This window comes from Catharus ustulatus, chromosome 1 (genome assembly GCF_009819885.2).
Source record: "Catharus ustulatus isolate bCatUst1 chromosome 1, bCatUst1.pri.v2, whole genome shotgun sequence".
NCBI classification, from domain to species: Eukaryota; Metazoa; Chordata; class Aves; order Passeriformes; family Turdidae; genus Catharus; species Catharus ustulatus.
In genome coordinates, this window is record NC_046221.1 from 20,614,370 (window position 1) to 20,729,927 (window position 115,558).

The following is a 115,558-nucleotide window of genomic DNA, read 5'->3' on the forward strand; positions in this document are numbered from 1 at the left end:
TTAATCAGTTCTTGGTTGAAAGACCTTATGTCTGTACAACATTACTTAGTTAAGAAAGGAAAAGCCATACATTCGTCAGATATCTTTCTATTTCTGTAATTGGTGAGAGTTCTTTACCAGCTTAGCCAAAGGTGTAGAATAATGTGTGGAATAATGTGTGTCCATCCAGCAAGAGTGCTGGGAAAAATTGAACTCTCAGAAGGGAATGTTAGCAGACGTGACCCCATGTTTTAAATAGCCCTTGTTAAAATATCTGAAATAAGTATTCCTAGAGGAAGGGGGCACTTCTATTCTAAATATCTATCAATAACATTTTTAGTTTGAAGCCTTTATTGCTTGATGGATATCTAGAAGAAATATAAATATTGGAAGTAATTCAAGTGTGTTCTTAAGCTGTTCAGGCATAGACACATCCTGGTACAGAAATCTATTCCACTTCTTCCAGGTATTTTCTTTCCTCAGAGATTTTTAGTGTGGCCTCATCTTTTTGTCAGTCAGAGACCATAAGTATGTGGAGTGAGTGTGAAATTCTGACAGAAGGGCCAAAGAAGGAATCTGTTTCCCAAAACATACATTTGGTAGAAGCTCCTCTGCTGTAGCCCTGCTCCTCCATATGCTTCTTCAGTGAGGTCTGTTAGTGCCTCCTGTGGCTTGGAGAAAGGTGTTTCCATTCCTCAGGAGGGATGATGCATGTCTTAAAATATGCAGAATGACAAACTGCCCCCTGCTACTACATACAATGGAAGAAAAGCTGAGAAGGGTATAGGCAGCACATTGTCAAGCAAAATCAGAACAAAAAAGAAAAAAAATTATTTTCAAAAAGTATGTCAGTGATTTTATATCTCTTCACCAAGAATTACACAATGCACTGTAAGACAGCCATTTATTATACATGCTTGTATTTAAAAAGTGGCGTTACCAAAATAAAACCCAATGGCAAGGTCATCTCCTATTCTACCTTTATTGTTAATATGAACTGCAGAAAATATAGGTATTTGCAGAATACTAGAATAGTGCAAGGCCATAGGAAATGGCATAATTCAAAATTCAGACTGGAAGTAAAATTAAATAAGCCTCTTCAATTTTTTTTACAATTTTCTAATTTTTTTTAATAAACAAATAATAATTAATGCACAGATGCAGGTACCATAACAGGTTTTACATGAATGGAAAGATAGTATCCTAAACCATGAAGCTGGAAACCTGAAATGAATATTGTGTCATAGGTTGGACTTGATGATCTAAAAGGTCTTTTCCAGCCTAGTTAATTCTGTGATTATGTGCTTCTCATCAGAGTCTAGATACCACTGAAGTAACACACAGGGAAAAACAATTTAAAGTAATGAGTAATGATTTCCCCTGTGTGTAAAAAGGTGGAATTTCTACACTAAACTAAATGAAGTAATTTTCACACAGTAAATATCTGTCAAAGTTTCCCCCTTAACACCTCTGGAGCTAACTTTTCAGCCATTCTCATTTATATGAAAAACCCATGTACACTCCCCAGACTAAACAACTCTGTAACACTTTGGAAGGAATTTTGAAAGATGTATGTGTGTATTTATATAAATCCATGAACTGTGTATTTGAGAAGAAAGGGGACTATTGTCTGGGTAGGAAAACACAAAGCTAGGGTAAGATTTCACTGATTCATAGCCTGGGTTTTTGTATTTGGATCACATGGGCATTTGGTCAGACTTCATCTCTGAAAGTGTGTCATTTTCTTGAATATCCACAGTTGCTTCTGATCCACTCATTCTGGTTGAAATATGCGGCAGGTTTTGTCTTTTCCTCCTCAAGCAGATATAAATTATACTTCCACCTCCAGCTATGGAAAGGGCTAAAAGAATGAACAGCCATATGATGCCAGCAGAAAGTGCTTTCTCCATTTTCTCTTCTGTAAGGATATACAATGGAATAACCTTTGAGGTTAAAAGATTTCAGAATCTACTACTTCTGTAATGAGAAAACAAAAAAATTCAATGTTGATGTAGATTTTCATTTCAACACGTGCTTTGGGCTGTTTTTTTAATTTTTTTTTATGAAAACCAAACAAAATATAATTAAATCTGACCAAAGCACAATATTAAAAATACAAATGTAGAAGTAAATCAATATTTATTTCAGGATAACCTCTATGTCCTGTATTGAGATCCAGAGTAAAACTTTTTGGAGTTTTTATTTTTGAACACTCTCAAAACAAATACTGAGAAACTATGGAATTATATTCCTGTTTTATTTTAGCATGCTCTTATTATGCTACTTAAAACAAAGTAGGCTTACCTGTATTTTCTGTTGACATCACTTTGTTTTCAGGAGCTTTTAAAAGAAAAAAAAAGTTTATTCTGAATGCTTTAAAAAAAAAAGCATTTCAAAGTTCCTAAGTACCAGCGTTTCTGACAATTCCCCCTGAATTCATGTGTTGGTGACAATCACTCTCCCAGAGCAATGGAGCTAAATGTGTGTGAAACTCTAGTAGGATGATTGGCTCTTTCATCCTAAGAACTTCTGACTTCCTCAGTCATGATACCCAAAGCAACACATTGAGACAGATTTCTGTTATTTCAAGAAGTATTTTCAAATACATTTATTTCTGAGAAACTCCCCACAGGATTCTTAGTCATTTTAAGGTGTTTCCTGAAAGGAGGTCTTGTGTGTTAGTGGTGCATCATGAGCATCTAATTTGAGCTGAAAAGACTTTTCTGTTGTAGCCCTTCTGTCAGAGATAACCATTCCATGTGGATGTGGTTCCTATCGTAATTGCTCTTCCTGAGCTCAGCAGGTAGTACAGAAATGAACAGAAATATGAAGTTTAACCAAACAAAATGTCCATGTTCTGGACTACTTTGATTTCATCTCAATTGGTAATCAAACATGCATTTTCTTACAGATGATAATTTTTCTATCAGGATACTATCTGTATTTTATTAAACATGATTTTATCATACTGTAGATAAAGAGTGCCACAAGAATTTTTGTCATGGTGTTCCTGTAATCCATCAGATCAGTGGTCAGTAAGGAAAGGAATCACCAATTCCATCATTTCTACAAGACAGTTTGCATTGCACTCATCCAAACAAGGTTTTTTTTGATTTCTGATGGCTGCACAGGGCTGATGGTAGTTCTAGAGCAAGGGGGATGCAACCTTCTGAGAAGGCAGTCAGAAACCATGTGGGGCTTGTCAGTATTTAGGCAGCCACATCCCGCCATTAGAGTCAATTGGTTTTGCACACAAACTTAGAGTACAATGCAAATACATTATTAACCTTAACATGTTAGAAATACTACTTACTTTTAATTTTTTTACAGATATATCCTTTTTTGAAAAAGCAGAGGTTGGCGTTCCAGGAGCCAGACAATGCACATAGTTCTCCACAGTCTTTAAGCCTTTTATTTGATGGTTCTCCCACTTGCCAGTTGACAAAATCCATTGCAGATTTATCTGTCCATACCCACTGTTCTAATATTAAAAATTAACATATATATATAAAATACATGGGTTTAGACAAATAGAATTAATTGTAATGGAGAAAACAAAAATTTATAACATGAATAGCTAGTTAAATGTTTCAATTATAATTTTTAGCACATTTAAGCATACTTTGAAATAAACTTTGTGTAATTTATGTATATATATTTACTTGCATGTGTACAAAGTTAATTTCTTTCTAACATAATGTGTAATTTCATTTGATAGGGTAACATATGATGAAATATATTACCTCTGTCACCTTTCTTTAGTCCTATCCAAAAGTTCAGTGATTTTCCATGGAGTATCTTAATGGTTTCTGACAGAAAGTTTGTTTCACTATAATCTGCTACTGATACCAAATCAGCACCTGAAAAAATATTAAGGAACACATCACAGTTCTCATTTTCTTAGAGCTCAAGTCAATAAATACATAAAAATTATGTAAAACTATATAAAAGACACCAACTCTTCTATGTTATTCACTAGTCTTGTTGTGGGTATTTATCATTGTATGGTATTTTTTTTTGAGCATGACTGTGTCTTGTATGGAGGCAAATCTGCACAAAGATATGTATTTTCTGAAATTTTCTGGATCTTTTAAGTTTTTACTATTTTAGAGAAGAACAATTACTCTCCTGCAATACTTTTTGACAGACCTGACCTTATCCAAGATTGTGGTGCTAGTGAGCTGAAACAGGTATATGTGATGTAGTCACCACCATGCCTGTTGCCAGTACAGCTCTGTCCCTCATAAGCGGCTGGGCAGCAGTTTTGGCAGTGCCTGATGATAACAGGTTAGGCGGGATGTGTCAGCAGATGGAGGTTGCAATCCAGAAGATGTCTTGAAGTTGATTTATAATTACCATATACCCTGACATTGCAAATACACAAAGCTGTGTTGGGAACATGAGGAAATGATCACCTTCCTGACCTGGTCAGTGGGTAACGGGCAGGCAAAAGTGTAGGAATTTAGAACACGGAGCAGTGTCCAATTGTAACCTTTCATCCTGGTTATTAGTGTTTATTTTTTGTAGTAATTATGTGATTTATCTTTCTACAAAACCACTCCAGGAATTCTGTTGTCTTGCAGCTGTAGAGCAAAATGCCTTTACAAAGCTACTTTTTCTGTTTACTCAGCTATATAGGTCAGTGTTTTCAGATCTATGAGGGGTGCCTTTAGAAATGTTATTCTTACACTGAAATATATGTTGCATCACACCAGTTCTCAGAAATGTGGAGCAAAGTGTCTTTTCCTTCCCTGGTGAAGGTACTGCACTTCTTTCTGTGGGGGCAGCATGGAAAGAAGAGTTCCAGAACAGGAACTGTATGGCTGGGTGTGTTTTGCTGGTTCATGAAAGATAAACAGCTCCTCCATCTCATTTGTTGTCCAGCCACTGAGATTCACAGAATGAACTGTGCCCTGGAACTATCACACGCAACTACTCTATGACTTTGTGTGTCCCAGATTGCACTGCATGTGGACTCCCTTTTCCTTGGGGAAGGGAAAGCCAATCCTGCAGCCTGTACCTCAGTGGGTCTGTTAAAGTGTTTATTTCCCTACCTAATTATTTTTTTGCAATTAAACTAGTAGGAATTTAATATTTTTGAGGTGACTCATATTTCACCTGATAATTGAGATATGAGATGCTGCATTCTCTGACAAAGGTTCTGTTTATTGTGCAAAAGCATGCTCAGAAAAGCATCCCAAAAAACCATTAAATGTGAAGTTTTAAAGTAATTTGAGGTTTGCTTAGCCATATTATCCATTATTTTATATGTTTGTTTACATCATCATTCTTTCTAAGACTAAACACTCACCTAGTCGGGCACATTCTTCATGAGCTTGAGACCAACTTCTTTTCCTGGCAGCCTCAAAGTAATAGCAGTGACCAGAGAAAGGTATCCAAGAAGTGTGTCCTCTTGATTCAGGGCATTTTCCAGGAAGTTGTGGGGGTTCAGTAGGGGCCATTACTGATAAGAGATCACATAGTTGGAGTTATTCCCTATTACATTAATATGACATAACTAAATGAGTATGTTAGGTTTGTAGTCTTAGAGGAAATGTAGCCTATTCTAAGAAGAGCTTTAATATGGTTCTGACTTTCTGTTTGAGACAATTTATATTCATATTTATTTATTAATGGGATTTGACAGTATCAAAACCTTCTAAAACCTTACAGTAGAAACTGTGATGGTGAATGAAAGTGCTGGTACAACTAAGCATTGCTTGCAGGATTTTTTGTTAAACTTCGTCCTGAATACATTCCATAGGGATTCATATAATAGGAAGATTTTGAATGGGCAGATAAATGCAGATGGAATGTAAATTATATATTCTTCCAAATTTCCTTTTCTTAAGCCTTCTACAGTCTGTTTCTTTCCCTGATAAGGAGCACTCAGCTCTCAAATGAGATTTCCAGAATCATAAAGTGGAAAGAGACATTACATATGAATTCTGAAGATTTTTGTCAAATTAAAACATCTTAGAATGTAATTTGGCATGTAATTTTAAAGCTGCTAATGATTCCAGATCTTCCACAAAGCTGAACAATTCAAGAATAGAGTTAAATTTTGAAATCATATTTATACTTATTTCCATAAAATTATACAAGTTTGTGCTTGGAAGGCTTTCCAAGGGATTATTTACTTCATCTTTGTGCTCACAGGTGACATGAAGCTGATATATTTTTTTTAACAGATATTAGTCCTGTCTGTTCTTAGCAAGCTGTAGCAATGGAGATTTGCTGATCTGTCCAGAGTATTTATTAAAGACTACTGTACTGATAAAATTATAAGGTTTTCCTTGCTGTATTTAAGTCTTCTACCCCTTTCCAACTCGTATCAGATGCATGGAAAAATTAAATTCCATCCCTTAAGACTCATTTTTAAATATTTAATATTGATAATACAGGTTCTCATAGTCTTTGGTTTCTTAGTCTTTTGTCCAACTCCAGTATTTTCTTTAAATTATTGTTACCCAGTCATCTGAAAATCCTAGTTGACCAAGAAGCTTTTCAAACTTTGGTACCCTAAACTGGATACAGAATTTCATACACTGCCTAATAAAAACAGATCTTATAGTAAGTGAATTACTTTTCCTAATAGAATGAAGAGTTTTTAAAGGTGAATATTCAATCCTTTGTTTCTTAGGCTTTTGGTAACTGCTATGAATCAATTAACTTTTGGAAAGAATTCATGTCAATATTTAGAACTAGTTAGGTCATCCTATCTTTCTGTGTAATGGTGTATTAACAAAGTATTTTTCCAGTGATTTATTGCACTATACAGCCTCTAGTCAAGACACATGTATGGAGTTACTCACCATCTGACTTTTTACAGACAGAAAAGAATTTTTCCTCGCAAGAAGCTGTCTTCCAGGTGCCATCAGTGTCTAGGTAGACACATGCTAATGTCTGTTTTGGTTCTCCACTGGCCCACTTGCTGTAAACTAAACTCCACCTGTCAATCCATTGATATTTGCCATTGGTCTGGAAGTAAAATCTGTATGGTAATTTCATGTTTGCTTATGGTGACATATTTACTATACAGGATCCTCAAGAGGACTCTCATGTAACCATTGTAGAATCATCTGCTTGCTAGTGCCCCTTCCTTCTTAGCTTGTAAATGTCAACTGACTAAAATGCACGGTGTCTTCCATCCACAAATATGAATGCCTCCAAAAATATCTAATGTTAATTCAGAGTATTTTTCAAGCTTTGGGAAGAGGAAGGAAAAAAAAGAAAGGGGATGTGAGAGAAGGGATAAGACTAGGAGCAGGTAAGACATCATGCTGGTATGACCACCCAGATGTCTGCATGGGGAATGGGAGTGTGTGTGGGAGTATTCTTAAGCAGCTCTGATCACCGTTGCTTTTGTTGTAGTTATCGTGACTGTGATTCATGATGAAGAGTGTAGCATGTCAAAATACACCTACCCTCCAAATGTTCACCCTCTCCTGTCATACAACTGATGTAGACATCTCACAAACAGAAATTATTATTTTTCCATAATATTCTAACTTCTAATGGGAGCAATTACACCAATTGCATTTTCAGATTAAAAAATGCAGCCATTGGTCAATATGTGCCACATGCTATAGCCTCCAAATTCCTTTTACTAATATTTACTGCAGTTTCTGTTCACAGCTGTAGTTTGCTATTGCTACCATAAATAAGACCTCTCTAGTAAAATGTGTGAGCATAAATACACACATAAAAATTGTTCCTCCTCAGGTGTCGAGTGTGTGACGTCTCATATCTTGTCACTGATCACTGAAGTACATAAACATGTCAGGACAGCAGGAATTGTGCCTGGAATTACTTTTAACTAAAATCAACTCAAAATCTAAGAAATTTTACAATTTATATCTGAGATGCTTTAAACAACTCCAAACAACACACTAAGCTGTTGTATACTGGTTTTACAGGAACATTTCCTTGTGCTATAGGAAATCTCTACTGTGTGAGTTATTTGAAGATTTCCAGTGCAAATGGCTGTTACACTGATGTAACAGGCTGTTTCCAGCACTACAGAAATCCTAGTGGGCAACAAGATGAGAGTATAAAGTAAAATCAGGTCCTGTGTCAGCTTGACTGCTTGTACATGATGTATTTGTTCTTACCATGTTGCTGTTGAGACCAATCCACAGAGGCTCTCCATATTCCTTTGCAAGTAGGAACAACAGTGCCTGGCTGTGTGGGTCTAAAATGCTGGCGAGTTCTGAGGCATTGTTATTGCAGTTTTGGTGTGCTTCCTCCCAATGCATTTTGGAATGAGTGACAGAATAGCTAATCCCATTAGAATGGTCCAAAGCAATGTCCAGCACTGTTGATGGTGATTTAAAGAGTCTAGGATCTGTAAGAAAAAGAAAAAAAAAACACCCCACAAGCAGTTAAATCTGGAGTCACATATTTGACTTGAGCAATTGAGTAACATCTTCATTACAGTAATTTCACGACCATAAGGCGCACTGGACTACAAGGCGCACCCCCCGGGAGTCTGCAAATTTTGTAACTTTGTAGATCATATAAGGCACACCAGACTATAAGGTGCACTTTTTTTTTGCAGCGAGGATCCTCCCCCAGCTCCCCCCGTGCGGTTGCTGGCCGAGGCGCCACCTCAACCCGGTAGCCATGGGACCCCGGGGCCAACTGTACCCGGCGGGGCCGGGCTATGCCTGCTGCTGCTCAGCCCCAGGTGCCCAGGGCCGGGGCATGCCCGCCACCGCTCCGTGCCGTTTCCACAGGGCCGGGGCATGCCTGCTGGGGCGCCGCAGGCCCCCAGGCCCCACTGCACCTGGCAGCCCTGGCCCCACGGACCCGCCTCCACCCAGCAGCCGCGGCCCTGCCGGTTCCCCCCACGGCTCACGGCTCACACTTCCAGGTTGGCACATTTCCGAACTTTTGCCCATATATAAGGCACACCGGACTATAAGGCGCACTTCCAGGTTCGGGTGAAAATTTTAGTCAAAAGGGTGCGCCTTATAGTCTGGAAATTACTGTACTTACAAACCTAATATAAAATTACTAATGGAACGGAGCATCTTCTTTTTAGCTGTTTAAATATAACATCAAAACAACAGTTCTGATAAAAGAAATGTGTTTTCAACCTCTGACAATTTTGAATCAGTAAATCCACAGTATTTCGTATTGCAGAGGTTAATTTACCCCATCATTCGAAAATATCACATCTGCTCTGTCTGTTTTTAAGATGCTCTTTGCAGTTTAATGACTATCAGGTTTACATAGATAAGTGTTAAACTGACTAATTTTGATACCCTGTAGATCATGTACAGTAATTTCATGATTATAAGCCGCATCATTTTGACTAAAATTTTGCTCCCAAACCAGAAGTGCAGCTTACACTCAGGAGTGGCCAATATATGAACAAATTTTGGAAATTTCCCAACCCGGAAGTTCAAGCCAGCAGCAGCCCCGAGCCGAGCTGGAGCCCGCCCGGCCCTGGCGGGGCAGTGGCGGCGCAGCAGTGGCGCCGCCGAGCCCCAGGAAGTGCAGCGGCGGTGGTAGCTGGGGACACCGCTCTCCCTCTTCCAGGCAGCAGCAGCCGGGGATGCCGCTCTCCCTCTTCCAGGCAGCAGCGGCCGGGGACGCCGCTCTCCCTCTTCCAGGCAGCAGCAGCCGGGGATGCCGCTCTCCCTCTTCCAGGCAGCAGCGGCCGGGGATGCTGCTCTCCCTCTTCCAGGCAGCAGCGGCCGGGGACGCCGCTCTCCCTCTTCGCAGTGGCAGTGACTGGGGACGCCCCTCTCCCACTTCCTGATGGCAGCGGTGAGCAGGGCCAGGGCTGGTCCCTGGTGGCCTCCCAGAGCAGAGCTGAGCCAGTAAACCCTGTGATCCCGCGATTCTGTTACTAATTGGCAACTTTGTGGAAGTTGCAAGCGGATCCTCGCTGCAAACGAAAATGCGGCTCATAATCCGATGCGGTTTATATACGGACAAAGACATAAATGTTGGCGACACCCGGAGCTGTGGTTTATAATCAGGTGCATCTTGTAATCGTGAAATTACTATAATTTAAATCATGTAAGTAAAATGTTTGTGGGCTTCATCTATGCAGTCACACTTTTAAAAATAAAATAATTTTATTTTCCTATATTCTATGTTTTCTCGAAAGCATTGCTAAGTAACATTAGGAGGCAGGATGGGCCCTTAGGTTTTACTGATCCTTTACCTAAAAACCAAAACAAAATAGAAAAAAACCAATACCAAACTGAAATAAAGTATGTTAAACAAGAAAATTTGTTTTAATCCTTGTGTTATTTTCAAGATTAACAGCACAGGACTCACCACTATCCTTCTGGCATATATACCCTCGGTATTTATAACATTCCTCATCATTCCATTTTCCTGTGTCATCAGGAGGACCTCTCTTCAGAGAAACACAATCAAACTGTTGGAAGTAAGGGAAAGAACGTACATGGATATTAGAAGTTAGAAAATAGATTACTGTAACTGAGTAGTTTCAGGTTTGATTTTTTTTAAGTTCTGATGTTGCACGGTGTATTACCACTCTAGAAATGCCTTTCATTCATCCTTCTCTGTCCCTTCTGACCTCCCTTGTGGTAGCCATCTCCCCTGCTGTGCACTCTTCAGCTCAACCTGCTTGTTCATTTAGTTATTTTCCAGGAGAAATACTTGAAAAACATCATTATTTTCGGGAACTTTCTTCCACATTATCTATCTCAACTTATGAGTGACTATCAGTAAGGTTTTGAATAAGAATGAAATGGAGATATTGCTTTGTATTTCACTTGCAAAGATAGCTATAAATAGTGGTGTTTCTTGACAAAATCACCTAGATTACAGTCCTTGGCAGAGCTCTCATCAGCTCTAGTTCTTAGAATTTCTCTTTCAGCTATATGAGATCAGCTTAAATTTGAAATGTCAAATTTATTACAAGCTGCAATCTCCTCTGCTAAGCTGCCATGGGGTAACTGTTGGGCCTTTGGGCCTTTGAAAAGGATCCTCTCAAGGAGAGAGCTGTTAGTGTCTTGAAGGTGAGGAGAAAAGTAGGATGTACCTTTGCATGGGTTTTTTTCCTGCTTAGTATTTATAGTGGTATTAGAGTTGTAGTGGAGGAGCTATGTATGTGCTGCATCATTTTATGTCTTCCTGCATGCCTTGACCAGTGGCTACGTGGGCAAGAACAGCATAAATTGGCTCAGGTGTAGATTAAGCTGGCTTCTCCATGGCTTCTCCAAAGGTATGGATACCAAAATGATCTGAGAATGGGCAGTGAGTGGAATGAAATACTGTGAAGGGCAAGTTTGGAAAGCAAGATATAGAAATAAATAGAAGATAGGCAATATGGGTGTGCAAATCAGTCTGTGTTTGTATGATTATGTAGAATGCTATTTTATTTATAGCATTATGAGGTTTCATTTCAGTGCTAGCAGTGGAAAGGGTTTGATGGACTGGTGAGGGGCTTGGAACACAAACCCTGTGAGGAACAGCTGAGGGAGCTGGGGCTGTTTAGCCTAGAAAAAAGGAGACTCAGGGGTGACCTTGTCACTCTCTACAGCTCCCTGAAAGGTGACTGTGGTCAGGTGGGGTCTCTCTCCAGGCAGCACTGACAGAACGAGAGGACACAGTCTCAAACTGTGCCAGGGGAGATACAGGTTGGATATTAGGAAAAAGTTTTTCATGGAAAGAATGATAAAGTACTGGAATAGTCTGCCCAAGGAGGTGGTGCAGTCACATCCCTGGATGTGTTTAAGAAAAGACTGGATGTGGCACTTGGTGCCATGGTCTAGTGGAGATTTTAGGGCATGAGTTGGCTTGATGATCTTGAAGGTCTCTTCCAACCTAGTCATTCTGTGAATTCTGTGAATGTAGTCGACATCTATTGGCCCTTAGCAATTCAGTTACAGTTTTAAAAAGGGAAGAAATTAAAATGTTGAATTTTTTCCTCTTGCATCCTCTTCTCCTTCCTTAATAGATAAGAAAATAATTGTGTGTTAACCTCTAAAATTCTAATGTTGCATTTATGATCTCTGAAAAATGAACAATCTACTATGAAAAAGAAAGCTTTATTCAGTATATTCAATCTTTATTCAATCTGTTCATTGCTGCAATTTTGCCAAATACTTTGACAAAATTACAGCAATGCTATTTTAATGCCCTGAGATACCTAGAATACTCAAACATTGAAAGGTTTTATGTCTAGTGCCAGTGTAAAGACAGATGACAAACAAATTGAGAAGGGCTGGGGAAATGTCTGTAGTGAAGTGAGCTGCTTGCTGGAAGTGGTATTGCTCCTCAGATTTAGACTTGATGGTTACCACTAAGCAATATTTACCTGTTGCCGATTGTGGCCATCTTCTGGGTGCAGACTGTCATACAAAATAGGTTCTACAAGTTTTGGGGAATCTTTAGCCCAGTTTGTATATGACACAGCACTTCCATCAGCCCAAACAAAGTTAAGTTCACTGAGCATGTCATTAAAGCCAATCCAAAGATCATTGGAAGCATCCTTCAAATGGTAAGTGAGAAAAGCTAGGAAAAAAAGCCAACAGAGAAAATTAATGTGTAGTGTGATCAGTCGAAACATCAACTCATAAACAAAGATTTAATTATTTTTTTCAATATAGTCTTGTAAAAACAATTACAATTTCAATTACATTTGATCAGAAATTTACCTGAGTCCATTATTTCAAAGTTATGCCAAGCCCTTGCCCATAAGAAGTCTCAAAGAATCAAAGTATTTGGGAGCAATGAAGCAAGATGGAAAGAAACACAAAAAACCCTGTCTGACTTCCATGATATCTAATGAGTTCACTTATTTCAGTTGTCAGCATGAGCCACTTGACTGATGGAAATATGCGGGTATGCACAGCAGCAAATGGAAGCCAGGGAACATAGGCAAGGTGAAAATACGCCTTTCTCTGACATTCTACTAAACTAAGTTGCAGAATTTAGGCAGAGGTATAGAAGCATATCCCATTCTATTTATGGCAAAATCAGACCATACATTCTGCTTTTTTCTCTGTGCCTAAAACTACAAATGTCAGATCTGGATTTTTAATTTTATCCTAATCCATGCCTATAAATAATGTAAGACACTTTGCATGAAACATGAGGAAGCAATCCATTCAGTTCTAAAAACATTTCATGCCATGGCCATAAAAACAATGTTGAGTATACAAATTATAAAAAACATATATTTACATACTGACACTTGCTTTCTTTGCAGGAAATGTCCACTGCACACAGAGTAAAGACTCTCTATTACGTAAGGCGCTGTTGTGCTATACCTTGAACTTGTTCATTAGGTATGCTTGCCAAGTCTCCTCCAAGGTTCATGCAAACTCTTCTTCCAGTACTCCAGAAATCATAGCCAGAACCAAAAAATTTGTAACACTAGGGAAAAAATAAGTATACACTGTTAGAGTGACAGCACAAAGAATTTAGGTATGAGTTACACTAGTTTAAGTAAAAATCAGCCTAACTCAGACCCCAAAATATTTTTTCAAAGTTAACTTGGATCTGGAGCCAAGCCAAAACCATTTACAAATTTTAAATTTGCTCTCTGTCTTTCTGCAAGGGACTGAGAAAGTCACAACAAAGCTCAAATAGCTACTTACAAACCATGGTAGGAGTCTGATGAGAATCTAATGTTTTTACTAACTCAGAGATTTGAAGAAGCCATACACCACCTCAATTAAAAGCGGACTCTATAGGAAAAACCTAGCCCAGGTGTGGAATTGTTGGACCTTTCTGAAAAACCTTTTTGGCCTAGTGTCTATGGTCAGAGTACTCTTGTGTGTTTTCGGCCTTCTCCGTTGTATAGTTCTTTTATTAATGGAAGTATATGACTAATTTCTTAAAAAGTGTGTAACCATCACATTACCAACTCATATTCACCCTAACAGATTCTGATATCTATGGGTGTGCCTCATGTGCCTTCTCCATGTTTGCAGCTCGCCTTCTGCTCTGTTCCATGCCAGTAGCACAGTCAGAGGATTATCTTGCAAGGTGTGTGGAAAATGACAACTTTGATGACTGTAACCTGGCATGAGCTCACCTGGTGTTACATCCATGGGTGCCTTCATAACAGTACTGTATATATTAGGAAATAGAACCCTCACTTATTAAGCACATAAAGTTTGTCCCTTTTGGGAAGAGGTTACATTGAAGTCTGTTCAGAGAAAAATTCTTATTTCTGATTTGTTCCCTCTCAAATGACCGATTTTGTGCTATGCCTGGTGGTTTCAGATTAATTCACTTCTTCAATTTTTTGAAATATATATACAGTGTAACAGTTTTCCCAAAGTGCCTCAGGTGACTTCTTCTCAAGAAAACAATTAAAAATCTGTAAAGCCACCATTTTGCAGTAATTAGCCAGTAAGTTTGGTTTTTAATGCAACTGATAAAAGATCTCTGAGAGACGAAAGGCCTCTTGTATATTTTTAAGTACTTTCCCAAGCAATAATATCATTGTGCTTAGATGAAAGTATCATACCTGATTTTTAAACAAAATCCAATCTGCAGGACATCCTCCAGGAGCTGAAGGTGCTGCTGAAGGGAAGGTTGCATTTATAAAACTTCTGTGCCTCTCACAGATATAGCCATTGGGAAAACCACAGTTGACATCATTCCACAAGCCTGAAATCAATTGAAGTTTAGATACTTAGACACGGAATAAGATTGAAATTTGTGGGAAAGTGAACTGGTTACTGTGCTTTTAAGTTCAGAACCAATCTGCCTGGGAATGTGGGATAATCTGCATTAGCTCAACTCTACCTCCCATTATCACTGTACACAGGGGCACTTTGGTGCTGCTGTGACTGGAGGAAAAGTGAGATGGCCTCTCAGTGGAACCCTCCCAAACAGCTTTATTGAACTGAAAGATGCAAGTATAAAGTAATGTTTTATCACTGTGTGAGTGCAGAATGTGAAACTCCATATATTTTCTATGTTCTTGCTAGCTATTTTCTTCTTATTAAAAAATTCTCTTATTCAAAAATATATTATAAAATTATTATTTTAAAATTAAAATATTTTCTATTGCTAAGAAAAAATTAAAATAACTGTTATTGATTTATAAATATTTTTTAATTGCTGCTGATTCAAAGAGAATATTTTCTTTATGCAGTTGAAACAACAGTGATCAAATTGCAGCTGTGTTCCTTGTTAAAATTGTCTTTCCTCTTTAATGGATGATATTGCCCCTGAAGATACCTCAGGTATAATGATTCTTAATTATGCATATTTCTCAAAACTCCTGGGAAACAATGGGTGAAAACTGGCAAGACATTTTTAACACTAGAAGAGCAGTTTTAAAAACCAGAGCTTTTTAACTCACCATCTTTTTTATTTAAAACCACACAATTTTCTTGAGCTTGTGCAAAGTTGGGCTCACCCTGACCCCAAGCTGCATAGTGCACTGGGCTTCCACTCATCCAACTGAAAAACAGTAGTGGTTGCTGAGACAATGTCCGTGAAACAGTTGAGAAAAATCTTCCTTAACATACTAAAAATATTTTTTGAAAATTACGGCTGCATATCAAGTCAAAGACAAAAATACCTTTGTTTTTAACACATATTATCGACATATTCATAGCATACAAAATTCCGCTTGGAACTTTGTACAATGCAGTTAAACCAAGGGAGAGCACACATTTCAACATGCATTATCACTCTCTGAATCTGCATTTAACTCCTTTGCAGTGGCTCCTCCAGAAGGAACTCCAGCAGGACAATAATCCTACCACTGCTCTTTATGGATCTTAATGTAGTTTATTTACCTACCTGAACTGTCGATCAGCATTCTGGATTAATCCTATGAGATATGAGTTCAGTTTGCCATTTTTTAAGATCTAAACATAAAAATATATTTTCAGTTAGTGTTTTCTAATATTTGTTAGTCATCTAATACAAAAAAAAAAAAAGTGTAAATTTTGTGCTGTGGAAGCAAAGAAATTAATAGATATTCTTTAAATGCTTGTGCACAGTCAACTGAGATACCATACAACTTATAGTTTTGCTTTATTATTTTTATTGTTACATTCCCATTTGTGCCTGAATTACTGGTATGATCAAAGCTTTCAAAGTTCTGTTCTCAATTTTAAAAGGAAAAGTCAAAGCAGACTTGAGAAAAACACTTAATATAAAATTTTTGGTGCTTTTCTGGTTTTAAGCAGCTATGTAATTCTTGTGTCTCAAGCTGAGTTCTTCCCCTGTCTTCTCCACAATAAAAGCAAACATCTAATAGTGTGACTCAGAAAGGGGTGTGTGTGTGTGGCTACGCTGATATTAGCAAACCAAACAGGATTATGGCACTGGTTTGAGGTACCATCCATGCCCTTAAGTTGTCAGTATTTCCCTGTTGTGCTTCAGTCATGGTACAGGAAAACTAATCCATGAAGGATTGTTGGAATGATCAGTCTAACCTGGACCAGTCTAGGCCTTTTTTTGAAAAGCTGTTGTGGAGAGCAACCTGACCATGAGATGGGACCATCAAAGCTACAGTGGCAATTGCCTCACATCTCTGTGCATCTGCACTGTATTCTAGTATATGGTATTCAGGTAAGAGGCAACCACCCTGTCAGAAGGAGAGTTTTCTGAGAATACACCTACTCTGCCTGTTCATTGCCCTTCATGTATTTGCTCAGAACTCCATTCAGACTAGAACAGACAAAAATATACCCATCCTAGTAAACAGTAAATTCTTTTACATGTTTTTTTTCTAAAGTGAAGACTCATTTAATAGAATAAACACTTTTTATAGAATATTTAAATCTAATCCTAATAAAATTTTAGCAGTAGTAATATTTGGTAAAAGTGGCAATATTGTGCAACAAGCACCTTCTTCTGTACTTCACAAGCAGAGAATATGTACAAAGGGTGCATGTGAGCCATGTAGTGTACTACATAACAAAATTTCCCCTTACGTATTTCCACAAAAATTTTCTTTCACTATTATTTCCAATAGTAGCAAGATTTCCATGGTTGTTTTTGCAGAATGCTCTGGCTTTCTCCATAGAAGTCTTTTCTGGGCTGAAAAAATACTGTTTGTCTCCTTTTATAATCCAGTCATCTTCTGTGACTTCATATGCTGCAACACAGAAGAAAAATCTCTGCATCCTTCTCAGTTCTTACACAAAGCTGCTGGTGGTAGATCACACCACCCTTTAGGTAAGTGAAAATAAACAGAAGCTTACTGTTAGAAGGACCCAGAGGTTCTGGTTTCAAGGCTGTCCCTGTAATGAAATGGGATAAAAAATGGTGATATAAAATATTTCCTGAACATTGAGCCACTATAAGTGTTCAATCAGTGGAAAGCCTTTTAAAGTCTATTAACTTTTCACATTTCACATATTCAATGTAAAATATATTCATATAGTATCTTTGGTGCAAAGTGAAAAATTTATGTTCAGGGAATAAAAGATGCATTACAGGCCCACATCTCTGTCTTGGTAGATTTTTGATAAGTGCATCTTGAACTCTTTAATATTGCCTAAATTGGATGGCTGAAGTTAGTCTGAATGAACACTTGTTTCTGAAAGAACATTAAACAGAGAAAATACTCCAACATTGGAAGACTTTGAGCAATTCTTTATGGACATTGTCTTGTATTTGAACAAGAAATTCAAATACCAAAGTTTTGATTTTTGACTATATTTATAATTTATATTTAACATTTTCTTAATTTTAATTGGTTTGTGAAAATTTTTTTCTGTGTAGCTGCCTTGATAAGAATTACATTACCATTTTTTGAAAAATAATTTCAATAAAAAATTTCCACACCACAGGAAATGTGATATTGGAGCAATGTTTCTCTAAACAGGCAAGGCCAAGAGCCATAAAAAGGTAAAACAAATGTCACCTTTATGATCTCAAGGTTATATGAATGGGGCTTTAAGCAACCTCGTCAAAGGCTGGGGATTAGAACTAGATGATTGTTAAGGTCCATTCCAACTCAAACCATTCTGTGGCTCTGTTTTTTTCCCATAGGATTTTATTGCAATGTTTGTGTTGCTGTATGTGTATTTACATTTTATTAAGTATGTGAATATATGCTTGGGTTAGAAAAAAAAAATGCCAGCTTTTAAAAATAATCAATTTTATGATTGGTTACAAGCTTAAAAAGGAAATAGTTACAAGATTTAAAAGAAAATAACCTAATATATCTGCTTTGGAAATAGGAAGTATTCTGTCTGTTTCAGCATCTTTCTGCAAGCCATTATGCACTGCTGACTAATGGTGGCAATTTCTTCAGGCTATAATTTCTGCCACTCATATGCCACTAATAATTAACAGTAAACAGCTACTATTGACACTTTTGCTAATGATTTTTAGCTGTGGTGGTTATGCAGGTGGCAACTCACAAAGGAACTTACCAGGAAAAATATCTTCACAACATCTGATAGAGATCTATGACTATTACTTTATGAGAAGCTGAGACTCTGTGCCTTGGTGAGAAAATTGTTTTGAATAATTCAACAGCACAGAAATTATGTTTTTAAGAAAAGTAGCAATTGAAACTAGCATGAAGGAGTCCAGGGAGCCACCAAAGGAACATTGCTGTTGCTGTGGGAAGTAAAATATGTACCCAACACATAGCTATAATTGATTCCTCTCAAATTTCACTAAATATTTTTCCCAAACAGTAGCGGAAAAAAAACCAGAGAAGCAGAGAAGATTTTTCTACTTGTACAAAAGGAAGATGTGGACCTATCTTAAAGTATTAAGTATTTTGAAGCTTTCATTGCTATCTTTTTGTTACAACAGGCCTGTTGTTACAGGCTTGTCTTTATGTGTCCTCTTACAAAAAGGCTGATTCTATGATGCTGGTAGTGTTGTTTAATTTAGAGTAGGTAACTACCGTGTTGTTGTGTACCAACATCTCAGCAGAGGAGTAAAGTGTCACTTCACAAAAGATATGGAAATTTAAAACAATATTTTTCTTTTTTTTTCCCCTTTTTAAAATTCAAATTATAGTCCTCTCTTCTTCCCTCAGTCAAAACTTCTGTTTTGACAAAAACCTGCTTTTGTGCAGAGCAGTGAATATTGCAAGGTAAGCTCGAGATTGCTTTCATCATATTTTCTATTATTACACGATTACATAAAGAAGAGTAATTTTTGTAAAGCTTATCACAGAATATACTTTTTATAATGAAGCAAAAAAAGTTAATTGTTAACAACTGAAATATTGTATTCCAAAGGTATTTATATGTCTTGACTTACTTTTCTGTGTACAAAATTACTATGAAACCAATAAAACTTTCTACCAGTATGTAACTTGTAGAGCTTTGTGTTACGATAGAATGGATTCATCTTGAATTTCTTCCTAAGGTGAATTTAGAGTAAAATGTAACTTACCTTTCTTTATCTCACAAATCCAGTTATGACTGTATTCACAATGCTCCTTAATCCATGACGAGAAAAGGTCGTTGGTGATTGCTCCACAATCTTGAAATGCAGTATCATAAAGATCATTTCTTGCTTTATAATTCACCTACAGAGAAAACCCACCTGTGGTTTTTATTTTTATCTACAGGGAAAAAACTACTCTGTAAGGAATGAGAAGCAGAGCAAAAGTTTCCAACCACTCCTTTTCTTCCTCCTCCTCTGGCTCTGAAGCTGATGTGAGCTATTAAAGTAATTACAAACACTCTGCAAGAGGAAAGAAAGGCTCTGAGTTTATGCAGCATCTAACAGACTCCCACAACAACTGGAATCAAGTGAGGTTATAAATAAAAAACAGGAAAAAGGAACATGGCAGTTTATTACCAGAGACTAACAAAAATCAGGAGAGACCTTTCTCATATATTTGTGACTTGGATAATAATTTCTGTGGGTGAAAGTAGTAATTTTCTTATCTGTTTGATGATGGTATAACCTCAGAGTTTTTTGGCTGCTTTTTTTTTTTTTTTTCCCAATCTAGTATGAAGAATAATGATTCAGAGTTACCCAGTTGCAAAATAGACATTTTTGGAAAGTCTTATACACTTTCATACACATCAGTCATGGAAACATCTCCAACAGAAAAAGAGTTGGAACAGAAGGAAACGCATGGTGAAACACTCACCGGAGAACCATCACTCCAGAAAAGCCCACCGTCAGGATCCAAACACTGCAAACCGATCCAGAAAGGCTGGAATGATGGGGATTTCTTCCTACAGTGAGGGGAAAAAAGCGTATAGTGGAAGAGGATATATGTTGTTAACTCTTCTCCATTTTAAAAGTTATGTGGGACAATAACTCTGGAACTTATTGAACACTTCATATGCAGAAAATTTAAAAATAAAAAGTACTGTTGGTCAGCAAACTCCCATTGGCTAGTACATAAAGTTCACACTTTAAAATGTCCCACTTTGCAAATAGATGTGTTGAAAACAGAGCAAGTTGTTTTTCTCCATTAATGTTGTGATTATAGTTTTTTTTTTTCTCAGAAAGAAAATTTTCAGGGCTACTGGAAGTCAAAATTTGGTTTCAAAATTATTCACTAAAAATAGGGTCTGTGGAGAAGCATTCAACAAATTTTGTTGTTGGTTTTGTTTTTATCTGAATTGAAAATGTTTGTAGGTTATGACACATTTTAGGATCTCCAAAAATTTCTTTAAAAACATTACTCATATGAGACATTTTGTCAGTTGTTTTTCTTATTGCTATGTTGAAAACCAGATAGATTTTAAAACAATTATCTCAGGAGCAAAACAATATGATTATTTATTACTGCATCATGTGTTGTTTCACCAAAATATCAATTATTAGATTGTTCGCTGGCTTACCTTAATAAGTTTTCTATCACTGTTTGCTCTTCTTCATTTCTAATGGCAGCCAGGTCTCCTCCTATTTCTCTGCAGAAATCTCGAGCTTCAAACCATGTTTTCTTTTGGTCTCCCTCTCTCACAAACCCCTGTAGATGCAGGTAGAACTTTGTGTTTTCAGTGTGCCAAACATAAATCTGCTGGCCACCTTGCATAAGAAAAATAAGTAAACCTTCCTTTGCAATTATCCATTATAAAATGGATTAAAAATAAATTGGATAACCTTACTTATCACTTATAGAGTGAAAAGTGCAGTGATATTTGAATATTTATAGAATATTGAATAGTTATGTAAAAGCTTGCTACATTCTGTGACATTTAGTTTACCTATCTATTTGGTGGTCTCCTGTCTCCCAGGGAGGATTATGGCAAAAAACAATACTTACTCTGAAGCAGGAATTAGTGCTATTGCTTGTATCCCAACCCAAGGGACACTTGGAATCAGAAACGGTTTCTGAATCAACAGGAACAGTGACTTCTTCAGCTAATTTTTTGCAGAGAAATTTTGCCTTTACTTCACAGTTCTGAACATCCCATAGTCCAGCTGCATTTCCAGTCCTAAGGGCAACACAACCAGCTTCCTTCCCTTTGTGAGATTAAAAAGATGGTTGAAATATATTTTTAGGAGTCTCTTTTGACATTTTTTATGGCTCATGTAACTAATTTACAAAAGACTATTTAAAATATGATGTGTAGTGTCTGTTCAGAGGAGGAGCTTTGTGAAAAGAGCGAACGAGCAAGTCCTTCATTTTCCTTCCCTTTGAGTGCATAAACAACTCCTTGCCTGCCTCTTTCCTCTGCTACTTGTGGCAGGGCTTTGGTAGCCCATCACCAAGGCTGGAAGGGATTTCATCCTTTCTGCTCAATTTGATTTTGCTCTTGGAAACAATGAAGAGTCAGAAAATAAGTATTTTCATGGTGTCATAGAAAATCATAGATTAATTTAGGTTGGAAAAGATCTGTAAGACTGTATAGTCCAACCATTAACACAGCACTGCCAGGCCCACCACTAAACCAACGTATATTCACATCTTGTAAATACCTCCAGGGGTGGTGACTCAACCACTTCCCTGGGCAGCCCATTCCAAGGCTTGAGCATCCCTTCTGTGAAGAAACCTTTCCTGGTGTCCAATATAAATCTCTTCTGATGCACCTTGGGGCCATTTCTTCTTCCCCTATTCCTTGCTACTTGGAAGAAGAGACTGATCTCCACCTCATTAAAACCTCCTTTCAGGCAATTGTAGAGAGTGATAAGGTCACCCCTGAGTCTCGTCCAAGCCCCTCACCAGCCTTCTTCCTCCTCTGGACACGCTCAAGCATCTCAACGTCCTTCCTAAACTGAGGGGCCCAGAACTGGACACAGCATTCAGGATGTGGCCTCACCTTGAGTGAGTAGAGGGTAAGAATGACCTCCCTGTTCCTGCTGGCCATGCTATTCCTGATACAGGCCAAGAGCCATTGGCCTTCTTGCCCACCAGGGCACACTGCTGGCTCATGTTCTGTCAGCTGTTGACCAGCACCCCCAGGTCCCTTTCTGCCTGGACACTGTCCAGCCACAGCATCCCCAGCCTGTAACACTGCAGGGGGTTACTGTGGCCAAAATGCAGAACTTGGACTTATTAAACCTCATCCCATTGGACTCTGCCCATCCATCCAACCATTCTAAGTCTCTCTGCAGAGCCCTCCTACCTTCCAACAGATCAACACACGTTCCCAGCTTAGTGTCATCTGCAAATTTACTAATGAAGGATTCAATACCCTCATCCATGTCATCAGTGAAAATATTGAACAGAACAGGCCCCAGCACAGACCCCTGAGGGACACCACTGGTGACTGATCCCCAGCTGGATGCAGCACCATTCACCACCACTCTCTGGGCCCGGCCATCCAGCCAGTTCTTAACCCAGCACAGAGTGCTCCTGTCCAAGCCATGGGCTGCCGCTTTTCCAGGGAATGCTGAGGGAGACAGTGTCAAAGACCTTGCTGAAGTCCAGGTACATAACATCCACAGCCTTTCCTGCATCTACCAGGTGGGTCACTTGGTCATAAAAGGATATCAGGTTGGTCAAACATGACCCTCCCCTCCTAAACTCGTACTGGCTGGGTCTGATACCCTGGCCATCCTCTAAGTGCTGTGTGATGGCACTCACTATAAACTGTTCCATAACCTTACCAGGTACTGAGGTCAGGCTAACTGGCCTATAGTTACCAGGATCCTCCTTCCCACCTTTTTTATGAATGGGTGTCACATTGGCCAGCTTCCAGTCATCTGGAATCTCGCCAGTGTCCCAGGACTGCTGGTAAATGATGGAGAGAGGCTTTGCAAGCTCATCTGCCAGCTCCCTCATCACCCTGGGATGGATCCCAGAGATTTACTAACATCCTCCCACCTCAGATGGAAAAAACTTTGTTTATGAAAATGTATCTTGAAGTACTGTGTTTTGGCCTTGGTTCCCAGAAAGAAGGCCTTGTATCCCCTGGGACTTGGAGCTCTGGAATAAGTTTTGTCCTTCTGGATAGGGAAAAGTTAGGGAAAAGTATTGGGACTAGCTACTAATGCCATAATTAGGTACAAATATATGTGTAAAGGATACAGAGAATATGTAAAAAGAAAGAGGCAAAAGTCATTCAGCATCAGTGGCGTACCAGGCATTGCTGCATTCCAGTTTGTGTACAGAACACCTTCACCAGTCACCCACTTGAAAAGCCCTTGCTCTTCCATGTCTGAGAGACCAATCCAAAAATACTTCTCAGAGCTCAGACCAATGAGGCTGGTCAGGTAGGCTTGCTCATATCTGAAATGACAGGAGTCAAATGGGATTAACCCTAGCTTTCCTTCCATCTTCCACTCCTCAGCATCCAAACTTCACACAGCTAGAATGACTAGATTGTTCATCAAATCTCTAACAATTGGATCCCAGCTGCAATAGGGGGTGAAGCTGTGCTATACTGAAAAATTATTCCTTACAGAGCAGAAGGTGCTGTTGTCTGTTCTTTCAAAGTAAAGTACTAGAAAACATTGATGTGTAAATTACTTTTTGTAAGAAAAGCCATATTGTGTTTTTTCATTTTTTTTTTCTTCAGAAAAAGGATATAAAGGATATACGGGAATTCTTTTGGGTTTGATTTTTTGGCGGTTTTTTGTTGGGTTTTTTGTTGTTTGTTTTGGGGGTTTTGGGGTGGGTTTTTTTGTTTGTTTTTGTTTTTTTTTCCCAACTAGTTCTCAACTAGTTCTCTCTGTTTTTTAGTTCTCAACCAGTTTTTTAAATTCCAATATTATTGCATCAGATTATAATTTTTAAACTCTTTTCATACCTGTCTCTTATGCTTGTTAAATAACCACTGCTCCTTTCACAGGTTTTCTTTGCTTCTGAAAATGTTAGAGAGGTATGTCCAACAAGGTAGCAGTAAAAACCGTATCTTTCCCAACCCTGTCAAGAACACATGAAATAAACTTGCAATTGAAAACAACATATGTTCTAGTACTTGAATTTCAATGAATACACATAAACTAACGTACTTTTAATATAACCTGACATGATTATGTATAAATTTGAACTCCAGTATACTACTGGGAATTCAGCTTATCAAACATTCTGTGCAGAAAGAAGAGATTTAGTGCCTATGGGTCTCACTTTTTTGACAATAATGGATAATTTTTTACTGGTAAAAAATTTAGAGGGACACAGAAGGGAGAGTGCATTCAGAATCTGGTGAATAAGATTCATCTTTGGTCAGAACCAAAAGGAGTAATCTTTGTTATAGTAGAGATGCTGACTCAAGTTTCCTATGTTTTTGAGACTAAAGGAACAGTAAATAGACTAATTAATTTATTTAATACATCAGGTCACCTAAAAAGTCTGACTGGAGGTAACAGAGAAACAATTGAAGACCAAAATCCTCAAAATTACAACTGAATTCCAAGTCACTTTTCTCTTTTATGCCGTCTCTAGATTTGCTTGCTGTACCCAAGAAAGACAACTAGATTCTGTGTTCAGTATTTGACTGCTGCTTAACTCCATTGAGCACAATGAGTCTCAGCTCTGTTCCCCATATAGGCTTGTGGGAATGGTTCCTAAATATAGAATAGTAGTAAATAGGAAGTAAAAAAAAAAGGAAAAGAAGGAAAAAAGTGGTAGGATACAATAACTTGCTCAAAATAAATTCACTTATAAAAAGGATTTTATTGTTTTGATTTGACTTTGTTATTGAGATTTGTCATCATCTTGCATCATGTCACATAGTCCAGAAATTGTTACCAGTCCCTACTACATGTTCAATAACCTCAGATGGTTGCAGAACAATATAAATATGCAGACCACCACAGAATTGGCTTTAGCCCCTTTCACAGAAAGTTCTGAGAGGTAATAGGCCTGACTTCTTATTATTCCTTGTATGGGAACGTAGTAAAAATTATAACTCTGAATTTGTTGTGGAATTGTATTTGTTAGGGAAAAGAAAGGGAAAAAAAAAAAAAGATGGTTTCAATGTCAAGAGGAGCTTGTGAAATTTTGCTAACCAGATTCTTGGTTATGCTTTCTTCTTACCTTCAGGCAGGCAGGATCAGTCTTTGGTGTTCCAGAAACTCCTTGTAGTGGGTCTCTTCTGCAGATGTAGCCTAACTTTCTGTCGCAGGCGCTGTCTGCCCAGTATCCATCCTAGTTGCAGTTTGGGAAGAGGTGAAAAACAGCAAGACAGAACCTTTTTACTTTAGAAACATTATAATTCTTTTCAAAATACTGTTTCAATTTGAATAGCTGTGCTTTATAGTGGATTCCAAGTATTTGAGCTTGGAGGTGAGGTTATGTTAAGCTAAGTGGCACAGACAGACTGTTAAAGTTTGCTTGACACTCACAATCAGATATGAACACTTACTACTAGTTATATCGAATTTAATTTTAAATTTAATTTAGAACAACCATATGTCTGAATGAATAAAGGTAACATTCTTTGATTCTCTGCAACTTAGCAACTCTGCTAAGTTGCATTAGAAATCTCCCTAGAAATATAACCAAAACTCAAATAGTGCAGTGCTACACTGTATGATTCATGTGGAGTGATTCACCTTTCCTGCCATAATGACACAATCTTCTTGGCCAGTGACTTCATGGGTTGGTTCTCCAGGCAGCCACTTGGTATATGTCACAGGAGTCCCATCACTCCACTCAAAGTACATTGGAATTTTGAGGTCATTCAGGCCAATCCACAGCTCATCCTCAGCTCCTAAGGACAGAAATTCATCTGTGTTATTGCCCAAGTTGAAACAGTCCATAGGAGCAAGATATTGTGGAGATCAGCTGAAATTGCAATGTTGCAGTGTAAATTCATCTGTATTAAAAGACAGAGGAGTTTATTTTAAATTCTTCTTTCAAGAAGTTAAAAATGAGATACCAACAGGAAATCAGATTCATCAGCTTTATCAGTAAAGTACATTACTGTATCTACAACTACAAGGTGTCTGATGCCCATAATCTACTCAAATGCTGCAGTGAGTAGAGCTGTTATTTCCTTCAAGTGATTTCGTGCAATGAAAAGCAAAAATCAAAATGAAAAAGAACTAAAATAAAAATGAAAAGATCATAATGACTCCTCTTGTGGATTTTTGGCTTTTGAGTTTTTCTAACCTATATATCTGCAGCCTTCCCTATAAACTTTCATTAAAAACAAGCGAGAATTATTTCATTTAAATCCTGCAAGATTTCTAATAGTACAGTTCTGCATTTACCATACACTGTGCTGTAGAAATACTCACTGTAGCCAAGCTGAGACAGTATGAAGCCATGCTCCTCAGGGTTATGGATACTGGCCAGGTTGCCACTGCTCTCATTGCAGGAAATCAGAGCTTCTCTCCATTCTTTGGGGTCTCTATGAACCATGAAACAGTGACCTCCATAGGGCAGCCATCCTTCTGGGCATTTAACAGGCTCTACATCCCCTCAAAATCAATAGATATTTCAAGTTTTTAAATGGTGAAAACTGAAGTCTAGAATAACTGCAATTACAGTAATTTCATGATTATAAGCTGCACCTGATTATAAGCCGCACGTCCGGGTGTCAGCAAATGTCTTGGGTTACAATACAGAGTGTGATAAAAAGTATCTATTCTATCACCATCTGTTGAGGGTGGGGGCAGTGATCCTTATCTCTGTGGGAGATATTCTGCTAATGGGTCATCCACTGAAACCAGGTGGGACATTGTTCTTTACCTTTTCACAACCCATCCTTCCTCCAGCGAGTCAATTTCTGCTAATGGCCCATTGAGTCTCACTATGTGACTGATAAAATTACTGCATCCCATTGGAAGTTGCTCCAGCCAGGGGGAAGAGCCCAACATTTCTTACCAAGATAAAAATAGAGGTTTTGGGATACTAAGGTAGCCCCTTTCTCCACTGGACTCCAGAGGAAAACCGGATTTCTCCACATCACCACTGGACCTCCGGAGGGAAACTGCACCTTCTACAGGAGCACTGCTTCAACTGAATCACATCTGTCACTGTAGGAGGATGCAGCCACCATTTAATGGGACTGCTACCAACACCCTGCCTGACGGGGTGTCAGGTTGTACTCTGACTTTGTCAGGGTTTGGAGTTTGTTTCTTTGCAGTACTGTATTTCTAGTAAAGAATTGTTATTCCTAATTCCCATATCTTTGCCTGAAAGCCCCTTGATTTCCAAATTATAATAATTTGGAGGGAGGGGGTTTACATTCTCCATTTCAAAGAGAGGCTCCTGCCTTTCTCAGCAGACACCTGTCCTCCAAACTAAAACAGCAACTTTTCATTCTTTGTCCATATATAAGCCGCACCTGATTATAAGCTGCACTTCCGGATTCAGACCAAAATTTTAGTCAAAATGGTGTGGTTTATAATAATGAAATTACTGTACATTAAAAATCAGCTAATTCATGAATTACAATGAACAGGAAGTGGTAACAAATAAGCAGTACTTAATTCCTCACACATATATTTTAGTCTGTATGTTATTGCTCATGGTACTTTTAGAGAAAGCACGATGCATTTAAACAAAAGAGGGAAAAAATGGAGCCAGTTATTACTGGTCTTCACTCGTGTGAAGTATTCACTGGCCAGAGGAATATTTTGGAATTTCTTATGTAGCATTTTCACACAATACACCCCACCCAATTACATTTTTTGTATTTCATAAAGGAAAGGCATTATTACTGCAGCACAAGTAATTCTCTGCACACATGGCTTTACATGCCAACTCTCATTAAATAAACCAGAGATTATAGTAGAAAAGTTGTCCAAAGGAAGTTGCTCTTTTTTGCCATCTTTCTAGGCTACTGGCCACCCCATCAAGAATTTGCTCTGAGCCTATTGATGCCATTTTTCCAAGCCTTCTGTGACAAACCTCAGTGTTTCCATTAGAATGCACTGCAGGAAGGGTGAAGCATCTCTAATTTTATTTTCATGTTCCAGACCATGATACTTTCCTGAAACTGTATGGCTTAACCCAGTGCCTCTGGAATTGGGACAAATAACATAAAGTAAAAAATGCTTTTGTGATTACTAGGTCCAGGAGCATTTTCAGTATTTAAATATATTTTGCTAAAGAAATAACAATATATTTTGTTCTGTACCAGTCATCATTGCAGAAAAACAAATTTCAATGCTTACTTTTTCTTTCTATTTTAAATAACCGTGAAATTTAACTTTAGTGACACAGCCTTTATCAAAAGGTTTTTTATTTGCTTGACATACCTGATGGAAGAATTGAAGGATCCTTTGTGAATTTTTCCTTTTTACAGATATAGCCAAGTTTCAGCTCACATGGCTGGTTTTCCCATTTAGCATCTCTTCTGGGGTTTAGTACTGCACAGAGTTTTTCAGACTCAGGTTCAGGGCTTCCTTCATGGGATAAAAAGCAAATTATTTTTATGTAGCAGCTAAAAGAGCAATTTACTTGTGTCAATTATGGGCTCATGATTTCACTCCTACCAGAGATGAAGATTTTTCTACCAGAGAAAAGGAAAGGTAGTGTAGAAGTACCCATCAAAATTTTTCTTTCAATGCTTGTTGCATAATTCACACTATCTGCCACATTTGATTACAGCATAGTGGCCCTTTCTGCATGCCCCTCTGGAATTTGAATGCAGATTTGTTCTTTGCTGCAAGGAACATTCCCTCATCATTTATTGTATCTCCTTTGCTGCCTCTTCCACCAACACGCCTGGAGTTTCTCCACAGGACCGCTATCCCTGGAGAATGGTCAGTGTTTTCTTCTCAGAGAGGCCCACAGTGTGATAAATTACTTTTTAGAATTACTTTTTCAGCAGTGTGTAGCTTAACTCATGATCATAGCCATTGTGTGGGGATACAGGAGCTGAGATACAGGATACTGAGAGCCAACCTCTCAGCCCTGCAAAGCTTGAGGAATTTGATCAGTTCAACAGAAGGTAGAAAATCTTCCACTAGACTCAACAACTCTGTGCTTTCTCTTCATCTTCTGTGCCAGGTAAAAGCAGGTGGCACCTCTGAGACTTGGGAAGGCCAAAAGTTGGACTATGCTTGAGTTTATTCAGAATTTGCTGCAACTGACTGTTGCCATGGCAATAATTGACTTTCAAAGATAACCTGTCAATGCCATGAACTCCTGAATGAGAGGACAAGGGTAAAAAAGCATAAGAAGTGAAGAGGAAGGTTTTGCAAGAGCAAAACTCGCTGGCAGCAGAGTCCTTGCGGGATGCAGGGTCTGATAACCCTGTGGAAGTTGTAGAGACACAGAGGATTTCACTGACTTGAAGGCATTCCCAGTATGATACAGCTCAACCAGTGCTTTTTGCTTTATCTGCCTCTGAGAGGAGATGACGTGATTTAGGTTTTCTGCTTGAAATTCCATGAGTCACATCTAGTGAAGAAAAGCACAATTCTCCCACTATAATTACAAAAATTGTTTAAGATTACTACCTGGTGCCCAGTTAAAGTATCTGAAGGGAAAGCCACCACTCCACTGCCAGCCACTGTTGAGATTCAGACTGTTAAGCCCAATCCAGAGAGAGGATCTCTTGCTGTCAATCAAATCTAGGTAACAAAAGAATTGAATTATAATGAGATTTGCAAGGAAAACTTCTGATTTTCCAAAGTTTAGAAGAAGACAGTAAAAGTCTTCCTAGTCATTTGTAAGTTCAATACAGAATTCATGTTTACTGGTAATAAATTCAGAGATTTTTTTCTGTAGATAAAGGGTAGAGAATTGAAAAAGTTTATTTTACACATTAGTTTATCTGAACTTAATGCTATTCTACAGTTATATGTAGACAACAAGCTTTGAAAATTGAAAGATTGAATATTATTAATATTATTATAAGTTTAATTGCTTGTGGTGCAATTATATAGAACCTTCGTTCTACAGTGTGCATAAATAAAGTCTGTATAAAATTTGTATCATATTTCAAAATAACTATTTCGTTAGATATACATGAAGAATACTGATTTATTAACACAAAATATAATCATATAACATGTAATATCATGCAATTGTTGCATAATGGATGTCTCCTAAAATGTTTCTTCTTTTAAGTCCCCTTTCCAGGATCTTTCTGGTGTTTTCTGAGCTTGAGCTAACTTTTGCTTAATTAGCTGGAAATCCTTTTCTTGATAAAATAATAATAATATAAATAATTTCAAATGGTAATTCCTCAATTTACTAAAATCCCACATATAAAAAGTCTAATTTACTGCAATTTTGTTTTAGTATAGACACCATTTTCTTATATCAGCTATTCACTGTAATGTGATTAAACCACTGAAACATTTTTAATCAGTCAAAAAAACCTTTCAAAAGAGTTTTTACTGAATCTTGCTTACTAGTTCACCTCTTAGATATATTTGTTCATGTATCTCTGTGACACTTATCAATTCTGCATTCTGTTGCTGACAACTCTTCCTTGCTTGATGCCATGTGAGAGCTGACTGGTGGTTTATCTGGTAGTAGGTTCCTGTCAAGGGATCTGTACTCCAAAATCTGTCAATGTCTGTGTGAGAGAAAAGAAATTTAATACCTGAGTTTGTAATAAACATTTTACAGAAAGTGTTATAGGAAACTTTAGGAGCAAGCTTACTTGTGAAATAACATTTTGGATCAGTTAAAGCTCAGACCCACAAGTTATCTTGATCTTTGTTAAGAAAAGAAGGTGTGTCATTGACATTATCAGTAATGAGCCTTTCATCCTTTATTTGCACTTTTCCCTTCCAAATTTACAATCTCCAGGAGAAAAAAAACGTCTGTAAAGAGGCCAATAAATCAAAATTGTATCTTGGTCATTGTCTACCCTGAGAACCTGTTCAGGAGCTCATAGGCTATGCCCAAGTTTATTCTTGGCTGGAACACCACTGAAACACAAATATTGGCAGTAATGAAACCTTTCTTGTGAAATTAGGCCATCACTAATCAAATTTACATGCTATAGCCTTGGGGAAGAGCAGCTGGAAAGCTGTCCAGTGGAAATGGGCTTGGGGGTGCTGGCTGATAACCAGCCTAACACGAGACAGCAAATGCCCAGGTGGCCAAGAAGGCCAATGACATCCTGGCCTGTATCAGCAATAGTGTGGGTAGCATGACCAGGGCAGAGATTGTCCCTCTGTACTGTGCACTGGTGACACCTCAAACACTCATCTCAGTCTTGAGCCTGACTGCAGTAAAGACCTTGAGGTGCTGGAGCACATCCAGAGCGAAGCTGCAGGAGCAGCTGAGGGAATTGAGGTTGTTCTTGCGGTCTGCATGTGTTTTAGATTACTGGAATGTTGAAATTGTCCTCTGAGAGCTCACTGTTAGCAAAACTTTACCTAGAATAAACTGTGATTGCAACTTGCCATAAATTTCTCTTTTGTTGAGGAAAAAAAATTAAATTTCTTGAATGGTTTCTAGAAGAAAACTTTTCTATTTCTTATTGTGTTTCTTATTGCTGATTTGGAGATTTTTAACATTCTTTTTTAACTGTAGACTCGAGTATTAGTGATAATGGCCCAAAAATTTTATGATGCCAAATACTTCATATTTTCTAGTTTATATAATGACGATATCATGGGATTTTTGAAGTTACTGCTTGCAATATTGCACCAGAGAATAATTTTCACCAAATCAGTCAGACTGAGGGTGATTGGTGGTGCCTGAGAGTGAGTTGAACTTGGTTTACCTCTGCAATGCTCCTATCAAAATGACAAATTGTGATTCTGATTCTGTGGTATTCCACTGAAAACTTAGGTTTGAGGCAGCATTTTTAATATCTTCATGAACATGTATTTTGGTGTTCTTGATCCTGCACTCCCATGCTTTTACCTGTTATGATAGCATTATTTTGTAATATATTCCAAAGCATTAAAAGGGAAATGCTGATGACACTAACATTTCAGTAAAACCCTTGAGCCAATCCTTTAATTTTACACCTTTCAAAAAACAAACTACATCCTCCCATGAACTGTAGATCAATCTTGTTATACAGAACAGGGCTTAGCTTGGGTAGAAGAGGTTAGACTACTGCTATCACAAATATCAGTATTAGAATGTGAATAGCATCTCAATTTTCAGGTGATTCTATGCTGAAGGGAGTCACATTGAAGGCACTCTTATTTTCCTGAGTCTTAACAAAGAGATGGACACACCCAGACAACTTTCAGCCTGCCTGTAGGCTATTAGCAAACAGATTTGTTACTTCTGTCAGGAATGCTGTTGCATGAAACAGACATTTTTGAGTAAAATTTAGGTCACTGCAAGGTTTTTCCCTTCTGCATTATTAACAGCATCTCAGTATTGATATATTTACAGAGCAGTGCTGTGTTACCGGGTCTATGACAGCATGTGGGACTTACTGGCAGCTGGACAGAGCCCATACAAATGGTCCTGGTCGAAGTTGGGCGTTGTTGCACACCAGAACAATCCATCTGACCTGCCAGCAGCTGTGCACTCAGCGTGCCATCTTCCACTCAACAAGAAGGGGAAGGCACACGGAGCTCCATTGGAATTTCCTAACAGTGTAAACAGGTCTGAGGGGACAAAAGAGAAGTTTTAATATAGCTATGTGAATATATGTCTGTACTCTCCATAAGACTGGAGAAAGAATTACAAGTGTTACACCAGTGTAGCTGGGGAGCTGCTGTCACCAACAACGACCTTCATGGAAGTTCTTGGTAAGTCTCGCAATTTGTGCTTTGCTTCTGGGGTACATCATCAGCTGTACCAGCTAGAAATTGAGCAGTGTCATGCTGTAGACAACTGTGAAAGAGCTGCAGTGATTTTTATTTCATGTATTTTAGTATAATTTTCCAAAAATAGTGCTATCTTTTTATCACGTGACTTAACTTCCACTTCATGTGGCTTAATGTTGTGGGATTTTTGGCATCTGAAATCTCATTCAGCACCTGAAGGTATTATGCATGGAGTGATTTCCTTGCATTAAATATTGATGTATTAAACTTAGAGATTTTTCCTCTCATCCAATAATCCTAACACAATCTCAGTAGTAATAGTATGCAGTTAAATAAAGTGCTTTGATTACAAAGTCACAGAATCACAGAATGGTTGAGGTTGGAAGGGATCACAGTGGTCATCTGGTCCAACCTCCCTGCTCAAGCATGGCCATCCCAGAGCACATGGTACAGGATTGTGTCCAGATGGCTCTTGGATATCTCCAGGGAGGGAAACTCCACAACATCTCTGGACAACCTGTTCCAGTGCTTGGTAAAAGTTCTTCCTCTTATTCAAGTGGAATTCAACTTCCTGTGCTTTTGTTTCTGCCCACTATGTTATTGCTAGGCACGACTGAGAAGAGTGATTAACACTAACAATTAAAAATAACCTTCATCCACATTTGCTTCAAAAGTAAAGAACAAAAAATATGTGCATTTTTTGCACATACTGCATTCTGTCTGAACATAAGCAGCTGTTTTTCTCCAGGATGGAGGGATACATGCCTCAATATATGAATTAAGCATTCTCTAGTCCACCATTACCTCAGGGGGAACAGCTGGCATTAAGCTAAGGGGGGAAGAAATCGAAAGACCCTGTCTGATGGCAAACAAGTAGATTCAATAAACCACCAAAAATAAACTTTATACTTTACCTTCATGGTTTTGAGAACACAAATTATCCATGGTTCCATAGATCTTCCATTTATCCATTGCCTCTGATCCTGCTTTGAGCACAATATTTTCCTTTTTTTTGCCAGCACTGAGAAATAAATCTTCCCCTTGGATTGCCAAGGCTGCATTTCTGCATTCCCATTTCTGGAATTCACTTTTCTTGTTGCATGGGTACAGAGAAACTTTAGCCCTGTTTCTCTTGTGGGGCACTCCCAAGCATTGTGCAAATGCCATGTTCATTAACTGATGATCAGAGACCCACCTGAATTTTTGCAAGTCACTGTTTTTCTTGCAAGAGGCTGTTGTGACTGCCTCAGTACTCTGAGCAATTAAACAGAACTTAGTATCCTCATTGAATATTAAGAATATTTCCTCGTCTGTAAAATAAAACATTCAGAATAAGTGGTCAGGGTGAGCAGACGGTAAGGGGAGCTTGTGAGGAGAAATATGTGATCTTTACTCTATGCTGATCTGACTCATGTCAGGAGACTGCAAATTTTTACAAGGATCAAAAGGTATTTTCAAGACGCATTTCAATCAGGGGAAGAAAAGTAAGCACAGGTCAGTAAATACATGGGAACACAATACAGAAGAATAGGAACACACAAACTACATTAAGACAGCTTCAAAAATGTGATCATAATAATGGAATTTTATCTTCTTTTGAAATGCGCATTTCATTCAGGATTTCCAATAGAGATCTTTACTGAAGGTTTGGAAGTTGGCCATCACTTTCATGCATTATAGATTTAGCTCCTGTTTCATACATCTCCATGGGGTCACATTTGTGCTTAATACAGTTAGTGAGTGAGCCTTCTGTGACTCTTGCTCCTTCTGGAATTTACAGGTTGTGTTATGGTTTGGGAATTTTTTTGGAATTAAAAACCATGTAATGGTGACCTGTTGCCTTGCCTTGATCCAGTATCCATTCCGTAGCACATCTATCATAAGAAGCCAAGATAATTCACACAATAAATCACAAACATTGTTACCAGAACAAAGACTGAAGAGCATATAGGTACTCTAGGTGTGGGCCTGCATGCCTGTGCATTGTGAGTGCCACAGTGCATTGTGAGTGCCACACAAAGGGTTATTCCTGATGCAGTAATCCACTGAGATAAGTAAGCCCTGCTGGGAAGGGCTGTCCAGAACTGCAGCTGTGCTGTGACACACAAAGCAAGTGCCCCTGGGCAAACAGCTGTATGCTCTTAAAAATGTCAGGTAGCATGCAGCTCTCACTGGCTTTGAGTCATGAGGGGTTGAAATTTGGACTAGAAGGGATATTATAGGGGCTGTAGAACAGGAGGGCAAGGTTTTGCCCTTCAGCCCTCTGTGCCTCAAATTCATACCTGGAAATAGAGATGCAGCATCACTGCCATATCCATCTGAGAGAATAACTCACAAGAGGCAGTGAGATACCCCTCCACACACTAAAGTAAAGTTTTAGGACAAATATAGGATGTTAGGGTAAGCCAATTTTGGGTATTGAACAGAGGAGGAAGTCTCTGGGATATTCTGGGAGCATATGACAGAAAGAATAGTTCTTGAGCTCTTCCAGAAGGTTCCTGTATTATTTTGACCAGCTCAGTAATATATAGGAGTTTCACTTCTGCAAATCTAAATTTGAAGCTGAAATGTAGTTTCTTCTTTCCTTGTCCATTTAGGAAAAAAGTTTTAAATATTATAAAGTCTTTTATTTCTTACTGCTCAGTAAATAAGTGTTTACTTAGTGTAGTCCCCTAAGCACCAACCATTGCCCCTCAAAGAAACATTGGGTCTAATACTAGAGTTCCTGCTAGAAGCTGTGAAGTTTCTGCTTTTGGGTTGGGCTCCCAGGTGGGAGAGCCCCTTTTTGCAAAGGGTAGTGCTGTCGCAGCCCACATGGATCAGTGTCTGCTTTTGGAAGCTGTGATATGTACCCAACTCCACAAATCAAGCGAACTGAAGGACAAAGAAAACACACATTTGAACATAATCATCATACTTTAAGAGGGAGATATCATCTGTCTTTGGCCAACTTCAGAGCCTTAAGTATTGCTCTCATCTTTACTCTTACTGTTGTACTAGTAGCTATTCCACAGCTATTCTTGACTCTCATATGTTTCTAATATTTGTTTTTCCACTGGCATCTTCTCAGCCATGTTGCTGCATCTCACATCAATCCATAAATTCCACCTCATCCCACACAATCTCATGCTAAGGCTAGGAGAAACACATGCAACACCCTATTTAATTCCTTTATCCATTTCATTTTTTGTAAATCAGTCACATATATAGACAAAGACTATGAAGCACACTGTGAAGTCCATCTACTTTACAGCAGCAAACATTACCAATAAATAAGTTGTACTCAAAAGTTAATCTTTATTCACATATGTAAGTCAGTCCTGACTTCTGATTCCCAGCTCTTCCCCATTTTGGATATTCCCCTCTCTTTAAAAGTAAATCAACATCTCTGTATTTGTCTTGTGGAAACTTCTGTGTACCACTCCCATTAGGACAAATATGAAATGCAGAGTAGTAAAGCTTTGTGAAAATCTTAAAGATCCTGAGAAATCAGCAAGACAACAAAGATGCCCACCTTCACATCCACTTCTGCAGGGGATAGGAAAAAATAGACTCACCGCGTGTCTGAAAAGCAGTATGAACAAATGAGAGGAAAACTAAAACTGTAGAAAAGGTCAAGGTTTTCATTCTGTCTTCTTGTTCACAAAGAGATGAGATGAAATTAATTGCTGCAGTAGAGGTCCTTAAAGAATCAGTTGTTGCTGGTTGCTTCTCAGTTTTGAAGATTTTTAGTTGAAAGAGAAAACTCTGGGCTCTAAATAAGGAAATATCCTGTCACATGTGGTATTTTGAAACCTATAAATAATTACAAAATTCAAACTTTGCATCTGAAAGCAAAGTTTCCATCCATTCAAATGCAAGTGGCGAAGTTTGAACGGTTCAAGATTATTCCACTGAATTATTTTTAACCTACTTTGTTCTGTGCTGGGATTGTAACATTCTGACCCTTAAAGACAAAGAACCAGGGAGTGCACTTTAAATGGGTGGACCTTAAATGTCATACATAGATACCTGAGAAACTCAGAGAAAAATATATGTAAATTTCTTAGCCCAAAAAGGTCTTCACTGCTGCAAAAGATACATTGATTTAATTTACTGCAGTGAGCAATTTTGACTATTTCAGCATGAAAAAATTAACCCCCACAGTATAGTTTAATTTTGCTCAGTGATTTGACAAACTGGGTGCTATGCATACACCTGCCTTTTATCTATCCTGTACATCAGCTAGTAGAACTAGTGTGCTTTCATTTCATGTGAATTTATTGTAGAAAAATCAATACAAATTAGCCAAATCTTTACAAAAGTTTTGTGATTTTGGCAAAAAAAAACCCTGTCTTTCAAAATTATTTCATCAATAAAGTACAAATTAACTTTAATACTTTATTATTTTTTTGTACCAAGCATAAATGAGACAAGGATAGAGGAATCATTTCAAATTTTACAAGCGAGCTTCAGTCATTTATTAAGTGGAAATGAACTACAGCTGTGATGCACAATCCCTTAGTAATTTTGAAAAAAAGGGAGAAAAGAAACTCAGTTGAAATTGTCCTTCAAATTTTCTCTTATTTTTCTTGGCTTTATTATGAAGACAAATCTCATTGTATTTTCTGCAAGTGCAAAGCATCACTTCATAAAACAGAAGAAACCATTCACACAACAAAGTTATTGGAGTTGAGTTAGCAATACAAAATATAAAATATTAAAAGAATGATATTATGTTGGACTTTTTTAACTGTTTATTATTTTCATTTACTTTGCCTATATCATTAGCCATCAAACGGCACAGAATCCAGTTCAGTATTTACCAAAATCTCCCCCCCCAAAAAAAGGTGTATTTTTTGTAACTTACATTAAGAGGAAAAAAGAAGTTGAAAGATCCAGAGGACTGTCATTAAAAGTAGTTTGAGTAAAAAATGGCTTTTATTCCTTATCCTCTGCAATATGTTTTGTTTAATTGCCACAAGTGTCGATCCAATGTCATGTAACCTCTCCTCTGCAGCTCTTATTTTCTTACTTTCTAAAGGTTTGTTATTTTGAGAGATCCTTGAGATCTTTTTTCTTCAGAATGTTGTAGACAACAGAGAATTACTAGTAAATTTAATCATCTCAGTAAACCTCTAAAACATTTCACTAGCAAGGGACTGTTTTGTGCCCCACTCTTTTACTGGTCTGAATAATGGACACAATGCCCAGTTATCAGTCTGTTTATCAGTCCATTTATCAGAGAGGTGGAGGATAGTAAGCAAAGCTGTCCTAAAATGAGTGACCAAGTGGAATAAAACCAGGAATACGTTCTTCCAAAATTTATTTGGCAACTATTTTATTTTATAGTTCATTTATGGTTTTTTGAGTCACAGGCCTTGTTCATGTTTCTGTGTCTCCTGTCAGCCTCTTTTTTAAGGAAGAAGACTCAATAATTCAACAAACCATATCTCATCTCCACATGCTAATTAAACACTGAAATGTTATTGTGTAATATATAGATTGTTTATTGATATAGTCTCGTGTTCATAATTAATAAAAAACATTCAAAGTCATAGAATAAGACTGTATGAAAAGATTTATTTATTTTGCAAAATCCAAGTTGGAGCCATGAATGAAGGAAAAGTATTTGCATTTCACTTATGACACTATTGCAAGGAAGATATTTGTGTAAAGGGTATAAGAGAAGGGCAGAAATGGGCACAAAAAATACATGTAAATCTCTGTTTATTCCAGATATCACTTAAGCAACAGTGTGCATGCTTCAGAACAGTATGGTGAGATACTCTCAAAGTGCAGGCTTTAGGGCTGAGTGCCCTGCAAAGAGTGCTCAGTGTTAGGTCTTGACTCTGTGACACTGGCACAAATTCCTAAATAAGTAACCCATATATTTTAAATCTAAATTCCCACTAGTTCTGTATTTTCCAGGCTTGCTTATTTAGCCATTTTGTACAGCAATAAACCAATAAATACCTGAGAGTATTTCTTGAGGAGCATACAGCAATAGTTCCTAATGTTTACCAAAGGAATAACTGGCAATTTTGCTTCATAGTAAAAGTTACATGCACCTAAGAGGTTTCCCTTAGTTCAGCTATATTTTTTTCATCTTAACCATTTAGTTTGGCTGTGTTATCCCATCAGACAACACTGTGTTCATTTTTTTCTTTGTCATTGGTAGCATCACTTCCATTGTCCCCTGCAGTTAGGGTCCGGCTGTAATCCAGCTGCCTGCTGCCCCGTCTCACCTCTCTCCCAGTTCCACTCTTAGTTTTGATCTTGAACAAGAAATAAATCATGAAGGCCACCCCCAATAAAATTATGAGGACAAGAGTAAGTAGTATCCACATATTCAGGTGACCACTGGCTTTGTCCTTTCTGGCATCTGCAAATAAATAAAAAGTAAATAGAAATGAATGAACTTAGCCACAAGTAAATATAAGATTATTGAAAAGTATAATTTCTCTCTTAATTACCAGGTAGAAAATCTATTATAATATCTCTGTGTCAGTTTTTCTTATAGATCTTACCATGCAAAAAGGAGGATCAAAGAGGGGGTGATCAATTTACCAAAGCATTTGATTATCTTGGGGTTACCTAAGGGTCTTGCAGATACTGATAAATTAGGCTGGGAAATAATTCAATGGCAACAAAGTAAATAAAGCTCATATTTTTTAAAAATGTATAGAAACTTAAAAAATAATATTAAATTTAAGCATGTATCTTTGAAATTATTTGGAAGGGAAAAAAATCCTACCTTCCACGTTTCTAGCTGCTTTAAGAATAGCTGTCAAAGGTAAAGACAAATGTTTAGTCAAAATCTATAAAAGTCATATTTTCTTCCTGACAGTTTCATGTTAGCAAAAGATCGGGTAACCTGCACATCATCATCACTTCTGGAAACACATCTGCTAAATTAGGAGAAATGAAAAGGTGTGGAAGATTTTTAACTTCATATTCCAATCAATAAAAATGCCGTGTTTTGCATGTTAAATCCCCCTTCTTGCTTCTTTTGTAATAACCAGAATATCTCCAAAATAAGTAGCAGTAGTTTCTGACTCTTCTCCCCGATTAATTAACCTCGCCCTTTCCACCGGCTCTGTTTCTTGTGGAGGCTGGGAACACTTGATGGACTGCTGAGGACACTTGAGCTTTCCTGTATCACACATAATTCTTTTGAGAGGCAGCAGGTCTTAATTTACCATAATTTATTTGCATCTATAATCACACGTATAAACTCAAGCTTTCTTGTGCAGCTTTTCCCGGCGGCTGTGCACAGAGGGCGCCGTCTGCAAGGCTTTTCCCTGCGGCTGGCTGGGAGCTGCTGGGAGGCGCTGGAAGCTGCTGGGAAATGATGGGAGCTCTGCTGGGAGCTAATGGGAAATGATGGGAGCTGATGGGAGCTGCTGGGAATTGCTGGGAGCTGCTGGAAAGTGATGGGAGCTGCTGGCTGGGAACTGCTGGGAACTGATGAGAGCTGCTGGGAGCTGATGGGAACTCTGCTGGGAACTGGTGGGAGCTGATGGGAACTGCTGGAAACTGATGGGAACTGGTGGGAGCTGCTGGGAACTGGTGGGAGCTGATGGGAACTGCTGGGAACTGCTGGGAACTGGTGGGAGCTGCTGGGAACTGGTGGGAGCTGATGGGAACTGCTGGAAACTGCTGGGAACTGCTGGGAACTCTGCTGCACGCTGATGGGAGCTGATGGGAACTGATGGGAACAGATGGGAGCTGCTGGGAGCTGCTGGCTGGGAGCTGCTGGCTGGGAGCTGCTGGGTGATGGCCAGGGCAAGGACGGGTCTCCCTGTGGGCAGCAGGATCCCAGGGAGTGTGGGATGAACCGGGAGCCGGGCTGCTGCAGCAGGACCAGGGCAATGCATTGGCATCTGTTGCATTTGCGAGCATGAAGGAAAAGCAGCTGTTCAGTTTGTCTCTTGAAATGAGCAGAGCTGGCTGTGCTGGAATAAATATCTGCTTGTGCTGAAACACCTCTCTGCTGGAGAACCTGGGGTCAGGGAATACCCTGTGTGCTTTGGCATTGCACATCAGGGCCACTCACATCGAACCCATCAAATAAAGTGTGTGGTGATTGTGAGTTTCTGCTTTCTGATGCCTGGTAACAGAGAACTATCATTCAGCAAAGTCTGTGGCCTGCAAAGCAAACCAGGCGTTGTCCTAAAAGCAGAATTTTCCTTTGGAGAACATGCCCTGAACAGTGCTGTGACTGCTGCTTCCCCCACCAGCTGCAGGTTTGCTTTGGTGGGGCAAAGGACTGAACCTCAGAAACATCCTGGACCTTGGGGTTGTGAAACAGGGCAGGAAAATGGACTTTTCTGCAGAATTAACAGTCAAACACCAAAATACCGCATGGTTGCTTGGCTCACTATATTCTGATATTTCTACTTCCTGACTAAAGCAGATGGTGCTCAGTTATACAGAAACACAATATTAAAAAAAAATAAAAGAAGCTAACCAAAACACTTCTACTCTTTTCAAAGGTCACTACATGCTCTCTGGATCGCACTTCCGCTCCTATTTAAATAGAATTGCTTCATCCATCTTTTGCTGGAACAGCATGTATCATAGTACAGCAAGAGGAAGAATAGCAAATTATTGATGCCACTCTTGTTCCATAGAAAGAAAATAAGAATATCAGTAGAAAAAAATGTATTTATGTTGGAGGGGGAGAAAATAATAAAGAAGTTTGATTTTTTTTTTTCGGGAAATATTTATGATTTCTAGTCATTAATTGGATATTCCTCACAGAATGTAAGAAATTAGATTATGGAGCATAATGGAGATTATGAAGCAAGAAATCATAAACAGAGCAAACAAAAAAGAATACACTTGTATTATTTTAGTCTAAACATTGAAACATTTGTGTCAGTCCTTTGTAATGCTCATACTATTACTACTGAAATAAAGCCATAAGTGAAAAGAGGGAATATTAAAGAAGTCACTTACTCTTTGGTTTCTTACAAATAAAGCCCTTTTGGGAAGAGCAAGTCAGGACACTCCAGTTGCCAGTGGCTGCAGACAGCTCCCCACAGAAAGCCAGCTCGTCGCCCGAGGGCTGCCCGTCACCCCAGTTGACAAAGTCCAAGGCAGTGTTGTCTTGCCAAAGCAGCTGCCCTGGTATGGCAAATGTTAGTATCAACACTAAGAGATCCACACTAAGGTCATCTCAGTGAACATTGACATAATAGTACTTCATTCAGCCTAATAAAGCAATACTACTTTCTTCAGAAATTTCATTTGGGGTTGTTTTTTGTTGCATTTTATCTCATTTGATTCTTGTCTCAAAAACAATATAATTGCTTTCCCAAATTGTGATTTGCAGATTAATCAGTCATAACTTAGTTTTAATTTCTGTTTTTCCATTTGCTTGCATAGGATATTAAAGTTTCAAACTGAAAAAAAGCTGAAGTCAGACCTTTTATGAAAAATTTCTAAGTTATTATTTCAGCAGCACTGAATGAAAATTGGAAATTTTTCACTGTAATGCTTAAACATGTTTAGTTAAAATTAAAACTTTTTTCATAAACTCTAAAAACATTTTTGATGTTTCAATGGGCTGAAAATAGTCTAGAATAAAATGCTTTCTGACTTCTTGTAGTCTGATAACAGTGGTTTTTTCCAGATGCATGTTTTCTACTGTATGCAAGCAGCCTAATTTTCTCCGTCTAAAGTCACAGGGGAGCTTGGTGTTGAGGGCTTTGGCTGGACCCCCACAGGTCCCACATGAGTCTTCCCCAGCCAAGAGAAGACGAGTGCCAGTCAGGACTTTCTCCCCAAGAGGAAAAGCTTTCTCAGAGACCAGGAATAGGAGACAACCTCAGAGAGGATTGAGGTCTGAGCTCTACTGTACTTCAATTGGTTGCTTAAAATCTATTTATTTTATTAATTTTTTTGGTCCATTTAATAAAGTCTGTTTATGATTATTTATAGTGCTTTATATAGTTACCATTTACATTTCTGTATATTCCTATCCAAAAGCCACTAATCTTGCTTGCATATAAATCTGCATGTTCTATTAAAAAGTTTGATTCATCCAGATCTTCTACAGAAGTCAACATACCACCTATAAAAAATAAAACAAAAAAAATGGAAGATGATTGGAGATATCCCCAACATAGTTACAGCTTTTAAGACAAGTTAAGGTTAATAAAAATCTTCTCCTGTTGGTAGGGAGTAAAGGAGAATTTAAATAGAGACCACAAGGTAGTGTCCAGCTGTAGGGGAGCAGAACATACAGTGAGAGATGTCATCTGAAGTGAAACACAAAAGCACAGTGAAGATGATGACTTTCAAACACCAGGCAAAGTGCACTCTGTTTTCAAGAGATTGGATGATACTGTTCACAGGAATTATGAGTGATTATTTGTTTGTTCTTCATGGTTTGACAGAATAATATGTAGCGTGAAATACTGTGCAATAAACAAATCTGCAATTCAAACTGATGCATTAATTTTTGTGACAATGTAAGAGTAAGAGGGCTAAGAGGGTCTAAAAAGCTGTAAAACAAAGGATCCATTTTTCTCTTTCCTGGCCTCCTGAGACATGGATGAGATAGCTGATGACTCAGCAGCAAAGGTGAAAGAGTGCCAAGGTGCTGTTCATGGTCTTGGCCAGGAACAGATGTCTCCAAGGAGAGGGAGGGAAGCATTTTCCCTCTCCAGGTTCTGCAGTCTGCCAGGGAGCCTTGCTGATAGAGCAGGGGCTACCAGGCAGCACGTGCAACCCCTTTTGGATCACACAGCCTGTGTTAAAAATGACTGATTGTTATCATGATATTTACTTTGCCTACTGTGTAGGGAAAGATATGGAAAAGAAAGGATAAGGCCAGAAACAAATAAGTTATTTCAAATCACATAAAATTCATGATCTTAGTAAAAGGAGAAATTTTGTGAATGAAGAAATACAACAAGAAACAAGCACAGCTGAGAAAACAAAACAAGGAAATCACCTTAAACTCAACATGAGTGAAAATAACATAACAATAAAATATAAATGAGACATTTATTCCTTATTTTTAATATTTGTAGATTTTGCATTATTACTTTTCAAGATTTTTTCCAAGACTTCTTTTTAATGTCAAGATTGAAATTCTATATTTGGGTAAAAATAATAATTACCTGATTGAAGGCACTGAGTCACAGACTGAGCCCAGGACATTTCATTGGCATTGAAGTTATAGCAGTGACTTTGGAAAGGAATCCAAGATTCAGGACATTGTCCAATATCCTGGGGGGGATCAGAAGGAAGTACATCTAGAAGAAAAGAAATGAGGTGTTATAAATGCTTTCATTCAGTAAGGATTGCAGTTCTTCATACATGAAATCAAATATTAAAACCACCTTTTCTTAAAAGTATTTAAAGTGTTCCTTGGCACACAGTGCTGGAATTATCACTGTGTAGGTCAAGAGTGACAGTGAGGATCAGGACTGTCAGCTGTGAGAGGATGACTCAGTGTGAACCTGTGCTCTTCTGTGTTGCTAACTAAATCAAACTTGGGTTGTCTCAAGGATATTTGAGTGTTCAAGGATTTTGGTTCTAGTTTATTTTTTTATAAACAATAAATTTATATAAATAAAAGAAACATTAAAAAGCAGAAAAAAACCACTCCTAGAAAACTCCCAAACTCTCAAGAGGTTCAAATAAGATTTATTTTAAATTAAATATCATATAATATGATATAATATATCATATTAATATTCTTCTCAAGATAACAGTCCTTACATAAATTTTCTGAACATCTCTATATCTGAAAAATCATGGAATAAGCTGAGGCTCATTGAATATTTATGTAGTAAACCCTCATTTTCCTAAGATCAATGACATTATGGAAAGAAACGGCAACATTGTCCCTTAGTACTTGTGTTTTTAAAACAAAAGTTGTAAATTAACAGCTATGAAGTTCAGAGCATAGAAAAGAAATTAAAAAACAACCAACCAATCAAAAAAATTCCCAAAATCCCCAACAAAACCCAAACCAAAACAAAAACACAAACAAACCCACCTCAGTGCTACACATAGGATGAGTTTTTTTTTTTTTTGGGCCAATAACAGACCCTTTTTTATCAGATACAGCTCTTTCTCCTGTATCCAGTGTTTGTAATCTAATAGCAATGAAGTAACAACCAGTGTAGGAACAATGTGTATATGCTGAAGAAATGAAATTTATTTTATATTCAGTGGACTTCATTGATTGCAGACCTTCCCATTAAACCTCTGTCAGCAAAACATTTTGTCTTCTAGACTCAATGCCTGATCCCACAATCTTTATGATCTGTCTGCCTGCTCCCATGGCAGCTATCACTCCAGTCCAGTAAAATGGCAAGATCTTGGCTGGTGAATGCCAACTCCATCAAAATAAAACCTTGTAATGTAAAATAAAGGTATTGAAATGACATACTCAGCCTTATTATTATTCGATATATACTTAGAAATTTGTAATTCAGTCCAAGCAGATTTCTACTATAAAACCAAAAGTCATTGCCACTGCTTACCCTCAGATATTTTGCAGACTGGAAGATGCTTTTCATCACAATGTGCTGTTTTCCAGCTCCCAGAGAGTGCTAGATAGACACAGGCTTTTTTCTGTTTTGGTTCTCCATAGTCCCACTCAGAAAAACTTACTTTCCTTTTATTGGTCCATCTGTAATATTCGTGACTCTGAAATTGAAACAGACATTCGACATACCTGTTCTAAACTTTCATCTGCTGTTTCAGCTAAATACAGTTATACAGGAGCACGTTTTCAAAGTGATACAGGCAGCTCAGTTTGTGTGTCTGTTGAAATACTGGCTGAATCAGAACTCAGCAACATAAAAACCAGACACAGAAGCATGGCTTCCATGCTGGAACAGCCCATGGAATTGTTTTGAAGGCTAAATAATGCTCTCTGGGGTCTCAGTGCCTTGTCAGACAATGCTGTAAGGTGGAATCACCATCCCAGAAGAGTCACATCTCCATGAAAAGCAGCAAGACCATAAGAACATGAAACCAGTGAAAAGCTCAGGTGGAAATGGGTCTCAGAGCTGGCTATCAAACAAGGACTTTAAGCTTCAGCAGTTTTGAGGAGAAACATTCAGGAGTAAATTGCAGTTACCATTATGAGGAACCTGAGGAAATTATTACTGTGTAAGAATCAAAAGAGAAATATGTTGAGCAGGAATTCTTCAGTCTTTTAGTCTTTCTGCCTCCTTTTTCTTTTCCAGGAAGAATCAGAAGAATTACAAGGAAGAGTGAAAAGACACAGACAATATTTTGCTGACTGTAAGAGGAGAGGGATGAGATATGATCTCACTCCAGTGTCTAGCTGTGTCAAGAGAGGTGCCAGGTCCACAAGGTCATACTGAGCTTGGCGTCATCAGGGCAAGGTCACTCACTGCCTGGGGAACAGGAGGGACTGCAAAGCTTGACTCTGCAAGATCAAGGATGGCTTGTTCATAAGTACCAGGGGAATGTCTGGTGATTCAAGTTTGATCAAAATGGAATTTTAGCTGCTTTCTAAATCATATTGCTATGACTAAAAGCAACTAACTTTTGTATCAAGGGGAATTAAACACTATTATTTTGGTTTTGGTAGAGATGCCCTGTGGACTTGTGCACGTGGAGGATTTATTTTAAGGTTGGTGACTGCCCATCACTTATAAGAGCATTTTTTCTGGTGGTGGGGGTGGGGATGATACTGTTAGAATAGTGGAAATACGTTTCTTTCGGCAACAAATTTATTTTTTCAGACAATGTAGCCTTCAGAGAGGCTTTATCAGACTGTTGCTGCATGGTATAACTGGAAATGCTATCTTTACACAATGTGTATTACAAGTATCCCTAGGGATACTGAATTTCAGACACATTTTGCTATGTTACATATCAGTGTGGAATCACAATTAGCAAAAACAATGAATAGTTAAGGTGATCATTACTGATGAAAAGCTCATTTTTATTACAAGGTGGTTTAGTCAGATCAAAGAACAATGCAATAGAAACATGATAATTAAGTGCATTTAGCAACTGCATATTCAGTAGGGAACTGAAGCTCAATTTGTCACTCAGTCACAGAGCTAATAAGACTGAATATCACTCAAGTGTTCCCTTACAAACTGGGGGACCTGAATCTCAGTATTCACTACTCTGGTACAGTATAGCTTTTACTGATTTCAACCTTTGGGACTGAACAGTTATAACAAGGAGTGTGTATTCAAAGGAGTGTGGTTTGGCTGTGCACCCTTCTGAACCAAAACATAATGGAAAAGCTACAGCTGCCAATGATCCTGAGGCACTAGCCCTACTGGCCATCTTGGACCCTTTGAGTAATGGCCACCTGTCCTAAAAATAGCCATCTGAAAGTCTACCATGTATTTTTATCTAAGTTTCCAATATTCACACAGAACTAGTAAAGAGAATCCAGTACCGCCAAAGGTTCTCATTCTTCTCCATTGCCTAAAATGGAGTTTAATGATTTAGGACTGATGAAGTCAAAAGATATGACTGTCCACCAGTCCTAGATTTCTAAATCTGTTCATGCTACAGTTCTCCTGTTAATAGTAACAGCATTTAACTTTTCCAACTATGAATTTATTAATCTTACCGAATTGCTGTTGAGCCCAATCCACAAGGGCTCTCCATACTGCACTGCCTGCAGCAGCAAGAATATATTACTGTAATAATCAAAAATGCTGGCAAGCTCTGAAGATTTCTCCATGCATGCTTTTCTTGCTTCTTCCCAATTCATTTTAGAAGGAATTATTAAATAGCTGCTGTTATCATAATGGACGAAATTGGAATCTGGAGTACTTGTGGGGTGAAACAGTTCAGGCTCTGTAGGAAAGAGGTATAAATTTGAAAGGAAGAGGAGAAAATGGTGAACAATTACTAGCTGCTGGATAGCAGTATTACTTTTGTGTAACAGATGAATATACCATGGCAGGACAAGCACCAAGTAAGAACATTACTTACATAAAACCAAAGAGATTTATTTTAATGGCAATTTGGAATTATTTTAAACTATGGTGTAAAAACACATTCAGTGATTAGAGGCAGAGCATGAGCTGTGTGTATCTATAGACACAGACTGACCAGATGAAATTATGTGAATACTGGTTCCACCATAATCCTCTCCCCAGAGTCTCCATGTCCCCCCACCTCAGTGCAGGTAAAGTTTTTCCCAGGCATGAGCACAGGACAGGACCTTCACACCATTTCAGTCTCAAAATAATTTATTTCTAAGCACATTATATGACCATGCTGCTACATCTTTCCCTCGTAGAATGAAGTGAAAAAGGAAACTGTATTTGTACCTATAATCATATATGAGAAGTGGAAGGTGAGGGGCTAGAGCTAGTGATGGGGACAGGAGAAAAGACATAAATTTAGTGTTCAGTCTCTGTTGAGGATGCCCTGGAAGTCGATTTTGCTAGTGCCATCCTCATGCAACTGTCTGCACTTGCTTGGGACAGAGCTGTGAATCATCTGGCCCAGCTGTGGCTTCTTCCTCTATTTGAACTTGCTGCTCATCAGTTCCCTGTTTTTGTTCCTGCAGATTCTGCAGTGTAGCTGTGCTCCGGATGTGTCTCCCACCCTAAGGCTTCGTGGAGGAAACTGCAACATTTGCCCTTTTGAGTACTGCTATTCTTGTGATATGGAGGCCTTGCTAAAGACTGATGAGCAAACTAACAGTTTAATTGGCCTCAGTTAACCCCCGGCTGGAGATCACAGAAGGATTTGTCTTTTAGCATTGTATTTGCAAAATAACTGCATTCAGGCACCTATAACTGTGATAATTGGATAAAGCACAGATGACTACAGGCATTTTGAAGGTATAGACCTTCTAGAAACCTGATTTGGGCATTTTTCTTGTGATTAAGATGATGAATCCTGTCTTCAAAGTGTCTATGTGCCAGGCACCTGATTTAAGTGTGGATATCTGCAGGGTAGGTGAGGTCAGCTTCTCTGAGTCCAGATGGTTCAGTAAATGTTTTGCAGAAAAAAAACCCCAAAAACCCCCACAAAAAAAACAAACAAAAAAAACCCACCAAAAACCAAAAACAAAAGCAAACAAATAACAAAAAAACACTCAAAAAAACCCCTAAACAAACAAAAAAGGGAGGAAAGAAAAAGTGAAACACAAAACTTACCGCTGTCCATCTGGCAAATATAGCTTTTGTTATGCTGGCAGTCTTTATTTTCCCATAATCCTGCATGATTTACAGATCTTTTTGTCATCGCAATACAATCAGTCTAGGGAACAAATAAAAAAATAGAATTGTTGCTGATAAAGTGCAAAATTTCCAGCAAAATAATAGAAATAGGTGTGAGGAGAAAAAGTTAATAGCTTTCTTTTCTAATTTCCTGACTCTTTTCATGTATTGCTTGTTGGAAATCCAATGCATTCTATTATATATCTTAAGCAAATATTCTTTCATTGGCAGATTACTGCAAGACTTTTGTCAGTTTATTTAAATTACTTGGAATGCATTGAAGATATTTTTACTATGGAGTTAATGGTAATCTGTACTGAATTTGTTGAAGTTTCATTTGGATTCACATTATAAAAAGAAAAACTATATACCAAAATAAAAATCACACCTAGTAACACTGAATATTTTCAATGTATAATAATAAAATATAACAATTCTAGAAAGTGTAATTAATTCTAGCAGTGAAGATTCCTTTTCTGCATCTCTAGACTTTGACAAAGGAATGAGAGTAAGCCTACATTCTAAACAGGCTTATTAATTTCTGAGTACAGCTTCAAAAATTTGGTCTTTGAAATTTCAGTTCTTCTCTGCTTTAAGCTATTAAAGATCAGAGCTGAGACAGAAGTCATGCTGGTTACACTGAGTGTGTCATTTATGTTATGCATTTTCTGATTTATTTCTGTTTACCTTTATTGTTATATATTTCCAGTCAACCACTGTGAATTTATTTCTTAATGGGAATCCTTGGGCCCACTTTGAATAGTCAAAAACACTTCCATCTGTCCAAAGATATGTGTCCTCACTGTTAATGTCATTCAGCCCAATCCATGTTTCACTGGCAACATCCTTCAGGTGGAAGGTGAGGAAGGCTGATAGGAAATGGATTAAAAAATAAAATCTTTAAATACTTGAGGAGTTTCCTTTTTTTCAAATTCCGTGTAAATCGAATTACAAATAAAACTACAACCAATCATCTTCTATATGTATTGGAAATACCAAACTCAGTATTGTTAGACTATGAGCTAATGGTAAAAGAAAATAATTTCAATGGGTAATTAAGTTGAAGCAGCTTGATTTTGGGGGGAAAAGAGGGAAAAAAAAGGAAAACATTTTTGATAAAAATTATTTAGGCTTCCTGGAAATATTACAGAAATCAGGGCAAGAAGTGACTTCAAAAGGATTGTCTTTCACAAGGTAGCATCAATTGCAGGTATGTAATTTCTGATGGATTTCTGTTTAATGTCTAACTTGAATATCTGTGAACATTTCCTGGCTATAAACTATTACAATTTATCCCATCTTCCAAGACCATGAGGAACAGATTATTCTATTCTTCCACATAAGATGTTTGCCAAAACTTGGGAAGTGTTATAATATCTCACTCCAGTCTTCCCTCTGGATCAAACACTCCAGGTCTTCCTTCAAAGGTTATGATGTTCAGGTCTGGAGGTAGCTTCAGCCTCATCACTACATGGTGAAATTTGTGGCTTCATAAATAGTGCTGTAAGACTCAGATGTCATACCTTGCACTTGGTTATTGTGTATAGAGGCCAAATTTCCCCCTAATTCTCTGCAAACACTTCTTGCTGAGTGCCAAGTTAGTTTGTCTTCTTCTCTGGATCCAAATATTTTATAACACTGTGGAGAGAGTAAAGGATTAGACAGACTTTCAGGTGTCAAAGAATATTAAAGCCATTGATTTGGATTAATTCCATGCTAGTCCCTGCTTGCAAAGAGCTGCAGATGGGGGGTATGCTGAAACACAAATACTGTCAGCCAGCAAGGAGACCCAGCCAATCCCAGTGATATGTGCACAGCACTTACAGTCATGGGGGGTCACTGCTGGGAAAGAGCACACAACCATCAAAAGACTGTGAGGAATTAAATTACTGAAAAGTAGAATTTTTGAGGGACTGGAACTATTTACTGATTGTGAACATAATTTGGAGCAGGTACTAATCTCTCAGGTCAAGTTTTTTCAATTATATACCACAGATGGAGTGCTAAAACCTCAGCTCATGTGAGAACTCACACAAGTGGAATGGGGTCAGCAAGAAGAGCCCTTCTGAATGGGTGTTTTCCATTAATACCAGTGTAAAATATTTTTATGTGTCTTTTGAGGGACAGAGGACATGGCTCCTCTCTCTTCATGCCCTTTGAATGCATAAAACCTTTTCCTATTGATTGCATTGTGGAATTGATTTATGGTTTTCCTCTGTTGTTTGTTTGTTGGGGTTTATTGGAAGTTCATATGTCCAGGGGTTTTTTTGCTTAACTTAGCAGACAGCAATGCTTGCTTGTCTTTTATATTTGATTTGACATTTATTACAGTTTGTGTTACTCAGCTTAAGCTGAGTTACTGTGATAGCCAATTACTTATGAAAAGTGTGACCTTTCATTTTTTCATCTTTGTTACTCAGAAAAACAGGGTTGCATTTACAGACAAGGATAATGGATCAGGATTTCCATGCTGTAAGTATGACTAAAATAAGAAGTTTCTAGAATCTAGAAAAGTAACTATGGCTAAAGACACAGAGATATTTACAAAAATTATAATTCCAAATGTTCAAATCACTTATTTTTCTTTTTAATATTTAGTTACAAATTTGTCAACCTGAAAATTCACTGCACTGCAAAGTAGCATTTTTCTTAATAAATTGGTGTTTAAAGAGAGAGAATTTATTTAATGGGAGAAAAGGAATAGTTGTTTTCTTCAAGAGCAAATCTGCTAAATATGGCTGAGATTTATTACTGTACCTTATTGTTAAACAAAAGCCAAGTTTCAGGACATCCTCCCAGAAGTGGAAGTACAGTGGGAGAAAATCCTGAGTAAGTTGAATTGTGCCTTTCACAAATAAAGGTATTTTTAAGACCACAACTTACGTCTTTCCAAAAGCCTGTAAAGAAATTGAATACAGATAATTGTTGTAAAGATTACAGAATACAGAAAAACTCTTGTGCAACCACTACAGCAGTCAGGCTCAGATGGCATTCATTCACTCAGATGAAACATTTACCCAAATACACTCCTCCTTCCTCTGCAATATGTTTCTTTCCTAAAAGTGATGACACAGTTTCATACTTGAGCATATTAAAATGTAAAAAAATGTCAGTATTGTTGAACTACTTCTTTATGGGGTAGCCTCAAATTTGAGTATGTACCAAACATTTTGGATTTCAATGCTAAATTTTACCCAAACACTTCTTGATGCCGATTTACTCACCAAAATCTTCAGACATTATCACACAGTTTTCATCATTATTTGCAAAATTGGGTTCATTTGGAGCCCAGGCAACATAATTCACTGGGGTGTCATCCAGCCATCTGGAAGAAACAAGGGGACAGTGGCTGCCAGACAGACATCTCAGCAATTATTTAGTCACAAAGTCTGTTTGGGCAGAGGGCTAAGCAAGGTATTAGCAGAGACCAGAGGGCAAAGGCTTTGCACACCCTGGAGAGGACACAGCCACAGCTCACTGCTGCTTCTCATCTGTCTGCTACTGCCACATTCAAGGCAGTGTGTGGGCATCCCTCACACCCGAGGAAGGTGTCCTCCTGAAAGCCTTCTACAAATGGATTGTTAAAACAAGTTTCCTGCCAGATATTTCAGAAAGTTGTTGGAGTAGATGCTGCTTATGCTTCTTGCTTCTAGCTTCTAGCTCGTGTAACTTGAACCACTTGGGGTTAATTTGGCTTAGTCCTTAAATATGTATTTTATCAAAACCTGCTAGGCTTTTTCTGTAGCCGCTGGAGATCTGGTCAGGGTAAATCTCACCTTTAGGTTGATGTCAAAAGTGGATCAGGTAAATAACATCTTAAAATTAGCTACTTCTCCTCATTGCTTATGCAGGGTTGCAATTCTCACAGTGTAAGGCATTAATTGAGCTGTGTCTTAGCCATGAATTTTTATTGGGTTTGGGCTCTAAAATTTGATAGGAAAATGCATTTGTCTGCTTAAATGTAGAAGGATGTAACACTGGATCTGAGACATCTCCTGAAAACTTTCCAGAAGTCAGTTGCACAACAGTTTTTAACTTGTAAAATGAAAGCACACAGAAATGCTTGCCAAGATGAAATTACCATCATTTGTTGTCCATTGCCAGTTTTCCTTTACTCACCTGAATCTCTGATCATAGCTGACAACTAAGCCAATGAAATATGATTTTCCTCTGTGTTTTGTGTAAATCTAAAATAAAAGTAATTAACAGTTAAGCACTAAATTGTTCCTCAATGTCAAGCAAAAATCTGAAAGCCAATTAACCATGCCTGTGATTTTTTTTTTAATTTCTTTTTTTTCTTTTTTTTAAATTTGAGTCTCATGTAAGAATATTGTAGGCTCAAACTCAGGTTTCAATCAGGCAACAGAGAATATATGGAACAGCTTGGAGAGAGGAATGTTGTAATCCTATACCCTGCTACTTTAAGAATGGTATGTCCCTTTAACCCTGTAACCCCTGCAAGACCGATGGACTGACCCCTGTGACGGGATTGGCAAGAAGCCAAGACTATCCCCTCCCCCTTTCCTGACCCATAGAAAAACCTGAGCCCTCCTTGGGCACTTGCTCTTTGCTCTCTTTTTCTCCTGCTCTCCTTCTCTCCCGCTCTGCCCACATGGAATCCTAAGAATTAAACCATCCCTGAGATAAAGAGCCTCTGATATCTCATCTGTTCTACATGATACAGCACCCCAGGCCAGCTCTGCAGAGTATTTGAGGTGCAGGGCGAGGGCCAGGGTGCAGTATCAGAGGAACCCACTGGACAGGAAGGCAATGTTCAGTATGCTGAACACTACATATATTAAAAAAGATAAGCAATCTGGGCCTGAACTATACTTTGGAGCACCTTTAATATTTGCATGCCATTTTCCTCTACCTATTAAAAACAAAAGAAACTTTTTGCAGGTCCTGAACAAATCTGCTGCTTTGTAAATAAGTAATGTAGAACAATCTCAGGACTCCAGCCTTGCTAAATATTTAGTATGTTCCCTGTATTTTATCACGTGCTCTGTTTCAAAATTCAGCTATAGTTAATAGGCTTTCTGCTCACATATTGCCACAGAAATCGTCTTTTGCTTTCTTTCTCAATGACAACAAGATCTGCAAAGTTCCTCTGACAAATTCTCCGTGCTTCTTCCATATGCACGTGTTCTTTGCTGAAATAGTACTGCTTATTGTCATATATAATCCATCCATCATTGGTGAGTTGATAGTCTGAAATATAAAGAATCATATGTACTACTTTCCTATCTTGTCTTTACAAAGTCTGAAAACTATACAGTAATATTTATGAAAGAGGAAAAAAACTTACCAAGTTTGTAGATTGCTTCAGGCTTTACCAATGTACCTGTAAAACAGAAGATTGTCATAAGCAATTAAAAAAAAATCAGAGATATTTGCTTTATGAAGTTTCTCATGCTCTGTAAAATAGAAAGGAGAAAAACCAAACCCACCAAGCACACTATGAATTGGATAATGCATTTTTAAGAATTTAGAGCACATAGTAAATGGTGTATAATTTAGAAACATTTAGCTGTGAAAAATAGGCACTTTACTGCAATGTATATCCAAAAACACCATGTAGAAAAATCCAGGATTCACATTAAATTTATGGTAGATTAAACAAACATTACTTTGAAAATTTATTTTAGCATTTTCACTTGACACTCTGTGATTAATTTTTTTTTATATTCATGTCACTAGAGCCAAACAACATAATCCAATATAGTAAATTCTAAAGCTTACCTACATAGCAGTAGACTATCCACAAGTAATGAAAATTTAATGCTGGTTTATTGGTGTAACTTCCAGTGTGTCAATGAATTTTTCCTTTCCTGATGACTTGGTTTTTACTAGCACAGTCTGTTTTTAAGAATCCTGGAGAATCAATGGACATCAGACTCAAGTTTCTGATTACAAGTTGAATCAGGAGGAAGCAAATTAGCTGTTGCTATTCCCAGAGCCAGCTATAGCCTTTCAAAGGAAGCTCTGCTTTCATATGAATGCCTGTTATTTTGTACTACTGATTCTCTTAGATTGCTCCATTTCTACTGTGATTTGATGGAGAGAAACATGGTATTATAGAAATGACAGAAGTAGTTTGATGAGAAATTAAAAAAAAAAAAAAGAAGAAGAAAAGAAAAAGCAAGTAAAATTATTTTGGGATAATTTAAATACTTCTTAAGTTTTTAGTGAACAATAGAACTAGAATTATTTCAATGTGTTCATTATTAATTCATATACTTCTCATCATTTTGATTTTATTGTTTGATCCTAACATAACTTTAACATTCATTGTTTTCAGAAATCTGGAATATCTTTTGTAAACATGTGTCTTAAGGGAACATGAGGTAATTCACATCTGAGCACATCTTCTCTCATGTTGATCATCACATAATCTAGATTCACAATTACAAGATCAATTTCTTGATTTTTTTCTTGCTTTTGAAAGGTCATCTAGGATTAAGATAAACTGATCAGAGTCTTTGTCTTTGTCATGAGCTCCTCATGAGTAATCTCACCAAGAGCAGAGAGATACATCCATACAAAGCTGCATGCTCAGGTTGTCAGCAGAAAGGGCTGCACAGGATGTGCTGCTTTGAGCTAGTGTGCAGAAATCAGGGCTGCATTTGTGTGACTAATTTACCAAAAGGGAACAGTGATTCTTCCTTTTTGATCAAGCAATTTTTCAGTGTTACCATGGTGCCTTATTCACCCTTCAAGGGTTTTGTTGTCAGAGTCATCAAATATTAGATGCACTCAGTGTTTTCATATAACTGCTTATTCCTTCCCCTTCCTACTGTGCCTCCTAGCAGTTCCCTGTGTACATCTAACTTTCTTTTCATTTCAAGAAGGCTTTAAAAATCTTCTTCTCCATGGACATGCATACAAATAGTCAGTTTACAACCAGGAAGCAGGGATGTAGAAGTAGGATTGAGTAATCAAAACAAGTTCTTTCATTATCAGCTGTCACTTGAGCTCTTCAGGCCAAGCAGACCTGCTGCTGGTCCATGTCCTGCTGCTGGGCACCCCAACACCTGTCAGGTCCTTCTTGTAAGCCTGACACCAGGTGTGGGAGTTTTGGCACTGGGGCCCTGCTTTCCAGGCAGGGCTGGTGGATGCAGGAGTCCATCAAGGTTACACCAGCCTCTACTTTTGATCAGATTGGGTTTTCAGAGTCACTGGTTCCTATAACAGCTGATCCCTCTCTTGGTTCCCACTAGTTGTTTCACAGCGGGAAGCAAAGCTTTTTTCTCTCTGTAGAGAGAACTGTGGTGTCCTGCATCTACAGCTATCCTGGGTAAGCCTGAAGCAGATAGAAAGAGAGGGAATAGATAAAAGGAGAGGAGATAAGTACCTTTGCTTCACAAACATATTCAACCCACGGCAGAAAGAGATAAAACTAGTGATGGAGTAATAGGAACACTCTAACTTCCTGCATCCAAGGGCAAGAGAAGAATTTCCATTCATTCTGCAGCTTTATGTGTTGCCTTCATTGCAACTGGTTTTAAAATGAACAATTCCCAGTGTCTTTCTTCCTTTCAATTTGCTTGAATCCATACAGTTTGCTTTTTAAGCTTGGGTTTATTGCTCCAATTAAATGGGGAAGCAATAATACCTTGTTTTATTTCACAAATCCAATTAAGTAAATGATCACATCGCAAGTCGTTCCAGCGCATTTGGGGTGATCTGTTAAACATAACACAGTGTTCAAGTTCTCCATAGTTGTTGGGTTCATCTTCCTCCCAGTTCTCATAAATTACCTGTGTTAGAAATACATATCAATTACTGTGTGATTCGAGCTGAATAGAGCTAATTGAGATTGCCATCGTGACACAATTTCATTATCTCATCATCTCAAGTACCCTTTTTATGGGATCAGTGGGAGTTCAAACCAACCTGAGAGGGCTGTGAAGGTCATGATGGTCAGGTTATTTTCCCCACCACTCCCTGAAGAAGGTGCAGAGACTACATGGTATAGAAAACCATGTGTTTGAAGAAAGAAAAACTGATGGGCAGAGGGAGTCACATTTATCTTGCTTTGTGAAAGTTGGTTGAAACTGGACTTCCCTGTACTGCCACACAGCAGTGCCCATTTTGGGAGGCTGTGAAGGTTTAAGGGCACAGACTATCAAAGGTGGGATATAACATGGTACCAGGGATGAAACACAGGCAATGCTGTGTTAAGACAGAGCACTGCAGCTATTCAGTATATATTCCAAAATATACATTTTCTAAAAGACAGAAGGTCAATTAATATCCAGCAAATAAAAACTCACAGGGGAGCCGTCAATCCAGGCAAATCCTTCATCTGGATTTAAGAGAAACAAACCAATCCAGAAAGCCTGAGTGTTCAGTCCTTTATCCCTACAATAATTCATACAATGTAAGTATATAAGCATAGAAAAAGATATACAAATTCTGGAAAGCACAAAAATATCCTGCTTTCAGTCACACCTGAATTGGAGCTCTGGCCCAAAGCCAAGTTCACTCCCTGCACTCTGCCAGGGAGTTGATAGTGCTCCGTGTTGGGCTAAGACTTCTCATATTTAAAAATAAGTTAAAGTGCTGTGGCCCAGAGCCATCTCAGGCTCCCATCCCTGTGGATGCAGCACAGCTCTCAGTTGTAGTATGAGTTCAGACAGAGACTTTAGCAAAAGTAAAGCATAAACAGATGTTTATTTAACTAATAAAAATTGTGAGAATTGATTTTCAACTCTTTTCGTTTGCTTCTTAGCACTTCCAAAGCAGTTTAGTTACTATTTCATGCTATTTATCTTGTTGTACCTATAGACCAAATAAAATGACTATTTCAGTCACTGCGTAAGACAAAGATTTCCTTCCACAAACATTTTATAGTCTAAAGCAGGGAGACTCAACAGACAAATAAAACCACATTCAGGTGATCACAATACTGAAATATATTTAATACAATCAGAATGTTGGTCTAATTAGAGCCAAAAATAATATTACAGTTTGTATGTCATGAAGAAGACATAGAATCATCTACAATGCTACCAAATGTAAAATAAAATTAATTCAGTATTTTTCACTTTATAGTTAGAAAAATTTCACATTAAGTCCTTGAATTTTGGTTTACATAGCACAGTAAGTCAAGGGATTTTTTTTGAATGAGTTGGTTAGAGAAGAAATGCAGATAGTTACAAAATTCTAGTCAGAGCTGAATCTTTTATTTTCTCCCTTTAAGGAGAGAGACTAACATGTAAGAAATTGATAAGATCTGGAAAACAGCCTTGCTAAACCTTGTGACAAAAATTACCAAAATATTAAGCTTCTTTGGAAGCTTTTTAATAGAAATGTTACAGGATGTTATTTCTGGAGGAAAATTTTGTATCAATGTAATGTAATATTTTTTTTTTATTCACTCACTTGTTCAGCTACAGATATGTTTTAAGTAATTTCTATTTAACTTAGCAGGAATGTGAAAAAGAATCCTTATGCAAGTACTCACGAAGCTAATTGCCATAATAAAATTTGATCTTCTCTTGTACTGATTGTAACCAGATTTCCACCTATTTCTCTACAGAATTCTTCAGCTTCAAACCAAGACTTCTTCTGGTTTCCCTCTCTCACAAAAAACTGTTGATAACAAAAAGTAGAAATAAATTAGTAAATGTGTAAAGTTTATAAAGTATATGCAATTAAAATCTGCATAATTTTAACATCCCTTTACTCTTGAGTGAGACAATATGACACCTGTCCAAGCCTTTAATATTAAGTGTTAACAATGTGAAGAGTAAATATTTTTTTCTTAGCACCATCTATTTTAAAATAAGGCAAAAGCAGTAGAGGCCTCTGAGGAGAACAAGAGGTATCAGAATGTGCAGAGGAGAAAAAAGTAATCTGTAACTTAACTGAAACTTTCTCCACTGAAAGGTTTTAAAAAAGATGGAAAAATCAACCATGGCATTTCATGGTAGAAAGCAGGAGATTTTTGAGAAAAGGAAGGGAAGGGTAAGTCAGTGAGTTGGACTAGAAAAGATAGAATGGATGCAGAAAGCTGTTTGGCCAAGTGTGGACCCCAAGTCAGGAGAAGGTTTTTGTATTGAGGTGCAAGCATACAAATACAAAATGCACTTTCTGCCATGAAGAACATACATTCTTGGACTAAGGATATGTTTAACAGGACTAAATGCCTGACATTTTATGGAAATTATAATTAACAATTTGGTAAATGGCAGAACCAATGTAATGTTAACAACATGTGACATAGAAGCTCAGACCCTTGTAAATACAGGAATAAAATCAGTTCTGGTCTCCCAATAGACAGAGAGGCTCAGGAAAGAAAGTGGGAGCAGACTTATATAAAGACATGGAAGATGTATTTGCTTACTCTATATTGCCTTTTCTTTCCTTTTTTCCTTTGTAAAAAGGAGAGCTTTTAAAGGTGTTTTTAGCTAACTAAAGAGAATGCTCAAAAGTTTTATTTGCTGAAGAGTCACCAACTAAACACAGATCCAAAAGCATTGCTATGAGTATCACATGCTGTGTGAGAAACTGTCAGTGGGGCACATTTTCGCTCAGAAACATTGTCTTATGCAAATGATACTGCCAGCTCTTGAGATGTAATACTATGTTTTTTCTGAAGTTCCAAACTCCTGGAAGCAAATAAAGTAGGTGATGTTCTCACCAGGCATTTAAATTTTAAAAAAGCATATTCCAAGCACTCTGTGTTCATCATTTTCCATTGCTGACTTTCGTTACATTCAATGGATTTTTTCCCCATGCTTTCTTGCCTTGAATACCAAAGTGAAGATCGTTCCCAAATAATGCCCAGCATCATGGTGTCCAGGGCAGTGTCCCCTGGCCTGCCCCGTGCTGAGGCTCCCAGTGAAGGTGCACACACACTTACTTTGAGGCACGAGTGTGCCCGGGAGGCTCTGTCCCAGCCTTCGGCACACGCGGCCTCAGGGACCTGTCCTGGAGGAGCAGGAGGTGGCACTCCTGCTGCCCGCTGTTTGCAAAGGTAATTCGATGTCTTCTCACAGCTAACAACATCCCATAATCCAGCTGCAATTCCAGTTCTCATGACAACACAGCCTTGCTCTTTCCCTTTGTGATGTGGAAAAGAAATGAGTGAAACCAAATTGCTGTCTAAGGAATGAGACCTTTGCTTTTATTAATTGAAAAATATGAAAAGAAAGATGCAGATTACGCAGATTAAAAAATATCCTGGATATAAAACTATTTCTAATGGACCTGTTAGAGGCCAGATATGGGCCAATGAGTCCCACAGACACCGTTTTACCAAAGTCAGAGATTTGCAGCTTCAGAAAACAAATCTTCTTTATCTTGCCTCCGCAGGGAAATTACAAGGAAAATGGCTCTTGATGATATTTACATAGGTAATAGATGATCTGACAAGTATACTTTGGAGCTCTCAATATCCTGGTAACTCAGTTTCAAGAAGGGTGATATCAAGTACAACAGGATTGTTTTAAGGCATAGTAATATTTATATATGACTATCATAATAACATATTATATATGTTACCACATAACATATATAATTCGCAACATAATAAATGATAATAGAATAATATAATCGTTATTTATTAAAATTAATATTATATTTTAGCACAATATACAATATATAATATAAACATAATGTAATTAATATAATATAATATAATATAATATAATATAATATAATATAATATAATATAAGATAAGATAATATATGATATGATATTAATAAATGATATAACAATCACATGCCAAAACTATAATAACATATTATAATATAATAAAAATAAGTGATTATAAATAAACAGTTTCCCCCATGAATAAACAGAAACTGCTCTCCCCTAACAAGCAGAGGAGTGTGTTGTGTCTGTCTCTGACCCCTCCCTCACCACGCAGCAGCCACAAGCAGCACGAAGTAATGAGCATGATTACAGCCACTCATTTAAAAACTGTTATGACAGGATGACATGGAAGCTCATCATGTCAAGATTTCAAAACCAAGTAGTTAGAAGGTGACTGTTATAAATCCGGTCATTCTGAATGTCTGTAAGCTTCTCCTGATCATGCTAAAAATTGCTGCAATATTGTCTTGTTTACTGGTGGTGTGACTTTTGGGGACATAACCCTGGTTTTAAGAGAGTTCATGAAATCCATCGTCCTTCTGGACATTACCCCAAGCATTATTTCATTTACAAGAAAAGCTAGATCTCTACACTTTTCCAGGATACATCTTCTTTTCTGTCTTTGAAACTACCCCACCCCAAGCTTTCAGCCGCAGTTTTGTTCCCAGGTATGGAAACCCCGGCCAAATATATATAGTTATAATATATTCTATTATTATTAATTAATACATTAATATGTATATTATATGTTTGTATACATACATAAATTCCTTTGATTCCCAAGAAATTCCTGCCATTCCCAAGAAATTCCTGTGTGAAGGTAAGCTGCTCACAGCAGCTGCTAAGTTGTATTGCTGAAATGCCTGACAGCTGCATGTTCACTGCTCATTTCTCACATATGCACGTTGTGAGTCAAAAAACTGCCCAGAATAACTTTTCTGAAGCTGATGAGTTGTTGTTAACTGATGTTAAAAATGGTTAAAAAAATTATACCATGGACCTTGCTAACTCCTGCACTGTATTGCCTACCAAAATCTATCTCTGCACACTTTGGCAGGTACCAACCCCTGCAGCTCAGCTGTGACAGTGCTGGCTGCACTCCTGTCAGGCACAGGTCTGATGGTGTTAGCCACCTACAGCTGCAGGAACAAAACATAGTCCCCACTCTAATTTCTAACCAGGGGAATGAAAGCACAAACCTGTGTGAGTTGCAGCTGCAGGGGTTGAGCCCATGCAGAGCTTACCTGGCATTGCTGTGTTCCAGTGCGTGAAATGAGGAGTTTCTCCATTGCTCCACTTGAAACGCCCTTGTTCTTCTGTGTCAGAGAGACCAATCCAGAAATATTTTTCAGACCTCATCCCCGTCAGACTAATCAGGAAAGTTTGCTCATTTCTGCAGGGGGAAACAGTTTTCATCCACACACTGTTAGTGTGCAATATTAATCTAAGTGGTACAGAGGAGTGTCAACATGACCCCAAAACAACAGCTCCTCAGTGAAGTTCAGACAAAACCCTGGTAGTCTTTAAACTTCAGTCAAAAGAATTTCAGGAGGGACAAATTTCTCCTTACAGATGAAGGCATCTGTTACATCACAAATTGCTGCTCCCATGGGCTTCTAGCTCTATTTTACTCTTTTCATGTCTTTTCAAATCTTTGAGGTGACTCAAACAGACCAGCAAGGCAGGGCTAAGCTGTCAGCTTTGCTACCTATCACCTCCAAAGGCAGTCATGCTCCTCAGGGGCACAGAGCCTCTGGAACCTGGCAGGAATGTAGGTAGATCAAAGATGACCCATTCTGGCTGTGGGAGAGGGCAGGTTCTGGGGAAGATTTCCTACATTTGTACAGAATTTGGCTTAGAAAGTAGTTTAGGAAAATACTTTTATTAAAACTTTCCTATCATGAGAGACCACCTGCGAAAAATTGTAGTACCTACTTTCCAACAGAAAAAAGTCCCAGCAAACCAAAAAAACCCCCAAAACCCAGCCAAACAACCAAAAAGAAAAACCCCACCAAAAAAACCACAACAAAAATCACCACAAAACCATTAAAACAAATAAACGAACAAAAAATTAAAACAAAAACAAAAACAAAACAAAACAAAAAAAACCCAAAACAAAACAAAAAAACCCCACCAAAACCAGAAGTTACTTTAAGTATGAATTGAAAGATAAGGGGAAACTGTTTAACTCAAGAAGCCCCCAGATTTGAAAATTGCTATAATGGATTAAGTAGCCCTACAACATTGAGGTGTTTGGTTTGGGTTCACTTTTCCTGCATGGATAATCTTTGCATTCCTTGTTACAATAAAAGTTTTTGAAAAGTGCTGATAAAATACTTTGATGCATTCCAAAAATGGAAAAATTTTGCAAGGTTCTCCATTAAAGGCATTAATTTTTTAAAAAGTTATTTTCCCACCTGCTTTCCACTGTAGCTAGATAAGCTTCCTTGTGTTCACATGTCTTATTTGCTTCTGAGAATGTCAAAAGTGCAGAACCCACCAAGTAACAGTGAAAACCATATCTTTTCCAACCCTGTGACAAACATAAGATTTTTAATATGCAATGGAAACAGACTTCAATGTGGAAATTTCTCTGCTCTTGTGCAGCTGAGTTTAAAACTAAGATGAGATTGGGCTGATCATTTCGTTAATAAATGAAATCTATTTTTTTATTCTGTTCACTCCTACAGGAGGCCTTTTTGCTTAAGGGATAACATGAACACCTTAGTTTTCATCTCTTTTATGCATGCATGACTTTTCAAAGAAAATTGTGTCTGTGCTATCTGCTGTGGCTTTCCAGTGCTCTGTAAGGTTGAGATTATGCAAACTGAGTTTATAAGAAGCCTGATTCATTCAGGAGGACCTGCACCTCCAGCTTTTCAGAGCTGCACAATCAGACATAATGAAATGCAATAAGGAAACAAATTAACATACAAGCACAGCCCCCCAAAGCTGTCACTCCCAAGTACAAGGAGGGAGGAGATTTTCTGGGCCAAGAGGTATCCAGGCAGTGCCTGTTTTCAGGGGGAATGCAAAGGAGGAATATCAGTAACATAACCCTGCTTCTTCCTGCTCTTACAGAGATCTCTGCTGACCAACACAGACACAATGATTTTCTGAACCACAGAGTGGCTCTTCCGGGGGTGGAGGGCAAGACAATATTCACATACATGTAAATGAACCTCAACTTCCTTGAAAATTTTCAGATAAAAATGGAAAATGCAAATATATTAGTAAACTGCTAGCAGGAAGAGACCAGGTTGTCCCAACAGTAGATTTTCTAGAATATACAAATACAGTATCCAAAAGAAGCAAGAACCAATAAATTAATTCCTTTACATGTCTTTAAAGATTATTTTTTATGAGAGAGCATTTACTTGCTGGCAGCCTGGGTCCTCGACTGTCTCTTTTTCTGAGGATTGTGATGAAGGCTTCTTTTTACAGATGTAACCAAGTTGTTTATAGCAAACATCAGTTGCCCAGTATCCATCCTGGAATAGCAGGGAGAAGGAACAAAAGTCAAGAAAGGGCACACATAAGAACAACTACTGTTTTTTCTCTTTTCACAAGGCCAGCTGGAAATTTATTAGAAGATTAGACACACCTGTAAATACTAGTTTAAGAGCCGTTTAATATTGTTTTGATATAAAAGAAGGAAATTAACATTTTGAAGTCTTTTGAAGTCTCAACATTACTTCTTATCATAAGTTTTAAATAAAAGGGTTTGTAAGGATCCATCTCTTCTGGGGCTGATGGGGTCTGCTTTTGGAGAAGGATTATTTCCCTACACTGCTGAAAAAAAAAGATGAATTAAACTGAGCTAATGCACATCTGATAGGGTTCCAGTAAATTGAACTATTTTATTCATCAAAGAATCTTAATGTGACTGACTACATTAAAAAAAAAAAAAAAACTATTTGAGAAGAGTTTTCCCTTTATCTCTCCCATAAAATCTATTTTTGGGTCAGTTCTTTTGGTGCCTAATGCTGGCAAACATTAGCCTCATTCTATGACATAAAAGTTCTCTCAATAACAGCATGCATTTCATACCAACATTTTCAATTTTTTTCTTTCAAAATTAATGAAACTTTTTGTGTGTGCATACATGGGCATGCACATGCAGGTAAATGTATCAAGCAATCACATCTTGGAAGAAAATAAAGTTTGTGAGTCAAGCAGTTAGAAATACTATAGAATTTTTCATTCGTTTCTTGGCAAGTAGATGACAGTTAAGAAACATGTCCTAGTGCCAGGTCTCTGTGCCTCACAGCCTCAGTGACATAACACTGAGGGACAAAATTGTCTATCTGATTGGAATATAAGGTATGCAAAGAGCACCTATGGTACCCACATAGGGTATTAACTAGTTCATCCCTATTCCTCTCGCAGAGCTTAAATTTGTACTTTGCTGAAACCAAGGGCAAGAATTTAATGCAAAATTTTTGGATCAGAATTTTCACCAGATGAGGAATTTCACAAGGGCATACTAGGAAAATGCTTCCTTTCTGATGTCTCCTGACCGCTGAACTTGTCTTCTGGCAGATACCAAATTTTGGAACAGAACTATTTTAAGATAATATAAGGAATGGTGCCTGAACGAGTAGATTGTGGGTGGGTGCAGCTGTTAATTTGCATTCTGTGCAGGGAGTGCACACTGTACCTGTCCCCCCATAGTGACGCAGTCCTCCAGACCGTTTGTGTAGGTGGGCTGGCCGCGCTGCCACGCCGTGAATGTCACAGGGGTCCCGTCACTCCACTCGAAGTAGAAGTGAGCCCTCAGGTCGTTCAGACCCAGCCACAGCTGCTCTGGTGGCTCTGGAGCACAAGAAAGAGGTTTGGTTAATGTCCACTGCTCAGGACCAGCAGGGGTTGGTATGTTTGGCATGTGGTACACAAGAGATGGTCTCTGTGCTTTTATAAAAATGCTGCTTCCTCTCAGATCTCTAAAAGAGATGTCTTGTGGAAAAACCATCAGATTCCATTTAGAAAAGCTAGTGTTAATGAACATAAGGCTCTTTACAGCTGGCAGAAGATTTTTGCAAACTTTCTGTGATTCAGAACAACAAAATGGTCCTGAGCATGAAGAGTTGAATGGCTGGGGGTGTCCCACCTCTCAGCAGATCATAGTGGGTCCAAGCCATGAAGACACCTGCCAGTGCATTAGAGGATTTGTGTTGGCCCATCAGGGTTCACCATGGCCAGCATCTGCAGTGTTAGGACTAGTTACCACAGATCCAAGGAGTATCAGAACTGAAAATAAGTTGTTTTCTTAGAAAGATATACAGCAAGAGGTTTCCATCAGCCAGAGCTTTGAATCTCAGAAAGAAGCTTATCCTCTAGGTTTGCAGCTCAATTCTAAAATCTTGTACATAGAAGATAGGTGCCAAAAGTGCAATCATTAGAGATCTTTGTCTCTGGAAGGAATACCTTTTTTTGTTTCCTTCTCCTCCTTTATAATGCTTTACAATGTGGATTATTTCTTGATAAACACAGATATAGTTCTGTATTTATGGAACATAAAAGAGCATGGTAAGTTGGATTCAGTCTTTCACTTACGATATTTCAGAGAAAGTATTAATATTTAATATGAAGTTCAGCTTTTATGCCACAGATGGAGCAAATGCAATACAGGCCTACATACATACTCACTGTAACCAAGCTGTGACACTAGAAAGCTGTATTCAGCAATGTTGTGGATGCTTGCCAAATCTCCATTTTCCTTTTTACATGAAGACAGAGCATCTTCCCATGTTTTGGGGTCCCGGTGAATGTTGTAGCAGTGACCTGCATACGGCCACCAGCCATCTGTGCACTGGACAGGCCTCAATTCCCCTAAAATCCAAACAATTTTTTTAGAACAAGAGCAACATAAAGGATTAGAATGAGATCTCTTGAGTGCTCTTTACAAAAATGGGACTATATGAATGAACATAAAGCTGTAGTTGGCAATGCAAAATACATTCAAATTAAAAGCAAGTATCATTTAGGCACAGTATGCTAAATATATAAACAGAGTGAAGTCTCCTTAAACAGACAACCACTAAAAAATGCCCACATTGTGTCAGAAACGCAATTTGAAATAATGATCTGTGAGGAGAGACCAAAGCAGGCGTCAGCTTTGTCCTCTGTCCCCCAGAGCCACTCAGTCTCCTGCTGCCTGCAATGACTCATACTGGGCTCTGCCTGCTGATCTATGGTTTTTCACAAACAAACATATTTTTCAAGTATGGAAAACCACTAAGCAATTCCTTGATAACTGCAGGCCAGTAAACCTTGTAAATTGGTGGACACTTTGTGTATCCTCTAAGTGGCTTTTTTATAACTTAAACTCTTAAAAGCGTACCTCAATCTTGCTTTAAAAATTGAATTGTGCATTTCTTTCTAAGGTTAATACTGGAATAAAGATTCTCTGGAATGATTTTTCTAGTATAACTCATCCTTTAAAAGTAGATTTTGCAACTTTCCCAGGTGACAGTCTCCAGTGGATTCCCCTTGCATGGGGCACGATCTCAGCCATGCTGGTGCTGGGGTGGCCCACTGATGCAACAAGGTCATCCTTGAGTCAGTGTTGCTGCTGCTCCTGCTCTGCTCTTGTGAAACCAAAGCATTGAAAACTGCAGACATCAGACAGAGGAGGACTTTTTTCATGAATATATCAATAACTGCAGTTATTCACTTGGAGCAAATCAGAATAATATTTCTACCATATTTATGCAAATTTGCCTTTTGGCACTGGTTACCATGATGGAACATCTACAATCTGTCTTGCAAAAATGGATGATAGAGTGATGAAACAAAATAATAATATTCTCCTATGAATGTTTAATACACAATGAGAGAAAAAAGGCATCATATAAAAGTCTGTGTGTCATGTATAGCTTTAAATCTGTGTTTTTCAAAAGTTACTAACATCTTCATTGAAAAATAATGTTGCATATAAGTTCCTTCTTTCTAGAAGTCATAAAAACCTTTCTTTTTATTTGACTAACTTACCTTTGGGCATAATGTCAGGCTTTGAACTGAAGGATCCCTTTTTACAAATGTACCCTAGTCTCTGGTTGCATGCTTGGTTTTCCCATTTAGCATTCTTTTTGGGATTCAACACTCCACAGATTTTCCCAGGGAGCAGGAAAGGACTTCCTTTAAATAAGAGAGAAAATAGAATCTCACAGCAAGAAATGAATAAAAAATATTAACAGAAACATCATATTACCAGTGGAAACACCTGCTTTTTATGATTCCTTTAATCACTAATAGGAAGAAGCCCTTCCCTAAAGGATATCTGCCTTGAAGTTTATAGGAGCTACCTTTAGTCGATACACTGAGAGTGAATAATGACCCTCCCCTGCTTTTATTATCAGGATGGTATTGGAAAATGTCTAATTCTTTTCCTAACACTCCTGTTCTTATAAGAAGAACTTCTGAAACTGGATCTTTATCTTGTCAAAAACTTCCAAACTTTATAATATTGAATTTTATGGTATATTATCCTTCCAGTATATTTCAAGAGTTTCACAGTTCTGCTTTCCTATGAAATAGCTTTTTTCTTTTCTGTTTCATTGTGTACAAACCTCTATAGGCAGCAAAGGAAAAATTCCTGATACAGCTTTTGAAAACTTAGAGGAGAGTTTAATTTTTCCTTTGACACCTTGTAATTTTTCCAAATCAGGAGACAGCTTGGAATACTCATGGCACAAAGCAAGTACGGAACCAAAAAATCCCAAGAAGAAAAGAGAAAAACTCACCCTGTATGAGGAACTCCACAAACCCACCCCATGACTCCCTAAACTTCTCAATAGTGTTTAGAATTTCTCCAAACAACATAGTGGCATTATTTGCTAAATATTTTGCTGCCAGTGGAAGATTTGATTTATATTCACACTTGTGAACAACATTTTATAGGAAATTCTGATATTCAATGGATAGGGTTATGTATCACTCTAAACTACACTCTGCTTTCATAAACAAGTCCTCTGTTTAGATAAGAGAATAAAATATTGTGCTATAACTGACATCCACTGTGAACTTTGTAATTTGAAAGTGTTAGTCTTAAAACAGGGGTCTAGATCTTGAGCTGCTGTAAATCAGAATGGTCTTTCCTGAAATAACGTTAGCTACTGCAGTTTTTATAAGTTGGTATCTTATCAGAATTAATTCAAAGATTACAAAATAGACACATCTCTTACCTGGAGCCCAGTTTAAATATCTGAAAGGGCTGCCCCCAACCCATTGCCATCCACTGTTGAAATCCAAAGCGTTCAATCCAATCCAGAAGGCAAAACCAAATTCTTTAGTTAGCTCTAAATTAGACAAAAAAAATTAAAAATCCTTCAGTTGTATCTCTCTATTCTTTTTCACAGTAACATAATCTAAAAGAAATCAAGTGTAGAGTAGGAATTTCATATTTCTTGTTTTAAACCAGCCCCAAGTGAGTATTTTCTGCATTACTGAAATGCACTGATACAAAAAGTAAAATTTGTAAATGAACCTATATTGATTTACCAGAGATCTTAGTAGGACAAATTAGCATCTTATTTCACTATTTAAATAAGACTTTATTTTTCTCACACGCTTTCATTGGAACATAAGACCTGTTAAAAAGCCCTGATTTTCATTACGGAATTTTACTATAAGTCTTCTGTAACAGATTTCATGGAGTAAAAGAAAAGCCATTGTGTCAATAAGTTTTTTTCCAGCTTCTTTTTTTTTTTTTTCCTATAGGAGTTCTTTCAAAGCCTCCTTTACACTATTTATAACCAAATAGATGCTGTGATACCTGTCTCTGAAATCCACTGGAGTTATTTTTTATATGCAAATTACCCATATCAGGACCAATCCAACCATCATCATATATTCTCCTGAAAATATTAATAATCCTTGAAACACAGTGGAAAAATGTAAATGTAAATTCCCTGGCCAGGAATGAGTGCCCTTGCGCAAACATGAGCAGAGGGAACCCTTCCCTGGGACAGACTGCAGGCACTGCAGGAGCTCCCATCTGGAGCACAATGTTGGCATGGGGACATTTCACTCCCAAAGAGGTTTGTGACCCTGCTTGATAAAAAGTCCCCAGGTAGTGGAAGGGCAGTTTAGACCATCCTCCTTTTGGTGGCTACTGAGCCACCCCTGACACTCTGCCCTCTTTCTTTGCTGAGACAGACACAAGGCAGCCAATTTCATCACCGCATATTTTAAGGTCTTGTTCTCTATACTTTTACCTCCTATGTATGCTTGTTCCTGAGTCTCTGTAATGCTTAGCAGTTCTGCATTTTGCTGCTGGCAGCTTTTTCTTGCTTGGTGCCATGTTAGAGCTGATTCTGAGTTTATCTGATAGTGAATGCCGGTGGAAACATCTTCTGTCCAAAATCTTTCTGTGTTCTCTGGAAGAAGCGACATAGAACACTGATTCAGATATACCAACTAGAAGAAAATCAAATGTGTAATAATGCAGAATCTCTAAAGACATACACTATGTATCAGAAAATAAATAATGAAATATATTTAGGCAGCAAATTAGAAAAATTAGTGATTTTTTAAATCAAAAATGCTATTTAAAATGTCTTTGTTTTTAGAAAGGAGTGAATTGTTTCCCAATATTTTCTTTTCAATTTTCTGATAATGCGTATGTAGTTCTAGGTAAACTAGACCTATCTATTGATTGAAACGAAGAGATTCCAGAGTGAAATAAGAGGAGAAAATCAAGTGTGTAGGTAAAACACGACTCTGGATGCTCTTCATGACTGATGGGTAGGAACTTCCTCTTAGCTCACCATCAAGAGAATCAGTTTTTCCAAAAATGACAGAAAGTGGCCTTTGTCAAGCAAGCTAGAGAAACAGTAAAAGAAGTCTGTGTAGCACCAATTTTCAGCTCAGCTGCTGTCTTTGCAGAGCTACTCACTAAACCTGGTGAAACTGCTGTTATTGGGAAGGGCATTGGTGTGACCAATGTTTGTGTCCTGAACTGGAAAGATCCAAATACAAATTCAGTACAGAAGACAGAACAAAGCTGGGAGAGGAGGATAATTCTCACAGCAGCATTTTTGTGTAGGCTGGCAATAGGAAACTAGAACAAGGTAGAAAATTAAAGGGGGAAAAATTAGAAAATAACAGTTTAAATGAGAATTGACCTATAGGGAATGCCTGAGGAATGAAGAGAGATAGGAATTTTTTGAAAGAAAGATGAATGTCTAAATAATAAGACAGATGTCTAAATTAATGCTGTTCATGCCATGCACTTAAGTCCCTCTTCACCCTCTGGTTCACAAAGAGAAACAATCACCTCCAGCATTTGAGTCAGAGCCTTTCTGGGCTGACTTTCTTTCATTACTTACTTATTAGTGGACAAAATCCATACAGTTTATCAGCATCAAAATCTGCAGTTGTTGCACACCAGAGCAGCCCGTCTGACCTGCCAGCATCTGTGCACTCATTGTACTGCTTGTCTTTGTATTTGAAAGGGAATACACAAGGCTGTCCATTGGCATTTCCTTGCAATGTAAAAGTAACTAGGGGAAAAAGTGTTGAGAGGACATGAAAATAGTAATAAAATCATACATCTAACTTTCCAGTAATAGATCTATTTATTATACATTTTTCTATCTAAATTGAGAAGTTATGCAATCTTTTAAATCTTTATTATAACTTCCTTCCCAGTGTAGCTACAGATTTTAATTTTTTTTTTTTTAGTAAAATGAGAAGTTTAAATACTGTAGTTAGAATTTTATACATATACACTGTAGACAAGTCAAATTCTGTGATGAAAAGTTGGTGATGCATTGTGGTTCCTGAAGACAGAAAAACTACAAACTAAAACAACATTGAGTCCACTGCGGGGTTTTTTTCTGCGCAGCTCAATAAATTTCCTTTATTTGCTTGATTACTCTATCCATAACCACTCTTTCACCCCATCTGTTCCTTAACTGTTGAAAGAAAAGGGTGGCTGACCAGAGAAAATACAGACCAGATTTACATGGACATATTTGCACAGCGAAAATTTTAGGTTTCACTTGCACATTTCTCCACTTGGACAAGTCTTGCAGATTCATCCTGAATTCAGATTCTTCAAGGTTAGCAGTGCTTTGTGTTTTTAAACTATTACAGTATAATGGGAATATTCTTTTATTGTGAAATTTCTGATGTAGACTCTCAGTGTCACATTCATGCAAACTTGTTCCTCCACACATTACTTTTTAATTTTCTCTCTATAGCTATACCCAATGACTGATAAACATCTTCAGAGTAGAACTCTTCTAATTTGGTGAGGCTGGAGGGGAGGAGCCAGTTCTTCTTTCTCATATCTCATGTCATGGGGCAGAAACTAGCACAGTTATCATGTAAATATGTAAATCCCTCAGTTGATCACTGTACCACGGGTGTGATGAGGAAGATAAATGGAAAGAGGTCCATGCTCCCTCATCTTTCATTTCCCTCCCACACAACGCCATCTGATTTAATATTTCCACTGAAAGAAATGTCAGTTTAAAGATCCTTCTCTTGCTATCTCAATTTTTTCATCATCCCTACACACCCCCCCATTTTATTCTGTGAATCAAGAACTACCAGGCTACCTAACATACTCTTTAGATCATGTATCAAATCTGATAAAGCATACAAAACAATCAATCTATGCATTAAAACTGCAAAGCTGCCCAACGTAAAGCATTTTCATATCTATTTTAATACAAAACTAACAGAAAACTTACCTGATGACTGCAGTGAATATTGCATGAGGGAAAGGAAAACTAGAAACCTGGAGATACTCATTGCAAATATAACTTGCTTCTCATTCTTCTCCCAGAAGTTGGATTAGAAGACTGGCAATATACAAAAATCTTTGTCTCTGTAGATAGTAATGGGTCCTTCTCTGTGTCAACGGGTTGATGGATAAAGCTCTGTACTCTAAATAAGGAAATGTCTTGTCACATGGTATTTTGAAATAACTGGAGTGCACACTGTAAAAGCTGCTCTCTGAAGAGTAAGTCTCTTCCAAAACTGAAGTCTTCATCCTTGTAACTAGAGGTGGAGACATTTTTCGTCTTCTGTGACATTGCTAATATTAATACAGGTAAATTGTTGGGGTACTACACAGGACAGACCTGGAAAAGCAACTTGAGAACTGAGGACAAGAAGCTTGCAGTGAAATATCATCAATTAAAACCCTCAGTTTTAACTCTTACACTTCAGAAACAAACAGAGACAAAACCCCAGTTGTTCAATACATTGCAATAATGTCACAGCACTATATATGTAGAAGAAAGAGAGCAAACATAACAGAAACTGCAGGTTTTTGGTGAATTATGAGTTCTTGCTCACTTTGAGGCAAATTTAGCATTGTTATGCTGGTTTACTTGATCCCAATTTGGAGCTGGGCTCTTTGTAATTGCTTGTCAAAGACCCGAAAAAAGTGAAGATGTTCAACACTGCAATCTAATGGTAAGCTTCCCTGGAACAGAAAGGAAATTTTTGCCTGGAATACTTTAATACTTTACCAAGTAAAAGGATGCATTTATCTATCTGACAAATTCCTAACGAGGCTGTTTCAGGACAAAGCCAAAGACAAGTTAATTTCGAAAAGCTCTTTTTAACCTGTGAGCAAAGTGGTCATCTGAAATGAATTGTTTAATAGTAATTCTTTTATTTGCAGTTCACATTAAGGGAGAGTTCAGTGTGAGCAAGGCTTGCAAGAATAGCTCTAAGTCCTGGAGCTGAATGGTGCCACAGCCACTAATGTGGTGGGGCACAAAGAGAAACTGAGTTTCCTGAGTGAAACCATATTTCAGATACATCTAAAATAACAAAATGAAATTGCTCTGCCAAAGGAAATCCCAAGGGAAAATACCTGGAGGACACAATTCCTGCCCAGTTCTCTCATTTGCCTCACTAAGTGCCAGCCTGGATCTAGTTCAAGCTGGGCTTTCTCTTCCCTCTTGTGTAAATGGATGCTTGTGAGGATTTCTCCAGGGCTGCAGTGGTGGGGAAAGATTAATGCAGACACTGGGGTAGGCTGAAAGAGGGATTGAGTATTTCAGAGCTCCCGCTTTGGCATGACCAACCAGTTGCAGTTGTAGTATCGTGTGTGATGCGTAACAGTTTGTGCAATAACCTGCTCTCAGCAGTGTCCTACACTCTTGTTGTTATTTACACCAAGAAAACTGGAGTTCAGGAAAGTAATTTCATTAGTTGTTTTGTTTTGAGTTTTTTTGGGGTTTTTGTTTGGGTTTTTTTTTTATGTTTGTTTGTTTTTTGTTTTGGTTTGGTTTGGTTTGGTTTGGTTTTTTTCTTTTTCCTTTCTCTTTTGTTTTTTTACCACAACTTTCCAGTTTGCTCAATAGACGGTGCAGCCTGGGGAGGCAGGTGGTTTCCTGGGGATATGTGCTCAACACTCTTTTTCATAAAGTGTTTAGTTACTTAATTGTATTTACAACTCACTTAAAGGCTATCTTCTAGTGCTTTCCACTGTTTTTCTGACATCTAAAAGTTACTCTTGCAGATTTCTAGTACAGAACCATCTGCTGCACTGCTTAGTTTTCAGTTCCTTTTTCTTCATTTAAAAATGTGAAGTTGGTGCTTATTCAAGCTGAATTCAAAGTGGTGAGGAGAAAAGCCCTCCTTGTTATTGACAAAAGAGTTATTGTGCTGACAGGAGCCCCTCCCTTCCCTTTTCCCCTCACTTGATTCACAGGGAATGCTGAAGCTGAAAATTATACTAATAGAAAATTTATTTATTTGTTTCAAAGCATTAATAAAAAGAAGCAAGAATTTCAGGGTAACAATATTTTAATTCATGTAAGTAAACTTAAGACAGTTAAAAATCACATTGTTGAATTGAAAAATGATTACAACTTATACCTGGTCTTAATATTTTTTACTGACATGAACTGTATTTTCCATAGAAGGAAATGAAGGTGACAAAATTTTCTATCCCAAAATTTTCTGAGAAAAGGATATGAAGCAGTTTTATAAGTGTAGTGAGATTTAGCCATAAGGAGCAATAAAAATACTGGTCTGACACAGTGAAGTTTGTGGGGTTAAATGAGTTCAAGTTTGCAAAAGAGTTAGGTTCTAATTTTTAATATTTTTTTAGTGTCCACAATGTCACAGCAATGCAGTTCTAAATGGCATTGACACTTTATTGGACATTCATTCTCAGTAGTTGGCTTTCATTGTCTTTTTTCAATGCGTGCTTGTATTTGACAAGTTTTTTTGCATGACAATCCTTGCTAAGGCACTTGAGAACATCTTGACCATTATAACATCAAACTCTAATTCTGATTTTGCACAATATACATGATAAAAAAATCAGCTAGTGCAAAAAGAGGAAAGTGATTTAAGATTACACTAGATCTCACTAGAGATTTTTAACAGATACATCCTTTAATTTCAGCAAGTAACTTGATACTACAAGTAAAATGCCACAGGACCCATCCTCACCAATTCTTCAGTCACCAATACATTATTTTAATAGTGTTTCATTGCCAGAATCTGTTGAAAGCTGGTTTTGTCTTTTTCTTTTGTAGAAATAGGCTGCCATGCCAGCTCCAAAAACAGTTAAAACAGCCAAGAAAATGAGTGGCCAAACAGAGACATGAACAGGTGGAAGAATCTCTTCATTCTTTTCCTTGCCTGAAATGAATCCATATAACTGTGAGAAACCATAGTAGTTTTTATTTACACATACAACATGAAAAGCACAAAGGAGATGCTCTCTTCTGCCTGAACTTGAGGGCTGTAAATCTGAGCCCTGAATTGTTGCCACAGTAATTTCATGATTACAAGCCGCACTGACTATAAGCCGCATCTCCGGGTGTTGGCAAACTTTTCGTTCTTTGTCCATACACAAGCCGCACCCAATTATAAGCCGCTCTGTCATTCACAGGGAGGACCCGCGTGCAACAGAGTTGCCAAGTAGTAACAGAATTGCGGGATGGAGGGGTTTACCAGCTCGGCTCGGGCCGTGAGGGCTCGGCCCACTCGGGGCTGCCGACAGGGCTGGGTCGCCCAGCTCGGTGCTGCTGCTCGGCGGGGCCATTCGGGGCCGGCTGCCGCTGCCGCTGGGCTCACTCGCACCAGCCCGGCGCTGCGCCGCAGTGGCAGAGGGGCACGGAGCCCGCCGGCACCCACGGAGGTGGCGGCAGGAGGGGATGGAGCCTGCTGGCACCCATGGCGCCGGTGGGAGGCAGGGATGGAGCCCGCTGGCACCCACGGCGGCGGTGGCAGGAGGGGAAGGAGCCTCCCCACTCCCGTGGCGGCTGCAGGAGGGGACGGGAGCCCCTTGCCTCCCCCCGAGCCGCGGGGCCAGCAGGAGGGAGTCCTCCGCCTCCCCTGGGCTGCGCTGCCTGAAGGAGGGAGTCCCCCGCCTTCCCCGCCCCCCACGCTGCCTACACGGAGCCCGGCTCCACCTGCAGCGCAAGAGTAACCAATTTGTAACAATCACGCAGACCTGGGTTTTACTGGCAGGTACTTGGCTCGGCACCTCGGTTTGCACTTCTGGGGTTGGAAAAGTCAGAAAATTATTCACATATTGGCCGCTCCTGAGTGTAAGCAGCATTTCCGGGGTGGGAGCAAAATTTTAGTCAAAATGGTGCGGCTTGTAACTGTGAAATTACTGTAATCAGTAGTCACGTCTCTGCTCCTAAAGCTAATATGGTTTTAGTAGATCTGGAGTACGGTAATGTACAATGCATGCAGTGGATACTTGCAAGAATTTAATGAAGAAGTATGCTTTAGATGGATATGGGATGCTAATTATTGAAAATCAGTTTTACAATATTTTTATGTTACACAATTTGCTATAATATCTTTGGAGTAAACTTTCATATACATCTACATACTTTCCAACAGCCTAGTGAAAGCACTCTGTAGCTGTTCTGGTCTGGTCACTGCTGCAGGGCTAACCCTGTTAGCCAAGAACAGGTGAGTGCTCTTGGGCACGTGAAAGGCACCGTGGGTTTACCACAGGTGATTGATAACCCTGCAACCCTCAGTAGGACTTGCTCTCTAAAAGAGAGTAGGTTGGGAAAACTCATTTTAAGTTCTTTCTCTATTTAGATTTTTCTTAATTTTCTTATGAAAGCTCTTACCTTTTTGCTTTATGGGACTCCCATTTGGTTCAACTTCAATGAATATCAGAGAGAAATCATATGACACTTTGTTAGAATTCATACATTGTTTGCAAAAATAGTACAAGAAAAAAACCCCTGAAGTTCTACCACTGCATTGGTAACATGTATGCCTACTACAAAAGGCAACAAACTGAGGCATTTGCTAAGTTTTCACCCTTTCATCTTCCTACTTAACATGACTTTATCCACTTTTTAAACTTTATTTTTTTATATACTACCAACATTAAAATACTGACTCTTTCCTATGTTCATTCTAAATACCTTTTCACATTTTCCCTCAAATATTGATTTTAATGTACTAAGAACATGATGTACCACTCTGGAGATTAGTTGTACATGGTATATTTTGGGAAGATCTGCATGTCTAGCTGTTTAAAAAATTTTTGATTCTTAAACATCTTCCCAAGAAAACACCCACTGAAACACATGAGTAATCTTCCTATTTGCCTCTGTGTAAGAAAGAGAAAAAATAAAAGATCTTTATAACATTATTATAAAGAAGTGCAAAAAAACCAGTTTGGCACTCAGAAATGAAGAACTATACACATACAATTAAAGATTTCTAAATTAACATGAAAATATTTCTCATCTTGGCTCTTCTACACTACAGTTTGCAAACACCCTTGGTACCCAGAGGAGAATTTATAAAGGCAAAATGTAAAGTGAAAGCAAAGCAGAATGCAAAATGAATAGATACAAAACAACAGTAATCCTACTAAGGCAGGAAATAGTGCATAAGGGAGCACAGTATGATTCAATGGATGAACTTTAGAGATTCCTTATTATTTTAGTACCTGTGTAGGATGGAATGTAACTTGGATGTTTTTACTAAGTCTTTAATAGGAATTAATTGATTTACTGTAGTGGGCATGTGCAGATTTAAGCACAGAAATTACCAGTGCAGGGGAGATGACTATTTCTTGGTTACAGTTCAGCATCTTTTTCTAGTTAAAGACTACTTGGAAAATGAGTAAATGCTAACCCCAAATTATCAGTTGTTTTTTCACCACCTACCATGTCTTGAGATGTCTTTAGCATTGAAATCAAATTTTTTCAACTTTTAATCCAAATAATAGAATCTTAAAACTGGCTTTAAAGTCAGCCTTTATTTTTTTCTTTTTTCTTTTTTCTTTTTTTTTCCTTTTTTTTTTTTTTTTTTGGGAGGTTTTCAACATAGGACAGAAATGCTGCCCACGATTTACTGGGAATAATGCATAATGCAAAAACTGGAAAATTAAACCTGATCTCACAGCTACAACAAAAGAAAGTTCTAAGGTTTAACGATGGTTACCTACCATTTTTTTAGGTTAGATAGATTGACTTTTAACATCTAAGTTAGAAGAATAAAATGATACTGCTTTCTTGCAGGCAATTTCCTTTGTATCTCCACTTGGGAGTAATTCATGTAGTGTTTTATCTCTGAAACAATAGTCTGGTATATAGAGTATTGCGTGAAGTTTTCCAAAAAAGGTGATAAGACACCTTCTCTAATGACTTGAAGTTTTCATTTAGAAGGGAAGTGTTCCTCATATCATTATTGCAATACAAACAGGTGACCTTTTAGAATTCCTGAGGCATTACTGAATCAGGGACAATATGAAGCTAGTTTGGTGTGTTGGAGACTAGCATATTTTTTCAGAATAACAAGCTAGAAGAGGAAGATTGATTCTTCATGATTCCTCCTTGCAAGGATATAGTAACAATTACAATAATCAGTCCTTGAATTAGTCATACCCTTGCACAGGTGTTTGACAGGTGCCATGTCAACACCTGTGTTCGGTACTCAAAAGTTTCTGAAAATTGCATTCTCAGCCTAGGCTGTAGGATATTACTGTATTCCCATGTGACTTTAGACAGTGATGTGGAGAGCTTGCAGTCTGCAAAAATAGGCAACTGCAAATGGTTAGAGAAGTGGGAAATCCAAAGAAAACTTCCAGGAATTCTTTTCAAACCTGTATTGAGGGGCTTTAACAGTTAGTAGTGAACAGATCTGTCCTGTCACTAAGGGCTGACACACTGAAGACTTACCTTTGGGTTTTTTGCAGATAAATCCTTTTTCAGCAGAGCAATCACTTCTGTCCCAATAGCCAGATGGTGCAGTTATTTCCACGCACTGATGCTCCTCACCAAACTCTTTGTCCTCCCAGTTAACAAAGTCCAGGACAGCATTGTCTAACCACAACCACTGGCCTACAGAGCAACTCAGAGCAAAAAAAGTTAAAATGCATCTATTTCATGAATATTTTAGCTCTTTAGCTCAGCAATTCACTTTAAATATCTATAGTAAGCCACTCTTCATCAGAAACCCATGCTTGTTTGTAAAAGTACAGTAATCCTCAATTTTCTCATCTCAGCAATGCATTTTTCCATTAAAAAGTGAAATTAGGACATACCTTCCACATTCTGGTAAAGTCCTATCCAAAAGCCTCCTACTTTATTTCCAAGTGGTTGAATTTTATTAGTCAGAAAGTGAGATTCATCTGTGTTTCCTACTGAAACCAAGGTAGCTCCTGAAAGGCATTAATAAGCAAATAACCATAACCTACGTGAGTAACCACTGTAATGACCTCCTCTTTTTAGTCTGTACAAACAATAATTTCTGGCAGTGATAATGCTGCTCTGCTGGTCTCGCCACTGCATCTTGCAGAAGACAATGACCTGGAGGTGCTCAGAGGCTGTGGTCCTGCACTGCTGCCCCCAGGATGATATCCCACAAGCCAGGAGCTGATGGGGAACTCGTACACAGGAAAACTACAGACTTGAGAGGACAGAAGGCTGCACAAAGTCACTCATGTCAGTTTATTTTCATTGTAACAACCTTAGGACAGCTTAGTAGGTAAAAAGATATTTCTAACTTTTTAATCAACATCTTTAAATTTTTATGTCAGTTTTGTATAAATATTAGTAGAAATCATTTTAATTGGTAAGGAAGGCTCTCACCTAAGCGAGCACACTCAAGGGAGGCCAGTGCCCAGCTTCTCCCAGCTGATGCTTCAAGGTAGTAGCAGTGATCATGGTAAGGGATCCAAGCCTGAAGTCCATCTCCTTCAGGACAGTCTCCAGGCAGCTCAGCAGGGTCAGTAGGAGCTATCTCTAGAGATGTCACATAGTATGAAATTGGTATTGCATTCTGAGTCATCTGTGATTCTATGATATGTGTATAAATAGTGTGGGAATTCTCTCACCCAGCTTTATCTGTCTGGACATCTACTCCTGACTATTCCCACATTCTCCCAACCCAGACAACAGGGAGAGCCAAGCAGTCAAAAGTGTGAAATATCTCATTTCTCAAATCACATTTCTCAGGACAAGAATCAAATTGCATCCAGCAGCATCTAACTAAGTGCCCTGGCAGTACTGTGAGGAAAGCAAACCCTGAGGGAGGATACAAATCTCAGATTTGCATTATCACAACACAGAAAGCTGTTGTAGGCTAATGAATCATTAATGCCACAGTCCCATGTTGTCTGGCTGCTTGGTCTCTTCATGCTGTCACTTTGCATCAAAAAAACAGTCATCAGTGGAACATGCCTCTGCCAAGTCAGACTGTTTCTGATCATGGGTGCAACTCTAATTCACTTTGATGGATCTTTAGTTCCTGCACTGCATAAGTAGACCAAATGCATGCAGCCTTAACACATAGAGGGAAACCAGCACGACCCTACAAAATCTAGGTGCAAACCATGTCTCTGCATATATCTGCAAAGAGTTAAAGTAACATTCACATTTTCAAGGCTCTTATAGTTTCAGCTCTTGCAATAGTGAATAGCAGTGAAACTCTTGACCGTATTTCAGCTCACTGGCACTCGTGTGAGCTTCCCCAGTCCTTACAGCCAGTGCACAAACACAGCACCTACTAATATTACACACAGACTCACGTGATGTATGGTCATGTCTTGTAAAGAGCAAGCTATACCTTGAAGATAGAGCTTCATCTTCTGGAAACAGTTTTACCATAACAGCAGTACATCCATATAGATTAGTGCAAAAGCTTTTCCTGTGCCTAAATTCATACATCATCCACATTCTTCTGGGAGGTAGGTGCTTACCCTGAGCTTAGTCCTCTGCAGGGGTAGCCCAAGCTACAGCGAAGCCTCCAGGATTAGGCAGGCTCATGGAATTAGGAATGTGTCTTCAAAATTGTCACAGGTCTTTACTTACCGTCTGATATCATGCAAACTGAAAAGTGGCTTTCATTGCAAGATGTTGTTTTCCAAGTACCGTCAAGATCGAGGTAAACACAAGCATTGTTCTCCTTTGGTTCCCCTGCTGCCCATTTTGTGTACCTGGTTTTCCAGTTATTGGTCCATTTGTAATAACCACCACTCTGAAAACGAAGGAATTCTGGTACTAGATTTTTTTTTACATAAAAAAGTTCTGTCACACAAATACAGTGTACAGTAATTTCACGAATACAAGCCGCACCAATTTGACCAAAATTTTGGTGGAAACCCGGAAGTGCGGCTAATATTCCGGGGCGGCTAATCTATTAACAAAATTCTAAAAGCTGCCAACACGGAAGTGAGAGCCCGCGGCAGCCCCAAGCCAAGCTGGAGCCCGGCCGGCCCCGGCAGAGGTGGGAAAGCCTGGCAGAGGCGGGGCCAGCAGTGCGGGGGGCGGGCGGCAGAGCCTGAGCCAGCAGGGCGGGGCAGGGAGGGCGGCAGAGCCTGAGCCAGCATGGCGGGGGAGCCCGGGAGAACTGGGGCTAGCAGTGCAGGGGAGCATGGCAGAAGCAGGAAGGCCGGCGGGTGGGGCTGCCTGGCAGCGGGGGAAGCCCAGCAGAATCGGGGCCAGCAGCGTGGGGGAGCCCGGCGGTGCGGGGGCCTGCAGTGCCGGCCAGGGCGAGGAAACGCAGCGGCGGTGCAGACGGGAGGGGGCGGCCGGCGAGCCTGGTGGCGGCGGCGGCAGCCCTGCCGGCGGGGCGAGCGAAAGCGGCGCTCGCGAAAGCGCCGCTCGGCGAGCGAAAGCGCCGCTCGCGAAAGCGCCGCCGCTCGCGGCTCGCGAAAGCGCCGCTGCTCGCCGCCGCGAGCCGCCGCCGCGAGCCGCCGCCGCGAGCCGCCGCCGCTCGCGAAAGCGCCGCCGCGAGCCGCCGCCGCGAGCCGCCGCCGCGAGCCGCCGCCGCTCGCGAAAGCGCCGCCGCTCGCGAAAGCGGCAGCGGGGCGAGCGAAAGCGGCAGCGGGGCGGGCGGCAAGCCCGGCGGCGGCAGCCCTGCCAGCCGGGCGAGCGAACGCGGCAGCGGGGCGGTGCTGACGGGAGAGGGGGGCCAGCGAGCCCGGCGGCGGCGGCGGCAGCACCACCCGGCCAGCCCCGCCGAGCCGTGGCGCTGAGCTGGGCCACCCGGCCCCGTCGGCAACCATGAGCGGGCCGAGCCTTCCTGGCCCCGCCCCGAGCCAGTAAAGCCCGCTATGCCGCGATCCTGTTACTAATTGGCCAATTTGTGAAAGCTGCGCACGGATTCTCGCGATGAACGAAAGTGCGGCTAATATTCGGGGTGCGGCTTATCTATTGACAAAGACAGCAACATTGTCGAGGCACCGGGGGTGCGGCTTATAATCCGTGCGGCTTGTATTCGTGAAACTACTGTAAATATAATCATATGTCTATTTGATTTTTTCAGGAAAAAAGAGCCATTTTTTAAACCCCATTCACTATTCTAAGTAATGTCACTGGGCAATTAGAGTTACACAAGAACTATCTACGAACAGTGTTCATCACTGCATTGCTTTTGGGGGATGTTTCTGAAGTGACAAACCTCTATAATGTGGCAAGAAAGTCAGATGAGGCCATTTTAGGTCATTTAGTAAATCCTACATCAAGAGAAGCAATTACAGAGAATTTGTCCGCTCTGCTCTGCTTTATATAGATTAAAATTGGGAACTATTTGTGCATAAAGATTACTTGAAATTAAACAGTTAGCTTAAATCTTAAAATATCTCCCTAATACCCACAGTGACTTCTATTTATATAATAATAGCTCTAAGTATCCCCCCGTATATCACAGTGTTTGACTTTCAGGATGGCCAACACTCACTTCATGACAGCTGCACTTTCTGACTCACTCTGCAGCTTGACTTCTTTTACTGTTTCTAGAACTTTCTACTCTCATGTTTTGCTTCTTGTATAACCTTTTCTGTGATTCTGCACTCCATTTGGGGGATGAAAATCCTTGACTAATTCTAACAGTACCCCTAGATTTTTGTGCATTTGCACACGGAAGTCATGCAGAATACAATTGTTCTAAACTGGTCGTTCAGAGGACTATTAGAGCAGGAAAGTTCCCTGAGCACCTGCCCCTCCCATCTATTCAGCACTTACCATATTGCTGTTAAGACCAATCCACACAGGTTTTCCATACTTCAGCATCTGGATCCACAAGAATGAATGGATGTAGGCATCTGAAATGCTGGCAAGTTCCCCAGATTTGTCTTGACAATTTTTTCTGGCCTCTTCCCATTGCATTTCAGATGAAATTATTGAATAGCTACTGTCACCATAACGAGTAAAGCCAGAGGCTGGGTTTGTTGTTGGTACTTCAGGTTGTGAGGGAACTATGGAGGAAAGACTGAATGGATGAATTTATAACATATTGCTCTTCTGTAGCATGCAAGTTATAAAAAATTGGTCACAAGGTCCTAGTCAATAAGTCAAAATATTTTTTAAGCTCATGAGCAAAGCAAAACAAAACAACAAGGCCAAAATAAAAACAAACAAACCAACCAAATAAAACACCCCCAAATCCCAAAAAAGTGCTGAAAATAAATTTCAAGACACAGAGTAAATTTGTTAATGTAACAAGATGAGTGAAATCCTGGATGCCTTGAAGCACAGTATACTTGCTATAGACTTGACTGGTCCAGACCAAGACTCCTAAATTGCATATTTCAGATTCTGTGATTTAAGTTGTCTGACTAAATCTGAATATCTGAGTGTACATTTGTTTCTGATCACTGGTGGATAGGACTTAGGAAAAGTCATTTAAGGCATTAGCTGTAGTCTCAGCCTAAGACTGAGACCTGATGTTAGTTGATCACAATTCACTGTTAATTCCAAGGTGTTGGCCTGTCTGTAAGGGGTGCCAGAATGTTGCCCGCATGTTTGAGTCAGGCAATATATATTTACACACTTGTGATTGTAAATGTATTCAGAAAAGCTGGAACTGGGATCAAGAAAATTAAAAATGCCTCCATAAAACTGTATATTTGCTGTGCAGGGAGTGGGTCTTCTTGCAAGCTGTGCTGAGAGTGAATAGGCTGCAGGAGCTGACTGAACTGAGGGATCAGGGAATAATTTTTACTTTAATAAAGCTGAAGCAAAATTATTCTGTTATCTGTGCTTTGCCTTCTCTACTTCCATTATATGCTTGGGCAGCTGGGATTTGTATAATTAAAATTCTGAAGGAGAAGAGGCAACATTCATTACTCATTTTGGTGTAAAAAAAATAACAATATTCTTCTACATAAAGACACATCCAAGAAGCTGTACATTTTGAATGACATCATATGGCATTCAGTAGAAATAGAAAAGATTAAATGCTCTGCTCAGATTTGTCCAAGAGAATGGGGAAATCACTGCAAGAATGTGATTTATGTAGCACTTAGATAGGATGTCTAAACCTCTTAGACTTCACTGAGAAAATAAAAACAATTTTCATTTATTATTCTCTAGTATTATTCATGATTAGGTACAAAAGACCAATTAAGACAGTGGTTCCTCTTCACCAATTTCTGCAAAACAAATTGTACTTCAAACATAGCACTGGCTTAACTCTGATGGAGCTCTGAAAGCCTGAGATTCAGAATGAGACTCAAAGCTGGAAGAAATCACATCAGTTTGTATGCTCATTTTATCCAACCAAGGTATTCTTTCTTTTTAAGAGGCTGAGTTGAGCAGAACTCACGTGAATTCATCTGGCACACGTAGCCCCTTTCATTGTCACAGCTATCATCCTTCCATTTCCCATCTGACTTCATAATGAAGACACAATCTGTCTGAAGGGGAGAGGAAGAGGTACAGCCATTACAAAAGGCAATGAGGAGGGGGTGAGCTGAAGCTCCTGTACTGCCAGTGCAGGCCTGATGGCAGAGAGGAGAGGAGCTCACTGAACACCTGTATGATTAGTTCAAATTTCCTCAGTTCCTGCCAAGCAGTTTCACTTGGTATTTATTAGTGACCCCTTAAATTGGAACCAGGCTTCCACTGGTGCCAGTTAAGGTCTGAAAGAAGTCAATTAAAACCCATTTTACCAGTTTTAATAAGAACCCTATAATGACTGCATAAATGAGTAAGGTACCCATAATAAATCTTCTCAGTTCTGATTTACAGTTATGTAGATCTGCTTAAGACATTTTTATCAATGAGAAAAACAATACAAGAAATACTATTAAGAGCTCTAGTCTACACTAGCCTAACTGAAGCAGACTCTTTTGTAGAAAACAGATGCTCTTTGCTGTTTTTTTATAGTCATTATCAAGTCACCATTATCAGATGCAACAAAACATTTTCTCTTTACTTTCTTATGTTTAATTGTTGCAGCATTTCCTTCATGACTCCTCTGATGTCAAGATTAGCCATGAAAGTCTTTTGGCATGTCATCCAAGTTTCTCCTTTTTGCTGATTTAAATAAGTTTTAGTCATCAAAAAAGTTGACTGATGGTAGATGTTAAAAATCTTGATTGACTAACTGCCAAACATTTCCTCAGAAATTACCACTTTGGAAAAGAGAAAGTAATTTCACTGAAGTTATCAATTTATACCATCAGAAATTAGTAAAGCAGTGTGGGAACACATTAGCAAGGAGAAGGACATGTACACAGCCAAATTATTGTTGCATCAAAAATCTTAACTTTGGTTTATTATACCTTCTCTGTTTGTTGTTGCAGCTTTATTATTGTCATTAATGCAGTTTGGAGAGGAACTGATATAAGTTTCTCCAAGCTTCTTTTACGGATCTGGGGTTTTTTTTGTTGTTTGTTTGTTTGTTTGTTTGGGGTTTTTTTCTTGCAATAGTTCAGATGGAAGGCTTAAAATCCTTCTTCTACAGAACCTTTGCCAAACATTTGGGTGTATTTGGAATCATTATCAGATGATTTGCTAAACCCTATTGTGCTTACAAAAGGACTGGTTTCAGCATCGTATTATTGCTGCTGTAACTTTTCTTTCAGGAAAATCAACTATCTGCCCAAGGTATACGGGTTACTTAAACTTCCTGTACCTCCAGAACATCATCTGTCAATTTTTCATACTCATAAAAGTCAAAGTAGCTTTGCTGTTTTTCTGGTGCACCATTAACCCAGTTGGTGTAGGAAACAGAGCTTCCATCCGTCCAAAGAAATGTGGACTCTCTGTTGATATCATTCATCCCAATCCAAACATTAGTTGTGGCATACTTCAAATGATAGAAAAGGAAAGCTGGGGAGAAGCAAAGATTTCTCATTAAGGAAAGCTCATCATGACTTGCCCAAAAGAGGGAAAATATGCAAAAGCCTAGAGTGGGGAATATAATAAAAGGATAACATTTTCCACTACACAGAGTGGTTAATTAAATGTTTAGATAAGCATCCCTTCCTCACTGTGTATGCACACAAAGGGTTTCAGAAAATCCTATGTGCAACCACCCTTAGAACACACTGGAAGTTTCATGAAAACCAAGCAGCTGAAAGAACTAGAAACAAAGTTTATTTCTTATACCTAATAATTTTAGCTATTGCCTTGCAGTTTGAAGTTAAAATAAACCATGGACTGACCTGTCTAATAAGCAATTTTCATATTCTATATTGGAGAGTATAGCAGTTTCTTGAGTGAGAGATTGAGATTTTTTATCTTTCAGCAGAGTCCATATACATACCTTGCACTTGTTCATTTGGTATAGTAGCCAGGTTTCCTCCCAAACTGAAGCAAACATCTCGAGCAGCATGCCACATGAGATTTCTTGTTGTATTGGAAGCAAATACTTTGAAACACTGTAAACAAATCAAGCACTTTTTTCAAACTAGCAAAGACTGGAATTACTGTATGTGAGTATTATCAATAAGCTCTAAGATGTACTTTTCTGTAGAAAAATAAATCAGGGCTAGAATGAGTGACAGAGCTCAAGAGTAGAAAGTCTGAGTAGCCACCCAGGCATACACTTAACTCCTCTCATTGCACAAAGTGCAATCTGTTGTCAAATGAACTGATTATAATGAGGTCAAGTACATAATCATTTTTCACATTTTCATCTGCCTTCTTCCTGCAGTAAGAGAGGCATCATTTGAAACCAAGAAAATGTGGCCTTGGGTGACATAGCTGCAGGGAATAATCTCTGCTGTGCTTTGCTCTCCTTCTGATAGCTGTGGCTACAACTGTTCATCCTGCAAAAGGGTGTGAAATATCCTTCGGCACATTGACCCAACATTCTGTGCATGCAATAGCAGCACAGTGTACATAAAGTAGACAAAATAGCCTTTGGTGGATGGAACTTCAACTCAAAAACTCTTCTCTTACAGCAATGAGGGTTCCAGACTGTATCTGAATGCAAAGCTGTACACAAAACAATTGTAGCTTGGCATCATCTTTCTAAATGTAAATCTTTGTGAATCTCTACAGGCTGAAGGGATTGCTCAAATACATTCTTTCTAAACCTTTCCAGGTGTTTTTACAAGATTGACCATTACAAACTTGCATTTCTAAACAAAATAATGTACCTGAAGAGAGGAGGAGAGGTTTTCTTAAACAGTAGCAGCATATTTTAAGCCTGTACAAACTATGCTCTCTGAAATCTATTCAGCATACATCTTCTTTTATTGTGTTTCTCTGCAAAGTTAAATGTCTATTGTCATCTCATAAAAAGCCCAAGCATCCACTCTGCACATTTTGACTAAGTAATTACTCTCCAGATTTACTTTATTTGTAAAAAATGTGAGATTTTCAGGATTTTATTTTCAGTTCTACTGCTTTACACAATTTACTGAAGACACTTGTTGGCATACCTTGTTGTTAAAAAATGCCCAACTTTCTGGACATCCTCCAGGAGGCAATGGAGAAGGTAATGTTGAATTAATAGAACTGTTATGTTTTTCACATACAAATTTACTGGCGGAACCACAGTTAATGTCATTCCACAAGCCTGAAAAAAACCAATATGTTATAGTATGTAATATTTAGCAATAATAATTTATCAATATTTTTAATAAATACAGTTTTCTTATTTTGTATTTCAGGCTACAGCTTGATCTGAAGGCAAAGTAACCATAGCACCTTCAAATAAGCTCTAATAGTGACAGAACTGTAGCCCCTTGTAGTTAATTTGAGCTCCCTGGCCCATCTACTCCTCATTCAGGGCTCTCTCCACAGTGTGTGTATCTGTTTATGGGGATTGTTTTGAGCTCTGGCATCATCAGATTGCAGGCAGCGGGGGAAATACACCAGTAAGGAAATATGAAGGGAAAATGGATCAGAAATGGATGAGATAGGAAATATCAGATCAATCTAGTGGCACAATACATGTTCAAACATACAGCATGAATTCTTTGTGTAACATAAATTGAGAGATCAATATTTATATACTAATTTCTCATTAGCCTCAGTTAAGTTACAGAAATAGACCAAAGAGGAAACAGAATACTAGGATTTGCAAGACATTTGCATTTCAGTGTAGTTGTAAACATTTCTTAGGACATTAGATTTATTTTTTTTCTTCCCTCATTGATTTGTACCTTCAACTTCCAATTCTTGTAGCTGCTAAAATGTTTTCTGAAGTTCTGGTAGAGAAGATAGACTATTCAAATTTTTATTAAAAGAAATAGTGAAAAACCCTGTAAAAATGTGCAATATCAATCTTACAAACCCAGAAAGAAACATCTGCTTTAAAGCACTCATGGTACTGAAATCTCCCCATTCTAAGAAGATAGACTCTTCCATGGCTGGTGGTTCCATGATTGGGAAGAGTTACTGCATTGTATTGGTTTGTCACTGGAAAGAAATTGCAGAAAACAGCTACCAAAGATTGTGTGATGTTTGTCAGCATCAATTATAATCCAAGCAGAGACACATAAAATATAATGGTTTTGAATTGTCACTCACCATGCTCTGACAGCATTACCACACAATTTTCCTCATTATTTGCAAAGTTGGGTTCATTAGGAGCCCAGGCTACATAGGTCACTGGAGTTCCATCCATCCAGCTTAAAGAAAAGATATACAAGTATCTATTAATTAGTACCTGTAGTTGTGACATGAGAGTGTTAATGAACAGAATGTCCATTAGAATTAATGGAAACTGGCTACAATGAGAGGGGTTGTTTGAGATTTCCCTTTCTTTACTTGATTATTCTAATTTGAAGAAATTTCTGTAAAATATTTCTTGTTGCAAAATAGGAAAAGAATACACCAAGCATATTTCCTGTTAACAACCAGGATTGTTTTAACAACATTTAATAAGAGAAATAAAAATCAGTTAGTCATAATACATAATACAGAGAAAGATATTAAGATTTTATGTTATTACAATACCTATTGTATTCCTAGTTAATATAATTCTTCTCAGTCTGAGCATTCCTGGTGTTTTCATAGATGAAAACAAGAATGAAAATACTTTTCTGTAGATTTTACATCACTCTGTGGGAGGTGGTGTGGTAGGGGAGTGGTGTTATACTTTTCTTAAAACTAAAGGACATTCTGTCAGCTTTAAAACCATCCTTTCTAAGGTACCGAAGTTGAAATTTTTTCCTCGATGTTTATCTACTTTTTACTTTAATATATTGCTATTGAAGGAAGAAGAGGTTGTCAGCACATTTTAATCAGTATTAGATCAGTAAGACTGAAGTAGGAAAGAAATTCAGCTGTCTCATCTACATCTTGCTGCTACTGCTACAATTGATCTAAATAAAGGAGATTCTCACTGGATCCATAGAATGCTCTATGCCCCTAATTTAACTCCCAAATCAGGAGGGTAAAGTCATCTATCAACCCAATCACTATCAATTTCTCTCCTCGTTCCTCTTCTGTCCCTCTCAAGGTAAGTGATTTACATACATTCCAAAGTGCCATTAAAATAGAAAGGTTGAATTCAAAACTCCTCTAATCTTCTCCAAGTCAACCTCAAAAGCACATTTTTTCACCTCCCAGACACGTCCTAACTAGCACGTAGGAAGGTAAGCACCTTTTCCAAAAGGAATCACGCTCTTTGGTTTATCTTAGTTTAGTTTTAGTTGATTTGTGGGTTGGTCTTTTCAGAATACTCGTTACTGTTTCTGTACTGTAAATTTCTGTTGACTTTTTCCTGGAACAGAAGTTTGCAGAGACTGACTGCCTTTTATACTCATTGCCTGTTTTTTCCTAACTCTGGGGAACCCCTGTGATATATAGATAAAAAGCATAAGAAAGCCAAACCCTATGATATCAGGCATGTTCTAAGTGTATGTGTGAATGTTTATAGGTATAAAATTCAGCATCACTCCAATTTATGGGGCAAATCTCTGGAAGAAATTTGAGGAAAATGTGTATGGAGAGTAGAGCAGCTAAGCTTTTCTTTCACTAAGTGCTTACTCAAGGAAAAACGTCCATCTACTATATATTTTTGGGGAAAAATCTTGGAACTATATAGGATTATTCCAGTTTGCTTTGTATACAGTATGTGGAACTGCCTTCAGACCTTCAAGAGAACATAAGCAGTACTTCGAGCTACGTAAAATATTTTATTTTTTTCTACATGTTAGAAGCTGCGTTATCTTAACTTACCTGAACTTTTTATCAAGGCTCACTCTTAGACCAATGAAGTAACCTGTGTGCTGTCTCCCGTAGCTCTCCTAAATCGGAAAGACACTATTTCAATTTAAAAAAGAAACCTTTGAAGCAAAACAAGCAGAAATTGATACACCATTGATTAGATCCACAGAGCTGCCACTGAAGTCCACCGCAGCAAAGCATCTGCTTGCAGTTAACCACAGCCACGTTTATATGCCCAGACACAGAAGTCAGGATTTTATTTGGGACATCGGACCCAAGACCTGCAGCACTGAAGGCCCTTAGGATGGAGTAGAAAAGAAGCAGATTTTGAGTCAGGAACTGGTACTCCATTTTTATTCTCCCTCAAAGACCAGCTACTTCCCAAGAGTGTTGATCCCTTCCCACATCACTCTTCCTGGCAACTGCATCAGTGCAGCCGGTGCCGAGCAGGAGAGGCCACATCCCACGGGATCAAAGAGTGCATTTGGGGATATTTAATTAGGGAAAATGCTGATGGTTTGCTTCTGAGACAACTCAAGGTTTACAGGCAGATTGTCCAAAAGTGTCAGCTTTAGTCTGTCTGTTTATAATGATTCTTACATTTTCTTTTAGTGCTCTCGTTAGGAACCTTCTCTCACTGTTACTATTAACAACAGCCAGGTCTGCAGAATTTTTCCTGCAAAACTCTTGGGCTCTTTCCATGGAAACCTGTTCTTTGCTGATATAGTAGAGCTTATCTTCATATATGATCCATCCATCTGCAGTGGTTTTATATTCTGGAAGATAAATAAGGTACCTTTAAATTCTATATGTATAGAACACAAAAGCTGTTTTTAAAATAACAATTTTAAGGAAAAAATATGAACAATAAAAATAAATATATAGAAATACCTACCATATGTGTCAATGGGTTCAGGTTTTAATGGCATTCCTGCAAAAGAAGAAAATGGAAGGCATGTTGCATGTCTGCAGAGTGTGCTATGATAGAGCTTGTAGACTGCAAGAAGAGTGAGGAACAGAGCAGGATTCTCCACCCCTTTGCCACTGACCAGCAAACAGGTCTAGCCACACAGTTCAGCTTCACATTGCTCAATACGCAGGTTCATCTACATTAACTTTGCATCATAAACTATTCTTTACACCAGCAAAGCCATAGCTTTGGCTGAATCAGATTCCTGCACAGAGTAAGGCAAGGGAAAATTGCTCTTCCAGCCTGTGAGTCGCAGTAGAAACACTTTAAACTCTGGCATACAGCTCCTTTGCTGATCCATCAGTAGATATTCCATAATTCACCTGGGAGTATTTTCATAAAGAGGGAGAAAATTTCCACTAGATTTATTTTAGCTCTACCAATTCTCTGAGTAATGTTTATAGGCAAAAGGAAATACAACTTTATGAACATGTATATATATATTTATATACAGATATATAGATATATACACACACATATACTGATTCTGAGTTATTTCTGGTTGGGATAGGAAAAGAAATAGCACTGCTGTGAACCATTGCTTTTCCAAAAGCAGTAGAATCCTGAATAATTTTACAGGAGACCCTGAAGTATCAATAAATCTCACAAATACATCATACTTGATTTTTAGGTTCACCTGTGTTAGTATAAAAAACAGTATTGTAAGGAATACAATATAAGCCCTTAAAACTCCCTACCTCCAGCATCACAAAAATAAAAGCAAAAGCCTCTTAATATTAAAAAAAGAAATCTTGCAAATATATGGATTATTTATACACCCTAATTTATGTAAAAAAACTTCCATCATTTCATTGCTATCATCCACAATTAAAAAATCTCTGCCCATATTATGTTACATAATGCCCTTGACCTCAATTTGGAAAAGGTATTTCTTCAAAATTTTGTCTCTTTCTCCAGTAACTTAACTTAGAAAGCAACTATTATTAAAGCTTTTTAATCTTCTTGCCAAAAGAGAAGAAATCTACCTTGTTTTATTTGACAAAGCCAGTTTTGCTGTACTTGACACAGCGAAAGAGACCACAGGCCAGAATATCTCCCATAGTAGAATGAGCCACAAAACTTGTGTTGTCCTGGATTCCTCGCACTATCATCCCAGTTTGTGTACCTCACCTATAGAAGAAATCAACTTTGTTACTCTTTTCATCTGCTTCAATAGCTGTTCTTTCCACTGGAAAACAGAAACTAATTGCTTTTGTTTCAAAGAATGTGGTTTTAGCTAAAAAGAGCTGGAAATGCAGGCAAAGCTGTGGGTATAAGGATTTTGGAGCACGACAATGATGTCAGTGTTCAGACATGGCTGTCTTGCCATGGAGATCTTTTCCTCTTGTTTGTGCCCTGAGCTATAGACACAGACAGAAGAGAAACAGGCAAAGGAATTGTTTCTAAAGAACTTTGCCTAGCTGTGAACTTTACCCTTATATCACCCATGCTAATCATGTGCAGACAGGGTACTTTCCACTCCACATCTGGCCTGGTTCAAAATTACATTGTCCACATCTGTCTGGTGGCAGTGACCATGTTGGGCATCAATTCAGCATTATTTTTTCCCTTTCCTGTGATTAATGAGGATGGCAGTGTGATTTTTGGTAGGGAAGTCACATCCTACAAATCTAGAGGAGTTACCTCTGAAGAAACTGACATCCAAATGGGAAGGAGACCCATGTGATACAACCTACTTATTGTCAAGAATTCTTGATAATGCCCCTTTCTGAAACTTTTATGGAAAGTAATGTGAACAGGATAAGATAAAAGGTCCTTGATTGTGTTAAAAAAAACAAAACCCAAAGAATAGGGAGCAGTAGTAAATGCAGAGTAAAGAGGAATGTTTTGCACAGCTGTAGATATTTGCATAGGCTCAAGAAATGATTGGATAAAGTCTCATAAATAAATAAATTAAAATTACAGATATGAGCTCAGTTCTAAAAGATCTTGGTCTATCACTCTCTGGGGGATTCAGGAGTTTACTGGGAAACATGCTTGGTGTTTTATTAGCTCTTTAGATGTTTATGACTACTACCAGAGACAGGATACATGATACAGTACCATGAAATTTTATATTTTGACCTTAGGTGTAAATATTATCTTCTTGGAAGAGAAAATAAATTGGAGTGTAACGCAGAAACCTACAGATTCTGATGAGATACAGATAATTTCCATGTATTCGATTGTTTAGCTGTGATATTACTCAGGACAATACAGATTAGCAGCTACATGAATATTTGTAGGGTTGGTGTTTTCTTTAATGAGGATAACAGCAAAAAAGCAAAAAGTGTATGTACAAATACCAAAGAATCTTAAGCAAATAAATATGATGAAAAATGAAAATACTCACTGGAGAGCCATCACTCCAGCCAAATCCTTCATCTGGATTTAAGGAAAATATACCGAGCCAAACTGGTTCAAACGCACAGCGAGAGGCTCTAAAAGAAATTACAGGACAGAGCAGTGTGCAAACACCAGCACAAAAAAATCCCGAAATACACTGTTGAACTTTCTAGAGTACATAGTAAAAGCAGTGAATTTGCAAGTTTCCCTGTTACCTCTGGTGAAGTGCATGCACGTTTTTCATAGAAATGTGTTCACTGTTGTTTAGTGTCAATAGCTTAGTTTTTAGACTTATTAGTAGTACTGATCATGTATTTTCCTAATGTGCCATTTACTTAGGGAAAACCTTCACGGATTCAAAAAGTGGTTTCAGCACTGACCACTGCAAGTTAGATACATATTTACTTCAACAGTATATACATTGATCACATTTTTTATCCTTGTAAAAATACCACAAATTTAATGTGTTTCTAAACTGTATCTAGTAATTGTGATACTGGTGGAGATTTTTAAAAATTTTTCTTGACATGAATCACTCTTTTTTCCCATGAGAAGGTTAAAACAGCACTGAATATATAAATTTCAAAGCATCACAGGTCTTTTGGCCTATGCGGAATCCATATATTTCAGAAATCATCCAGGATCATTCATAATAGTTCATATGAAAAGTCTTTAAATCTGGTAAGATAAACACACATCAAATACCAACCTTATTGCTTGGGTTAGGAATGGCATCTCCTCCTTAGTGTTAATGGTGACCAGATCCCCTCCTATTTGTCTGCAAAAATCTCGAGCTTCCAACCATGATTTCTTTCTAATTTTTGATCTGCAAAAACACTATGGAGAAATTAATGTAAAACATATTATACATATGTTACAATAATAAAAGAATTACAGTCTTGCTTAAACATAAATGAGGTTTCATGTGAGCCAAGAGAGAAATAGCATTTCCCACTTTGTTGCTCGAATTTTTACACCAGAGTTGCCTAACTACTTAGCATAGTGGTGAAAAAATAGAAAAAAAATAAAAAGGAATTGCTAGAAAGGAAAAGGCAATACTACTTCCCAATTCCCTTTAATTTGTTTTAACTGGAAGAGGGCCCAAGCCAACTTCAATGTGAAGGGAAAGAACAGTAGCTGTGGTGGAGAGGCAAAATGGTGTGGGAGGAGTCTGAAGATTCAGGCAAAAAAATGACCTCATGGTAATTTACAACTCTCACTTTACACTTGCAGTCTAACTAGTTGAAGGGACAACAAGCAAAGATTTGACCAAGGTTAAAATTATGATTTGGGAATAAAGGAGCCCAAATGAATAGCGTTCCAGATGAATTTGAAAGAAATGGAGAAAAAAAAAAAAAGCAAAAAGACAAGGACTCATTAATTCAATAAAGTGATAAAAAATATTAACATCTTACACTTAGCACACTTCAATTTTGCATGATCCCAAATCACTGTTCACACATTACTCATTTCTTGTTCAAACTCTTTTTTTATGCCTGCTCAAATATAGCTGACTGTACTTCATACACAAGTTATCTGTAGCTCTGCATCAGAAGCTCTTAAGTAAATGTCCTTCATAAACACTGGTTTAATGAACCTTTCATGTGACTTTTTATCCGTTTTTTGTGGGGTAACGTGCTGATTTCAGGCAGGTCCAACCCTAGGCATTGTGCTGCCCGAGGCTACACTTCGCTGTTTCTCCGCTCACTCCCTGAACTGTCCAATCTCAGACAGATGCATCTTTGCACAACAGATATAAAGAGCAGCACCAGCAAACCAGCTCTGCTGCTTCTGCTGTTTAATACAGAATTTTGACATTTTCTTTGTGTTAATTTTAGTATGGAATTTTTTCCTGACTTCTCTTCTCTTCTCTTCTCTTCTCTTCTCTTCTCTTCTCTTCTCTTCTCTTCTCTTCTCTTCTCTTCTCTTCTCTTCTCTTCTCTTCTCTTCTCTTCTCTTCTCTTCTCTTCTCTTCTCTTCTCTTCTCTTCTCTTCTCTTCTCTTCTCTTCTCTTCTCTTCTCTTCTCTTCTCTTCTCTTCTCTTTTCTCTTTTTCTGGGGCCTTAATATATGTGTTCCTCTTCTTCCATTTCCTGCTCCAGTTCCTTCATCCCCTGAAGCACAAACTTCCTCATTTTCTTTCCTGTGCCCTTCTCCCCTCCCTTCCCTTCTCTCTCTTCGACTTTATCTTTCTTCCTTAGTTTTTCCCCTCTCACGGATAATTTCCTGAGAAGAATTTTGAGGTTTTGTTTTTTGGTCTATTACAATCTCAGGTATTGCAAAATGAAGATGCCCATTCCTTTTTCCTCCAGCCAAGCTGCTTCTTTTAACTATTTAGCTACTTACTTTGAAACAGGAACTTCTATGATGGTTTGATATCCAACCTTCAGGGCATGAAGGGACCAGAGCAGTAGTTGGAATGGGTGGAACTGTTGCACCCTTTGCCCACTGCTTACAAATATATTTTTGCTTTGTCTCACAGTCAAGAACATCCCATAATCCAGCTGCTGTCCCAGTTCTCATGGCAACGCATCCTGGATTATTTCCTTTATGAGAAAAAAAAAAAACCAAAGCAAACGTTGGATATTTTCTAAAGTGTGAATTATTTAATTCTTTGTCAAAATCTCTGAGCAGCAGCCATTCACTTTTTGCCCTGCAATAACATTTGAAAAGCAAATTTGTATTTTAGGCAGTTTTCATACAAGCAGAGCAGCATTTTTTGTTTGAGGAGGTCATGATCAGTATAGAATCCTACTTTTTTTTTTTTTTCAATTTGAATGTCCTGCATAATTAGTTCTTTGGGTAGAAAGTAGACAGAGTCTTTACAGTGAAATCTTATGTTTTCAAGTGAGAATCTCACTTCTATTTATGTTAAACTTGTTTCACATAAGATAGCACTACCTTGGTCACAAGTGGTTTTCACATAGATGGCAACAACCCCACTGGTGCACACAGAGGGCAGGGATGCAAACCTAGACAGCTTCAGGATGAAACTTAGCCCATGATGTTTGTTGTAACTTTTGATTGTTCTCTCAGAGGGAAATAGAGCTTCCTAAATCACACAAGATGCAGTCAAATGCACAAAATGGGCTTATTTAATGGCTTCTTTGTACTCTTTCTTAATTTCATAAATATTTTTAACATTTTAATTGGGATTTTTTTGTTTGGTCATTTTGGGTTTTTTAATTTCTGTTGGGCACAGACAGTTTTAATGCACCTGTCTACTATGGTGCCAGGAGCTGAAATGAAATTCAGCTATAAATTCTTCATTTTATGGCAATTCAAGACATGTGTTTGTCCCTTCACCTGCATCAAAGTTCACCCACTGTTTTACTGACCATGGTCACTTATTCTGCTGATACTGTCCTCAGTTTTCTCACAGGCATCTTTGCTATCAGAAATAATTTACTTTCATCAGCAAATTTTGTCACCACACTATTGCACATTTTTCTAGATGGTCTGCAAATATATTGAACAACATGGGCTTTGGCACAGGTTATGTTGGTGAACACACTTCCCCAGTAAAAAATAGCCTCCATTAAAAAAAATCTACCTTCCATTCAGTGCCTTTTGATCACTATTTTTATTTATGTAAGAGCTTTTCTGTGTTAGGTCAGATTAGCTGAAAATCTTTTGGCAATTGAGGTAGTCAACACCTACTAGATTTCCTTCATTCATATGCTTTCACCTTCTGTGTGGAACTCTGTGAGATTTATAAGTATGACTTCCCTTTCCAGAAGTGATTTTTATGTATCTTTCCCACTATATCTCCTTAAATAAAGATTCAGAAAATTTACTAATGACTCATTCATCTGTATTCCCCCATATCTCCCTGTAACCATTTTAAATGTCGGCACCAAATTTGTCCTTTTGTAAAGTTTAGATGTCATGGCAGCTTTACCAGGAAGTTACACATTAAAGAAAACTGATTATTTCATGTAATCTTAAGAGTTCCTGAATACTTTTGCAGCCATGCTTATTCCTGACTTCAGGAATTAATAGCCACCAATTTCCTCCATAATCTAATTTCTTGATATTTCAGCTTGAAATCAACTCTCCAAAGATACCCTCACGAAGAAACTTTCCAACACAGAAAGTCCATTTTCTTCTCAATGAACACAGATGCAAGGGAACAGATTTTTCTTTACTATTTTTCCAGCCTGATTGCCGAGGAATGCATTTGCTGTGGGTAACTTGGTTTGCAAGCTGCAGTGCCAGTGGAGATTGAGCTCAGGGTGGTGGGATCCAAGGCAAAGGGCTGTGAACTGGTGCTGACCCTTTCCATGGCAAAGGGCACAGGCACCAGTGGTCCAGCCAGGGGACAGGACACCCAAAGACTCAGACATTACTGCATTTAGGCTGCAAGGGTAAAAAAGCCCAGGATTTCCTTTGTTCATGCATCCTCCTTGGAAGCACCCAGCACAAGCTGTTATTTAAATATTGCACTATGATTGAATTATTTTAGGGATCAAAAAATCTGGGGAAACCTGTTTTCAAGCTGTTAAGGAAACCTTGTCTGACTGTGTGAGTGTGGGGGGTATAGCTGAGGAAGCACCTTGGTCCCAGCTCAGGTGGTGTGAGTGTGACTCCAGAGTGGCACTTGGATGGTCAGAGAGGGAAGATGCTTTAACAGGACCTCTGAGTTCTCCCTTCATACTCTGATCATCCTCTGACACCACAGACTCCCTGGCATCTTATGGCACTTGCTAAGGTTTTATTAGTCTATGTCTGTCATAATTTTTTTTCTTTTTGTTCTATATTTTATAACATCACTGGAGGTTTTCAAGGAAGTCTTCAGACAAATGATCACTAAGAGGAACATAGCATATCCCACAGAAAGCAGATTTCCTCATAGTATAATTAAATCTTGTTTTCTGTGCTTCTGCACAGTATGAACCCATGAACGCAGTTTTCTTAGTATCACATAAAAATAATAATGGCATAGTGAGTTTTTGATGCTTTGAGTTTGGAATTCTAACTTAAAATACATATTACAGTTGCTCTATTTCAAACTCTTCTCCCATGCAAATTTTTTCACTAGAAGGACAAATGTGGAATAGTCTCAGGACCCGTTTCTAACTCCTTTTATCTCCCTGTGAAGATGGGCCAGAATTTAATCTTATGGGTAAATATATCAGATGTCCTAATATAAAACTGCAGTTTAAAATTTTCCCTTCGATATTAGAATATGGGATTTAAAAACTGCAAGTACTTGTAAAATATACCAAAAGTTTAAAACGTAAACTTCAAAGGACATTACCCAAGCAACCTAAAAAGGGACCACAGTCTCAGAGAGCACCCACCATCCCTCCTCAAGCACCTACCAGGCATTCCTGCACCCCAATGTGTAAAGGAGACAGCTTCACCACTGGCCCAGCTGAATGTGCCTTGATCCTGCACATCAGAGAGGCCAAGCCAGAAATATTTCTCAGGCCTCAGCCCAACAAGGCTAGTCAGATAGGCTTGTTCATACCTGTAAAACAGATCATAAAGATGCAAGTGAAAACAATGTAGTTTACCCAATTCCTACTAGTCTAATGTGTTGACGGATTTTTTTCTCCTATTCCTCACTTGAGACTGGGGGAGAAAGCCCTACATAGGATTCAGATTTCATAGAAACAACACAAAAAGGCAAGACTTTTTGGTTATTCAACTAGTGACCTCATCTGTTACTTAATCATTTTGCTGCTTGGTGATACGTTAGCTTTTCTAGGAAAAAGATACAATCTTCAGCTATTTAAAAGCAAAGAAAAAGTAATTATCATACCTACTTTCAACTGTGGCTAAGTAACCTTCTTCTCCTTCACAAGTGGTGTTTGCACCTGAAAATGTCGCTGGAATATGTCCAATAAAATAGCAGTAGGTTCCATATCTTCTCCAGCCCTGTAATATGGTTTTAGGATTTTCATACAAATTTTAAATAATTGTCATATCAGGTATTAAGTGAAATCTGTCATTTAAAAATTAACAAAGCACAATGATCATGAATGTTATGAACTAGAAACTTTTTGCAGTGAAATTACAGATTCCTCCTCAGCAGTTTTTGTAAGTGGTTTTCTGAAGTTTAGAGTAACTAAATGAGAGGCAGAAACTTCATAATAAATAAAACCCTTCCATGTAAATAATACAAATAATTCTAATAATTCTAATTGATTCTCCGACAATGTACCTATTTCAACATAGATTCTCACATACTTACTTTTTTGCAACCTGCATCAGTAATTTCTTTTTCTCCAGCTATTTGTGATGTAGCTTTTCTTTTACAAATGTAGCCAGCCTTCTTCTCACAGACATGATCTGCCCAATAGCCATTCTGTTTCAGGAAAAAGTTTGAAATAAAAAGAAGATAAAGATGAATAATCAACAGAAGATCAATAATATCTTTATAACGAAAATTATTTGTTTTCTTTCTCCTTTTATTTTTAAATGTTTTTTTTTTTCTTATGCAATTTTCCTACATGATATCAAAACCAAATCTGCTCCCATTCAGTGAAATATCAGCCTGTGCTATAGCAGTACAGCCACAGCTGGCAGTGATAAAAAGGGACGAGGGTGCATGCAGCTGCTCCTTGACCTGTTGCGCTGGGTCCAGCACAGGCAGTTGTGCCATGGGATGGCAAATGAGCAGGCAAAGAGAAGCCAGAAGGAATCAGAGAGCAGAGGAGTCATATACCAACATTACCACCAGAGGAAAAGGACAGAATGTATGCGTAATACCTTCAGAGACCTGTTTCATAGCCCTAATAATTTAATTTGGGACTTTCAAATGTACTTAAAATTTCACCAGTCATGCAGTAATGCTTTCTTTTTATTCTTTTTTTTTTAAAGATCTCATTCTCAGTCTCACTTAATTCAATCCCTACATTTCTTTCTCTGCCATTAGGCATTTGCTGAAATAACAGAGCATGTTATTCTTTAGTTAAGGAGTTAGTTTTAGTATGGAAGTACAATATGTATTGAGTAATGTCACCTGGCCCTTGATCAGGACACAATCTTCTGGCCTGTTGTTTGTAGTGGATGGCTCTCCCAGGTGCCATTTTGTGTATGTCACTGGGCTACCATCACTCCACTCAAAATACATTTGAACCTTATGGTCATTCAGCCCAATCCACAGCTTGTCTGTTGGCTCTAAAGATGGAAGCAGAGATAAGGCACTCCAGGCTTTTCACAGCACCAACCATTCAGCTTTGGACATAGAATTCCTTTCCCAAATTCATGAAGTATAAAATCATTTAGTATGATTTCTGATAATTTTATTAATTAATATTTTCTAATAAATAGTAAAGACTGTATTTGAAAATTAAGATGTAAGGAAATCCTTGCACTGAATGAAAAATTGTGCTCTTCTTCCTCATCACCAGCTTAATGCTGATACACCATGATGATGTGATAGAACTCTGAATAGCTACTTTTCAGTTCCATTGCACTGGTCAAATTTTAAAATACTGGATTTATGTAACTTGAAGCATAAATGTTTTAAGCTTCTTTCAGCAAAATGAAAAAAACAGGGAAAGCCCCTAAGCCCAGCCCCTCAGAGGTACATCAATTATTTTGGCAATAAAGAAAACCAGACAACATCCAGAATTCAGCAGGAATTACCAATTCAACTGTCTTGTTTTCCATACAGGCAAAGGCAGGAGACCCCCTGGAAATACTCACTGTACCCAAGCTGAGACACCACAAAGCTGTGCTCCTCAAGGCTTTGGATGCTGGCCAAGTGACTCCCTTCCTTCTGACAAGAGGTCAAAGCTCCTTCCCATCCTTTGCTGTCCCTGAAAATCCTGTAGCAGTGATCTACATAGGGCACCCATCCATCTGGGCAAGTGACAGGCCCAGGGTCACCTAGGAACACGTACCAAGGCTTTAGAGGAGTTCAATTGCCATGCAAGGGACGTGACACTGAAAATATTTCCATTTCATCTGTGCAAAAGTTCCAAACTAAGAATTTTCTTTTGAAATTCTCATCAGAAGGAAATTATGAACACAAAATGAAGTAGAGATAAATTTGGTTCTCTAAACCAGGCAATTTTTAGCTTGGAGAAGGAACGTTTTTTAATACAAATAATATCTATTACAAATTCTACGTTTAGTCAGATGTCAACAAATATATTAATTTTGTAATGCATTATTCAAATGTATTATTTTTGTAATTCATTAATTTTATCAGCTTTTGTATCACCTTATTTTGCAGATAGGAGAAATCAGACATTATCTGCAGATAACATAGAAAGTTTATGAATTTTTAAAGTATTAAGTCTATTGATAGAGTAAAAACCATCAAGACTAAGTTAGAGCTGGATGAATACATAGGGTCACATCAACAGGGAACTTTTCATATACTTAAAATGTCTCATTTCATTGTGTCAATCTTCCATTGTCTCAATCTCCACCACTTCTGCAGTGAACTCTGAACTTGCTTATCTGGATGCTGGTTGAACACAAGTAATGGAGAATGACTTAGAACCACACTAAATTATGCATCTTTCTTGGGCTTATTTTTGCTGATGTTTCTCTTCTGAAGAAAAACTTTTGTGTTGCTCTGCCTTTTGGTGGTCAGCAGTGTGTGTACTTAAAGGGAGACCAGGCCACTGAAACAGCGAGTGGAGAGACTAGCTGGACATTATTTGCTTTTATCTGTTTCAGTCTGTGTGTTGTGGAACAGGAGATCAGACTAGAAAAATTGAAATCATTGTAAAAAGCATACCAGAGAAACAAGAAATAGTTACATGTCTAATAAGATTCTTCTGTTCATCTTTGTCAATATGTTGAGTGATTCAGACAACAGCTTCTTCTTAAATTATCAATATATAGCAATATACCTGAAGGAGCCAAAGTAAAGTTCCTTTTCTTACAAATATAACCAAGTTTCTGGTCACATTCCCAATTTTGCCATTTGGCATTTGTTTCAGGATTCAAAACTGCACAGAGCTTCCCAGATTCTGGAGAAGGGCTTCCTTTGGGAAAAGTACAGAGAAAAAAAATAATGAACTTTTCTGAAAGAAAAACAGAGCTCTAAGGTCTAAAATGCACATGAGAGACCACTCCTGGATGAAGTGATGTTGATCATGTCTTTGCCAGCTTTGGCAAGAGCTAAGGTATGTCTCCAGTCATGGAAATGTCTGTATGAAGTGTAGTGTGTAAGTTAGGTAAGTGGATACAAACCTGCAAACTCATACTTTAGTTGCTAGTCAAGAAATGGAAGACTGAATATTTTTGGGACAGGCAGTGTTGCTTTCACAGCTAAAATATTTTTGCAATACACTGAAAGTTTCAGTCTAATATTGCTATAGAAAAAGATGTTTTTCTAAAGCTAAAGCAAGAAAAGCTAAAATACATATGACATGGCATATCTATCTGACAAGAAAATTTAAAGCAGTGTTTGAGGTATGTATATTTTTTATTTGGAAACACAAAATCAAACAAAGTCTCATTTACCTGGAGCCCAGTTTAAGTACTGGAAAGGGCTGCCTCCAATCCACTCCCATCCACTACTCAAGTCCAGTCTGTTGAGTCCAATCCACAGTGCAGAATCTGTATCATCTGTTAATTCTAAGTTACAAAAATAAGATAAATTATTATTATATATTATAATAATATTATTATATAAATTATAAATCTCTTTTGTATTAGCAATGATTACTGTCAGTGTCTCCAACAAGACTTGCAATTCCTCAATATCCAACTGCAAATATCTGTAGATACTATGGTACCTGATAAATTGAAATATGCTAAAGTTTGAATACTCTAAAAAGGCAAACAAAGAGAAACATCCTGGTTTATTCTATGAACTAATGCAAAATGAACACAGATATATATCCACAGAGTATATCCAAAACAAAATTGTTCCTGCAGAATAAGCTAAATTCTCTACATTTAAGTAGAATTACTGGTAGAGTATAAACAATTATAATAAATCTGTTAGAAGTCAAATTAATCCTTAAAATTAACAATAAATATTTTTCCATTTCATTCCTTCATCTGTATGTGGGTAAGTGAAGCTGAAATTTGATATCTACAAATAACATATTTTCCAGTTTGCCAGTGAATGAGAAAAACAGCTTTCAAAATTTCATTTGAAACAAAAAGTCCTTCTTTTGGTATAAAGATAAATCGTTTTTCTTTATTCTCCTTTCTTCTCAATTTTTTTTGAAGTCTGCTTTTGACCACAAGTAAGACTTTAATTTACTTTTCAGGATTTTTTCCTCCATTTAAAAAAAAATTTTTAATATAAAATAAGATTTGTAATTATGAACTAAACTGTTACACTTGCAGGATGCTTGAATCCTTTGAATTCTATGCAAATTTGATGCAATTTTGATATGAACTTGCAAATTCGAAGAGATTTTTTCTTGCCCACATATATTTAGGTCCAAAGGCAATGACCAAAATCATACTAAATAATCCTTAGGTATTATGATGGCCTGAACAGAATGAATGTAACCTGAATGTAACCCAGAGTTTGCTTTGCTGCCTTACCTTTAAGGTATGTTTGCTCATGAATGTCTGTGATACTCAGTAATTCTGCATTTTGCTGCTGACAGCTCTTCCTGGCTTGGTGCCACGTGAGAGCTGAGTCAGAATTTATTTGGTAGTGAACATTTGTTGACAGATCTGTAATCCATGTGCTGTCTTTTTCTGTGGAAAGAACAATAACAACAGAGGTCATAGTAACTTGCAAACAGAAAACTGAGTTGCAGGCTCTTGTTCTGTGTGGCAAGTTTTCATTCATCTCCTTAAATTTCACCTGGGCTGCTCTTCCGAGACCACTGAAAATGTTACAAGCAGATGGAAAAGGACAAAATTAAGGCTAGTAAACTGACAGGTAAAGCTGGCCTATGCTGCCTCCTGTTCCATGAAGAGAGACAAGTCAGAATCACCACAAGGAAAGTGATTGCACAGGAAAATACATTGCTTGGTGTGGATGGCAGAAGTCCCCAGTGGAAATTTTGAAAGAAGTGCGACATCTCCTTCTCTCTCTAGACCTCTAGACAGCAGCTCCCTCTGAGAGATGTAAGACCTAGCTCTAGACCTGAATTTAATTTCTTTCATCAAAAACTTCTTAGATAAATCCCATCCCTTTTCAAAGATCTTCTGGATGTGCCTGTCACACAGCAACAGTGCTAAGCAGCACCATGCTCCTCCTCTGATTACCTTTGCATCTTTGATTTGTTGAAGATCTCTACATACTCAATCAAGCACAACATAAAGTTGTATCAGGTATTTGATAATTCCCAAAAGTCAATATGAAGATTAATTTATAAAAGATATCTGAAAGCTGGGACTAGCTCTCAAAAACCTTGAAAATTATTCAATGACCCTATGTCACACACCTTCAGGGCTCAGTGGGTGAGGCATCTTTGCAGAAGCCTGGAAAGCATAGCTGGCTAGAGATTTGTGCCACAATGAAAGTCCACTTTAAATCAAGTGGAGTAAAGGGGCATTCCAATAAAAAAGACAGGGCTGAATACGAGCTGTGGGGAGAAATATAGAGGAAAGATGAGATGTGTCATGAGATGAGGTGGAGATTTCAACATCATGAATGCAAAGCTCTCCAGGCCATAAAAGGAGGTAGAAGGGGAAGTGACCACAGAAATAGAAGAAAGTGATTGAACTTGCAGAGAAATGCCAGGCAGATGTCAAAGGGGTGGAAAGGTTGCTTCCTGGACAATATTAACAGGGCTTAAAAGCATGGGTAAAAGGACACATTCCACTTTAGCAAAAAGTGTATTCAACATAGATTTAAATATTAACTTCAACATCAATCTTCCTACAGTGCTCATATTTGTGCCCACATCCATCACAATGGAAGTCCTCAGAGAAGGACTGTACAACTATGACAGCACACATTCTGGCTGGGAAGCAGCAAGGAGCTCAGGATTATTGTGCTGCTCAGCAAACACCCCCACAGCCAGTGGAAACTGAATGCTGCTTTACTCTTCAATTACTCTCTTCACATCTTTGTGCAACATGTTATTTCCTTGCAACGTGGGCTGCAGCATGTGGCGATGCAGCATGTACTAAAATACATCTTGTGAGTTATGAGCTGTTATTACAAAGATGATACTCTGCTGGTGCTGGTTTGCCAGTGCACCCGGAGGCTGGGAGGTCCCTTACCCGGGGATGGACAGAAGCCGTAGCGCTGGTCGCTGTCGTAGTGGGCGGTGGTCGCGCACCAGAGCCGGCCGTCGGCGCGCCCCTCGGCCGTGCACTCTGCCCACCACTGCTGTCTGTACTGGAAGGGGAACACACACGGTGCCCCAAAAGCGTTCCCCAGCAGTGTGAAGGTCTCTGGGAAGACAAAATGACAACATCAACTTGAAAAGTAAAAAATGGATGTAAGCCAGGGAAAAATTAAGTTCTGTGGCAGAATTGCATCTCAAAGTGCTTTCTGTGGTTCCTGTCCCATAATCATAAAAAAATTGTTTCAGCACATTTTCAGGCTTCAGCTGGTGACATATGTTTTAGAGCAGTGCTATTCTGATGTGAAGTAATATATCATAGATGAGGACTATTGTGAGGTTAAGACCTCTGGTGCTCTTATTGCACCAACTTTGTGTCAGGTTATCTTAAATGAGCAAGCAGCTAATAGCTGCTAAAAGGCCGTTTATTACAAAAGCGCATCAGTCTCAAAAGCTAAGTCACAGACAGTAAAGTCCATGCTAAATTTTGGTAAAGAGTCACAAATAGAAGCAGAAGCTGCTCCTGTCAAGGTCCCGGGAAACTGATGTTGCTGTGGCAGCTCCTATCTTCTTCTTGGGTGTTGATGACAGCAAGCAAAGCAAAGCAAAGCAATAGCAAAAAGCAGTCACAAGAGCTGTGGCAAAAAGCAGATGGTAAAAAGCAAGTGGCAAAAGCAAATGGCAAAAAGCCCCAGCTCTCCCCAGTACATACTCCTTTATAAGATTTTTCCAACAAGCTAGGATGCAAACTTGGACCACCACTTCTTAACCTATTAGAATTTTAATTTCTTAACACTCTAGAATACGTATAAACTACATATACAACCTATCTTGTTCTATCTGAAAAATGGAAGCAATATTCGTACTAGAGCTCTATTATGTCTAAGCACTGTCTATCACTGAGCTTCTGGAGCCTCTACTGAAAACATTACTGTTTTTCAACCTTCACTAGAACTTGTTTTTCTACTCTGGCATCTGAACCTTTCACTTACTAAAAGCACTGAAGCTCATACTAAAACTTACTTACTGACTCACTTACTCATCCCAAAACTTAAACTTACACCCCTACTTTATGTGTGAGTTAACTTAGCATACTTCAATCCATTCAAAGACTTTAATTCAATCTCTGCACTCTGATTTCTCTCTGAAGAATTCAAAGACAACTTGGCTCACTGTGTCCAACAGTCTATAATTGAATTTCTGACCAGGATGCTTTTACAATCTTAATAAGGCTCCAGAACTCTACCCTATGATACTTCTATTTCAAATAATGTTAAGATTTACATAACATGTGCAAGAGCAGGAACTAATATTTATAAGTCTTGATTCCTGGAAAAAAAAAATCTCTCTCTGGTTTTATTCCAGTGACCATTTAAGTATCTCATACAGTGAAGCAGCTTCCTACATGCACAGCTAAGAGTTCAGTGCTCAAATATCATGTGAAGTGGCTTTTAGAGCATTCATTGTGGATGTGGGTAAGCTAATCAGAACAATCAGAATTCATCTAATCAAAAGAGGTAATTGCACTGGTGACTATAATTATTCCACCAGCATCCTCATCTGTTGAGTCAAAAAAGCCATGCTTCCTCCATACTTAAATCACTATTTCAGACTTTTCTCGGCTCACCCATGTTGTGCTTCATTCACAAGGATGTAAATTTCATATCCCTGTGACTGTATAAGAAACTTATCAGTGTTAATGTGCTCTGTTAATAATATAGTGACACAGTATGATGAGTGGTAGTGGTTTTAGAGAATACTTTTACATATTATGAGAGTATGTATATACATAATCACTAATAATATGTGTTTATAGAGTATATAAAGAGTACATGTAACACTTATAGTACTTGAAATACTAATGTACTCTGATACATAGATTAAAAAGTGTGTGTGTATAATACATGCTTGGACATACAGTAATTTCACAATTACAATCCGCACCATTTTGACTTAAATTTAGCTCCCAACCCGGAAGTGCGGCGTAGACTCTGGAGCGGTTAATATATTAACAAATTTAGGAAATTTCCAAACCCGGAAGTGAGAGCCTGCAAGCGCGGCGGCACTGCTTGCCCCCGACAAGCGCAGCAGCGGTGCTGCCCAGTCCCAGCAAGCGTGGCAGCGCTGCTCGCCCCCCACAAGCGTGGCAGCACTGCTCGTCCCCCGCAAGCACAGCAGCGCTGCTCGCCTCCTGCAAGCGCAGCGGCGCTGCCCAGCCCCGACAAGCGCGGCGGCAGTGGCGGCTGGGCACGCCACTCTCCCGCTTCCTGGCAGCTGCGGCGAGAGGGGCTGGGGCTGCTCCCTGGCGGCCGCCCTGAGCAGGGCCGAGCCTGTAAACCCCGCCATCCCGCGATTCTGTTACTATTTGGCAACTTTGTTGCACGCGGGTCCTTGCTGCGAACAACAGAGCGGCTTATAATTGGGTGTGACTTGTGTATGGACAAAGAACGAAATGTTTGCCAACACCCGGAGATGCGGCTTATAGTCCGTGCGGCTTGTAATGGTGAAATTACTGTAAATGTAACATTAAATTCAAGGTTAAGTACTTCAGTGCACTGATTGTCTAAAACTCTGGTGGTCACTGAAGGAGTCAGAATAGTCAAAGATCCTAAATACTCTAACACTCACAAAATAAATTAATGTAAAGGATGAAAGAATAAATTTTCCATACCTTCATATCCCTGGGAACATAAAACATCCATGGACCCATAGATATTCCACTTATTCTGTGCACTCAGCTCTTTCTTTAACAAAACATTATCGTGTTCTTCATTGCCAGGACTGAAAAATAAATCTTCACCTTGGATTGCAAGGAGGCTTTCATTTCTGCATTCCCACCGCTGGAGCTCACTTTTTTGATTACAGGGATACAGGGTGACCAAGGCCTGATCCTTCTTCAGTGGCACCCCCAGGCATAGTTTCAGTTTCACACTCATAAGCTGATGATCTGTGATCCACCTGAATTTTTGTGATTCATTGTCTTGATTGCAAGTGGCAGTTCTAACTGACTGTGCAATAGATGCCTGAAGACAGAGTCTGTTGACTTTATTATATAGTAAGAATGTTTTAATGTCTGTAAAACAAAAAAATGCATAGAAAATATTTAATATAGAATATATGTATAGTGGACACATGACAGGGTTCTGCTTCTCATTCACATGAACAAGAAGTCATTGCAGTGGTGGGCAGCAGCAGCAGATGAGCTGAGCACAGCTTCTGGGATGTTTTACATGGTCAGTTAATTACATCAACCATACTGCTGTTACCACTACCTTGTTCTGTCCAACCCATCTTCAGATGCATGACCTCGTAGATGACTGACCTCTGTGAACTTTTCTCACCCTTCCACATCTTACAGGTCTCCCAGGGGGTACACAGCCATCTTTGCTGAGCCATGTACCTCCCCTACCCCAAATCCACTTTTCCTTTCCTTTTTCTCATATAAATGTGAGTGAACCAGTCTGGGCTTCTCAGGCGTCCCTCTGGGCTCCTCAGATTTGCTGACTACAAGATCTGCCATCCCCTACTCTGAGCCATTGACTACAAAACAAGGAATGACCTGGGGAAGACAATCTGAGAAAGCAGCAAGGATCTGGGAGTAGCAGCATCTGACACTTGCCAGTGTAAAGGCTGGGAGAAGCTAGAATGTACACCGGCACCAGAAATTGTCTCCCCAGCTCTCCAGGCAGTTTATCTGATCATGCCTAAGTGTTGACTTAAGGTGAGGTAGAAGCAGGGGACCTATTTGCAGTCCTGCAATGAGTTTAGCAGCAACAGTTGTGAACTGTGCCTATGAATTTGCTTTGCCTCTTGTCTTGTACTTTGTGACCCATCTGGCTGTATTTCCTGCCAAAGCTTGTGGGATTCACAACCAGTTTTGGTCCCTGATACATGTCTTGAGCACTGGGTGTCATATTTTATTAAAATGTATTTAAGAGGTTGAAGGCATTTCCTTTAAAAGCTTGCAAAAAATGGAAATTGATATAATTGGTAATATACAGTACACTGAAAATAATTATTCCAGGCTGCAGGGAGACCGTGGTGATTTAAAAAAACCCATATACTCTCAGACAATCTGTGACAATCCTCAGGAGTTAGAAAGGTGAAAGGATTTAACCTTAAACATTCAGGTCTGCAGAAATCACCTGTTTAATATCTGCAAGAGAAGTGCAAGTAAAGGGATAGCAGTAGTGTTGTACACTGCAATTCCACAAGAGATTTCCTGAACTTAATCCAATTTTATTAAAAAAAAAATTGAAATTCTTCTATCCACTTTATCAATGCCAGTGATTCAATGAGTCTGTTCAAAACAGTGAATAAAACCCACTTTACAGCCATCATCCGTGAATATCTTAATGCCCTACCACTATTTCCACATTTCACTCCCCTTGAGATTTTTCCTGCCTGATTTTGCAAACCGTTACCCACACCAACAGCTCAAAAATCAGAACAAAGAAGTATAGAATTAAATAAATTTTTAAAAAGGCATTGAAACATATATTATTATTTTCTTAGGTCTGATCTTCTGAGGTTGTTGAAATGATTGTGGTAGTATGTATTAATTAAGAATTGAGTCTGTGGTTCCTTCTACATTTCGTTTTTTTCCATGTGATCATTCCTCTGCCTCTTGCCTGCCATTAAGAGGTTCCCCATCCCCAAACTAGTAATGTACATATTGGCAGTACCACAGACCCACAATCACCCAGAAAAGCCAGAAGAGTGGAAGCACTTTCATGAGACCCTTCACAGGAAGCAAGCAGGAGGCACTTACCCGCCAGCTGCAAAGAGCTGGGAACAAGGGAGACAAGAAGAAAAAGCCCTGAGAACATAATTGCAAATGCTGTTTCCTTTTCTTCCCTTCACCAAAACCTGGGTGGTGGGAGCTGCTGGAGAGAAAGTCCTGCTGAAGAGAGAACAGTGGCCAGTCCTCCTCAGTTTTGCAGGCTGGATGGTTGGGTAAAATCTCTGAGTGCTAAATAAGGAAACATTCTGTCACATGGCACATTTCTGAAAAAGAAGGCCATGTGGCACAAATTTTGCCCTCAAAAGAAATTACTTCTCACTGAGGACAAGCCACGTTTCCTTGGGAAAGCAAGTAGTCACAAGTTTTTATCACACTCCATTCCCACTGTCTCTGCAGAGGAGACGTGTGGAGCCCATGGGATCAAATAAACAATGAAATACTAAAGACAGAAATACAGCCTCAGCTTTTAAAACTTATATCTTACCGATGCAGAATAAAAAAAATTCTAGCAGGAAAACACAGAGGTCTCCTATTTTCATCTGTGAGATGAGACAGAAATGAATTTTAGAAGACTTTAGTGAAATTCATTCTGCAGGACATTAGAAAAATTTCTGCCCTTCTACAGGAGTTTGCCATTTTCCTACATTTCTACATAAATGCAACTAAAAAACTATGTGAAAAATGGCTTATTGGAAAATCAATGCTTCTTTTTTTTAATGAAGTAGGTAATTTGACAGCCATACCAAAAGTCAGTCACAGTTTCAGGGAATGCCACGTATTGCTTTTTACCCAGATCAAGATCCTGCCCAGAGCCAGAACTCAGCACTTTGGTTTCCAAACTTAAAGATGGAAACTTGAGAAAAACAGTGCTCTCAATACTCCCTTCCTGACCACTGTAGACTGCCCCTATAACTGTGTAAAGGCCTGATTTAATCACAGTGGATTTTTTTTATGGAAAGATTTTATTTTGTTTGGAAAAACTTCTAAATGGGAAAAAACAACTGTGACACAAAAATATCGTTTGAAGTGTAGCAACATATTGATTGGGACCTGTAGCTGAAGTACGATACCAAGAAAATTTGTCACCCTCTTGTTTTTAGCCAAGATGGCTGCACTTCGCAAATACAGGGTTTGATCCTGCTTACCTGCTCAGCAGAAAGACAAGGTAAGAAAGGGGATTAATTCCCTGAGAAAATATATGGGGTTAAAAAATAAGAAAGAAATTGAACAGTGAAATAAGAAATTACAAGGAAATGCTAGGTACAGATCTTAGCGCAAAGTTATCTTAGTCTGACAATACTTCCTTACAGTATTTGATCTAGTTCTATGAGACACATTGTTGTTTATATTGTCAGGGATTTTAACAGTCTTGTTTTATCCTGGAGCCTGTACAACATGAGGCTGGGAGGAATTCCATTTTCTTCCCAGTTGGACATTTTGTAATAACAAAGAAATAAAAAGGAAAGGATCCATTTTCTTCAGCCTCCTCTGCACCTCAAGCCACACCAGAGCCAGCTGCAGCCTGGTAGTAACACAAACATTGGTTTTCCCTTCAGCCTGATTTCAGATGGGCTCTTAGCTTAGGGCTAAAAATCTGAACAATCTGAACAATTGCACTGCATCTTTGATACCCCAAACACTCCTGGTGTGCTTGCACCTCTCGTCCAGTACTGAGAATTATGGGGTGCTGTGCTGATTCCCAGAGAGGGGTGCCTGTTCCAGACTCCAAGGAAGAGCAAAGTTAAAACAGTCAACCTCACAATGTCCCTTGCACCTCACATACACCTCAGGGAGCACCAGGCAGGAGGGGACACTGCCTTCTTGCTCCTTTGCACTTGTGAAACCTGGCAATACCAGGCACTGCCCCTAGCCACTGCTCACAGTGAATCTCAGCACAAGCTGCATCCAGCCAGGAAGTGCAGCTTGGCCAGTCCCCACGTGAAAGGTCAGAAATTGGGCTAACAACAGTTGTACTCCCCAGCATGAATTCAGACAATTCTCTGTTACTTCAAATTCAATTGTTATGCCAACATCCCAAACACTAGTCTCTTACAGAGAGTACTGATGGCATAAAACTTGACCTGCTTATGAATTCCCTGGAATTCCACCAAGTTCATTAAACTTCTACTATCTCTAAGGGGAAAAGGACAATCTCAACAGCACCTTATGCCCACCTGTCTGATGAGTCTGAATGAATGGGAGGTGGGAGGTAACACGCCATGGTGGCTTTGCAGGTGATAATTTGTCAGTCACTGATGTTGGGTGTTCACAGAGTGCTGCAGTGACATAGAAAGACCCATACAGTGCTTTGGGATCTCTTCCAGGCTGCTTTTTTTGATGAAAATGCAGCTCTGGTCAGGGTGAGTGTGCCCCATGCAGCTGCAGTGTCTGAGAGCAGCAAAGGCACTGCTGCACTCCTGCACCTGCAGAGCAGCCCCAGCCATGTGGGCTCCTTGCAAGGTCACTGTTCTCATGGGTTATGGCATTAAATGGTCTTGCTTTGCCAAATTTCGTTGAATATTTTGATGAGCCTGCTATCTTTCTGGTCAGGTTCTAGCAAGGGGGATAGGTACTCTTTGTCATAATCATTTTCATTCAGGCTGATAAAGGTAATAGTTCAAAGTTGTTCTGACAAGGTCAGACAAATGAAATCCACACAGATAAAAAGAATTAGTATTAGTATTGTGGCTATTATTGTGGCTGTCACATTAATTTGCTTGTTTTCTGTACCTACCTGGTGAAAGCAATCACAAAGCATGTAGTAATTAAGCAGAAATATTTGTATTTTTCACCATCCTACTCTGATTTGATTGGTAATAGACTAAACAAGTTTCCCCAGGTAGAATCTATTTTTCCTGTGACAGTAACTGATCAGTGATCTCTCCCTGTTCTTACCTCAACCCAGGAGCCTTTTGTGGTACAAGTGTCAATTATGTTAACTTGGGAAATAACAGCAAGGAAAAGATGTGTACTGGAATCAAATCAGCTTTGCCTTATGGGCTTATATTCAGCCTGAAGTTTTGAAAAATTTAATGTAGCAAAGCTAAATCGTTAATGTAATCTCCTGGAAGCTGCATAATATCTAAGAATGTTACACATGCTTAATATATATATGTTAGTATATGTTAAATAATATTTATAATAATAATAATAAATTTAACAACAAATATAATTTTCTTAATGTTTGTAAGGTTGTGGATCACATAAATCAATTAAAAGATCATAAAAAAATGCCATTGACAACAGGGCCCAAATTAAGGGATGGAAGAGTCCCCCATCTAGGACACTGCACCCAAGGGTGAACGTCACAGCTGTGGATGCTGCACAGGCCTGCCTGGTGACACAAGCATCTGAACTTCAATATTCTGGCTGAGGCACAGCAGACAAACGTGCTCCTGGAGTGCTGGTTTACAGATACACTCATCAACCTTCTCTACTACCCTCTAACTGCTTCTTGTTAATTGAGCCTCAGCAATCATTGGAAATAATCAACAAGCCTTTTTTGACTACTGTGTAAATAATGGATGGTGGAAGAAAAAAATAATTTGTCCCGTCATACTTCCTGGATACTAGTATATAGTTTTAAAAATAACTGGAGAAATGCCTGTTCTTTATATTATCTCTATGATTAGTCTTTGTTTTGTTCCTTTGCTTTATCATTGTTTCCTTTCTTATAAAAATAAGTGTATACTAATTTCCCATGGGCAAACACTTCAAGAAACATCTGGACAATGCTTTTAGACATATAGTTTAGTGTTAGGGTGTCCTGTGTTGAACAGGGAATTGTCCTTGATGATCCTTATGAGTCTTTTCCAACTGGAGGTATTCTATGATTCTGTGATTTTTAAAAAAAATATTTGAAATCCTTTTCTTTTTGTAAAATTCCCTACCAAATTTAAATGCCAAATTTGACTTGAATACCTTAGAGAAAGATGCTGAAACAGGAAAGATGGTAGAAAAATGCATTTCAAACATTTTCTTCCCCCACTGCTTGTGGATTGGTGAGATCCAGAATATGATTTTAAATATGGGCAACAAGGGTGTGTGTAAAATTCCATACCAAAAAATGTCTTAATACCCAATACAGATCCATGGCCTGACCTGTCAGTCTCTACGAAGGGGAGTGATTGAAGTTTCTTTGCATCCACTGGCAAAGACGCTGGAGTTCTTCCCCTCACAAACCTTCCAAATACAAACATATTTTCTGAAAGAGGAAGGAAATTTCATAATTAACAGTACAGAAGGAGATAGAGAAAGCAGACATTCACATGGACTGTTGCCAAAGGAGTCTCTTAACTGCAAAACTATAAAAAGAACTGTAGGGCTTAATTTCTTTTTTTTTTTTTTTCTGGAAAGTTGCACAAACTAGTTCAAATAAAACAGCAAAAGGAGTTCTGTAAATAGTTGTAAGGACTGGCTTTAATCTGAAATAGTTTCCAGATTTTCTTTTCTATTATAAAGGGCATCTAAATCTCTCATAGCTCTTCCAGGCATAGTTTGAGCATTGCAATACCACAGCAGTGTGTTTTCTTCTTTTTTACTTCCTTTTGTCCTTTGAATCACTTCCTGCTCTATAGGAGAAGAAAGAGATTTGGCTATGGCTCAGTCATCATAACATAAACAGAAGTTTATATACTTCTCAGGACTGTCTAATGCTGAAATTTTCACCTTACTTAGCCTGAACGTGCCCTGGGTACTCTGTTGGTCACACCATTTGTGCAGAATTGCCTGTTTTGGAGAGAAAAGCACATATCCTTTCCCTAAATTAATATATATTTAAG

The 115,558-nt window shown here is 38.4% G+C and overlaps 3 protein-coding genes across 5 annotated transcripts; all 3 read right to left on the reverse strand.

Annotated features, from left to right (window-relative positions):
* Window positions 1-924: 924 nt before the first annotated feature.
* Window positions 925-36,652, reverse strand: LOC117003313 (macrophage mannose receptor 1-like). 2 transcript variants are annotated; one of them, XM_033073288.1, is made up of 30 exons: window positions 36,483-36,652; window positions 33,840-34,235; window positions 32,590-32,763; window positions 30,597-30,755; window positions 29,689-29,802; window positions 28,483-28,629; window positions 26,515-26,688; window positions 25,828-25,985; window positions 25,310-25,420; window positions 24,078-24,193; window positions 23,409-23,557; window positions 21,149-21,348; window positions 20,724-20,851; window positions 20,021-20,108; window positions 19,312-19,447; window positions 17,151-17,189; window positions 16,881-17,044; window positions 15,739-15,806; window positions 15,293-15,393; window positions 14,450-14,592; window positions 13,242-13,347; window positions 12,287-12,483; window positions 10,276-10,378; window positions 8,094-8,326; window positions 6,795-6,960; window positions 5,291-5,443; window positions 3,723-3,839; window positions 3,293-3,460; window positions 2,284-2,319; window positions 925-1,897 (listed from the first exon to the last, which is right to left on the reverse strand). In XM_033073288.1, the coding sequence occupies exons 1-30, from the start codon at window positions 36,550-36,552 to the stop codon at window positions 1,677-1,679; spliced, it is 4,335 nt and encodes a 1,444-aa protein (XP_032929179.1). In that variant the 5' UTR covers window positions 36,553-36,652; the 3' UTR covers window positions 925-1,676. The 2 variants fall into 2 exon arrangements, with proteins under 2 accessions (XP_032929179.1, XP_032929105.1); XM_033073214.1 differs by having other exon boundaries at window positions 26,515-26,697.
* A 1,833-nt stretch (window positions 36,653-38,485) lies between these two features.
* LOC117003676 (macrophage mannose receptor 1-like) lies at window positions 38,486-72,494 on the reverse strand. 2 transcript variants are annotated; one of them, XM_033073763.1, is made up of 29 exons: window positions 72,417-72,494; window positions 71,046-71,219; window positions 69,933-70,094; window positions 68,901-69,014; window positions 67,708-67,854; window positions 66,364-66,546; window positions 65,375-65,529; window positions 64,092-64,205; window positions 63,132-63,247; window positions 61,959-62,107; window positions 59,980-60,179; window positions 58,579-58,706; window positions 57,386-57,473; window positions 56,725-56,869; window positions 54,418-54,453; window positions 54,157-54,320; window positions 53,229-53,296; window positions 52,334-52,434; window positions 51,867-52,006; window positions 50,633-50,747; window positions 49,797-49,978; window positions 49,047-49,149; window positions 47,501-47,730; window positions 45,414-45,579; window positions 44,040-44,174; window positions 42,869-42,985; window positions 41,869-42,036; window positions 39,662-39,691; window positions 38,486-39,289 (listed from the first exon to the last, which is right to left on the reverse strand). In XM_033073763.1, exons 1-29 carry the CDS (start codon window positions 72,475-72,477, stop codon window positions 39,045-39,047), a joined length of 3,936 nt encoding a protein of 1,311 aa, XP_032929654.1. In that variant the 5' UTR covers window positions 72,478-72,494; the 3' UTR covers window positions 38,486-39,044. The 2 variants fall into 2 exon arrangements, with proteins under 2 accessions (XP_032929654.1, XP_032929746.1); XM_033073855.1 differs by lacking the exon at window positions 42,869-42,985.
* Window positions 72,495-74,488: 1,994 nt separating this feature from the next.
* LOC117003518 (macrophage mannose receptor 1-like) lies at window positions 74,489-110,982 on the reverse strand. Its single transcript, XM_033073522.1, has 30 exons — window positions 110,805-110,982; window positions 108,705-109,106; window positions 105,969-106,142; window positions 104,331-104,489; window positions 103,290-103,403; window positions 102,674-102,808; window positions 101,514-101,696; window positions 100,825-100,982; window positions 100,054-100,167; window positions 99,622-99,737; window positions 99,179-99,327; window positions 96,201-96,400; window positions 94,565-94,692; window positions 93,863-93,950; window positions 92,496-92,640; window positions 91,435-91,470; window positions 91,140-91,315; window positions 90,552-90,619; window positions 88,896-88,996; window positions 87,803-87,939; window positions 86,680-86,794; window positions 86,047-86,243; window positions 84,733-84,823; window positions 83,151-83,383; window positions 80,997-81,162; window positions 79,776-79,928; window positions 79,229-79,345; window positions 78,864-79,025; window positions 76,794-76,826; window positions 74,489-75,336 (listed from the first exon to the last, which is right to left on the reverse strand). Exons 1-30 carry the CDS (start codon window positions 110,860-110,862, stop codon window positions 75,167-75,169), a joined length of 4,278 nt encoding a protein of 1,425 aa, XP_032929413.1. The 5' UTR covers window positions 110,863-110,982; the 3' UTR covers window positions 74,489-75,166.
* Window positions 110,983-115,558: the final 4,576 nt, after the last annotated feature.

What these genes read in the sequence shown, in the direction of transcription:
- LOC117003518 (XM_033073522.1), bottom strand. Translation starts at nt 110,862, where the DNA reads ATGTTCTCAGGGCTTTTTCTTCTTGTCTCCCTTGTTCCCAGCTCTTTG. An exon ending in TTGGTCTTAACAGCAATATG is followed by an intron (nt 81,163 to 83,150) that starts GTAAGTGCTGAA and finishes CTTCGTTTTCAG; the next exon opens with AGTGGTGGTTATTACAAATG. An exon ending in CCTTGAGTGTGCTCGCTTAG is followed by an intron (nt 79,346 to 79,775) that starts GTGAGAGCCTTC and finishes AATGCCTTTCAG; the next exon opens with GAGCTACCTTGGTTTCAGTA.
- LOC117003676 (XM_033073763.1), bottom strand. Translation starts at nt 72,477, where the DNA reads ATGAGTATCTCCAGGTTTCTAGTTTTCCTTTCCCTCATGCAATATTCA. An exon ending in GCGTCACTATGGGGGGACAG is followed by an intron (nt 64,206 to 65,374) that starts GTACAGTGTGCA and finishes CTGCTATTCCAG; the next exon opens with GATGGATACTGGGCAACTGA. An exon ending in TTATTATGGCAATTAGCTTC is followed by an intron (nt 57,474 to 58,578) that starts GTGAGTACTTGC and finishes GAATTATTGTAG; the next exon opens with GGATAAAGGACTGAACACTC.
- LOC117003313 (XM_033073214.1), bottom strand. Translation starts at nt 36,552, where the DNA reads ATGAAAACCTTGACCTTTTCTACAGTTTTAGTTTTCCTCTCATTTGTT. An exon ending in ATACTTTAACTGGGCACCAG is followed by an intron (nt 28,630 to 29,688) that starts GTAGTAATCTTA and finishes TATCCCATGAAG; the next exon opens with GAAGCCCTGAACCTGAGTCT. An exon ending in ACCTCTGGGTCCTTCTAACA is followed by an intron (nt 17,045 to 17,150) that starts GTAAGCTTCTGT and finishes TCTGTGTTGCAG; the next exon opens with CATATGAAGTCACAGAAGAT.